Genomic DNA, 144,179 nt, shown 5'->3' with positions numbered 1-144,179 from the left:
CCCCACACTTTGTTCCAGTACTTTTCCTATCAATCCTACCCTGGGCCAATCCCAGGTTGTTCCACCCCTTTGGAAATCCCTTTTACTCGATGCCCCATTGGCCCATGTGTCCCTTTCTCCTCCCTCTTCCCTCAATTGTTGTATCTCTGTCAGACCCTGCCCTCCACTCCTCCCCTAAGGATCCCTCATTGGTCAATTGTTTGTACCACCCCTGATTTGCTCCTCTATTTAATCCTGGCCACAGCAGGTCTTGGCACTTTTTGCCCCTGATACTGTCAACCCTTACAAGCCCTTTGGAACCACAGAAGCTGAGAGCCTTCCTTGCCTCCTTTACCTGACCCCAGACACTGAGCATCCTGTGGAGCAATTAGCTCAAAAGGTTCTGCCTCCAGGAAATCTTGCTCTGGGGCAGTTCCCCGCACCTGGAGCAGTGCTAGTGTGCCTCCAGTGAGCTAGCTGGGGCTCGGTGGGCTGTGTTGCTTGGACAGTAATTTTTGTCTTACAAAAAGGCTCTTTTTACGTTTTCTTTGTCCACAACATTTATATGATTCGATTTTCTGCAACAGCACCTTAATTCAGGCAATTCAAACATTTAACTTCTAGACAGAGTTGAATTATTTGTAGATGAAATAACATAAATTGCATTAGTTTTCTAGAAGACAGTGTAGATCCCAAATGATGTTTTCGTTCTAACAGGAAAGTCAGTGCTCACTAAATAGGTGAGTAACCAGTAACAAATCAGCAAAATCTTACTAGAATTACTGCTACTAGTTTTGAATTGTTTTCTCTAGTAAAAAAAGTGCACCCCCATCATGATGTTAGATGCCTGAAATGCTCTGCCATTAGGAAAGACACAAGGACAATTTGCGATACAGTCTGTGTTTTGTTGTCACGTGTCAAAACAAGCACTTGTGGTTTAAAGTAATTCTTCAATAGCATATTGGACATTCAGGTACTTCCAGATTAGGAAAAGGCAGAAATACAGACTGGAAAAAAAAATAAAATGGAGGGGAAAAAAAAAAACAGAGAGGGATATTGGTATATGTAGAGGAAGGGCAAAAAGGCCAGGAAAATGCAAAGCGAGCTGAGGATTTTGTGTCAGGTCTACATGGCTCATATTTGGTAACTGAGAGTTTATTCTCCATTACCCCTCTGTAGTCTAGATTTTTTTTTTTTGCCACACTTGTTCTTTGTTTCCTTAACTATGCAATGTCATTAATTGGTATCAACCCAAATTGGTTGTATCAGCTCGTTCATCTGTAAGGGCCACCGGCTTTCAATCCAATTCCTTTTCATTTACTGCTCTGGTGTAGTTATCTTTCAAGAATACACATTAATTTGTGCTCAGCTAATGTTTGGTTTTTGAAATATGTTTGACTCTGTGTGCCGTGTCAATATTTGATGAATTTAATCAGGAAATGCAAAGGCAGATTTATTGCCTGAATCATTAGACTTGGGGATATTTTATTCATTAGACATTTGTACACAGACCACCTTTTAAAGAATACTTGGTCACCACGCAGAGGTGATAAAACATTGCTGGTAAGACCATTTTATTGATTTCAACACTTTAGCTAAGCCTGGTGCTTCAACATCAGCCAAATTCCTTGATACAAAGTCATCAGGCCCATGAAATTTATAATTAGCTATCACTATCCTCTCTAACCTCCTTATCTCCCAAATAAATTTTTCACAGATAAGGCTTTATATTTTTAAAACAAGATGCTATAAGAAAGGATTTTTTTTTTTTTTAATTTGGTTTCCATTAGGGTAAAGTTCGGCCAGGCAATGATAATGCTCAAACTACTTAAAATCTTGGAAGTAGTTTTGTTTAAATTCTTAGAGCCTCTCATATAGCTCAGCCTGCTTTAAATGTTCAGAGTGATTTCAACCTGCTATAGTCTCATGCCTGAAACAGGCACATGTGTGCATTACTCAAGGCATTTGTTCAAGGTCATTTGAAAAAATGCATTTATTCTTTGTTTCCACATCATTTGGCACAACTCCCTTGTCAAACAATAACCCCAGAGTAAAGTGATTAGAAGAACATGATTGGAAACATGGTGAATACTGCTTAAAATTTTTGTATCCATTAGCGTCTCACTTTAAAGAGCTCTATCTTGTAGGTGAAGTAAAACAAATGTGAGGTCAGTAGAAGAACTGTATCACATAAATCTCTGCATCTGGTGGAAAAGACGGTAGAGGGGCTGGAACTAAATGATCTCTAACATCCACTCCAATCCAAACCATTCTGTAATTCTGTGATTCTATGACCTGAAAATTCTTCATGTGTACAAAAAAAAAAAAAAAAAAAAAAAGAAGAAAAAGCAAAAAAGGTATAAGGTCATAACTTTCAACTTTGAAACTTCTGTTTTCAAAAAATATAGTTTTTGAGCTCAAAATATCCTGCCATATCTTGTGGAGAAACCACTAGGGAAACTTAGCCACAACTTCGCCAGAACTGTAGGATGACCTTGATTCTGTGATATAGTGAAATTGCAGCCAGAATTTGAATTCTCAGGATGCCTTTCAAACTGTTTTGTTCCTTTAATAAAACCTTGGCCTTCAAGTTAAAATCCAGTACAGGGAATTTGAATCAGAATAGAATTGGTTGAAAGATGACAGAAACAACAGGAATTCTGAAACAGTAGGGTTTAATGAGAGGGTTGGCTAGGAGACTCCAAATCCGGCAGATTATTGGTGTGTAACAGAGGTCAATATGCTTTAATGCAATTTTATCATTTGTTCTGATTATTTAAAAAAATGTAGCAGTTATCTTACCTATCTAAACTTAGCAGCTCATATGAGCTCTATGAATTTGTGACTTGCACCTTCATATCAAAACAACATCAGACTTGAAGCCAAAGAGTATATGTAACTATATAAGACATAAATATTTCAGATGTAAATATTTCAGTGAACAACAATTTCAGGGCATCCCGTGCCATGGGCCAAGAGCATTTGTGAGGGGAGGTCAAATCAAATGCAGCTGCAGTTCTCCTTGCAAGATAATCCCCCTGCTTCCAGCTTTCAGTCTGGGATGGGACTGACCTTCTTGTTTGGAAGAACATGTGCTAGTTGTCTGCTGCTATGCAGATGATGGCTGGATGAAGGAGAAGGAAACAAGTAGGGAAAAGAACAGAGGATGGAAAAATAGAAATACACAGTTTTTCTGTTCCTTGCTTTTCTCCTACATGCAAAGAGCAGCAGGGGAGCAATAACTAAACGTCTTTATTTTCTTGAAGAAGTAGCACCAAAACCTGTGCAGCTGCTCCTGAGCTAAGGGGTGGTCCAGTCTCTGAACAAATCTTGATAAATCAAAGAATTCCTTCTTCAAAATTAACACGCACAACACTTCTAGTTTGGTTTTAATTTCTTCTCTGGAGCCTTGGGATCCTGACTTCTTTTGCGGGTGTTTTCCTTGGTGATCCCTTTTATTCTTCCTACAGAGTGTCTGCCACCATGAGGAATCTGAATGCATCCCTCCAGCTTAGCAGAACTCGCCTCAAGACCTCTCTGCATTGGTGATCCCTGGAGCATGACAGCATTGACAGCTGAGGTGGTGCTTGGGCCTTGGGACTATTTAAATGTACTAATGCAGACACAACTGCAGAGTCAGCAGCTTCTCCCATGGTCTGTGTGCAAGGCGTGGTGCTCCCACACGGTGTCAGTCCCTGTGGTTCCTGGTGGCCCTCGTGTTCTCAGCCACTCGAACCTCTCCTGCCAGCAGCAGGAGCCCTCCTGGACTCCTGTGAGCTTGCCAACTCCCACAGGCAGAAAGCTGTTTGATAAACTGCAAACCGGCAGCGGAGATTGCAGTCACAGTTTATCTGTGCTGCCTCAGATGTGTCACTCGCTGGGCTTCAGCAAGGGAACAACTCACATGGCTTAGTGAAAGTCAACCACACTTTCCCTGGTGGTGCCTAAGGGCTCAATGGGCTCTGGGCAAACTGGGCTAGTGGGAAGTGTCGCTGCCCTTGGCAGAGGAGTTGGAACTGGATGGTCCTAAGGTCCTTTCCAACCCAAACCATTCCATGTTTCTATGAAACCTGTGTATTTCATACCATTAAAGACAGGACAAGCTTTTAACTTACCTCTCTCACTTCCACTCCTCGAAGCTCTTGAAAAATATTTTAAACATTATTTAAGTGTAAAGTAACTTCAGTCCCACAGAGAGGCAATTCCTTTCCTCTTGTGATATCTCAGTCCTAAACTGCAGCACCTCCAAAGGTGCTGCCATGCTGGGGAAGGGTCTCCTGCTGGGATGGGACATGTCCATGGCAACAGGGCATGGCTCTGGTCTGCCCCTCCAGAGCCCTCAGCAGAGACACTCAAACATGCCAGAGACCCAGCCAGCCTTTGGAGAGTTTGCTTTTAATTTTTCTTCTGTTAGTGTGACAGGAGCAAAGAAAAATTACAGCATTTTTAGTCCAGCTGACAAATTGCATGTTAGCTCAATTTAGCCTAAGCACAATTTCCCAGTCAAAGTCAAACCAAAACAGCCAGACAAGCTTATGTTTTCTAGAATGCATTAATCCTGTTTGTCTTTTTCACCTCTATATATTGCTATTGTTATACCATGTCCTCAACCAAAGAAAAGAATTTGAGTTTTGGTTTTGTTTTCTGGTTGCACTGGGTTTTTTATCTCTTCAAAAGTGTCTACATTGCAAAGTTGCAAATATTTAATTAGCAAATGGAAATTCTACTGACTGACCAAATGCAACTAAGCTATCCAGCTCATTTAAAAACTGGGTGTGAATTTAAATAAGGCTCAGCTTTGTGGAAGTCACCTCCCTCTGATGGACTTTTTTGGTTTGGATCAAAAACAGACTAATTTCTTGCTAATTTCTGAGTAAATTCTTTCACTCATCTCTGCTATTAATACAGATACCCAGTCACTGTCATTGACAAATGGTGGGAATGTTTGTTTTTTTTCTAAAGCTAAAGAATGCAAAACAATGTCACAGAGAATGAAGGAGGAAGATAGGTAGGACCTTAGACATGTTTTGCTCAAAATCTGGTTTTGATTCACCAGGGAGCAAGATGCAGAATAACCATCTGTATGAGTGGGGAGATGTCTCGAGCTAATCATTATATGATACCACATGGAGAAGTGTCTTTGAACTCCCAGATTGTTCCAGTTTTTTAGAAGCTTGAGGCAGGAAAACAGATCCATGGGATCCCACACCTGGAGCTCTCTGCTGGAGGTGAAAATTGTATCCATAATTTCAAAGAATTAATCTCAAAGAAAACTTCACGTTTTCTCTACAAAGAAATATGCAGCAAAGGCTATTTTTGTTATAATAATCTTATGTAGGCAATTCCTATTATTGTAGACATCCAGATGAGGTGAAAAACTGCCCTAGATTTAGATTTCTTTTATTTCATTGATGTATTATTTTTATGTATTTTTAACGTAGTAACTTTTTTTTCCTTGTGAAACGCTTTAAGGATTTAGAACTCCCCTTTTTCCACATGTAGGAAATTCTGTCTCATAGATTTTGAGTTCTTCTACCCTATTTTCTGAAGTTATGGACCTGAAACCTGTTTGATGGGAGAAATTAAGACAGGGTGAGCTTGCATCCTGAGTTTTCCACTTCTGGAGGAAGTCCTTATTTAGTTTTCAGGTAGAAGGTAGAGGAAGTGGAATTTAAAAATACATATAAAGAATCACCACTTGATTTTTGTGAAAATCTTAACCATAGAGCTATGAGCAGACTCATTCATTTTGATGTTTTATTGACCAACCAACAGCAGTGTCAAACTCTCGATGCTCACTGAGCTTAATCAAACCTGTTGTCTGAGGGCAGGAACTGGATCCATTCTGCTCTTAGAAACATAACCTAGTGAAACCTGCCTGGAAAACGGGGTTATTTCTTCTAAGTTCAAGTGTCTCCCTTGAAGGGAGGTTGTTTTGGATGCAAATTTTCGTAGAATTGCAGATAGTTTGGGTTGGAAAGGATCTTAAAGACATCTTGTTCCAAACCACCTGCCACAGGCAGGGACACCTTCTGCTAGACCAGGTTGCTTCAAACCTCATCCAGCCTGGCTTTGAACTCTTCCAGGGAAGGAATTTTGAACTTCAGTACCTGACTCCATCTAGATGTGATGAAATTATACTTGCATCTTCCTAAACTCTTTGGTTGACTCTAAATTTTATTTTAAAAAACCCTAAGGTATTGGAAAGTCCCTGGGTGTCCATCTGTGCCTCACCTTTTCCTCCTGTCAGCCCAATTCTTCACAGGCAACACTTGCAGACAATGGAAGCACCAACTAAATCACAAGGGCTGCTAGGTTTTCTCAGATCTCAGAGAAGATAAATGATACTGGGTAGTTCTTGTAGCACATAACGCTTTTCATCCGCAAAGCATGCAGCTAATATTCATTCAAAACCAGTGAGATTTATGCAATAAAATTCTGCTTATAGACACTTACCAAACTACAATAGAGAAGTGTTAGACAAAAGCCAATGAGGCATTGGCTCAACCATTACACACATTGTAGGTGTTTCCTAAACACATAACTGCTGGGTTGTTGAGGAAATTGGAGTTCCAACAGTCGAGAGATCATATATTTTAGGGCATAGTTAATTTTGCACCTGCCCTTGGAGTTATTAATTTTAGATATGTGGTACCTTTTCAGTGTCTGTGCACCTAATTTAAAACCAGACACTTTCAGCATATCTGCAATGTCTCTGACATCCTTTAGACATAAATTTTAGGATGAAATGAACCCATCCAAAAAGGCCAGACTTCTCTTCCCTGAGGGACGGAGATGGGCTAGTCAAAGGTAGGTGTTGGAGTCAACCAGTTTTGTCAGATAAACGCTCTTTGAGGTACAACTGCTAAAGTTTACTACTGTGCTGTAAGTAATCATGAACACTTTGTCCACAATAAATACATATATTTCCTTTTTTTTTTTCTTTTAGGTTGTTTTTTTAATCTTTAAATGTTTAGTTGGGTTTGTTGGTTTTTTTTTCACTATAGTTAAGAGATATGGAAGACTTTGCCTATATGAGTAAATAAATTGGGACTGGGACACGGGATCAAGTCCTGCCTATGAGTGCCCATTCTGCTCAGTGCACTGTCCATGCCAAGCATGGCCCATGGCAAACAAAACTCTCCCAGACATTGTACAGGCCTGGAGCAGGGAACAGCATCAGCCAGGGACTATCCCCAGTAAGCAGTTTGGGGGTGTGGGGGTGTGGAGATGTGAAGATAAGAGGTGATTCACCCTGTTTGACCTCAGCGCTGGAAAAAGATCCTTGGCTAATCTTACTGGATAGTATAAATGTGGGTATTTCACCCCAAAGTGTTGGAAAGTATTGCTGAATACTTCAGAAGACAAAAGCCAAAATGTCTTTGATGTAATATGGGAACTTGACATTTGCTGAAGTTAAGGTATGGGAGTAGTGACACAAGATGATGATGCCTTACAAGGCCATGGTTTTCTTTCTTGCTTGGACAAAGCCCTTTCTTTTCCACGCTCTTGCATAATGCAGTGGAAGACATGGAACTGGATTTGGGAGAATCATCTGTCAAATATTCCCGACATGGAAATATTGATTTTACTTTTGAGGCATGATAAAATGAGAAGGTTGAAGGTGGGCTGGATGATTTAATGCAATGTCAATCACAATTCCTTCACCTGGCACCCAGTGTCACAGAAAAGACAAAATGCATGTTCACCTTTATTAGTAAATACAGATGGAAGAATCTGTATTAATAAATGTAAGTTGCTATGGGCTCTTTACTGATTTAGTACCTTCCATGTTTCTGAGCTCACCTCACAAATTCATGAGAAACAAGAAAGCTGTAAGATTTAGATTTTAAAGTTTCTCTTCACACATCGTTTTTGACAGCTCTCATGAGCTGATTTCCTCCTACTTCCCTGTGATTTTGATTTGAACCTGACTGAGCACTTAGAAATGAGATGAGTTTGGATGAGTCTTGAAATAGCTTTGCATATTTCTCTATGTCATTCCATAATTGCATGATTCCACTAATTTCAGTGAGTGCTCACACAGCTTTGCAAACTTAGGCACAAATTAATTAGGACCAGAGCTCAGCTCATGAAGTGCTCCAAATGACTTACAAAGTCAATGAACATCATGATGCACTTTCACAGAGCAAGATGAAAACTCAGGAGGTTTCATGGATACCTAGACCAGTACCACACAGTGTAACTTGATTTAATCCAGCACCCAAAGATGTCTGTTTAAAGACAGCTCAGTTAACAGCAGCCTGCTCTGTGTTGTTGCTGAAAGAGGAACAGCAGAATCCTGTAGAATCAGCAAGATTCAAAGAGCATGAGAAACAAGCAAAGGGACTTTGCTTGAGTTGTTAATGAATTATGGAAATTACAACATTACAGAAACAGCAGAGATAAAATGGATCATTCTCACAACCAAAGAGGAGAAAAAGCTGAAGACTGTGCATTTATCAGAAGAGTTAATTCTGCTGCTGAGAACATTTTGGCAATGAAAAAATTAAATGCCATGAATTATGGAAATTGTTTAATGTATGTGACTGCTCTGAATAGAAGAAGGTACAAAGGCATGTCAAAAGATGGGGAAAATTAGCAGCTGAATTTGGCCGCTAGTGAGGAAAGAAGGTGTTGAGGGTTAGTTCTCTCCCTTTTTCCCTCTGTGGAATTTTCCCCACTGTCATGCTAAGATACCTGTTGACTGGGCCCTGGTGACAAGGGGGAGGGGACGGGAGGGAAGAGGAAAAGCCCCGCGAGATTCAAAGAGCCAGAAGAGGAAGCGGAAGGCTGGGCCTCGGCCCATTTCCCCCGCGGAGTTGGGACGAGAAGGACGATCGCCACCTGTGTCCCATCCCTGCCATCCCAGCGTCGGGAAACCACCATGGGACCCTGCCCGGCTGTCTTCTCGCTGTGAACTACCACCATCCAGCACTCTACTGATCACCGGGACCCACACCGTGAGCGGAGAGCTCTCTCTCCATCTCTCTCTCCCCCTGGGACAGCTCTGCCATCACCCCCAGCCCTCCTGCGGCTCTGCGGGACCCGCCCGCCCCCAGCACCGGGAACTGCAGCTCAGGGAAAAGGTGCCTGCAGCCAAAAAACACTGGGACTGAGTTACTGTTCTGTTTGTGGGTAATTTCATAGCTGTTGTTGTTCTTGTTTGTCGTGTTAGATATACTAGTAAAGAACTGTTATTCCTACCCCCATATCTTTGCCTGAGAGCTCTCTTAATTCCGAAATTATAATAATCGGAAGAATCACATTTTCTTTCAGTCCAAGGGGAAGCTTCTGCTTTCCTTGGCAAACACCTGTCCTTCAAACCAGGACAGAAGGCCATGTGCAAGTCATCATGACAGCATAAACCAGTGAACAATCAGGGAGGGCTGACAGGTGGTTCGATGCAGTAAGAGAAGACTGGATGTGTATGTGGTGAAAAAGCCTCTCAGAAGAATGAACAGAGAAAACTATGCTCTGAAGAGGCTGGGAGGTGTGGAAGAAGTCTATCAGAAAGCTGCAAGTCTGCAAAAAATGGGGCTAGAATGGAGCTCAATGTGGATGGCTGAAATTAAAAGATTAGAAAGATTTGGGGTTTTGTTCATAGAATGGTTTTGATGCACAAACACTACCTTGTTCAATATTTTCCATAAAAAATAAGTTTTAGCATAAATTCTAATACCACCAGATGTTTGCTTCCAAGTTAAGTCTTCTGTGTGAGAAATAATTTTATGCTTCCTCACAAAAATACTAACATGACTGATTTAAATCACTCTCTACCTTTAAGATAGAGCTTTTGTGTTTTGGTTTTTTTTGTTTCATCCTCATGAGCTACCACAATGTTCCTTCTTTCACAGGCTATATCCCCAAGGAATTGTAAGGCAGCCATTGTAGCTGAGCTTGGGAAGAGAAACATGAGGCTACTGACCCCTTATTCCCATGGGACACCATAAAAGTAAAATCACTGAGTTCCAGGGCATTCATGTTTTCAACTTTATAGACTCATCTCTAAAAGAAACCTTTTATGGGAAAAATAGCTTTGATCAGCAATCCAGTCTCTGTGGAAAAAAAAAAGAAAAAAAAAAGGTCAGTGTAAATTCCACAGATATTTCTGGAAAAGAGACCTGGCAAGGTATGAAATACCAGGACCCAGGTGGTTTGAAGTGGGAGGATGCTGGAGTCTACTACCAGTGGCCAGGTGATGTGGTTGATCAATGAGATGGAAGATGGTGGAACCAGTGGCAGAGGGTAAGCAGGGCTGGGGAGGAAAAGAGTGAAGAGCAGGAGGAGGAGGAGAAGGGAAAAAACTCAGCATTTCATGTAGTGGACTGGGATCATAAGAGAGGGTACAAGGCAAAGAACTGTGAACAAACCATTGCAACTTGAACACAGTACAAAGTGCAAAAGATTTTTGCTTCCCTCTGTTCACTTTCAGAAGTGATGATGATCCCATATCTCTAAGGCACCTAATCAGAGTTAAAAGGAAAACACTGGGAGGAAAAAAAAAAAAGAAGGGAAGAAAAACCCCATAAATTCCATTCATGGATAAACAGAGCTGTATACTCCTGTATCCACAGATCTATTAGTGTAAGTATTTTAATTTGATTTAATATTTTGGTCATAACTTCTCAGTGTGGCATGAAAGTAATTCAAATAAAGGGGTCTGCAGAGGCATCAAATTCCATTCTCCCAGCTGTGTTGTGAGGCTTAAAGATGGTTACATCCACAGACCAAGCACAGAAGTTTGCTAGACTTTTATTCCTTTTATGTATTAAAAGAAATGAGCCTTTTCCTTACGCTCACAGAAAAAGGTCTTTGTGTCTGTCAGTGGGATTCCTTTGAACCTAAACCCTTGTTTTATAGAGCCATTTTTATTCATAATTGTAGCTATGGGGCCTGATCCTATTTTCACACTTGAAAATGCAGTCGATTTCAATCCAGCCAGTTGTTGTCAGACTTCTGTAAATGAGATTAGAATTGAGCCTATGTCAAACAGAGTAGAGCCAGAAAAAGATTTATTTCTCTCATTGAACTCCTTGGGTGAGGATTTGTCCAATTAAAATATATTATCTATTGTACTTTGGACAGCATGACCAAACTAAACTAACACTCAAAATTGGATGTTTGGAAGGGACAGGTTTCTGTTTTTCTTCTTCAACCATCAGATCATTTGAGATCTTTTGTTGATCTGGGAACTTCTTAAAGAGCCAAAGACACAATTTTGCAGCGATCAGGAAGACCTGCCCTAACACCTTTGGCAAAAGGCCTGGACTGTGCTCCGAAGAAATGAGTGGGTGTTGTTCTGCAGGGTGTTCTGAATTTGAAGCTTCACCCTTTTATAGTCATTGACACATTGGCTGGAAAATTTGTTTCAATCCCACTCCTTCAGGAGTTCTGTGTTTGCGCAGTGACCAGGGGCTGGTTTTTACTTCAGGTTTGGGCAACTGATCTGCCAAAGCTTGGCCGAATCCCCACTGAACAGTAATCAAAAAATTGGATTTCTCTGGCACTAATGAGCCAAGAGATTGAAACAACCAGCCTCACCCATGGGAGTGCATCTCCCCATCTTACCCAAAGCCTAAAACTTACCACAACAACTCTTGCAAACTTCCAGTGCCGCCCCAAAACGTTACTGAGTGAAACAATCTCGGGCATGGTTTTCAATAATTATGTCTGTGTCTGCCAGCAGTTTCCATGGAGGATTCCCTGGAGCCATGCTCCCATTGCCAGGCTGGTTTCTGAATTTTCTTGTTTGATCTTGAAGATTTCCATTCCATTTCTGAGGTAGGTGGCTGCTGTGCATCCCACCACATGGGATTTATGGGATTTTATTTATGGGAAAGTAATGCCTGGACAACCACACTAAGTGTCTGAAGTATTAAGTGCCAATAGGTTCCTAAATGCCCAGAGAAATCCAGGAGACATGATTAGTTTCGAGATATTCTAGACATCCAAATATATTTGAGAGTGTGAGAGAGACGTTTTTTCATTCTTCATTTAGTCTATGTTGACCTTTATTACTTTCCCTTGGCTTTTCCTTTGTTCCTTCCATTTCTTGAGGTTTCTGTGATGCTACAAATATTTGATCCTGTCTCTCAAGAGACACAAAAATGCTGATCCTATGGTGCTCCTCCATCTTTGCAGGTCCCTTCTGCTTCCACCGAAGTCTTAAAATAAAACTCCTTTTCATTACACTTTGGCATTCATTTTTGGATACGATATTAGGATAGTGGCAGTATTTACCAAAACTATAAAAAGAACATGAAAAGATGGTGTGATGGAGAAAGAAAATAAACAGGAACACAATAGTCCTTAAACTAGACCCTTTTAGACTTAGGTATTGCATTCTAAAGGTGCCAGCAGTGCAGATAAAAAGGAATCACATCAAGAAATGTGAACCACAGCCCAGTTCAAAGGATTGCTCTGTAATTAGTTTTCTTTCCCTCTTGGCAGACTCATTGAATAACTGTTGAAAGAACCACTGATGTCATTGGAAGCATGGGTCCAGGGCCCCTGCCACCACAGCACCATGGTCATCCTGAGACCCTACTGCAGGGTCCTCGGGTCACACCAGTGCACTGATACGCACTCTGAAAGGCAGATTTTGGTGTGAAATCTGTCATTCTTTTGTGGATCTAAGAATAGTTTAAGAGGTCACTGAACCTCAAGCTCTCCGCTACCTATTCTAGCTGAGAAATGGTAAGTGATCATTAAAGCAGTCCTAAATCCATGCCAGTGCAAAGTGAAACAGCTTTCATAAAGAAAACCTCTGTCTTTTCAGTCCATGTCTCACTCTAGTCAATTAAGAACCACTTTTCAGCACGGGGTAGGAAACAGCTCTTGAGGCTGAAGGGGGTGAGTGATGACGGTCACCTCATTTACTGCTCACACAGAGCCATCTGAGAGAGGTACCTCAGGAACTGACAATTACTGCTGTCAGCTGCCCCTTACAGGGTGGTTTGAGTTAGCTTTTGAACAGGAAAATATCAATTATTTATATTTACTGCAGCTTCAATAAGATTAGTGCAGCTTTTTAGGCTGTGCACAGTGACTTCCAGATATGAGCTGGAAATGAAGGAAGTCAGGAAATGCTGTTGTTTAGGAATATAAATGGGCATTGACTGTCTTCAAATTGGATATATTACAGTATTGGTAGGCATTCATTATTAGTCTTACAGCATTTTTTAATCAGTATTTGCAGGCATAATTAGTTTTAGACAGTTTACATTCACAATTCCATATTTACCTGAGCAGGCAGTTAATGCACTGAGAAGAAATCTTAGCTAGTGTACCTGTGTTCAAAGATGAATTCTGGGAGCTTTCAGGATACCTGAAATAGAAGCCTCAGCCTAATGACAAGCTCAGTACCAGGGAATGGCAACTCAGCATAGAAACCTTCTGTTATTGGTGTATCACCTAGTACACAAACTTCTGACTCTCTGTACAGGTTTCAGGTGAGTTTTGTATTAAATTATTTTAATTCATATAAAGTAAGTAACTGCAGACATTGGTTTGCTAAACAGTATAAACAAGTACTTCTCAATCAAGCTGACTTTTTGATCAGTGTGGGAAAGGATCCAACCCTTTACTTATTTTTAATATTCTAACTTCCCACATTTTCTCATCCTCTTTATTTCCTAATAAGTAGCAGCTCTTCCTTGGCATTTTATCAAGCAGTTTTCATACTGTTTTATTAGAAGTTATGCAGCTGAAATATTGAAGTGTACTGAATTGAAATGTTTAAATGGTAGGCTTGTTACATTGCAGATGCATCACAAAATTTACATGTAGCATGTAGTTAAGAGCGTTTAAAAAACCAGAGAGCTGCAGCACAAAACTAGTCAGCTCTTCTCTGTGTGTCACTGAGAAACAGGGTTTCAAAATTATTTTTTGTAGAGGTCTGCCTTGAGGCTGGTTGATGGGAGGCCATGTGGCCCTCCCCAGGCTGAATGTGTATCCTGCTTTCATTGCTCGGGAGAGGAACATTGTAGATCTCTATTAATCATGATAAGGATTGCAATAAATCATAACAAGGATTCTGTCCCAGCCAAGGAATGAAGCAAACTCTGAATCTGGGGCTGAATGCAGAGACAAGTTAATTCATCAGTGAATTGTCAGCGAAGAATGTGCCTTAATTACTGGTAGACTAACATGTTAGTGCCCTGAAACATGTCCAGGTACAAATACAAAGAGCAAACAAGGTGTCAGCATAGAGTGATGTGCTGATCTCCCATCCTGAGGTGATGCTGGATGCAAACAGCAGTTCTAAATTTGCAGGCACCTCAGAGATAGCAAACTCTCCTTGATGTGCTTGCCCTGGATGTGACATGGAAGGCAACAGAAAAACACTTCTCTGCCATACTGGAAGCTTTGGGATCTCAGGATGCTAAAGAAGTGGCATTTTTAAATTTATCTTTGTGCATGAAGGGGAGAAATGTGGTTTCTTGCACTCAGACGTGGTAATCTGTACAGTCTTGTGGTCAGGCCTCTTGTGGGGTATTAAGACAAATATAGCTGACAGCTGATGATTTTAATGTGTGGCAGAGCTGTCCAGATTCCCTGTAGAATAACAGAGAACAGATTATATGCTTCTAAGCTGAAATGCATTTTATCCTAAGACAGATGTTGCATGATTAATTTCTTTTAAAGTCCAGAGGAGGCCCCAAAGATGATCAGGAGCTGGAGCATCTCTCCTACAGACAGGCTGAGCTTTGGCTTATTGGGCCACAAGAGAAGGCTCTGGGGACACCTCGTTGCAGCCTTTCAGTTCTTAAAGAGAGCATGTGTAAAAGAGAAATTTTCTACACAGGTGGATAGTGACAGGACAAGGGACAACGGCATTAAACTGAAAGTGGAAAGATTTAGATTAGATATTAGAAATAAATTATTTAGTCGGAGTGTGTTGAGGACCTGGCACAGGTTGTCCAGAGAAGCTGTGGCTGCTCCATCCCTGGAAGTGTCCAAGGCCAGGTTGGATGGGGCTCTGAGTGACCTGGTCCAATGGAAGGTGTCCCTGCCCATGGCAGGGAGTTGGAACGAGATGATCTATAAGAACTCTTCTAACTCAAACCATTCCATGAGTCTCTGACAGTTTTTCTTCCAAGAAAGAGAGTCTCCTTAACCTGTGATGCTGAATAAAGTTTTGCAACTTATCCCAAGATGAAAAAGCCATGAATTTGAGCATGTTAACCTGGCCTGCCACAGACACCAGCTGGTACTAGTTTCTGATCACATTTAAGAATATTTATGAAAAAGTAAGAAGTAGTCAGTCAAATACATTATGTGCTTTCTTGCCAAGATCTTCACCTCTTAAGTACGATCCTCAGCAGTGTATTGTCAATGTCATTTATTTATTTGTCTGATTCCTATGCCACAAACTTCTCTATCACTTCAGATTTTCATCTTCAGACATATCAAGCAATCTGTCTTTTTCTATCAATTTCTGCTGTTGTTATTTCCCTCTTTTGAATATTAAAGCCTGGTGGCTCATGCAAAGCAATTTTTGCTCTTTTTCTAACTTGGCAGCTTTTATTTGTAGTTCACAATGTTTTCCTTTCGAACTTGTTTCCTCCCAGACTTTTTTCCTTCTTACTGCACTTCTTATTTTTGGTGTCTGTGAGCTTTTCCTTTCTAAGGTGACCTACAAAGGATTTTTTTTTTAATTGGACTTCTACTTTGTCTCTTTCTGGAGTACAGATATATTCTTTCTCTTTGTTTGTTTATTCATAGCAATTATTTTTTCTTGGCTATTTCAGGAATGTCATTGCTGGCCTTTTCTAGTTTTTCTGGATGCTACTTTGAATCTTCCCAAGGACATTTATTAATAGCTTTTACATTGCAGCTGACTGGATATGGGTGTTGAAAGTTTAATCTGTTATCTCCATAAAATACAATTACTTGTACCCACCAACCTTGAAACAAGCCCATATTTATATAAAAATCCCAAAGTATTTCTCAGTGAAAGCAAAATTTACTAGCTACCTCATGCCTTCCTGAAATGTTCTTCAAAACTGCTTGCTTCATTAGATATATATCACCTTCCCTCAGTCTCATCTTGGGTTTCATACCTATGTGCATATGTCTAATATAATAAAGTAAAATCTTACAACCTCCCACTCCCTGTCCCAGGAAGAAACATGTTGTACCTAATTTTCTTCCAAACTTCCTGAGGGAGATTTCACTGACACTGTGTAGTACTAAATACTCTAGTTTTTAGTTTCTTATCCCAGTATAAAAACTGGTTCAGAAACTGAAACTGGTGAAACTGGTTCAGATGAATCAAAACTTAAATGCCTGTTTCTCTTCCCTGAGTGCAAAAGCCAGCAACTCTTGTACACGTTGGAAACGTTGTATTGCAATTGTAATAGAAATTGCATCCCAAACACAAATATATTTGTTCGGCTCCATGTCTTGTTTCCATCCCCAGTTTTCCCTTCCCCAGTGAGTCCCTCTCATCCTTCCTGAGCAAGGCTGTGTGGTTTTCAGCAGACCACACCCCGTGCAAAGTACACCACGGATATTTGTCCTCTGTGCTCTCAGGAGCAGCCGTCGACTTTTGTGTGACCTTGAAAACTGCACGCACAGTTTATGCCAGGGACCACATGCAGTCTGCCACACTGGAACTCTGTAAAACTCGTGGCCAAGCAGTGACTTCTGCCAGCCCTAGGGGGATGCAGCTGAGCTGGAAGGTGCCAGTGCCACCCCAACAAAGCACTGCCTAAGAGAAAAGCTCCTCGTCTCCCTGTCGTTTACATTTCCACAGCTGATTTTAACACTTTTTTTGTCATTATTAGGGCCTTTTTGTTCATCAGCTCTTCTTGCTCTCCAGGTTTGTTTTTTTTTTTGACTAGTGGATTCTCTTTCTCTCTTTTTGCAGTTTGTTTTTTTTTTTTTTTATGCTGTGTAGGCCAAGAACATTTACTCCTCTCTTAATAGCAAGATGTTTTTCCTCTGATCTTCTTTTTAGGCATTAGTAATTTCTGTTCCTTGGTGATGCACAGCCAGATATAGATACAAGTCTTTTAGATGTAAGTCCTTTACAGGGCCTTTCTGCAGGACCATTGATAAGAAATCCCTCTAAATGGATACTAATATTTAACAGTATCATCAGGACATCAGGAAATTCATAGAACTATTTCACCCCATGAAATATTTCTCCTCAATTTTTGCTATTATGGCTTTCATCATAAAACCATTTGGGTTGAAAAAGACCCATAAAATCACTGAGTCCAGGCACTGAGTCTGATTGTTGCCATTTGCTGGAATAAACAGCAATCCTGTGTTAAAATAAAGGGATCTGTGGTTTGAACACCAGTGAAGAGAAGTAGGTGTTGAATTGTGTCCTCTCCTGCTGTGGCCAACAACCTCAATGACAGAGATAAATGCATGTTGGCAGCGTTACTGGATCCATATTTTAAGCAAGATTTGAAGCCTCGCTTCTACAAAATGCTGACCTGGCTATCTAGAAAGATGAACCATTAAGTGCAGGATCCATCCTCCCTCCCTTATCTGCTGTGCTGAGTGCTCTGCAAGGTAGTATTTCACATGTCAGCGGAGAGAGCCATCTGATGAAGTTAGGAAAGACTTCTGAGTGGAAAAAAAATACCCTGAAAGAATCTCAGCCCTATGTCAGTGTTTTAGGTGTTCTATTGCATCTCATATACCACCAGGCACTTAGGTACTGAGAAATGAGCTGATCCCCTAATGCTGTAAACTGCTGGATGTATTTGTCTTCAGCCCAAGCTGATTAACTCCTTCATATTTGGTCAGCTGAATCTCCCCCCCCCCACCCCCTCCCCAAACCCCATGCCTCTGTCCTTGCAAGGAAAAGCCATGGGCTGGCCTGAAGATGTGGAAGCAGGACAGGAAATGAAGACTTCTGTGCTGGCCCCTTGGAGGACATAGACACAGTTCCTGAGACCAAAATATTGCTGTTTATTATTTCTTGATTACTTGGTCCTAATTGAAAGGAACATGTCATTTGTTTCTATATAGCTCAGCTAATTATATTTGTCAACAACACTCTGGTTATTTTAACCCTGTCCATTCGAAAAGCAGGTTGATTAGAAAATCACTTACTTTGTACAATAATTCATTTCTGTTTTGCCTTACAGATTCATCCATCTATCAGGAGCAATTTCCAGATTTGTCCTACATTTCCAGAAAATCCTCTCTGACTTGAAGTAAGTGATTGACTGCTAAGTGATGGCCACTTGTAGAGGTCAGCATCTTCAATCAGATTTCTGAGTGATCAACTATTCTGAAATAAGGCACGTCTTATCTGATGGAGATATTCCTACTTCATGTGCATGAAATGCAATATCAGGATAGTCCCTGCAGCCCATGTTTCCTATGTTTTTATCCCTATACCCACTATATTCATGGAGGAGATGGCCACATTTCATATGTGCTAGCTGTTCAATTGCTGATACTAAATTATTTGGAAACAGCAAACTTATTTCACTGTTTCACATTTAGGAACGCCCAGAAGGAAAAGTCTGGGGATTAATCTAAAGAAGTATCTTGATTAAAGTTTTGTGTTGAATTAGAGTGGATTTGAGCTGTAGGGCTGATACAGCCATGATTTTCCAGCATTTCCCAATGCCAGTATCCTTTTGTGCTGCCTGCTGGGTGATTCTTCAGAATTATGTATTACCTTCAGCTCTATTTAATTTGTTCCCATACGAGGGGTGTCTGACAACGACAAAAAAGTGTGCTCTTAAAAGCGTAGCCATTATAGTATCCTCTTTTATTGTCTGGTGGTTACACCGTGTTCTATTACATTACATGAAAAATAGAGTGTCTCTTCTCAGATTAGATAGAGAGGAAAGATGGGCACTGTATTTTGTCAGAATTTACAGCAAGTGATAGGGGTAAATGAATAAAATATTCTAAGTTAGTGTTTACCTTGTTTCTTCCTTTGCTGACTATTGAGATCTCTTAATATTCTTTCCTTTTATATAACAACCTTAGCCATAAGCACATTTTTCTTTTTTTTCCTGATCTTCATAATTTTTTAGTGAATGCTGGAACTTACAACACTGATTCCAGGTCTTGCAGCAGATGACAATTTTCTGAGCGGGCTGGCAGGAGGATTCTTCTTATGCTCCCTGAAATGGGGCATTTCAATAAAAGGGGTACAACTGGTGGCTGATGTTGACCCTTAAAATCCTATAAAATGAACGCTAAGAATTATTTCCTCTTTTGCTCTGTTCATGTGTGTGGAAGTGAAGAAGTTCTGTTATGTATAAGTCTAAATCGAAAACCAGAATTGCAGATCTTTCTCCCCAGAAGTGTAGCCTGCAGTGTGTATATTTGTCTCCTGTTTCCCAGCAGGGTGTGGGGATCTTTCACAGGAAAGCTGCCACAGGGAAACCAACCTGTGAGTGAATAATTCCCTTCTATTACTTAATATCTATTACTAGCTCTACAGAAAACTATCCCAGTGGAAGAATATCACAATCTACATCTCTAAAGGAGGCTGGTAGTTTTGAGGGGCCTTATTTTCAAAGTAATTAAGTTTCCAAAAACAAAGAAAAATCCCCTTAAAGCCATTCTTGACAATCCATAGTTAAGTCATATGTCTTCCTTTTCTCATGATAGGTTGATTGGGGTTTTTTTTGCAAGCCTGAAAATCTAAGACAACTTTGGAAATTTGTGACATTTAGGAGAGAAGGGATTCCACTCATGCAAAGCAAAGAAAAATGAAACACTCCTCTATAAATGAGCCACAATCCATCTCCCATGCCCAATTAAGATGTCGATACATCTCTTGCCTGACTTATGTCTTCTTTCTAACTTGACATTGCTAAAACAACATTTCTAATCTCCACCCCTTCCCTGAACTTGCATTCTTCTCTACATTTCAGTCATTCTGAAAAGTAACCCTATCATACTCATCAGTCAAGCTTATCATTTAGGCATTATATTTACATGGATGGATTTCTCTCCACTGCATCAAGCCGTTTCCAAATCTCTCTGACAATTCCTGACAAAAAGCTGTAATTATTATAATCCATGTAAGGAGTTAAATTATATCCAGGCTCTTACCACCTGATGTCTCAAGCCTCAATGAATATGTTTTTCCCATTTCCTTTTCTCATCTCTTTTGCAATGTCTATAAAAACTAGATAACATTCAGATTAGGTGGGTTCTGCAAACTACTCCCTGTAACATCATCAGTTTCTTTACAACTGCCTTTTTTACTCGTCTATTAGAAATTATCTGCTTAAAGAGTTTTGACTAAATCACTTTTTCTTTTATATATGTACAGTAGCTGTACAAACATCAGTAAAATTAAAAAAAAATGGCTATTACCTTTAAATGCAATTATTCAAACCATTTCTAGAAGTGAATGGCTTTAAAAAAGTACATTGAAACAGCTAGCTCAGTTCTAGCCAAATAACTGAGTAATCTTGTGAGAGCCATACCCATCTTTATTGAAAATAATGTCCTGAAATAAAGGTAAATCTGAAGGCATTTGGAGCTATCCTTCTGTATAAGACTCCAAGGCACACATTTAAATGGAATCGGTGTTTACCTCTCATCTTTACTGAATTGATAATTTACTTTATTCTAGCTTGGTTACTCTACAAAATGAACCTAATGCCTTCTAATAATTGTTGGCACAGAATACTGTGCTACTTCGTCATGTTTACATGAATTTTACATAAATGAATAAGTAAAGTAATGGTGTCTGTCAGTGCAATATTTATCATTACTTACTGAATTGTAAGTGCATAGTTTAAAGGCCATAGCTTGCTAGCAATGAGAATCTGCACGGGTTGCTCCAGCAAATGTAATTTTTTCTGTGATTTTAGCTTCAGCTGCAACCTAGTGGCCAGCTGTATTAGCTGTGATTCAGCTGTCAGCACAACAGAGCTGTGTCCCTGTAAAACAGCAGCAGACTCATTGCCTCTCTGGGCTGTGTTGCTGTAATCCTGTGCCAGCCCCATTCCGACAGGTACAACTCACTGGAGACTTCTGGGGACATCCTGGAGGGAGGTGCAGGGAGGCACAGGTGTCCCACGGGATCCCTTCACCTCTGCCAGAGCCAGGTGGGTGTTTCAGATGTTCTGGTGCATTTCTAAAGGACTGAAGTCTGATGTGTGGGTTGTGATGAGTCCCTGGATCTTATATACACCTTTCTGTAGATACCTGCAGTAGCTGTGAATCAAGACTGAAATGCCATTTGAGGTGTCTGTGTAACCAGACACTGACCAGCAAAAAACAGAGGGGAGAGGGATATTCCCTGAAAGTCAGTCAGCTCAGCTGAGACACAGAGAATTAAATGATCTCTGAACATTCCTTGAAGATTATTTCATCCAATTGGCCAGGCTAAAGAAATGTCATAACAGTTAGACTTAAAAAGTCTGTAGAAGCAATTTCTGTCCCAAAATCAAAAAGAAGGAGATAACAAGGAAACAGAGCTTAGGATTTTTACTTTATATAAATTTGTCTGCTGACACAGATAATGGATTGAAGGGGGTGGTTCATCATCACTGAAAGCACATGACCCTGTCACACGAGCTGCAGAAATAGCTCCTAAGGGTTGGTACAGATCAGTCTGAATCGTCTGAGGTTGTGTTTTAGAAACATCCTTGCATGTGCCAAACCCCAACTGTATTTATTGTTAGCATGTATTTGCAGATAGTCCCTCAGAACTGGGACTGAGGTTGAAAAGAAATCAGAATTACCACTCAACCCAGTCCTGACAGGCTGAAAAGGTGAAAAATCAACCTTAAGGAGTTTATTTCTGAATCTACATGTGCAGAATTCGAGGCTGAGCAAAATACCAGGATGAGCCCAGCAAGAGGTGACAGGAATTGGCAGCTGAACCAAACCCAAATTCCAGGAAGGCAGTTAAACTCACTCCTGGGGAGAATGCTCTTACTAAGGATAGCTTTTTGTTTCTTTATTTTCAGGTGGCCTGTTTACTGCTTTGTAGCCAGTGTTAAGAGAGGTGGCACACCTCCCAGACCCCAGAGTGCTTTCAGGACATGGTGCAGAGGAATATGGATGGATTCACAGGAATAAGATTTCCTTTCACATATTTGCAAAGTGCACAGGCTAACACGGTGTAGGATTCCAGCCTTATGAGGGGAAGAAAGTCCCTTTTTTTGTTACCTTTCACATTCCCAACATCCTGTGCAACACCCCTACATCTGCATTCAGCTTTATTTCTCAGGTTTACATTGGCTTAATTAGTAGCATTTACTGAAGTGAAAATCATGGGGGTGGGAGGAACTTGCATAATAATTTTTCAGTACTTTTTGCTAATTTAAATCTGAGTTGTCAAACACTGGAACGACTGTCATGGGTTGCCAGCCATGGAGTGGATATTGTATTGGAGCTTGGCTCAAGTTCTACCCTACTCCAAGCTATTTCTAATATTAACTCAGGTAGTTAGGAGAACAGAAGCAATGTTTTAAACCAGTCTTGTCTGAGCAGTTTGCTGTGACTGATGACTGAGAGCAATTCCTTACGGTTGCCTGAACTGGAGCCACCCTGGATGCTGAGCTGTTCTCAGCCAGCCATTGAGAGGGTGTTTGCATCCATTCAGAGCTTACACCATCCTAAAATTCCGACCTGGTGAGGTTTCAGCAGATGATTCCCTCATATCAATATATTCCACAGTGTCACTTCTTACCTATGGACAAAATCATCATAAATTTTTTGAGCTCTAGCTTCAGTTCACACATGGAATGTGCCTGGGTTAGGGTCTAGGTTGGCCACAGTTCTCAAGGAAAAGAGGAGATGCTAAAAGGGACCCATCAACAGACTCTCTTTTCATTTCCTTTGCATTCAAAGTGATCTGTTCCAAGTTATTTTAGCTGAGAGATCATATTCAACATGCAGAGCTGGGATTTCATTACACAGTTTATCACACCCCTGAGTTTAAATCAGGAGTAACACTCCCTAGTGCTTACCATGGCCACTGTGCTGCATATAAAACCTACCAAAGCTCCTCCTCCATGAAGTGAAGGGGATCTACACAAACATCAGCAATCAAGGTGGCAGGCCCTCCTGTGCCTCAGTGCCCAGATTATATATATAATTAGAGCTGTAATATAATTATATAAATATAACACTACATATCAATTAAATGCATTATAATATATAATTATAGATGTATAATATAGCTGTATTACATGTATGATTTTATCTGTGCAAGAAAGTACAAGCTATGAGCATATAAATAAAAGTCATACCTATTGCTCTTTCATGCATAGGTAAGTACTAAGTCAGGTCTTGCAGTGTGTCTAATGAAATGCAAATACTGCCTTCACCAGCTTTTTTATCAATTTACCTACGCACTTCCTGTGTGCTCTGGTCCTGGAGGTACAGCCATGTGGGTGTGGGTGTAATCTTCACAAGGTGTATGGCCTGCACTGCAGTGTGCAGCAGTTCCCTGCCCCAGGGATTGCATTCTGGTTATGATTTGGTTATGATTTTCTCTCTGGGTAACACAGGAAACATCCTAATTGAGATTGTCTGACTACTGCTTCCACAACAAGCAGGATGCAATATCTATATTTTTCCCAGTGATCCCTCAGGCAGCTGCATTCCCTTAAACACCTGGATGTTCCACATTATGCAGAGTGTTCTCTGTGAAGGACTGGGATAAATTATGAGATTCAACTGCTGGGGGAGTAACCTAATCAACATACAAGGTCACATTCAAAAGCTTGAATGTTGCTTCCCAATTAGAGCTATGTATCAGATGGAATGCAAGAGATTAAATATTGATGATTTTCTGCACTGGGCTAGTGATTTTTTTCAGGGAAGCACTTGCAGTTTCTCAGCCTATACCCATGTGCCTGATGCATAGTTCCACTAGGTAATTTTTCTTCCCTTAAGTTAGAAGAATAATTCTCAAATAAAATTTGAAAAAATACCCCAAAGTGAAGACAAACTCAGAGGTGGTTTTTTTTGGTTTTTTTTTTTTTTCATTGTTCTTTCACACTCTGGATAGAAGTGGCAAAGCTAATTAGCCACGTTCCATTTTCAATGACCCCAGTTTCCTGATCCAAATTCTACTCTACTGATATTGTCAGGGATTGCATAGATACTGCAGAACAGATTTAAATTCACACATGTTCAAGGTAGTAGGTACTTCCAGGTGATGGGCAGGAGATGTTTCTGGATAAGATCCAGAGGGAGCTTTGGTGCACTGAAACAGCTGAATCTGACCACTGTGAGAGATGTTCAGGACAAGGGAGTTGAATCACTGGCACTGAATAGGTTTTCTTCCTTCTTCTGCTTATAAAAAGTGATGTGGCGAATATACTTCAGTGACCAGAAGAGATTTTCAGCTGTGTCTTTCACAACGACAATTTTGGGGCTGTAGCTGTCACCACACTGAGCAGCCAGAAGCCCTCTGTGCACCATTTCCCTATTTACTCAATCACACAGAGGTTTGGGTTGGAAGGGACACTTAAATGTCCTCTAGTCATAGTCAGGGACATCTTCAGCTACATCAGGCTGCTCAGCGCCCCCTTCAACCTGACCTTTATTGTTCCTTACCCCTTTTACCAATGATTCATTGCCTTCTCAGCATCACACATTTGTGATGTAGAAGAACTGGGTGTAACTTTTCAGTGATTCATGGACTCATTGCAGAGGTTCCAGAGCAGTTTGGAAGTTAGCATGCTGTTTGGAGAACAGCTCCTGACTACAAATATTGACATTTACTTGAAAGTGTTTCTTTTCAAACTGAAATATTCACTCCCTCCCTTGATTTAAAAAAAAAAAGAAATGGTCCCACATCACCCGGTCTTATCACAGAATTACAGAATAGTTTGGATTGGAAGGGACCTTAAAGGTCATCCAGCTAACCCCCCTGCAATGAGCAGGGTCATCTTCAACTGGACCAGTTTGGACAGCTCAGACCCCCTTGAATGTTTCCAGGATGTGACATCCACCACCCCTCTGGGCACCTCTAACTATGTTTTGCCACTTTCATTGTCTAAAAATTCTATTTTATGCCAAATCTAAATCAAGTATCTTTCCGTTTGAAACCACTACCCCTTGTTCTATTTCAACAGACCCTGATAAAATCTTTCTTCTAGGCCCCCTGAAAGGCAAAAAGGTCATGATTAAAGTTTCTCTGGAACTTTCTCTTCTCCAGGCTGAGCATCTCCTTATGAAATAATCTGAAAATAATGAAAGGGGGGAAAAGCCCAAACAAACACTTTCATGTCAAAGCCATGAAGTCCATCACATCCTGAAAATACTTTGTTTGCAAGCTCCCTTTGCTTAGACTCTTAACCTTTCCTGATCACTGAATGTTTTTGCTGTAATAACTGCTTCATTGTATAATTAATTTCACTGGAGAATTCATTTGTACAGTTATTGCTTTGCATTTTTCAATAATTAATTCCCTGTAAGAAGGTTCATATTTTTTGTATATTCCCTGTAATACTTCTGACTTGTCTTGAAGGTTACTGAACCAATCTTTTCCCCAGATGTTCTCTCTGTCCTTTTCTTGTCTCCCTTACTCTGTCCCTCAGTCCTGCAGCACGCACCAGTCCTCACACAGCAATGACAATCTTTGTTCTTAACTTTGAGGGCAAATGAAACCAGTTTCAGGATACACATACACATACACATACACTAAAATAAAATAAAATAAAATAAAATAAAATAAAATAAAATAAAATAAAATAAAATAAAAATAATGCATGGATGAGGCACTTACAAGGCTTTTTGGAGAACAATTCACACTAATGCCTGGCTAGCTCTGATCTTGGCAGTGGTAGGATAGTCCCAGGGCCAGCAGAGTGGGCCAGTAAGGATTTGTGAAGTCTGATGTTGAGGACTTGGAGAACATTAGAGGACTTTATGAGCTTCCATAGACCTGGAGTGAGCAAAAAGACCCAAGAAGATATTTCAAGGTGTCTATTGGGGGAAACATGAGATGAGGCTATTTACTGGTGTTTGAAGGGCTTTGATAAAAGGAGGATGTTTCTCTCTTCTCACAGGGAAAAATAAATAGAGCAAGTTGGGCAAGCTCACGTGTCTTGGGAGTTTCAGGAAATATTCTGTGTGTTTCTGTATCATATGCACTCAAGTATTACTCATTTTTGCTTTGTTTCAAATGCTGACCTTCACAAAGTTTGTGTTTCTTCCCAGGATGGTTGTTCCTCAAACACAACCATGATCTCAATACCTGTTTCATAATTCACAGAAAGTGATTGTTTATTAGCTGTTGTCCCCTCATTTGAGTTTTTTGGATCAAGCAAATCAGTGTTAGGACTACAGTGCTTTAGGGATTTTTATCTGTATGATTCATGATACTCATCACTGTTAATAAGTGAATGGCTTCTTGGTACAATTTTGTCTTTGCAAAACTGATCCTGACTCCAGACTTTTTAATCTTGGACTGGAGTTATGCCACTGTTACACAGAATGGACTTGTTATACCCCTTAGGTGGATACAGTCCAGTGAGATGAACCCTCCACACTGTCTCTTAGAAGAATTTCTTAAAATATTTTTTATGCTTCTGGGTTTGTAAATTTAACATATTATCTGTCTCCTTTGCTCAGTCCAGAGGACACAATCCAAACTTTCCTGATGACTTTGTTTGCCTTTGGATTAAGTTCTGACTGCAAAGTTTGGGTTTCAGGCACGTTTCTGAAGCACAAAACACAGTTCAAATCATCAACCCCAAAGGGATCTGTGCTTCGGGGGAAAGCAGGCAGGGGACAATTAAACGATGATGTCTGGATTTGTCAGGCTTATCAGGACTTTTTGTATCAGAGCAGAACTCACATCTTAATATGTCAGGGCTCATCTACCTTAAATAGTCCATGATATTCCAAATGTTAGGTTCTAAGTTGCATTTGGAATATTATCAGTAACCATTGTTAGAAGAGTGATACACTCTTTAGGGATTAATCCAAATATCACCCGAGTTGTTAGGAGCTTTACTTTAAATACATTGGATTGGAGAGACACCTGATTAATCCACTATTAATCTGCTGATTTCATGGCCTTTTGCAGACTGGTATGAGTTCACTTAACCCACAATCTCCAATGGCTGGAAACTATTAATAATGGCAGCGTGACACTGACTTTGAATTATGAAATCCTTTTTCCCTGTGCAGCATCAGAGCTGGCTTTTCACTGACTGTGACTCTGCAACTTCTCCTCAGCTTGGAGTGTGGACACTGGAGGAGCTCAGGTGTGCACACAGACCCTGAGATTGGCTCAGCTGTCACAGCCTGGTGCTAAAAACATCAAGGCTGTGACTTTAATCCCCATATGGGCTATTTACTTAAGAGTTGGACATGATGGTCCTTGTGTGTCCCTTCCAGCTCAGAATATTCCATGAATTTGTGAATAGATCAGACCTTTGGCCCTATTAGAAGCACAGAACCTTTGCTGTTGGAGTTCCTTATGCAGGCACAGCACATCAGGATTAGCACATTAGATGGACTCAAGATGCTCAGAAACTGTGCCCTTGCTTATCCCTCATTAAAACAAGATTTAATATGAACTTTATTTGAATGCATTAGCATACATATATTACCATTATTCCTTAGTATTTCATCATGAAAACATATTAAGATGGCTATATATGGGAACACACTCTCTGCTGGGTGAAATTTGCCTGCATAATGCACTCACACAGGATTCAAGCTTTCCCTCATGCCTGCCAGAAGAAGGTGTTGTTAATAACTTTAAAATAAAATTTTATAAACTGTGAAGATAGAAGTGTACGTGGTTCATTGGAAAAGGAAATTAAATTTACAGGTCAGAGAAGTTAAATTTCAGGAAAAAAAAGAAAAAATAAGAGAAAAATAATTTAGGTTTAAAATTTCACTAAGAAATGACAATTCCAAATTGAGAAATTACATGTTATGTGATAAATTTCCTAAAATTTTCATTCTGGTTTAGAATGGAAACATTTTGGAAAATAATTTCCAGTTGTGCGAATCTCAGTGTTTCCCTCAGGACTGAACCTCACGTCTGCTATTGAGGTGCAGACTCCACAAATATTACATACAAATTCTGGCAAAGACTATGTCATCCATTGGAGAAAAGAGAAAATATTCTCTTAATGGCTTAAGGTTTTCCCCCACACTCAGTGAATGCCTGCAGCAGATCTCCAGTTTCCCAGCATTTCTTGCTTCTTCCTCCAACAACTGTGTCCACAATCCACGTGCCCTGTGTCCCTGACAAGGGTTTCTCCCGTGAGCCTACTCTGTGAATCAATAATGGTATTAATTCTGATCATTAAAATCAAACCTTGGAATGCAGTTTTCTGGTAGCGTCCTAATCATGAAGAATAAATATGTGCAGCTATGCTTTTCCTGTCATTTCAGAGAGATTTTTCAATGAGATTGAAACTCTAAATTAATGCACTTGATGAACTTGTATGAGCTTTAATCTGAGAGGAGTGCAGAGGGTTTATACTCGGCCATCCATGACATCAGTTGCTGTTGCAGAATTTACAGGCTCCACAGGTTCTATAAAGCTGATAATCTTTGGATGAAGTTTTCTTCTGTAGAGGAAACTTGTGTTTTCCTCAGGAATTTTGAAGCTCTGCTATTTTCAGTAAAGAATTCTTTCCTTCATAGAAATGGATTCCTGGGACAGTCTGCATGAAGACTAATTCCATATGATCATATGTTATTTTCAATAAAGCCACATATTTCAAAGGAAACCTATCTTTCTTTTGATTTCTGAAAAGCTTTCAGGTCCAATTGTTCATTCTTCCTACCCCCCAATTGCAGTTAATTTAGGAAGAGTAGCTGTGGCCTGCAAGAATATCAATGCATGTTTCTGCTTAGTTATGAAAATAACCCAAACAAGCACCCCTCTTCTCCCCTGAAAAACCCTACAGCTATTTACTTCTTACTTTAGCTCCCTTTCATTTTAGTTGTAGCTTAATAAGCTAAGTTTTCAGAAGATGTAAAAAAAAAATATTTTACACTCTTTGAACCATTCTCCAAGACTCATTTCAAGCAGCCATATTCCCTTTCTTCAGTTTCCTTTCTGTCTTAGATCTTTCTGCTCTTCATTTGCCATCACAAGACAAACTTACAGGATTTGTTACAGTTATACTCAGCACCAAGTTATGAGAACATATCATGTTTACATTTGTGACTAAAATACCCACAAAATTATACATCTGATGTTTTTTGACATGTACTGATCTGTGAAACTTGGTGTTAATGCAATCATGCCAAAATACTAAAAAGAAAACAGCAACTGGTGACCAAATATATCTTGTATTGTGTATTAGGCTTTTATTTTTTTTTTAGATGCACATACTCTTTAATGTTACTAGAAAGTTAGGGTGGAAGAAAAGGGAATGTGTTTCAATGTTGAATTCCAGCCAAACTTTATTTGGCAGGTCTGAGTGAAAAAAGCAACGGCGAAGTTTTCAGAAACCTCATTTAAAGAGAGATCTTTACCAGAAAAAAAAATTGCCTTAACATATTAAAAAACACTAAAAATGTTAGGAGTGAAATCCTGACTTCACTGGAATCCCTGGTAAAACTCCAACTTGTTTCAGTGAGACAAAGGTATTTGTTGTAAACTCTGATCTTGGAAGATTTTGGCTCATGGAAGTAATTGCAGATGATTTAATTTGGACAAGGAACAATCAATTAAATGATGAGGGATGTCACAATGTTCAGCAGCCCACTGAAGAAAAAAGTCTTATCCTGAAAGATAAGATATATATATCCAGTCAGGCAGGGTTCACTGTAAAGAACAATATTAGAATCACCCAACATTTGTTCTTCTAACTCGGGCATCTTCTCTGAGCTTTTCAAGGCTGAGATTCAGCTCCAGCTTCAGACTGCCACGCTGGCACACCCATCCAGGTGGATTCCTGAAAGTGTTTCAATTGCTGTTAGGATCAGAGGGAAGCTGGTCAAGCAACCTGCAAAGCAATTTGCTACACTCAGTGCCATGATGCTGTTCCCAGTCACTCAGGGAGCAAAGCTGCTTCTCTGGAGGGAAATTTGTCCCATTGATTTTCAGACTGTGGTCCCCTAGAGGCCATTTGACTCCTCATCGACCACAGAGGGAGCCCAGAAAATGAAAAATAGTTGAGCTTATACCTCTGAATTATCTTTCAAATATAAGAGTCTTGTAACAGGAGGACTTTTCCAAATGTTTTTGGCAGGCTGGTGTGTCAATCAAATTGATCTCTAATCATTACAGACATCTACTTGACTCCAGTAGCTTCTTGGCAGACAGAGGATGGTGATGGGATAATAGCCCAGGGAAAAATTTCTGGCTAGAAAAAAGAAAAGGTCAGAAAACTACTGGCAATGAAACTTTGGTATCAATAAGGTGCTTGAAATTTCTGTGGAGGAAATACACGTGAATGTTTATACCAGCCTTGAGCAGCACCATCACCATGTGACATTATACCTTCTGCATAAAAATTGTGTCTTAGAGCATTTACCCCTCTTGTCATGAGACTTTTTTTTTTTACATCTTACTCCTACTTAGGTATGAATACTTAGTGTGCTTCAGAAGGGAGTGTGGCTGAAAATAGAATCAATGACATCTTAAAAATAGGAAAGCTAATAAAAATAGGGCATTACAGTTTAAAGAAAATAATATTTTTATAAGTAAAGGCTATTTTGAGAAAGGCAGTTCCAGGAGTCTTGCATTCACAAACTAGAAAATGTCAAGGATGTAGTGTAGAAAAGGTCTGAATTTAGAAGTGGAGATAAGGAAAAATGTAAATTAGATAATGCTTACCTTGCCATTGGAAAACAGGGCAGATGTTTATGTCTCTTATGTCTCTTGGTGGCTCTTCATAAGTGTTGTCTGATATCCATCAGGAGCTGTGCACACTTGCCAGAGTCAGGCAGGACCACAATGACCTCAGTGCCAAACTTTCTCTTTCTGGAGGTACAGTTAAGCAATTTGGAAGTTGTCAAATACCCTGAGGTACTGGAAAGTAGAAATTATGGAGGCAGCATGGCAAAATCAGCATCTCTGCAAGCAGGAAGCAGCGTGAAACTCTGAAGATAAGAGACTGTAAAGCTGCCAAATTAATATCCACAGCCTCCTTACCAGGGCAAAGCATCTTAGACTAGAAATTCAGTCCCTCAGTGAGAAGTGAAGTCTTCTTGTTAAGACTGAAAATACTGCCTCTGCATCTAATGAACATCAAAATCCTAATGATAGAGCTTCTGTTCTCTGGGTGAAGGCTCACAGGAAGCCCCCATGAGGGGTAGCCGAAGCAGGAAACAGACTTAAGGCAAAACATAAATGAAAGTGGTCAAACTGGAGAAGGAGAGCTTTGCAAAGGTTGATGTCAGATGATGAAGGAGGAAGGAATTTCTGCATAGGCACTACTGTGCATTTTATAAATGAAATTGGACTAGATGGTGAAATGCTGCTACACGCTCTCAGCACTGGAAAATTCATCAGCTTTCTATCCTGGGAAGAGAGTCTGTGAATTTTATTAATTGTCTACAAAAGGCTATGGTCTCTGCTTTTCATGGATTCCTGTTTATTACAACATGAGAAATCATCAGTTAGGCTAACAAGAGAGTGGGTCCTCCAGGGTCTCTGAATAGAGAAATTATCAATTCTTCTAAAACAATGCACCCTTGAGATACTGGAAACTGTCTCTGTAGTTTCTTCCAGGAAGCATATAATTCTTGAGGCATTATCAAACCAGAGACAGTGACTTTTCACTAGATCCACAATTTAATAAGTGCTTGCTAAAGAGTTCCAATATTTTTTTGGTATTGGAAACACCACAAAACATTATGGCAAGAATGAGCATAATTTTCCTGTTGCATTGGGTCGGTTTTATCAGGAACCATATCTGGCCAATCTCGGAACCTTGTATCTTCATGCAGAAGTAAATTGATGCAAATTAACAATGTGATTTGTTTACATTCTCTTTTAAAATTTAATTACTGGGCATGTGGTTAGGGTGATAATTCCCCATAAGATACCTGGTACTACCAGGTTGCTCTCTTATTTGTTCCCAGACACAGCAGATGAATTATTAGCATCCATGGAGAGGCTGTAATTCTGCAGTGACATCTTGCTCCATGCCCTTCATGCATGTAGGAAGCTATGCTTCAGAGCAAAGAAGGAAATAGGTCCCCTGTCTATCCAGCTTCCAGGACTTTTCCCACTTCTTTACCCACTCTGGTCCATCCATGAACCTTGATGCAGCCCCATCACCTGCGTGTTCTAAGACCTGCTTGGAGCCTTCAGTGGTGTGGGGCTGGGAATACCCACAGAACTGTAAATTCAGTACCAAAATTTGCCTAAGGGATAATGTCAGTGCAATAGAGTGCTGTGACAGGATAATGGTCTCCTGGCACAATAAAACTGCCAAAAAGAAGCCAAGCAGTTTATGGATAATAAATGCCAAACGGAGGTAGATGTTTATTTTCAGAACATCACAAGCCTATTATCCTGTCAGACCGTCCTGTTTCGATTTCTTTATTTCCATTATGGTAAATGAATAAAGAAAAGTAAGGAATAAGATGTCCTGCAAGCCAATCACAAGCTCGTTCAGCCTGAAGGCTCCAGTGAGGAATTAATTTACTTCAACATACGTGTTTTTGAACAGCTGCCTTGCTCTGGTTCACTGACACATGAGCTTCAGTCAGACAGGAATCCCTCCACCTCTTCCAGAGGGTGTTTGTGTTCCAGTCTTGTAGGACCTTTCAGTCCTGTTAATCTTCATTCCAGGGAAGGGGACCGAGCACATGGAGGGGAAACAAGGAGAAAATGTTTGTCCCTGCATCACGCTGCTGGTGTCTGAATCAGCTTGGCAGAGATGAGCATGACATGTTCTTTAGAGGGGGTAGATGAGGGCTATGGACAGAGTCAAATTGGACAGGTTTATGTGGGTGTGATCAACCTGAGTTTCTATAAGTGGGTAAAGTGTATCTAGATTTATGTATGCAATAAGCCATATTGCAAATAGATGTAGGTTGAGTAAATCAAACGTTATCTTTTATCATAGAATCACAGAAATTACAGAATGGTTTGAACTGGAAGAGACCTTAAAGTTCTAAATCCCCTGCTGTGGGCAGGAAGACCTTCCACTAGACCAGGTTGCTCCAAGCACCATCCAATCTGGCCTTGAACACTTCCAGGGGTGAGGCATCCACAACTCTGGGCAGCCTGTGCCAGTTGCCAGAGCTTCACCATGCTTATAGGAAAGAATTTTTTTTGACATATGTTCCCTCAGTTGAGCATTTTTCACTCTTTACTCCTTTTTTCTTGTTGTTTTTATTGGTGGTGATGGTATTTATTATTTTTAATTATATATATATTCCTATTTTATAATGGTGTTTAACTGTTAAATAATCACTACATTACTATTAGTTTTTATTAGTATTAAACAATAAGTGTGGTACTGGTAAAAATAATCTGTGCCCCAAAAGATGGCACAGCCTGTTGCTGAAGAAAAAATGGAAGTAGAACAGGAGTTGTTTGTGCTTTTATTTGCATATAAAAGGAGGTTGTGTTTTTATTTTCATTTGCTGCATATAACAAAACTCAGAGCTGCTGTAGTGGGCAGGATGTCATGAACAGGCCACGGCAGCGTGGGTCTGGAGAGTGGATAAAAAGGGGAGCAAGCAGAAGTATCTGAAATGGGGTGAAAAGGGTGTTTCCAACAGAAAATAACACTGAAGTAAAACTATCATGTGAGAAGAATGCTGTGGTGACATTTGATCTCACAAGCATTATTTATTTTGTGTGCAGCTTTCCATTCACCATCTAAGTAAAGTCAAAAGGCCTCCAGAAAAAAAAAAAAAAAAGCAGCATGACTAAGGGAACTCTTGGCAGTTTTCCTGTGCAGAGAATGCCAAGGGCACAATATTAACCTTCAGACTTCACTCTGGTCCCTTTCTCTTCCTTCACTGCTTTTCTTGAGATTGCTCCACCTTCTCTTGGGAGAATGGCACTGCATTAAGATTTTTTTACACTCCTTCTTTCTTTATGGCTGAAAGAAAAACATCCAAGACAAAAGGCCTCCACAGAGGAGTGATCTGGACGTGAACCCTAATATTCCATGGATAGCAGTCTGGACTTTAGCACATGTATTTCCTAGGAATAACAGAACAGCCAAGGACCAGCATTTGAAAAGAGCATTTCCAGGGGGAAGATGGATTTGGGCAGCAAGGGAAAGACCCCAGTGCCATGATAAGGCTGTTCCAGGATAATCTCATGGTAGATGCATGCAGTTTTTTGTGCTTGCTGTGACTCTTAATTGCATCTGCTCACAGACCTTTGTTACTTAATATCAATACAGAAGGGGAACAGATTGACTGAAGCATTCCACAATTTCTGCCCATAGGGATCCTTCCATGCCCTTTCTGACTGGGTTTTTCTTCCCAGTTGCAGGGAGTGATGTCTTTGGTAAATGACCTGGGTGAATGATGGCACCTGGCAGCACAAGTGGCACTCACACTCCCTAAGAGTGCTGTCATCTCACCTGATTCAACCACCTGTACACAGACAGGTAGTGACAGGACAACAGGGAGCAGTTTTAAACTAAGAGGGCAGATTTAGATTAAGATTTTACAAAAAACCTTTTACTGTAGAGGGCGTTGAGGCCCTGGCACAGGTTACCCAGAGAAGCTGTGGCTGCACCATCCCTGGAAGTGCTCAAGGCCAGGTTGGATGGGGCTTGGAGCAACCTGGGCTAGTGGAAGGTGTCTCTGCCCATGGCAGGGGGTGGAATGAGAGGAGCTCAAAGGTCTTTTCTAGCCCAAAACCTTCTGTGATCTGAAGATCAGGGGTCTGGTCTAAACAAACCACCAAGGAGCCATCAGTAATACCTGGAGGCAGGCAGTCATGTCCAAAGGCTGTTTCATCCTCATCTCAAAATACTTAAAAGTCTAAGATGAACCCCCTGGTGAAGATGTCTTTTTGATGATTATTAAGGGACCTACCTAAACTGATAAGACTAGGCACATATTTTTAATAGCCAAAGTTATATAAGCTATAGCCCATCCCATAAATTAATTTCATTGCTTCCTATTGCATATTATTTCAATATTGCAATGCACAAAATACACTCTGCAAACCAAAATCAGAGGAAAAATGAATAGGTGATAAAATGATGAAAGTTAATTATATCAGATGAAATGATGGGATTTTCAATTATGTTTTTATTTCAATATTAAATGTCTTTAATATTTAATTTTAAATTCTGACACCTCTGTTAATCTACTTAGAATGAGCTGGGACTGAGATACTACTTCCATTTATATAAATAATTCAAACTAATTTCAAGAAGTTTAGAGTACTTACCAAAGTTATAAAAATGTGAAATCATTTGAACTGCGAAAAGTACTGAGCAAGTAGCAGGAAGTTGGAATTTAGGAATCAAAAATGTGGGAAAATTCTGTATTTCTGCCTGGAAGGATGGCATTTGCTATGGTGATGTTGTGATAAAATCTTACGGAGTTCTGAAACTCTCTGTTCAATTTATTTGTACATATTATAGTTTAGCTTCATCACAGATGCAAATCATGCCATTAAAAGCTCTCCAACTCTGCTTATGCATCTAGGACATTTAAGATAATTTTATTTAACTAATAAAAATTATTTTTAAAACCCTTGGTTTCTGTACTTTAATTAAATTCCTGGATCCATGTGAAAGTCATTTGGCGCCTACTATGCAGGGGGAGGGGAAGTTAATTACACCTTTAGAAAATAAGAAATTTGTCATTCACACTATTTCAGCAAAACAGACACAAAAAAAACCAGAGCACCCAAATAACCGTATGCTGTGTTATTCTGTATATTTTGTTATGCAAATGCATACAGAAAAAAAATATCCAATATTTGCAAAAGTGTGTCCCAGATTCTGCCGACCAGTGAAGGTGAACATAAGAACAGAGATATATATATATATATATATATATATATATATATATATATGTGTGTGTGTGTGTGTGTGTGTGTGTGTGTGTGTGTGTTAAAAATACAAATGTATTTTCTCCTTTCTCTTTGTGCTTTAGGAAAAACCCCACCATCCATTTCACTTTTTTCATCTGTGAGGAGGGTAAGGTTGGAGAAGTATGATCTGTTCCAAAGCTGATAAGTTTTGCATCCACAGTTCAGGACATGGAATATCAGGAAAGTCATAGCAGACTCCTAAAACCTTCTCATGATGGAGTTTGGCACCCAGTGCCAGCATTTGCTTGTTGTCTGTGGTAGAAGGTCTTGGTGCAATATTCAAAGACCTGCTTGCTGAAGTTTATTTCATGTTATCTCAGTCACCAAGGTCATGCAAAACTAATTCTTTTATATCTGCTTTCCATATATTTGAAAAAGACCATTGTGTCCCCTTTGTTCTTTGCCTTTGTACAGACATTCTTCAAGGATTATCCTCAGAGGGACCAGTGCTGTCCTAAGAGGATGGAAAATAGGTAAAGCATGAAGAACTGAGAAGTTTGTAGAGGGGAGATGGTTTTGAATTAGGGGGAAAATCTCATGAACATTTGGGAAGGGGAAGGAGTGTGATATTGGTGGTGAGACACTGGCATACGTTGCCCAGAGAAACTGGGGATGCCTCATCAAAGCCAGGCTGAACAGGGCTTGAAACAACCTGGGATAGTGGAAGGTGTCCCTGCCTGTGGCAGGAAGGTCAAAGGATGATCTCTAAGGTTGCTTTCAATCTAAGCCATTCTATGGTTCTGTGGTGATTCTGTGATTCTCAGAGTATCACATCGTATTCAATAAGTTGGTCCTAATATGTAAAGTGCTTCATGATCTTGGCATGGCATTCCTCAAAGACAAATTAATTAATCTCCTTTTGGCAAGACAGAGCTATTCACAAAAAAAGACAGGGCAATCAGGTTGACTTATAGCAGAGCTCTGTGCAATTAGTTTACTGAAATTCTACTCCATAATCCCTCCCCATGGGAGAGTGTGTCACTGAAATCAGCTCAGCACAGATGAAAGAGGTTCTTCATGGTTTTCATAACAAATTCAGCCGGGCAACTTAACTGGGTGGGAGACAGAAACAGAAATATTTGAACAGAGGTAAATTTGCTTTTGAAATGTTTTGTTTATCTTTTATTGCAATTTAATTAAGAGCCATTGATAGCAAATGATGAGGTTTCTGCTGCAGCAAGTTGCTCAGGCAATCATTTTCATACTGATAACAGAATCTAGAAGTCAAACCCAATAATTAAACTCATCAAAGAACCTTGGAGGAAAATTATTGACTGAGGCATCAATCCATGGTTTCTTAAGTATGACATCTCATGCCACGCAGTGGAACCTACTTGTAGTGAAGTCCATTTCATAGATTTTGAGGCTGTTTCTGGGATAAATGGCATGAGATGAGTGGGAACTTGTTCCTGAAACTTGCTGTCAAGCAGATATGAATTTGCAAGGGAGATAGCAAGAGGACTGCAATGACAGAGTTCTCTACAGCCTGGGGAAAATGCAGAGGCTGTGATGCCCCTTTTTGGGATAGGAGTAGAAGATGACAATCACATTATATCAACCCTGACTTATCTTGTCTGCTTATGGTTTCTCATGTGTAATCAACAGAAATGGTCCTTCAACAAATGAAGCAGAGGTGACCTTTTTTGTCCAAAAAGTAGAAATCAAAGTTTAGAATGCACTATAACACAGCATTGAGACATGATCTTTCAAACAGCAGTTTATCCTTTAGTAGAGTTAGCACTCAGAATTAAAATTTCAACTCTGTACTGCACTTGCCCAAATAAAGTCTACTTCTGGTTCATCTCTTTATAACTTTCAGAAACACTGATGTTAAACCACATCAGTCCTTAAGGTGTAAGCAGCAGGATTAAGTGACATGACTTAAAGTCACATTCCATGAGATGTTGGGCTATTTTGGAAAATACCCTCTTTTCTTTGAAACATGCTCAGATTGTGATGAAGTGAAAACTCATTCTCTCTATTTGATCATCATAATTCAAACTCCTTGTGATACTAGACCAAAGAAAGAGTCTTGATAAATCTGCCACAGTACATCCATTTGGAAAATGAACCCATGCACAATAATTACTTTCAGGCAGTTATTTTCTAACCAGTTTTCCACTCATTTCACTTTAGAATTAACATGACCCTCTTTCTCCAGTTTATTTGTGATAAAATAACTTTAAACAATATTAGTAGACATCCTATAGTGCAGTATTTATCAACTGCTTTTAGCTATCCTGAAGCCTGCTGTAGAAACAACAGACTTTTATTTTTTACAAAATCACATTTCTTCTAATTTCCTTCTGTGAGCTTTCAGACAGTTATTGTTTCATTACCTCTGGTTGACTGGTCAGTAGCCTTTGGCTTACTATTCCTCCTCTTTCTTTTTAAAAACCTCCACTTTATTTGCTTTATCTTATCCTGTGGGACCTTACCTGATGTCTAGGAGTTCACAGACATCAAACAAAAATTCCAATGTATTTTCTATTTGTTATCTGAGAATGCAATTTAAATTCATCAAAGTGTTCTCAGAACCTCTTCTAGTTTTGTTCTGCTTTAATTTGTATTCATGTGTTGCTGGCATCACTTTTTTAGCCATCTGATTTGATCACACCTCAACCTCTTGGTGAAAATAGAAGCAAAAATGTTATCAAATATTTATAGTACCTTGATGAAGAGTCAAGAGGACCCAGTTTAAGAAAATGTTAATTCATGTGATGTACCACAGTGTCCATTCCCTCATGGAATGATCTGAACCATCACACCCCTGAGGTCTTTGGTGGGGGTTAGGATCCATCAAAGGCAGAAGAAATTGCTTTAAGGAGACAGTTTTAGAGAACCACTGAAGGCAAATGGAGAAGGAGGAGGGAAAGCAGAGGGAGGTGCCTTTGTGTAATGAGGGAGGCTGTAGTGACAGTGTCAAACTTTCAGTGAATAGGTGAGGTTTGTGTCAGGTCAGAATTGCCTGGTGATCTCCCTGTTTTGTACTAATTCTGATATTTCAAAATTATCAGGTTCATTTGGGACTGGCACTATTTTATTCTGTAGTCAGTACCTCTCTCCTTTCCTCTGTATTCCTCCCATTCCTCCCATCAAAGTTGTCTAAAATGATACCCCTGGCAGAGTTACTGAATACAGTCACAAAAAAAAGAAGCTCTGTAAAACACAGGAAAATTTACATACAGGCTGAAGTACCTTGCATGTCCAGGAGTTTCTGGAAGAACATTTTCCAAAAAAACAGAATTCAGGGGATGTTCCAAAGGGTGGGAAGCCTTGTCAATAATATGTGTCAATAATAAACAACAAATTATATATACTGGTGAAGCCACAGCAGCATCAATAACTGAGCTGATTGGGGGTGGGAGGGGTGGAGGGGGGAGGGGGGGAAAGGCAAAATTAATGAAGACTAAATAAGTAAGAGGGAATGTAATTAATTAATACTAGTCCCCAAAATTTTACATTAAAACTCTCATAAAACAAATGCAATTTAATTTTTGATGATTTTCCAAGGGTGGCTAATTAAGGTAATAACAAAGCTATAATCTATTTAGAGTTCAGTCTGATGTTTGACTTTTTGCTGCACAACATTTTGATTCAAAAATTGGCTCCACATCATATTAATAAGGCAAATGACGGGAGATTAAGAAGAGGGTAATGCACACAATCTGCAAGAGGGTTTGTCAAAATAGGAAACTATGATGGAGAGAAGATGCTCTTATTATGGTTCTGCAGATTGTTCCTATGTCTGGAGTTATCCCATGTTTCTGGAAGTCTAGTGGCAATTGCCACTGATAGGACTCAATTATCTTAGTGCTTTTTGCCAATCTTAATGGTTCTCTGATTGTTCTTACATATAATTTCCTTAGAAGGGATCCAGTTTTTCTGGGCTGTCTCTAACCAACAGCTGTATTTTGGCTCCTATCAGAGCATCCTACAGTAAGCACCCAAGTTCCCAGGCAAGTAGTGATGACAGGTGACTTGAAACCCTTGTAAAGATCCACTTTATCTAATTTAGGTGATTGAATTCAGGCAGGCAAAGGATCTATTTGGAGGCCTCCAGAGCACTCTGTCTATCTCCACTGACCATGTCAGGAATTTCAGATCTTCTTTTGGGAAGAACTTGACACTGAGTCAGATAAACTGGATCATGTCCCTTTGGATCACTTGGCCTATATTAATCTACAGTCTCAACTGATAGGGAAATCTGTATTGTTCACTCAGCCTTTCTTGATTTAAATTCATTAAATTAGTCCAGTGTGACAAAAAAACTGATACCACACATGGGAATCACTTTTACTCTCTGTAGTGCATGTGTCAAGAGTTAAGAGCATCCAGAGTTTTCATTAAGGACAAAATATGACCTGAATTAAATTCTTGCTTTGCCAGGAATTTAGGGCATGAAAATTGAATTTCCAGCTGGTGTAAGTGGAGACAAAATCACCAAGTCCTGGTTTTATGAAGAAATAACAGTCTTTCCTTTTTCGAATGCTCTGGTTTTTTTTTTCTTTGCCTATGTCTTAGTTCCAGTCATTCATAATCCACTTTTCTATTTTTCTATTTTATAGCCGTCCCACAGGAGTAATGTGAAATATAACCAATCAGTATTTGTAAAGCACTTTGAGGCTATCAGGTGGAAGGAAGTGTATAAATGCAAATTGTTACGAGGGCTCTTACATTGCTGCCAAGGGACCTGCAAACAGAATCAGGTCCCCATATATTCAGATTTACACAGATTTAGTCACATCTTGTGGAAGCAGCCAAAAGATACACGCTGAGGAAGCATAAGAGGATAGAAGTTTAATAAAATATAGGAAAAGGTCATTCAGGGATTGTTTATGAGTTCAAGACTGAATCACTGTTCTGTCACAGATTCTCGCTCCATTTTGCTCCTAGCACTGTCCTCAATACCTGCTTTTGGAATATTATTACACTGTGTTGTCTACACTGGTTTGTGTTGCTCACAATGCAGTGACCTGGTCTTTCTGGGCTCCTCTTTCGGTTACTGCAATCTAATGCAGCTTTTATGAAGCAACCCTCGTGGCTGTGGTTAGACATTCACTTAGTGACAAGTAGATCTCATATAATGAGACAAATTATGACCAAGCCTTTCTGTATTGAGATGAGACCATACACAGTTTGGGGCAGACCCAAACAACTGTCCCAGATGTTGGCATCTACATTTGATTAGGCATGTCCCATCCTATAATTACCTCTGTCAGTAGATTAAACACTGCCAGGGAATCTTCCCAAGCACTGGAATGCAATCATCTATATTCTTCAGTTTTAGAATGGTGCTGGAATTATTCTGGCCTGAAGCAACCAGCACTTTCCCAATGAATTCCTGAGAATGGCTCAGAATCCAGCACCAGCCAGGGACTGTTCTGAATGGTTGGTTTGGGTGCAGCTATCCTGCTCCAGAGACAGGGATTTTCATGGCTATAGACACTGACAGGCTGTGCCAGCGGGACCAGGAGCTAGAAACTGGACCCTGGCACTGTTTGGTTTACCAGGAGAGTCATACCCACAGCTCAACACTCATCACAGCTGTGACTGGGAACTTCAGTGGTTCACAAAAATGTGTCCTGATGTCCCAAGTTGACAGAACATTTGCAGCCCCGATGGATCAGAGTCTTTTCAGTACCGCTCCATGGGAAAACAGTGTGGCAAAGGCAGGAACAAGACCATATTCCCTGCAGGCAGCTTTCAAATGCTTCACGCTCCTGCAACTACAGTCACACTGGGTTTGGTTCAGTTTTTTGATTGTTATTGTTTTTGTTTGTTGTTTATGTTCCTGGGATTTTATTGTTTGTTCTTGTTACTTTGGGATTGTTTATTTGTTTGTTCTTTGTTAGTTTTGGTTTGGTTTTGTATTTTTTGTTTAGGTATGGGTTTGTTGATCTGGGTTTTTTTTCAAATATTGCATTACTCCATAAAAGACAGAAAGAAAGAAAGAAAGAAGCTGTGCTGATTCATTTTGTATGGGCTCATGACCATGTAGGTTTGCTATTCATGAAACAAGTTCTCTGTCTCCCTGTTATAAATATCTTAAAACAATGCAGATTTTAGGAGTAATAAAATACTCTGTCTTCAGCTTCCTTTCCTAGGTAATAAATTAATTAGTTTTCATATTCCTTTTTACCTCTTATTGAAACCACCATGCCCTCATGATGTTTAACAGCCAACAATATCACTAGGAGAATTACTGCACGTCTCTTGATTTCATGTCAGTCTAAAGGAGTAAAGTCCTGGATGTGGCTGCTCTTTGCTCCTCCTTATCAGTTTCTGTAGCAGCTTCTCTCACCATGCTCCTCTCTGCCCTCACAGGATTCACAGCAAAGGTCATCTCAGGCCACCCTAAAACAGCAGACTAAGGGGACAGAATTAGCAGAGGCAGCTGCAATAATGGAGAAGCAAGAAGCCTCTTAGGAGGATGTTTTATGAAGGTGGTCTCTTCTACAAGATCTATAGTATTGCCTTTCCTGAACCCATCGTTGTAAACAGAAAATAACACTGCTCTGTAGCATCACCCTCTGATCTGGGCTAAAGGACAACACTGCCCTCCATCCTCCATAAGGAGGTGACATAGCACAAGGCGAGTGTCCAAGATGTTGTCAGACCAAGAATTAATACCTTGTGCTTTCTTGCTGGGATTCCTGTGCTTAGGAGAGGATTTCCACCTTCCTCTGGAACCACAACATTAAAAATACATTGCAGTACTTTCCCCAGCCAGTTTCAAAACTCACAGCACACATTTGGTGTCTGTGCAAAGCCCTCACAGACGACATGGGGAGCAGGTATAATTGGCAGTGACAGAGTTCTCCATCTAGGGATGGGCTGTAGCAGGCACCTTTGTTTTCAAAGTACTTTTCCAAATAAGCAGAGACATGAGAATCAACTCATATGGTGAGAGAAGAAATGAATATTCATTGTTTGCTTTTTATGGTAGTGGGAAGCACAGCAGCAAGAGCTGAAAAGATGGGGTTTAATTGTTGCAGAGGTGATAAGGAACACGTGGGAGCATATTTGTTTGATTTTTTCACTCATATAAGGTAGCTTCCTCAGTAATTTCCATTTTCTCCAGATGAATCAATATTTTCTCTCTAACAAAAGAAAACAAAACCACAACTTAACCTCCCCACCCACACAGAACATATTACTTAACTGCCTGCTGCTCCCAGCTATCTTCGCAAGATGTGTTCTTGCAGCATTTTAGTTTTTCAGTCCTCTCAAGAAATATAATAACATTATGCATTTTATGATACTCTTAGTTGTTACAGATCTTGCAGTTCTTTTCTGGCAGCTTTTTTCAGGTTACAGTGTGAATTAGCTCTAAAGCTTACAAAATGGCAAATGAATTTGCAACCAAACAGAAGCCTAAACAGGAGCAAAACCTGTCTATGTCATTCTAATAAAGCTTCTAAATTTTTTGATCAAAAACCCTCAAGTTTAATAAGATTTTCAGAATTAATCAGGAGGAAAAATTATTTAAAACATGGTCCCAAAAGCTGGATTGACAAGTTTGTCATTTCAAGTTTTGAAGGAGAGACAAAACAATCCTCTCAATGTAGAATAAAACACTGTGTTTACACCCAATATTTTTCAAAATCTGCTTTTCATATGTGAAAGAATTGGCCAAGTTTATCCAACAAATATTAACCCTTTGAAAGCCCTAGCTTTTCAGTCTTTACTTATATGAGCAGCATTTTAGCAACTTCCCCAACAGCTCTGCAGCTACTTAAGGAAATAAAACCCAACTAAGGGAATAAAACTTTCACAATAAAGCTGAGTACTTGAAAATATATCAATAAATAATCCAATACATGTTTCTTCCCATACCAAAGATTCAAAGGCTCTTTAGCTTTTACTCTTTTCCTATTACCACTACAGCCTCCTGTGCCTCTTCTGACAGCCTGGCTGTCCAGACTTTTCAACAATATCAGTTGTTTCAATTATTTTCAAGAGACCACCACATAGCACAGAAACAAAACGGCCAATTCAACCACAGTAACCACAGGTTTTACTTTGCATTTTTTTTCCCTGAAGGGTCACCCCAGTTCTTACATCCTTTCTCCACTGCTCTCATCCCCCAGTAGGATAAACAAACCTCCTCTGTCTCCCCTTCCCATCCCTGCTCTCCCTGTGCAGTGCTGGCCCTGCTGTTCAATGAAGTTCAAAATTGAAACGAGGATTCCTAAGGGATTTTTTTCTTATGATTCACATTTCAAAAACTAAACTCAATAGCACATTAGAGTTTTTATTTCTGAGTCTGAGGTAGAAAAATCATAGAAGTGTATGATCATGAGCTGCTAGTTGGTCTGAAGTTTGTTTTACTTGCACTAATGAATACAGCCTCTGTTGCCATTCTGAATTATCCCTCTGAATTATTTCTTTCACCATTTAATGTCTTTTTATACCATTAGTTTTCACTATATCCACCCAGCTATTGAACCATAACAACTTAAAATCACTATGTCAATAGGACCGTTTGTGCTTTTACTTGTTTCTAATCTCCATATAGAAATCTGTCTCCTGGGCACCCAATATACCTTCTTTCAGTACCTAACAAGTGCACCTATGCCAACCCCTCAAGCCTGTTGATATTTTTCATTTAAACTATTGTGTCTCAGTAGCTCTTTGAGCTGAACACAGTCCACCAGTGCAGCCTCATCAGAGAATCAGAGGGACTGTTCCAGTCTTCCTTGCTTTAGGTTATCCTGCAAGTAAATTTGGCTTGCTTTGACTTTCTGCTCTTTTCCAAAGCCTTTTCCAAAACCATGTCTACTTTGCCTTGTGATGTAATCCCATTATTTTCTTTGTGTTGAATTATCTTTCCAAAGTTGTCTCCTTTCTGGGAATAGGCAACTTCAATTATTTTCTTCAGACAGATCTGCACTTTTTCCAAGCTCAACCGTCTCAAATATTTTGGAGTGTTTTTAGTTTCTCTCTGTGGTTTGCTATTTCTCCAAGCTCCAGACTCTGTAAACCATCACTCAGCTCCCCCAGCTAACATCCCTGACATATCTGTTACTCCACTTTAAAGAGGATTCATTGGATGACACCAGGGAGGATATAAATATCAGCATATCCCAGCACAGTTCTCAGAAAAGGTGCTGATGCCCTGCTTGCTTCTGAGACATACTTCAGGTCGACTTTTTAGATCCTCCATGGATTTTGCCATTTGGGATGACCAATATAATGCACTCCTCACTTTATCATCCACGTTACCTGCGGGGTAACACTTGCAGGCACCTTCAGATCAGCAGTATCTGGGCCACTACACAAAACCAGCCTGAATTTGAAAGGCACAATGTGCTTGCAGAACCCATTCAAGTATCTAAAAATTAAGCCAGTTTTACCAGCACTAATGCTGGATTACATGTTGTTGCTGTGTACTCCCAGGGACAGGCAAGACCAGCTGCCAGTGCCTTTTGGCACTATTCTTTATCCTTCTGCTCAGGAAGGAAGCAGCACCAACTCGGTCACACCTTTCACTGCACAGCTTTCTTTGCCCCCTCTTTGTCGGGGCCGTGTTTCAGCCATGCCGTGTTGGAATGCTCCTCTGCAGCATCCTGGCACTTCTTGTCCTGATGTTGTCCTGGTGTGGTCCAAGACCTCCAGAAGCTGCAGAAAAAAATCATCCTTTGCCATATCTTATTCAGGCACTAGAGGGACGTGCCTGTCTCAGGGTGGTCCAGTCAATCTGTGCTGTGTTCCTGAACTGTTCCTGTGGTCACTGGCTGCAATGAATCATCTCAATTACTCTCTGCAACCTAACAGATCAATGGGGAATGGCTTTCTTTATGTTTAGAAAAGTGTAGATTTAGATTAGATATTAGAAAGGAATTCTTTACTGTGAGGGTGATGAGTCACTGGATCAAGTTGCTCAGAGACGTTGTGGATCCCCACACCTGAAATTGTTTCAGGCCAGGTTGGATGGGACTTTGAGGAACCTGGTCTAGAGAAAGGTGTCCCTGCCCAAGGCAAGGAGCTGGAACTGGATGTTCTTTAAGGTTCTTTAGAACCCAAACCATTCTGTTATTTTATGATTTGGCCAAGCTCCTGAGCTCCTCAGCTCTGTGAAGGACCCACTGGGCAAGGCCGCAGCAACCAAAAGAAGTGATTCCAAGTTTTTCCCTGTCAGACCAGCTCCCAACAGTCTCAGGAGCAATAAGTGCCAAGGACCCAAAGGTTCCAGGCCCACAGCACCCAGGTATCTCTGCCACCCACAGCTTACACATGGTCACAATGCTTTGTCGAGGGCTGTTACAAGCCTGCACGTGTAGAAATTAGGAATCAGGCTCTGGCTTCCTACTTAAGGTCTCACTTCTGTGAGTAAGTACAAAGGCTCGATAAAGTCTTTGCATTTAGACTTTATTCTCTGGGAACACTCAACCATTGGCATAAGTACATCATAAAATAGACAAAGAGCTGTAATATGTACCAATGGAGTGTAGCGTTTCCTGGGGTTATTGAGAAAGGCAGTAACTTAAGATGTGCAGATAGATAGCTGACAGGGTCTTTTCTGCAGAACTTCCAAGACCTCTCCTTGTTGCCTGTAAAAACTCCAATCTGCATTTGTGCATCAAGTATATCTAGGCCACTAAATAAAAACGGCCTGAATTTGAAAGCTATGATGTGCTTGCAGCACCCAGTCAAATACCTAAACATTAAGCCAGCTTTAGCAATTAAGTTGTTTCCACATTTCAGAAAGGCTTCAGGCTCCCAATCTGAATCAGTGCCTCTGCAACCTAACACAGGTCCTCCAAAGCCTCCGTTTGGCTCTTTCTCCACCAGTCCAGTACATCCAAAAAGTCATAGAGTCATAGAATGATTAAGTTGGAAAACACCTCAAAGGTCATCAAGTCCAACTGCTAGTAGCAGTAGAAGCATGTGTAGAAGGGGTGTCAGCATGAAAGGGGTTGTTGAATATGCTGTTTCTTCTCCAAAACACTGATAAATACTTCAAGCTGAGTGCAGTATGCTGTTTGTCTAGTACTGAATTGGGCAGAGGCTGCTAACTGACATGTTTGAGCTCACCAGCTTCCACTCACCTTCTGTTTCTGTTGGGGTTTATTATGGAAGAGCCTTTTCCTCTCAGACTTTGCAATGTCCTTGGTCCCATCTCAAAATAAATAACTTCTGCTTAACAAAACTCACTAAAACATAGCAGGAATTTGGTGAAAGGGGAGACACCAAGCAGAGAGCTGCATTTTTCAGGTTTTGCTTTTTAATTACATTTCTGTGATTTAGAATTACAAGTTAAGTACAAAGCTCCTGCAAAGCCAGCCTGCCTATCCTCCTGCCTTTCCTGCAAGGGGCTGTCAGCTCTGCTGGGGCTGGACCTGCTGTCCCGGGCAGTCCTGGCTTCAGCTCCCAGAGGAGCAAAGCTTTGTGTCTGGAGAATTGGTGGGCAGCTCGCCTGCTGCAAATGCATTTCTCTGCTGCTCTCCTTTGGTCCGAAGGAGCTGCAGAATTTCCCTCCTCTTATGTAATGGTCTGCTGGTGTCTTTGCTTGGAAAACCTCTTTTTCTGATGGAGGGTGTTAGGAGCTGTGTCCTACCTCTCTTGGGTCACTGCTGAGAGAGCAGCTGGCCGAGGGAGATGTGCCAAGGTGTGGGGCAGATGAAAGGAGCAGCTCTTTTCCCCTTGCTCCCCTTTGTCCAGCATTCCCCGGGGTCACTCTCCTTCTCACAGGAGCACAGGTCGCTCCTTCTGGGCGACCCCGGGCAGCAAATGGGGGAAAGGGGAAATCTGGGCTGGGAGCTTTGCCTGGAGCACTGTGTACCGTGTGCCGAGTGTCCCCCCCCGCCCGCCGAGAGCCACAGCGCGGATGGGGCAGAGCCGAGAGCGGGGGGATGCGGTGGGACAGCGGGATGAGAGCGGAGCGCCGCGGGGGAATGCGGTGGGACAGCGGGATGAGAGCGGAGCGCCGCGGGGGAATGCGGTGGGACAGCGGGATGAGAGCGGAGCGCGGCCAGGAGATGCAGCAGCCGCGGGACCGGGGGATGGAGAGAGGAGTGCGGCGCGGGGATGCTGCAGCCGTGGGACCGCGGGACGAGAGTGGAGCTCGGCGGCTGCTGCTGCTGCCAACGCTGCTGTGGGAAAGCGGATCGCCAAGTCTCCGGGCCGAGCTCTCCCTCCTCCGGCAACCGGCGGGGATGGGGAGGGGGAGCGAGGGAGGGACACGGAGGGGTCGGGGGACGTTAAAATGCAGCATCATCCTCCGGCCCCGGCGAATTCCGTGTGCGTGCGTGTGTGTGGAGGGGCGGAGGAGGGAAGGCGGCGGCGCTGCCCGCACCTCCCGGGGCAGCGGGGCTGCGCGGAGCGGAGCGGAGCGGAGCGGGCACTGCGGAGCCGGCAGCGCTCCCGGTGCAACGCCCGAGCCTCGCCGGGGAAAGGGGGGCACCGGGCGGGAGGGGAGGGACGGGAAGGGGGGCGGCGATGCTGCCTGGCTTGGGGGGAGGGAGGAGAGCTGGGATAAAAAAAAAAAAAAAAAAGGAGAGAAAGAGGGAAAAAAAAGGCAAGGACCCCCGCCCCCCCTCCTCCTCCCTCCCCTGCCCGGTCCTTTCCATCTCCGGCACACACACACACACACCCGCACGCACACACACACCCCATTGATCAATATTTGGCTGTCTTGCTGCAACTTGCTGCAGTCTTTTAAAGGAGTAGTAGAGAGAGAGGGAGAGAGAAAGGGAAACTGGCAGGAAGGGGTAAGGAGCTACACATGTCACATGTGCTTTCTAAGACGGCCAGGAGCATCTGCAGGCTGGATCTGGTGGAGGATGCTGCGGCAGGTGATACACAGAGGGCTCCAGTCGTTTTTCTACAAGCTGGGCTTATTCGTGAGCAGGCATCCGGTGTTTTTCCTCACTGTGCCCGCAGTCCTGACCATCATCTTCGGCTTCAGCCTGCTCAACCGCTTCCAGCCTGACACTGACCTGGAGAGCCTGGTAGCCCCCAGCCACAGCCTGGCCAAGATCGAGAGGAGCTTAGCCAGCAGCCTTTTCTCCCTCGATCAATCCAAAAGCCAGCTGTATTCGGACTTGCACACCCCGGGGAGGTATGGCAGGGTGATTCTCCTCTCCAAACCCGGAGGCAATATTTTGCATCAGGCTGATGTGATCCTGCAGATCCACCGAGCCGTGCTGGAAATGAAGGTGAACTACAAAGGCTATAATTATACTTTTTCCCATCTGTGTGTGTTGAGAAATCAGGATAAGAAATGCGTGCTGGATGATATTATTTCAGTGCTAGAGGATCTGAGGCAGGCTGCCCTCTCCAATAAGACAACAGCCAGGGTGCAAGTGAGCTATCCCAACACTAAATTAAAGGTATGCTCTTACTGCATGCTTTTGCCAATTAAAGAGGCAGCACTTCATTTCTTGTCCTAAACAGCAAAGAGAAATATAATCATATCTATCTCTCTATGGAAATGTGTGTGATCTGGGCTTTCCTCGTGAAGCAGCTGAATCTGGTGCCTTGCTTTTGTTCTGGGCGAGGAGGGAGGGTGGGGGTCTGGACACTGCCGGAGCAGGAGAAGAAGGGAGCAGAGAAGAGCCTGGGCACCAGGAGACTTTGCAATGCCTTGAAGGTTCAGTACGTGGGGGAAAAGGGACAGGAGGTCGGTGGGGGGCTGAGAGCTGGTTTGCACTATCACCTTTTCCAGCCTTACTGCTGTGGTGGGATAATTTGTCTTTAATGTGGCCAGAAAAATCTTTCCTCAAAGGCACAATGAGGTGCTGTGTCTCTATGCCCCTGCCAGTGCTGTAGGAGCAGCAGGAGGTTTGGGCCAGAAGAAATTTCAAGTGTCCTGCCTTTTTTACCTGCATGCAAAGAAGGTGAAGGGAAGTGGGATTTTTTTTTTTTTCTCAGTGTAAAAATTATTAACTCTGTTGCTGATAGATAGACTGTAGTTTTGGGATAGATACCACCAGTTAGAGGCTTCCAGCAAAGTTGAAACAAGGTAAAAGGAGAGAGAAGTTTCAGTCCTCCCAATTAAAAGAACAAACTATTTGGCACAAAGTATCTCAGGACTATTTCCCTGGCACACGAGCACCCATCTGCTTTCCCTCCCATCTGGAGCAATTCCACTCATCAGGACTAACCTGCTGTGAGTAAATAAGGTACAAAGTTTGCAGGTAGCTCATGAAAGAAGTTTCTGTGGATTACAGTACATCTGCATGCTCCCCTGGGCATTGCACCAGAGGCAGGATTTATTTAACAGAGTGTAACAAACTCCCTAGGGCTATATTTACTCATGGCTCAGGTCACAGGGGAGAGGATATGCTCCTTCTTGTAAACCAGAGATGTCTGGGGTTACCTCTCCCTCTTTATCAAAGAGTTCCTTGGGGGTAAAGGGGCATGCTCTTGTAAGTACCAGCGCTAAGATCCCAAAGTTATAATTTGTTTCTTACCGTACATTTACTAGAAAAAAGATCCCATAAAGTCAATCCCTGTTCCAAAATCTGAAGCACAGACATAGATTGATTTTATTTGATTGTCTTTTTTCTTCAGTAAAAGTGCCAGGTGGAACATCTTAGATTTTGTCCTGTGGCTGTAGATGTTACAGCAATTGCTTTGTACAGAGTTGTGACTGCCTGAGTTGAGTGTGTGGAAATGAAAAGGTGTCCTTGCTACTGCTGGAAAGTCCTGGGTGCAAAGACTGCTCAGAAAAACAAGTTATTTTGGATTAAATATCTCCAAACAAATTTTATCGTCTAGTGTGCTGCAAAGACAATCCCACTATTGCAGAATTAAAGCGTATCCTTTACATCTTGCTTGTTTTTAGAATTAAAATTAAGGTAGTTCAGTGGAAAACACTGATAAACTAGACTAACAGTATTATAAACCAGCTATATGCAGAAATAGTCACCCTACTCTCTCAATCCAGGTTCATTTTCTTCTCTAGACAAACTAACTGATCTTATCAAAACTAGGATGTAGTCACTTGCAATGTGTATTTTCATTAGAAGATTGCCTACAGCTTCTCCTTTTTCTAAAGATAAAAGCAAAGGAAAAGATAGTGTGGTCTGGATTAGTTACTTATTGGATTGCCAGATAATTCACATAGCAAGAAATGTTTTCTGAAAACATAGAAGTCGAACTCTAAGCACTCCCAAACACCATCCCAGCACCTTCAATCCCCCAAGGAGTTGTGTTTCATCTTCTGGGTGAGGGAATGAACATCTTAAAGTAACTCAGTTTAAAGCTAGACAGAGCAGGGAGCTTTCTGCCCTCTTCCCAGTGAAAGAAGGTAAAACTGCCAAAGCCTGTGACTGCACTTCAGGGAAAAGCCATCAATTACAACCCATTTCTGTGGGTAGGGAGAGTTCCTGCTTTTACTGAGAAAGAGAAACACGCTTTGCCACAGTTTTCCTTCTTCTTATATGCTAAGGACTCTATTATGGAGCTGTGGTCAGCCCTGAACCTGGGCTGGTCTTCAGCAATGGTGTGTCTGCAGAGATTTACCTTCTCTGGTCCCTTTGGCTCCAGATGCTGGGATTAAGTTACTGTTTTGTATAAATTAATTCACTAATTTATCTCTGTCATCTCTGTTGTCCCATCTACCAAGGATTAGGAAGCTGTGGGCAACATCTTGTGATCTCCTTCAAACCACGGGCAAAATCTTGGTTTAATCCTGGCTCTCAGGCTGTTTACTGACCTCCCTTTCTTTGCAATTCTGAGCAGAGGCTGTAGAAACTCGGGCCTGTGTTTCTTGTTTTGAGGTGTCTCATTGTGTTTAAACAGAAACATCTTGGATCCTACACCCACTTGGGTAGATGAGTTTCTGGATGTTCAGCAAAGAGAAACAACCCCTGTGGCTGTATCTGTGAAGTTTTGTATTTCTACATACTTGAGTTGTGACATTGAGGAAAAGTTGTGGCTAAACCTCATGGGACTGCCAACAAGAGGTCAAATCTGCCTGGTCGTACTCAGTGCGGGCCAGGGTTCATTGCATTCACTGGTCCATGCCCTTGGGATTTTTCTCAGCTAAACTTTCCTGCACCATTAGGACCCACCAGGATCTTCCAGACTGACTTACTTCCCCAAATTTCTTGGTTAATACTGGTAGGTTTTACTCTGTTTTATTTTTTAATAATGGCCTCAAATTGAACAAAATTCTTCTAAAAACAATATGGGGATTTACAAACCACGAAGGTGCCCCTTATGTGTTTAGTTTACAGCTAACATGGGTCAAGTGTCAAAATGTGCTGTCTGGGAACCATGACAGTGTTGAGCTGTTCCACTCCTACTCCATCTGGAAGCTGCAAAAACATCTTGTAGATTTTTATTTCCCTCAAGCCTTGTGAGAAGCTTTCATTTTGTCTCTCTCCTCATCTTCTGATGGAGGCCAAATCAGTTCAAACCTCTCAGGTGAAGCTGGCTAAAGGCTGACAGGGGTGAGTTTTTGGCAGGTTTCCCACAGGAACTTTGTGGGAACCACTCAAGCAGGTTTCAGCAAACTGCTCCAGTTTTGAAGCAGCTGTTATCGGGCTACAAAATCTGATCAAACTGCTTAGCTTTTCCTGAGGAAATCTGGATGTGAAGGATAAATGTTCAACCATTACTTCCTGTAGTGCTGGAAGAATTTATAGCCCTAAATTCTTCTACATTCACAATCCCTCCATACGTCAGGAACTTGGTCTCTCCACTCACCAGAGAAAGAGCAGAGACACAGCACTCACATTCAGCACACAGACTGCAGGGTGACTTCAAATGCCTGAGATGGGTTTAAAATACACTCTGGCTACTCAGGGGTCATTGTAGGCAAGTGCAGCTGAAGCAGGGTGAAGGAAAATGCCAGCTACCATTGCTTTGGGGACACAGTAGCCTGTTCACTGCAGTCTGCAGCCCAGCCAGGGAGTGACTTGAGTGACTTGCCCAAGGTCACCCAGATAGACTGTGGCAGAGCAGGAAAACAAAGCTGGATATATGAAGTCTTGATGAAGACTTTTGAGATATTTCCTGGAGAAACATTACTCATTTTTTCTTCAGTTCAGGACATAAAAATGATGTTCCTGTGCTTGGGGTCTGGACTGTGCCCTAACTTGCACAGTCTGGGCAAATCTACACTGAGCAATCACCATCAGTCATCAAACTGTTAAATCTCAAATTTTGGCAAATATCAGCATTAGTTTTTGTCAGCTGAGACTTCCAGAGCAGTGACTGGGCATGACTTGGGAGGCAGCATGGGAAAGACTCCCCTCCAGGTTGGTAAATCCACTCCATCGTGCCAGTAATGGTGTGTGGTGCTCTCAGAAGTGAGCGCGTTGTTCCCCTCCTTCAGGGACAGAATGGGGGCTGAGGCACAGCATATTTGTTGGTATAAGCAGAATTATTGATTATGTGAGGATTACTTCTTGTGTACCATGAGGGAAGAGATTGCTTTTTCACCCTGATTCACCTATAACCACAGAAAATTTGCTGCCCTATTCCAGAAAAAAAGACAAAAAAAAACAAAAAAGAAAAAGATATTTTTGAACACAGTCTTTATATGGAATTGGGGAAAAAATAGCATAAAAACATTTTTTTAGGTATTTAATCTTTACTGTTTCTTTGTTTCTTTTCATGTTTATTCACTAGTTTGTCTGACAAAAGATAATAACTGAGAACTTGCCTGTCTGAGATCAAAATAAATATGACAAATGCTGGTTTAAAGTAACCTTTGTCAGCAGATTGGTTCCTGTAATACTGCCTTCAGTTAATTAAGTATCAGTCATTTATGAACACTAGGCGAAATAGCAGCCAATAAACCAGAAATCTCTATTACCACATTTGTGATAAACACATCAGCTGGATATTGAATCTGCTCTTGCTTAAGCTGAGGCATTCTTTGCATTCACTTAACATCTTGAAGCCTCTAATTGCAGTTTTGCTACTGGCCAGATTCTCAATTTTTCTCACATTAACAGCTGTACTTTAAAATGTGTCTTGCTCCATTTGCATTTGTGGAGTCTTTCTGACTGCTATAAGATTATTAATCCCTCCTTAGATGTCCCTGAGGTGGACACCTCTATGGGACAGAGAAGTTATGAAACCAGAACCCACCTGCATCACAGTAGTCATCTATGCACCAGTAATATCCACACACTGATTATCCCTTCAGTAAAATCAGACTGTAAGATTGCCTTAACTCCAATGAGCAGATTCTTCCTTAGTGGCAGTGTGGCTCTGCACCCATTTGTGATACCACCTGTCCCAACACAAGCATGTGGCTCAGCATTTTGTGAACTGCTCTGTGGCTGGAAAGAGCTACCAAGTCAAAGCAAAATAATAAAACATGTGCAGGGAGAAGATCAGAAGAGGGAGGCTGGAGGCTGCAGATAGTTTTCATCTCAGTAGATAAAGACAGAATGGGGCAGGTTGAGCTCAGAATAGCTGCTCAGTAGCATGAAAGCAAGCAGAAAGTGTTTGAAGCCTAGGAGCATCTTCTGGCTCATAGACTGGGAAACTAATTTGGGAGAAAAAAAAGACACTTTTACTCTTCCAACTGTGTTTCCACCCTGCCCTGGCAGCACTGGGTAGGGCTCCTGACCCTCCTCACCTGGATGGGCTGGTGGAGCTGTGCCTGTGCTTGGAGATGTCTCTGCAGATATCAGCTTTTGAGTCTGTAAGCAGGCAGCCTGTCTGCTCAGTTTGGGCAAGAAATTGTTTCCTTGAATTTTTAGGAGAATTCTTCACTCCTTCCTTTGCTTAGTACATTAGGAAAGGTCTCTTCCTTGGCTCTGATAGACCAAGCATTAAGAAAACTCTCTTCTGTAAAAGCAAGGCCAGACTATGAGCCCTGACTGCACTGGGAGCATGAAACTGGGTTAACATGTACCAGGGTAAGCTATTCCAATGTAAACAAACAGCAGAAAGGCAGCAGAGACCTAGCAAAGCAAGAATGAGTGTTTGGGTGTTCTTTTTGAGTTGCCATTCTTCAGTTCAGAACTTAACATTCTTTGTCAACCTCTGAGGGACATTCCACCTTCAGCTGACCAGGGGTGGAGAGAGCAAGTTCCTTGGCTGTGGGGCTCATTCCTTCCCATCCAGCAGCTGAGAGCTCTGGCCATATTAGAAGACTGCAAAGAAAATATTCTCCACTGACCTTTTGGATGACCTTGGTTGTCTGCTTCGTGCCTTTCTCTCCCAGTTATTCCACTTTTTAGTTTTGTCACCACTTGCAGGGGGACATGGCCTTTTGTGCAGTGCCAGGTCTTGATGTGAATAATAATAAAGAAGCAAGTTTGGAAGTTTGTTTAAGAGGAGAGAAGAACAAGATGCAATTACAAACCCCTTCTGCTAATAATAATGGCTCATTCCTGTGGATCTGGGACATATGTCATCTGTTTGCCAAAGGGAGAAAGCCCAGTGGAACTTTGCCATTTTCGTAAAAAGATAGTCCTCTGTGGACATAAAAGAACCCCATTTATTTCCTTTACTATATATTTGGTTACTGCTTGCCAGTATTTCTACACTGACGTGGTATCTTCTTATAACAGTCATCCCTATGTTTTCCCAAAAGGTCTTTATAACCCCTTACTGTACTGGCTGTGGGAGCTCTTGGAGGGATCTGAACTTCTGTCTTCAGATTTACAACAGATGGGTATTCTTGGTATCTGTAACAGGAATTAAAACAAATTCAGTTACCACCTAGCAAGGCAGGAGAGTAAAATTGATTTGCATTAGTAAAGAAGTTGTGACATATTTCCAGAGAAAGATATTGGAGAGGAGAGGAGAGGAGAGGAGAGGAGAGGAGAGGAGAGGAGAGGAGAGGAGAGGAGAGGAGAGGAGAGGAGAGGAGAGGAGAGGAGAGGAGAGGAGAGGAGAGGAGAGGAGAGGAGAGGAGAGGAGAGGAGAGGAGAGGAGAGGAGAGGAGAGGAGAGGAGAGGAGAGGAGAGGAGGTCTTTTTATATATATATATATTCTATGGTAGAAGTGAGAGGAACCTTGTAAGGACAAAATGAGATTGATAAATATGGCCAAAAAGAAGTTCTTAAATTATTTAGCATCCTTTATGCATATGTGAGTATGCATTTACATGCATATCTTAATTGGCAAAAAATTATGTAGGTAGGACTGGGGTAGGTGTTTAGAAAACAGTAATCTAAGATGAAACCCATATTAAACTTCTTCAGACACTGAGATGAGAGATCTCTGTGCAGTTGGTTATTATAGAAGTCACAGCCAAAAAACCTGCTGACTGGTATTCCAAGAGAAGTGAATTGAGTTGGGGAAATCGTGATCTCGCATTTGTGTTGAAAGCTTTTTATTTATGCAGGCCCCACTTCTGCTGACCCTTCATACTGCAAACAGTGAGACGTGGCTGGGACTTGAGCTGTAAAAAAAGTCTTCAACAATGTAGGAAACAGATACTGTGTGTGATAGAAAGAAGAGGGGAAGACAATGAGAGGCAGAAGCAGCAAGCTATGAAGTCTTCTATACCTCTTTTTCTCACTGTATTTCTCCTTTTCTCTGTTTTCCTACCTACCAAGGGGCAAGGTGCTCATATGGGGAGTAGGCAGTAAAGAAAGTTCTTGTGAGGCTGCCAAGCAGCCTACAAAGGGAGAGAGCAGTGAGTGAGCTCCTGAGCCTTGCAGAGATGATCACATGCAGTGGCACATGTCATTGCCCTAGCCCTGGCCTCACTGGGTGTGAATTGGCCTCACTTTTACACTGATCAGGCCACTTGAGAGCAGGAGCTTAAGGTGAAGTGTGGGAGATCTCTGATGACACTAGCAAGGGCAAACTGGTGGCAGTGGGAAGATTTCCATCTAAGAAGATTTAGTGTGGAATCAGCTCAAGGGCAAACTGACATTTTTTTTTTTAATTGGTGGCAGCTCTGGTTTGAAATTTGCTAAAGTTTTTTTCCCTTCTCCTATGCACCACTCATACATAGGTAGGCACTTCCTACACAACAGCATTCCTTCATGCCCAGCAGCAGCTCTGCAAGAAACCAGGCATCTTTCACAGCTGTGAGTTGGCCAGATCAACTTTTCTCCCCAGTTTTGTGTTCTGCCACCAAACACACCCTCCTCCTGTCCACTCTTGCCAGCAAACTGGCATCACATCCAGGGAACTGCTGGGTGATCATGGGTTGGGAGACTGGCATGTCACTAGCTGGCTAATTTGCAGAAAATTTTGGACTGATAATGGTCTATAGCTAAAAAATTAGTTGGCACTACATGTGCTTAATATTTCCTGAGTATGTATGATGGCAGATATTTTGGTGTCTTGCAGAAAAATTCTTCTTTAGTAATTACACAAGCCCTGAAGCCTACTTGTCTGTGCAGAAGGCATCTGAGAAGATAAAGGGCAGTCCTGCCTTCCTGCCCCACACTTTGGAGACAGCACGCACCCCTGATACTCCTAGTGCAATGCAGTGTAAGCAAGGGCATGCAAGGGGGATTAAAGATCTATCTCCAGTCTGTTGCAGGTATTTCCTTATGCTAATGGTGGGAAATATGGGGGGGCTCCATTAAATATTTCCACAGGGAAGCCCAAACACCTGGCATGTATCCTCTCAAAACATGTAAGGATAAACATCACCTGCAGGGCCAGCTCTGGGGCACCTAACCCTTGTATCCAAGTTTGAAACAAGACAGAAAAGCTGCCCTCATGTAATACAGGGTTTTGTTTCTCTTACACTTTGTGTAATTTTTTCCACCAGTGTTACACAAGTGTTGTCAGCCTGATGGGCAGGTGTTATTCTTACCATAGGCATGGTGCATTTTTGCACAACAAAAACAGCTCCCTAAAGGGTGCTACAATTCAGTAGTGGCCATGGAGGGTTTTGCTGCTTCTGTTCAAAATGCTGAATTACCTGGACTATATCATTCATGACCTGGCTGGCTGAAAAATCATCAGCTGCATCTTTTTCTATCTGAAGTTACAGTACTCTTGAAACCAAAAGCATTTTTGAAACAATGTCCACTCTGCACCTAATTTCATTTTGGAGGATAGAAGAATAAGGGCAGTTTCATTTTGACGTGTTCCTAACAAAATGTCCTTTTTTTTTTTTTATTAAAATGGTTCATTCTAGGTAGTCTTTCAAAATTATTCCAAAAATATTTTTCTATCACATTATATTTTATATTAGAAAATAAAGAGGAAAAACCACCAAAGTCACTTTAAGAGGAAATTTTTTCCTATGTTCAAACTTTTGGAAAGGAAAATCTCAGCAAAGTAAACTCACCCACCTGGCTGAGGACACAACCCTGTGCCCCTGCACACGAATTTGTCCACCAGGAGTTTGCTCTGGCTCTCATTAATGTCATTTTATACTGAAGACCAAGGCACTGTATCTATGGGACAAGTGATCCTGGCTTACAGTTTTCCAATCCAGTTTAGTTTGTAAAAAACTGTGTGGCTCATTAAGAAGAAAGATGTTGTTAGCAGTATTTCATTATGCAGTTCCATCTCTTTGACAGAGTCTGTGACTTAAATATAAATCACCTTTTTCCTGACCATTCTCAAGGATGATTTCTTAGTGCAGATTTTAATAAATTAAATGAATACATTAACAAATTCAGTGCCGAGTTGATGCAACATGGAAATATTAATCTGCATTTTTCCCCTAAAATTTACATTTCATTTTGCTCATGTTCTTGACTCTTTGAGAGAGGTTTTATTCACAAATAAGCACAAAACACCTCCCAGAAGAGATTTTACCACGTAGACTTGCATCCAGATGACAAACTCACTTCTCTTCAAGAGTGGCTGGAATATGTGGTAATAAATATTCTAACAGTGGTGTTTCTTTGTTAACTAACTTTAATTTTCCTGTCCATAACTGATTTCCCAAGTGCATGTAGAAAACACTGGTCACCCAGTTGGTGCACAACAGATCTGTCATGGTAAATGGCATAGAAGTTTGGGACACCAGCAGAGAAATGTGAACATTTCTCAAGATTTACAAATGTCTCTACACTCTTTTCTTTCCCCAGGCTTCAAGATTAGCACAAGCATTAGGCTTTAGGTATATATCCTGAAATAAATTTCACAAGCTTGACGAGCCTAAGAGCTCCCCTGCTCTCATAAAGCATTTCTTTTTTGGTTTTGGGAATTCAATTTTAAATTAAACGTTGGTTTTTTTGTTTGTTTGTTTTTTGGTTTTTTTTTTTTAACTCCCAAATGAAAAAGGCTTGCATCCTTACAACTTTTACCATCTTCTTGCCTCAATTATCAGATTTTGGAATAGGGAGGAAGAGGACATCCTTGAAGGGAAATTTGTCTTATATAAATGCCAAATGCTGTAATTGCATATGATCCATGGTCTTTTCATCACAACATTCACCTCAAAAGGCAAGTTAAAACAGATCATTTGTCACTATTTAACAGATCTGAACAAAGCTCCCTTAGGAACTATTCTGATACTTGTGTTCTGGAAAACCCAATTACATTTTAAAGTAGCAAAAATAACAAAGAAAAATAAGGCATAATGGGATGTTTTTTTCATTTCCTTTAGAGCAGCTAAAAAAAAAAAAAAAAAAATATAACCAGGATAGGGAAATAGGGAATAGCCCAGGATAAAGCTCCAAATACTCAGGTTCACACCCAAACCACTTGAATTGGCTTTTCCCACAACCTCTTCAGTGAGGATACAGTGGACACAAAGGACAACATTCCAGATGTTATTTGGTAAAGGAGTGGTGTGGGGTGTGGAATGATAGTTTTGGTGCAGGGCTATGCATTCAAGAATTCATATTCTGCTGTGACTTCTCCTTTACATTGATTTTTCCCATCATGAAGGCTGTGGTGCTGCTGGAGAAATTCAAAGAGCTGTTGGAGGTTTATGAGCCTCTTCCATGTAACATCAAGAGGTCAAACACATAAAATGTTTATAAGGTCAGTCTAACCCATTCCCTGTCCTGTGCAGGATTATGAGGAAACCCTAATAGAGAAATTAATCCACATTGGTTTGGATGGGAAATCAGACATGTGGGTTGGAAACTGGCTGAAAGATTGTAAATGAGGAGTCATGATAAATGATAATGTAACAAGTTTATGGAAGGTATCTTGCAGGGTATCCGGAGAATTTGTGTTAGGCCTGGTCTCATATAACATCTCTATTAATTATCAGGAAACAGAATTGAATTGCACAGGAGTGAAGTTCACAGATAATATGAAGAAAGGAGGACGTGTCAGCAGCAGCTGACTCACAGAATTTACACAGACAGATCCAGAGCAGTTAGAAAGCTGAGCCGAAAATAATAACATTTTCTGACGAGCTCTTTTTTTTGCATTCTGGTGACCAAAGGGCAACGTAGGGTCTTCCCTTGGAACTGATTCCTGTTAGCTGAGTTCTGCCAATCTCAAAGTGAAGGTGCAGCACTGAAATAACATGACCAAGGTCAAAGACAAAGTTGATGTTGAAGTTGGAGTTTTGCAGCCCCAGAGAAAGGGCAGTTACTTTAACCTCTGAGTCTGACATTGCTTTGCAAGTACAGACATTCCAGTACGCTATGTTCTTCTTCCTCCTTCACCTTCTTGCAGATCAAGCTCAGCAGGACACACACAGCTCCCTGTGTAGAGCTTGAACAGTGCATTGGAGGCTGCAGAAGATGTGTTAAATTGTCAGAGAAGCCTTGATGGAATGTTGCTTCTTTTTGTTCCTTTTGTTATCTTTCTGGAATGAAACAAGTTCTCTTCTGGAGTTTTGTGGTGACTGTGGGTTTTTTGATGGGTGATTTGATTTGGATTTGGATTATTTGTAAGCCCTTTTGCCATGTTGTGCATTGTTTAATTGTGCATTGTTTGATTGTTCCCCAGCATTTCAAATTTGAAAATCCTCATACCCCTAATGTCACAAGTTGGCTCCATTTTGTCTCTGTTGAATTTTGTCATTTCTTAATTGTATTCTGGTTGTGCCAGGAAAAAAATTATGGTAGCAGACAGTCCTAAAACTTAGTTGAACAGGATAGTTATAAAATATTCAGCTAGATCATATCCTACTATTTCTTGTTCAACTTCAGCGTGATTGCAGATCAGTTGTCTACAAAATGACTGGTGATGTTTGTGATGAAAAGAATTGTGGTGTCAGGCCATTTCTTCTCCTCTTTTTGTCCACAACATCAGGGCCTTTGCTGCAGTGGATGGGACCTGGTCTGGTCTTCAGAATCAAGCTGTGACCCTTCCAGTGAATGTCTATGGTGGAGAAATTTGTGGATGTTCATGCAGAGTCACGATAGCAACACATCTGTTTCCTCTGAAATGAGACCTTTTCTATTCAGCATCTAATCTGAAGTGAGCCCAATGCAGAACCAGAGAATAGAAGGGTGAACCTCCAGGAGTAATTAATTTCATTTTTGCTAAACATCTCCATTAGGAGAGGAGAAACTCACCATTCAGAGACTTTGTGGACCAGATAAATCATATTCATATTATACATTAACTTTTTAGATTATTAAAATTAGGTGAGATGACTGCCATTATACTTTCATTTCAAATCAACAAAAAAAAAATCCCATGAAATTTCTGTTAGCATGAGGATATGCTAAATCTAGAGATCTTTACAGAAAAGGCTCATGTCAGGTGAAGCTTTTCCAAAAATCCTAGGGAATAATCTGTGTTTGCCCTGGCATGAGAAAAAACCTCCCAGAAAAATTTCACAGGGAAAATCTAGGCTCCTTCTGAAGTCCATTGCAACTTCTTCTCACTCTGAATCTCTGACAGGGCTTTGAAAAACTCTTTTTGGAAATTATTATTAGACCATTGCAAAAGAACTAAAATACATTAATCTGAATAAGGAATTAGGTCCCACTGAAGGAACTGGAATTAAATGCCATCCTCGTCCAAAATAGATTGCCAGATATTGGCAGTTTATTGCAGCAGCGAGACAGAGATTTTGCAGAGTGCTCAGAAGACAAATGCTGAAATTCCATCATCTGGAAGTGCTTTACCATCTGATTACACTTTGGCTTCCTCGATCAGAATTTTTCCCTAAATATTTGCTTGAAATCCAAAAGTGGCTAGTTAACACAATGTCCCACCATCTGCAGCATTTTTTGTTTTAGAATGAAAAGTCCAATCCTTGTTCTGCTAGAACCAAAACCTTTCCAAACATACTATACTAATATAAAATTGAAAAATCACTTTTTGAAGGTGATTTTGAAAAACCTTTTTTGTTTTTTAACACCTCTTGCCTTACAGTAATTGTAAAATGCATATTTGGGGAGAAAAGCTTTGACGTATTGCAAGGAAACATCTGAAATAAGCTGAAAATATGGTTGTTAGTATTAATATTATTTACAGAGAATTTTTGCATTTCTCCAGCAGTGCCTATACACAGTATTAAATATTCATCTTACTTTGTCTCTTCTTGAGCTCATTCCTAACAACAGCAGTACATTAACATATACATCTAGGAACACATATAACCTACCTTTAAGCATTTTATGAAGGTACATAAACTAGGCTTTGGGACATTGTAGGCTTTAGGAGGACTAAAATCCATAAGAATTAAATTCAGTCCATTTAAGATAAAAATTGCCCTCCAGAGGTGCCCTGTTTTCTTCTTTTCCTGTAGCAGATAGTGAAGTAGTCCTGACATTTTCACAGTAGTCCTGGCATTTCCAACCTAACACCTTGGTTAGACAGCTTGACTCGGGACCTCACAGCCTCAATTGTGGCTTCTCATATTTTGAGCTTTGTTCTGACTGAAGAGACACATCCAAATCAGAAACTCTCATTGAAGATAATAGAGATTTTGTACCCAGAGTAAGGACAAATACTCAGCTGTGAAATACAGCCACATTTAGGATGGAGCTGTTCAGGTGTGGCACAGCTGATACTACCACCAGACTGGGGGGTCTGAGCAGAGTGAATTAAAGAAACTGTCTGCCAGATGGCAGCAAGGAGGGGATGAGGGGATTAAATCTTTGTTTTTCCTTTCTTTTTTTCTTTATCTTTTCTTTTCCTCCTCCTGTTCAGTTTGCATTAACCTGGATTATTTCTCCAATCCATTTTGCCACATGAGCATCTGGACAGAGAGGACAGGGACCTCTCCTTTGGCAGTTTTACCAGTTCACAATGAGAAATACAGTGACTAAAGAAAGTGCAGCACCAGAATGGGAAGGTTTGTGGAGCATAGGCAGCTTCTCCAGCTATGTGTTTTCACAACACCTTGCACAGCAGGGTCCTGGACTCTGCCAGAACCTCATTGCTAACCAGTGATTATGGGCTGAACTGAGACCTCAGCATCTGCTGGACTTTGTGTCCTCTCAGTCCTCCACAGCACAGAGACTGCATTGAGATAATTTTCCAGGCGTGCAAACCTTGTTCAGTGGCACCCCTTGCAACCTCTATGTGAAGGGTTTGGGATGATGTAAAATTTCCTGGTTGTCTAATGCTGTTGTGTAACACCTGTATATCATTGCAATGTGCCCTGTGCTGAGACAGTGCAAGACACTCTTTCCCACAGAGTGTAACTGAGAAAATACAGAAATCCAACCCTCACAGTGTCAGTGAGCTTCCGGTGTAAGGGCTCTGCAGTGACGAGAGGCAATGGGAAACCCGAAGTGGAGAATCACAGAATCATTTTGGTTGGAAAGGACATCAAGTCCAACAATTAACCCAACACTTCCAAGTCCACCACCAAACCATGTCCCCAGACACCACACCTACATGTGTTTTCAACAGTTCTACGTGATGCCTTGGGCTTTACATTTTTAACAGGGATAAGAATTAAAGAAGCCCTTTTAGAAGACTGCACATGACAGCGCCTTCATCTCTATGGGCTACTAAGAACACAAGATTTCACCATGATGGGAAACGCATTACAAGGTGACCTTGAGACAGAATTTACAAGTATAAAAGCTACCTACTAATGTTCAAACGTGGGTGTCAAAAATCTCTATGAATGTTCTGAATTCAAAAGTATCCTGGGTGGGAGTCAGCAGAACCCCATCTTTAGTTAGATTTTAATGCATAAACACAGGCCTACTTAAATGCCTCATTCCCACTTCCCCTTCCCAGATCCTCTTCCAACACCATGAATTAAAAAGAGAAAAGAATAAAAAAGGAAAACATCTGAAACTAGACATTTTTTTGGCTCTCTCCAGCTAACAAATGGCCAAACTCATTAAAAACCAGTGTGTGCTGGAGAAAAGGGAGGGATGCTTCACGGTAGAGAAATTGCTTCACAATGCCAAATTTGAGAATAATAAAAAAAGAGGGAAAACTGATTAATTATCTCTTAGAAAAGAGGAATTTTCAACTAGAAGTGTTAAGTGTCCTCAACTGTATCTGCTTTGTGCAGTGCCTTGTTATATCTTACTGAGCATTGTGAGAGTAGAAGTCCCTGCTAGGATTTGGAAAAGAGCACAGCAGCAGCTTGTATTCAAAGGCTGGGCTTAGCTAATTCAGTTACCCGTAAGTTAACCTCAAAACCATTCTAACCTCAGAACCTTGCCACATCACACTTGACTCTGTCTGATTCTCAGTTACTTCTTTTCTTCCTGCCTTTGATAGAACACTTTTGCAGTATTTCAGTACTTTGGCTGTTGGTCCCTGGAGAAAACAGGATGAGTAGAGACAGATAAAATTAAAGAGATGTTTGCCAACATAAAACATAATTTAAAAAGAAAAAAGTACCCTTTTCTGTGTCATTATTGAAACTTCAGACTGTAAGAGCTTAAATGATTCCTGTGGATCTGCTTTACTGCTCACTTTTTATTCTCTGCTGTTTGTTTTTAAACATTTCCTTTAAATGAAGTAATAAAACCAGGCAAATCCTATCCCTTCCAATTTCTGGCAGGTTTCCTTCCTTTTTCTTCTGTGTATTGGACTTAAAATGGTGTAGGGAAAGCAATTAGAAGAGGCACAAGTGGGATGCTCACAAAGCAAGAGGGCCCACAAATGTCAGTGAAAACTTGTGTCTTACTTATAGAATCTCCTCTTAGGGACAGACACTAGATCCCATTCTCATCCACGCAAAACCTCTTTACCTTGGGTTTATGGAGCATGGGATGGAGTTTTTCAAGCAGTTTTATGTCTTTTGCTTTTGCTGATAGGGAAAGAAGACAAGAAAGAAACCTTTCCATATTTTTGGTGTAATCTGCTGATTTTTTAATTTAGTAATTCAGATCTTGTTTAACTTGTATCTCCATGGACCTCAAGAAATCTTAAGATTAAATATTCTCAAGAGATAGAATTTTGGTTGAATTTTGTCCTGTTTTCTCCATTTGGAGAAATACATGACCCTCTTGAAATAACAAAACTTGAATTTCACTGGGGTACAAAGATAGTTTTAATTTATAAATTTGCTTATTTTTTGTTGTTATATGATTCAGATCACTGCACTTAAGAGAAGGATTTATCTATTTAAAAAATTTAACAGTTCCACTCTTCCTCCTCCTACCGAATAGCTAATTTAATTTCTTTTTTTGTTGAACAGCTGAAAAATCAACAATACTCTGAGACTCTCAAAGGCATCTTCCATCTGTCTCATGGAAGACACTGTCTTGGTGCATCATAGTTTAGAAATGGACAGAAACTGAAAATTTGGCTAGATGGACCACTGATCTGCACTGAAAAAATACTTATTTTTTTAATGCTCATTGCAATTTTCTTCCTTCCTTTTGAACACTTTTAATATTGTGCTTAAGCTGTGGAGGAAATCAGAATTAATAGAGAGTGTTAATTGATTCAAAGTACTCATGATATAGATTCACAGGGACTGCCAAACATGAGAGATGGTAAATGCATCAAACACATTCCTGCATATGTCAGTGAGAGTGTTTAACTGTATATATCCAAATATTGGTGTTTCATGCAATTCCCTCGAGGCATTGCTGTCAGTGATTCATTCCTGTGTTTCTCCTTGACACAAACAAAATCTTTTGGGATGAAGTGTAGCTATGGGCGAGACCACAGAGACCAGCACCTTTTTCTTTTTTTAATTGTACCTGGGCAGTTTTCATGGCTTAGCAGCTGGCAGAGGCTTAAATGTTTTCCCAGTTTGCATAGGTGGAGAGTCACAGCTCTACCATGAAATGCAGGAGCTTGGATTTCCCCCTACCTAGCATCTCCTTGCAAAATTTCTGATCTGCTCTGGTTACTTTTACCATCATCTTTCATCCTGGAGGATTTAGGGTCCAGACACAGCCATACCTTTTACTCCATGATTCCTCCACTGACAGGGGCAGCCTGTGAAAAGCAGAGGCTGGTCCCAAGGTGCTGCCTCAAGGGCTCGTGATCCTGGGCAGGGCAGAGCACAAACTCCAAGGAATATGAATGGTGAGGAGGGAGCAGGGGCTCTGCGCCTGCTGAAAACAAGAGGACAGTCATACTTTAATACCTGACCTAAGTAGATTTACACACCCAGGATAGCCTATGACTTCAGAGGTCCTGCTGACACAGATCTCCTGTGGAACGTGAATTTGTGTCACCTACAACAAACTGTGCTGGGCCACCCACCTTCCTCTTGAGCGAGCCATCCCATCATCCCCAGTCTGCTGGGCATTCCAAAGGAAGCTGTGCCCTTCGCCCCTGCACCTATCTCGTGGGGCTGGGGTGCAGACACCAGCTCACCTGCATGAAAAGTCCTTGTCAAAGCTGTTTCACTGCTGTGCCTGTGTCCTGCTCCTGATGGAGGGCAGAGAAGAAAAATGCAGAGAGACCAGCTGTACCCAAAAATTATCCCCCAGTGCTTGTAGTTCTTTTTGTGCTCTCTGTGACCCACCCTCCCCCCCCCCCCCCACACACACCCCATCTTCCAGCACCCTCCCCACCTAAGGAGATGAGTGATCACAGCCTACGTGGGTATTGCTCATCAGCTTCAAGGACACATCTGTGACCTTGGGTGCACTGGTGCTGTTCAGGACAGCTGGGGACAAATTGCTGGGCAGTTAATGTATTCCTCTTTTCCAAAAGGAACTAGGATGGGATCTGAGATGGACTGAATGGGAATCTGATCTTATAAGTCAAGGGATCAGTTGAGCAACAAAGAGCTTGAAGATAGGACAAAGATTGAAGGAGACTTGCAAAGGATGCAAAGATGAAATATTTAGGAGGGAAGCGGAGTGAAGCTGGTGTAGGAGGGAGAGGGTTTATCCTGTATTTTCTTCCCAGAGGGATGTGCAGGTGAAGCAGAATGTGAAGTTAGACCCTTTTATCCTTCCCTTCTTTCTTTCCCTTACCTTGACAGAGATGCCCATTGAGGGTGGTGGTACACAGGGACAGCTTCTCCAAAGAGATAGTGGATGCCCCATCCCTGGAAATATTCAAGTCCAGGTTGGATGTGGCTGAGCAACCTGACCTAGCTGAAGATCTTCCTGCTCATTGCAGGGGGTTGGACCAGGTGACCTTCAAATGTCCCTTCCAACCCCAACCACACTGTGATTCTCAGAAAACCTGGCAGGATGACACTGAAGGAACAAAGTGAGGAGCACCACTCAGAAACAGCCTATGCACTGCCAGAAGCTCCTCCAAAGAGAAGAGCTCTCCAACAGCAGTCACACTTTGCTATTGCACCCTTATGAATTCTTCCATAATTTGATTTACTTCTAGGGACATTTCTCTTATTTATAAGAGAATTTATAAGTCTCTTGAAACAGTTTTCATCTGTTCTTGTTTCTTTTATCAAAAACTAGAAACCCAAAGCTGTTAAAGGGTAGGGGCACAGGCCCAGGGTCATCAGAAAAAGGTGCCCAATGGTTCTGGTTCCCTTTCGGGTGCTCTGTATACTTTTCCCTTTCACTAAAATCACCCTAGAAGTCCATGATTTCCCTGAGAAGGGGCTAAAGGGCGGTAGGTTTGTTAACCAGCAGGACATATTGTGAAGGGGCCGGCAATAACAAAGCAGGTCAGGCAGTTTTTAGCATGATAAAATCTGGGGTTAAGTCTTTAAGTAATCTCATGCTTCTGCTTTAAGTGAAGAGAGATAGGCAACTGCAGAGAGCAAATCTGCTTTTGACCTGTACCTCAGGACAGATCAGATCATCCTTTGGATGTGCCCTGCTCTTCACTGTGACTATAAAATAAGTTTGCTTGGCCAGCTGGTGAGCTTAGCCTCATCACTGCTGGGTAGCCAGAAATAACTGAATTCTTTATTGCAGCAAAGAGTTAGATAATTATTTCCTGGATAAATTCTCATGGCCACTTTCATACAATTCATTTTTGCTATGTGAACAGACCCCTTGGTCATCTCTCTGTCCCTGTTCCCAGCCAGCCGAGGTGCAGCTCTACCTCAAATGTGCTGCCCTTAGTGTTCACCTGCTCTGGATGCTCCCTCCATCCTTCATCCATACAGAACAGCTGCACAGCAAACAGTGCAGGAGGAACTACACAGCTGCAAGGACAGGAAAGCTGCTACATAAAAATGTGTAGGGAAATGCTGACAGGAATCAGCATTACATGCTTTGCTCTGGAAAGGAATGTTGTGAGAATTTTTGATAATGGGTGGCTGTCTAACAGGGATCGACTGGTACAAGATCTCCATGCATAACTGTACTGGGACAAACACAGAAAAATCAATTTGATTGAGGAGAAAAAACCTTCCTCCAAAATTTTACAGTGAGGCTGAAGGGGACATGAACAGCCCAATATGATAAAACTTAAATGAAAAGGGATTTAATTTTTTTATTATTTTTTACCTTGAAAACTTGCAGTTGGCTGAAAAGCAACTTCCTTCATCCTAACTTCTGTGGTTTTTAGCATAATACTTTCTGTGACCTACAGTAGAGTAGGAATGTCCTTATCAGACGGAGAAACAACTGCATTGATTTCATTAGGATGTTTATCACACAAAGTATTTCAGCAGACTTTCCTGGTTGCCCTCTGTTGAACAGTTTAAGCTTTTGAGATAAAATAGCATGCAAGCAGGATGGCATGCTTTATCCTAACATTTCTATAATGTAGCTTGATAATAAACTATCACTCCAGCTGATGAGAGGTAGCAGTTAAAGAAAAATAAAGAGATAAATTTGCTGGCTAAGGTCCTATAGGTATACTTGAATGAGAGTGATCAAGCAGTAGGGAACAAGAGCTCTTTTCCTCATTTCCAGGGATCTGAAAAGAGTTTTAAAACCCTCGCCAACACAACCTCTGCTGAGTGGGGTGCTAAGAAGGAGTACAGAAGCCATGACCTCAAAAATACCTCAAACCCTCCCTTTTTCCTGTGAGAGGAAAGCCAGTGGAGGCTGATGCCATTCGGAGCAGAGACAAATGACAGAATAATTTATGTTGGAAAAAAAAAGACCTCCAAGAGTCCAACCATTGACTTAGCACTGCAAGGCCCATCACTAAACCCCATCCCTCAGTGCCAATCCCCACAGCTGGCCCTCCCTACCACTTGCTGCACGGACTACAGTCCTACTTTATTTCTAACTTTGAGTGATTTTGGACAAAGAAATACCCCAGCAGATGGTGAGGCCCTGCCCAGGGCTGGTGCTGCAGTGTCCACGGAAGCCCCAGGTGGGAGCTGGGCCTGCAGCAGCCGCATTGAAAATATTAAGGAAACAACAAAAAAAATGCTACAGGTAATTTTAGTAGTGAGGGGGTATTTCTAGTGTCCCTCTGGGCTGCATGCTGAGGGGATCTGTGCCTACTACTATTATCACTAACAAAAGATATTTAGCTCAGTAGGAGCAGCTAGTTTCCTTTAACCTGAGAGGCCCTCAGCTCTGGAACAAGTCTAACTTCCCCTGCCACTTACATATCTTAGGAAATTAAGGGTCCAAGCATCCTTTACAGATAAGTTTTCAGCCTGAAACATGGCAGTGGTTTATTCTGTACCCATCCATTCACAACTGGTGAATCTTAGTGCTGAACCAACAAGGAGTTTGGATTTTCGACCACAAGCAAGGTCAGGCCCGCATAAACACAGGTGGCAAAGTCCATCATGCTGGGGGAAAAGGAAGGTGAAGCTATTCATGCTTATCATCTTAGTTCTCATTCTCCTCCCTTTCAGAGTCTAAATATACCAAATGGCTTTGGGGCAACTAGAAAAAGAGAAGGGAGACCACAAAACACAATTTAATTATGTCCATTGAAGCAAAGAATTTTGCTTGCCCCCTGTTTTGGATGAAATATCACATGCCCCAGCAGGTGATCTATATTTTATTGCATCTTTAAAGATGCTTAGATCTGGAGAGAATTACCTGCCAATAGAATCTGGAAGAATAGACGCTGTTAAAATTTCATCAGACATTTTAAAAAATCAGAAAAGAAAAGAAAAGAAAAAGATACATAGATACAGCCTGGGAATCTGAAACAAGATTCCAACCATGCAAGTGACCTTGCTAAAGGCAATTAACATCTTCTGTATTCTGGAGATACATAGGTATAAAATCATGTACAACAAATACCTATTATTATTATTACTTATTTGGGGCAGGGGTTCTTTTTCTGTATATAGTATCAGAAAGTAATAGCAGATGTAGGTAAAAAATGCAAGGGGTATGTAGTCTGAAACATCAAACTATGTCATGAAATTAAAAATAGCAGTGTGTAGACATATACCAGGTAAGACACACTAATTTTCAGCAGAAAGCACTTTTTTCATGAAGAGCCATGTGGAATCTTATTAAAAAACCTGCTTGGCTCTTCAGGCATCACTAATACAATTTATTGTAGCCACATTTTGCTTCCCAGACCTTAGGCTTAGTTCAGTAGTTTAGCCCTTCATGTCTTGTTCTTTCACTAAGTTGATCCTGGAGGACAACAGAGCACTTGGAGCAGTGAATAACTCCCCTGAAGTTGCCATGAGACTCCAAGAATAAGTAGGTCCCTGTCTTGGACTCTGGGAGGTGCTGAAAGTCGTGTTGGCAGCACTCGGTATCCATTTACCTACACGTTAGTTGTCATCCATAAAATGGGATAAACAAAACACTGTTTGCCCCCACATTTCTTCTGTTTTCCTCATTAAGATTGTAACCACTACAGAGAAGCTGTGGCTGCCCAAACTTTGGACATATTCAAGGACAGGTTGGACAGGGTCTGTAGCAATCTGGACTAGTGGAAGGTGTCCCTGCACATGGCAGGAGGCTTGGAATGGGATGATCTTTAAGGTCCCCTCCAATCCAAGCTGTTCTATGATTATATTATTCTCCAAGATCTGTATAGGATAGAAACCCCATCCTCCCAAGTGCTTTGGTGCCATGTTCATGTTTGCATGCTATAACTGCAGCAAAGGCAAAACCCTTGCTTTTGTAGGAAACAGTTTGACTCCAAAAAGAAGGGAACAGACAAAATGTCCTCACAGCAATCCGGTGCCTGTGATTTCCTCGATTCCATCTGAAAGCCTACTCTCTATTTTGTTGACATATGAGCTGGGTGCCCTATTGTACATCAGTGTAAAAAATAGCCCTTATCTGCTGTTTCATGGGAGATATGGCAGAACATGATTTATTTGTGCCTGCTCTGCTGCCTCCTTTGAAATGTTGCCGTCGCTCGCCGCACCCTTCGCAGGGGAAGGCAGATGGTCATCACAAAGTTTCCTGTAACCTTGCCGTGCCTGCTGCATAGTGAATCAATGAAACCTGAATTACAGTCCTCTGCCTGGGCTGGGAGCTGTGCTGCTACAGAATCCTGCAGCGCCTGCAAGCCTCTGAATGTCAGCACTGCCCAGACACTGAGGAAATGTGAATTTTCTCTCCAAAATTTCAAAGCGATGCCAAGTGGGGATTTTTAGCTGCAAAGTTGCATCCAGTCTGAGCCAGGACTGCATTGCTCAAGCCTTAATTACCGGCTTGGAAATGCACTTTTTGGGAGTGTTTGAGTGTTAGGTGTGACCTCTCCTTAGAAAGAGTAGAAATAAAAAATCCAAACAGGATTTTTGAGCATGAATGCTGGGAACGAGGATTTTTTGGAGTCTGAACAGCAGTAGCTGCCCCTCTGCTATAGCTGTCTCTGCTTATGTGACATTTGCAATGAGACTCCAGGTGATTTGGGAAGCTGACAGTAGACTGCAGTTCACCTTTTGTGTCAGCTCGTGCCAGGATACCCTTGCCAGAAGCTGCTATTTTGGTGGGAAACAACAACTGGGAATAGGGGGAAAATGAACTTCAGAAAAGCACTTTGTCATGTTCCCTGGGCTGTGGCAGGCAAATGCTGGGAACAGTGTGAGCTCCTGCCATGAAAGTAGGCATAGGCAGAAATTTCTCAGTGGGAGGATTGCCTCCTTTACATATCTGATTGAAGGCAAGGTGAGTACATAAAACATTTTCAATACTATCTCCTGATTTCTGATATTTATTTGCTTTATGAAACAACATGGTGGAAGACATCTAAGTTTTATAAAGCCTCAATTCACTGTTTTTACCTTAGATAGGAATCATTGCTATGAGCAGGTCTGGCAATTTCAGATAATGACCTGCATGCAGCACAGGTGATTCTAGAAATGGGTAAAGCTGAATGCAATACATGTTAAAGTGATTCCCCCAGATGGTTCTGGCCTTTTGCAGATGACTGCTTCCATGTGTGTGTGTGGAGGGCAGAGCCTCTCCCAAATTCAAGCTGTCAGCTCGTTCAGTAGTGTGCCTAGGGAAAGAATGTTATCTCGTATGAACTCACTGCTGTAAGGTAGTTTGGACATCAACTGCCTTGATAATTTTATGTTTTTATTAAATACAAGAGGAATAAATCTGAAAACTTATAATCCAATTTATGTTGGGGAGAAAGCAAAATAGTATTTGGTGCTCAAAAGACAATCCTTGGATTTAGACATTTTGATCAAAGAGATTTGCACTGGGACAATTTTATCACTGAGTCTTATTCCTCAGTTTGCAACTGGATTTGATATTCTAAACCTGCACAGGCTTCCCCTGTCTTGGAAGGGGCACATATCATTATCCTACAACCAGTGACTACAGAGCAAAGACCTTTCTTACAGGACCTTTCTTATTAAATCCTTCTAACAATATAAAACAAATCAAAATAAATATTTAAACGGGGCCAGTTTATTTTACAGAAACAAAAGGCAAAGCCTGGTCTTGTTAACAGACAGAGGCTGAGTGGACTTGATATGTCCTTTACTGATTGTCATGGAGTTTTACATGTCCTAGCATTTACCAAAATAAGTGAGAACCAGAGTAAGATTTATACTCTTGAAATATATAAAAAAGAAAGTCCTGGTTAAATTTAAGTGTAAGGTAGATTCTTTTCTCTGTGCCGCTGATATAAATATGTGAAATCTCAAATTAACACTTCAAAAAGTCTGATTTTAATTATATTTTTCTGGAGACGGAGTAGCTATTAAACTTTATGGATCTGTCTGTATCCTGAGGAGTCAGGCTTCATTTTCTGTACATTTCCAACATCTAAAAATGATTTCCAAAGTGTCAAGAAATCACAAATCTTTCAGAAATTAATCTTCATCTCAAACGTTTTGTAGTAATTAGAGATTTGTCATTGTCAATCAGTTAAATGTGGAAGGTCATCCCCTCCCATGGGGTGAGGAGCTTGCATGCAACATTTTGGCCCCAGATATCTGGGAATCCCTGAGACTGCAATGAGTACCTGAGCAGTCCCTGAAGTGCAGCACAGAAATGCAAATGAGTCTATAATGAGCAAGACAGAGTTGTGGCAGGGAGCAGGGACAGATGCCAAAGCCCATCGAGGTGAATGGCAAGGCTCCTGTTGAGTGTAGTGGTGTCTGAGAAGAGCTCTTGGCATGTCTGTGAGAGGAGACAGAGTCTATCACTGCAGCACATCATAAGCACGATAACCACACACTCATTTTTCTGCTTTCTCTCCCAGGATGGAAGGAGCAGTTTCATTGGCCACCAGCTCGGAGGGGTCATGGAAGTGCCAAACAGCAAGGACCAGAGAGTCAAATCAGCCAGAGCCATCCAAATCACTTACTACCTCCAAACGTATGGCTCTGTCACCCAGGACCTCATTGGGGAGAAGTGGGAGAGCGAATTCTGTAAACTGATGCACAAGATGCAGCTGGATCACCAGGATCTGCAGCTCTACTCACTAGCGTCCTTTAGCCTATGGAAGGACTTCCACCAGACCAGTCTTTTGGCCAGGGGCAAGATTTTGGTGAGCCTGATGCTGATTCTCCTGACTGCTACCCTCTCGAGCTCCATGAAGGACTGCCTGCGTAGCAAACCTTTCCTGGGACTCCTGGGAGTACTCACTATCTGTATTTCCAGTGTCACTGCGGCAGGGATATTTTTCATTACTGATGGAAAATATAATTCTACTCTGTTGGGAATCCCTTTCTTCGCTATGGGTAATTATTTATCTTCATAATAATAGGATTAACAGAGTTTAATGACAGAATTGTAAATTACATCCTGGGTTATAAAGTGCAGATTTTACTTTGAGTAAAAGTCTAAGTAATTTTCATCTTTCTGAATTGATCTGTGCCTTTCCCAAAAAGAAAAAAAAAAAAAAAAGAGAGAGAGAAAAAGTGAAAGAAATTAAAAGAAAAAAGAAAAAAGAAAGAAAAATGGAAACAAAGCAAAGCAGTAGCAAGAATAAAAAGCAAATTACATTCCTGGAATCTCAGCCAACATGAGAGAGGGGCAGTTTTATTGATCTCTGTTACAAAATTAAGGAGAAATTGTTATTGAAAACTAGTCAGCTCAGCAGACAAAATGGATATATGTTGACCCAGCTTTGATGGGAGGCCAGTCTAAAGAGTAAGTTAAACGGGAGGGTACCAAGGAAGGTCAAATTTTAATGTCCTCCCCAAGAAGGGCTTTTCTTCGAGCTCTGCCTGAAGGGCAGAGTGGGACAGGTTGGTGTAAGAATAAGATTGATGGACTTTATCTCAGAGAGGAGATTACAGTTGTGGTGTTTGCCAGGCTGTGAGCGCAGGGGCCTGACAGGATCAGTGGTGTGTAATCCCTTGGTTTGAGAAATCCCAGATCAGATGTACAGATTTCCTTTGCATTGTACCCAGACAGGGGAAGGTGTGGAAGAACAACAAATGTAAAACCCAGCTCTTTAGGCAGAAGAGTTGCTTTCAATCCTTCTGTTACTGTTTGGTTCCAAGCACTTGCAATGCATCCATGTGGTTGATGAGTTTGCTGGGAAGTTGCATTGGAAAGGCAGAGGGAAAACTGCCCAGCTCAGTTATGGAGGCTGTGTTGTTTTGTTCCCTCACATTAAAGTTTGTCAGAATTTTGCCATACCATGACTATAAACCCCAGTGATGACTGACAAAATCTCAGTGGTGGCAGCCCAGAACTTAACATTTTCATGCTAGATTTCTGATGGCAGAGAATCTTACCTGTGGCCAGGGCTCTGCATTTTTACAGCTAATTTCTTAAGTGCCACTCATGCTTCTAGTCCTCAAGACCAAGTACTGTGTTGTGGCAAGAGTCCACTAAATATGCAAAGTCACAAGCCAGAGTCAAGGTTTGAAGAATGGTCTTATACTTTCCTTAAATCCGCAACCTCCCAAAAGACCATATTTTCTCTTCCCCTAAGAAAACTCTTGTGGGTATATTCATCCTCAGTCCTAACCTCCTATTTAATCTAGCTCCTAATAATGCATCAGTGTCACTAATCAAAAGGGCTGAGCTGTGGCCTCATCAGTCCTGCTCTCAGAAACTCTGGAGCAGCTACTTGAGATAGGAAGGAGTGGAATGCAGGGATTGGTAAAGATTCCAAAATGGAAAGAGAGGAGTGAGGCAAAAGACCTCAAGGTATTGCATGTTTGGTTCAGCTTCATTAATAGTGACAAACAAGGGTGTTCCAAAGCCTCTAATTCAGTCATCTGCATTGGGAAATTGTAGCAATGGCCCCTGGCATGGACTACCCTGTGCCTGTTCTTCAAATGCTGTGCATGGCTCTGTGGTGTCAGAGGAGCTGATGGAAAGAAAGTGCTGAGATGGGGAAAGGGAAGGAAGCCAGCAGAGAACATGCCAGGTTGTGACAGGTGGATCCTGGAAACAAAGAATGGAGAAAGGGATGAAGTGAAGAGGGGGCCATCCTTATTATGAGATTTTGGCAACTTTTTCCTTGTATGTCAGGAGGTGCATGTCAAAGGAGGAGACAAAAGGCACTGCCTTGCTTGTGCAGCAAGGTGAAGTAAAGGTGAAAAAGCCCTGAAGTGATGAAAAGCACCTTCAATAAATTGTGCATTCCTCTGTTGATGTCACTTTTTAGAGGGTTGGAGAGATGGGTAGCATATTCTCTTTGCTTGACAGGTTCCAGATTTGTCACTCCCAAGGAGCTCCTAAATTTAAACCTTCTCTGCAGCCCCAGGGTGAGACAGGTCAGAGTTTCTGAAAGCAGAGTGCCTCAGTTTCCCACCTTGGTAGACCACGACTTTGTTTGCTGTCTTAGAAAAAGTAACATTTATAACTTTCTGTTGTGTTTTGCTCTGTCATTCTTGTCACAGCCACTGCCAAGAGCAAAACCAAAGGAAAAAAAAAAACCTCTCTTGAAGTGAGATGTTTGCAAGGATTGTTTCTATAATATTATATTGAATGCAATTCAGGTTGAAAAAGTAAGTGTTTATGTAACTTCTTCAGAAATTTCATTCAGGAGTCTCAGACTGAATTGAAAATATCATTAGAGAACAACTTGCAATGCTTGGGAACTGCTGCTTATATTTATTAGGCAACACTTTTACAGTTTAGTGGAGGAAAAAGACAGGCAGAATGTCTTACCAAAGTCTAACTGGGTTACATTCTGCAAAGTACCATGTGCCTTTAGTCCCTTAAGGGACACTGCCACCCAATGAGACCTTGCTCTGTCCAGAATACACCCAGGGCCTCACTCACCTGGGCCCTTACAGGGCAGGGTTGTCTGCTTGACCTGGCTGTCATGGACTGATCTGACAGCCCAGAGTAGAAAGAGTGAAGACCCCAAGACTGTTGATTCTGTGGGTCAATAAATAACCCTGGCCCATATTGTACCAGTGTCCCTTGCTGCTGGCACAGCAGAAAGCAAACAGCACATCAAATAATAATTGAGTGAATATAGAAGGAAAAGTGTGCAAGGTGGGGTTTCCCTGAACTGCAAATGCCAGATTTGCAAGCCAAACTTTCAATGTCAAGTTACTTAGATTGAAAAAAATGAAACCAGGCAATAACAGTGACAAAGACCCTGCAAGTACAATGCAGACTACACAGGCAGTATTTATTCTGGCAGTTCCAGGTTTGGAGCACTTCAACCTGACATTTGCAAGCCATCCATTTAAAGTACATTTGTTTGGTCAAAAATATGCAGTTTCTTCTCGCATTCACTTTTCCAAGGATTAATTTTAATGGAAATTTTGTGATTTTCTGTGCTTGTCCTTTTTCCTGCAAGGGTGGCAGGATGCTGCCATCTGAATAACAGGAATAACCCTGGATGTTTGGATCCACAATTCCTCTTGCAGCGCAGAGCTCCTGTAGGTTTCAGTAGGTGACAGAAGCCTATAGAAAAGTGGAATGTTTAATATTTTTCTAAATTTAGACTGAATGACCTCCACCATAATTATTTGCTGTAGTCCTGCTGTGAGGGAATGGTCTGCTGGGATAAAGCACATCTCTGCTGTACTGGGGGAAGAGTGTTAGCTCAGACTGCCTTTTCTTTATCCTTGAAGGTGAAAAATTTCAGTCTTAAGTTAGACATGAGGACACTGGTGGGAAATCTTCCTTGCTCTGACTCCCTCTTTCCAACCATAATTTCCTCAGACAGCTGCTTTGGAAGAAGTTTTCTCAGTAGTGTCTACTACAGCATTTTCACAGTCATTCAGGAGAAACTCTTCAGAAAGTTCCCCTGAAAATAATTCTCTGGCTGCCAGGATCTCCTGCAAACAGGAGCAATAGAGGCTGATTTTTAGCTGTTCATACCCCAGATAAATAGATAAATGTTGTGAGTTAATGCAAAGGTGCTTCTTTAGCTTCAGAGCTTCCTTGTTTATTAACTAAATTGGGCCTAAATGTTTTATTTGTCTTTTTTTTTTTTTTGTCAGAATTTAATAACCTGCATGTGAAATCAGAATATGAGACTGTTCTACCTTTCATTTCTCTTCTGGGACAAATAAAACTTGCAGTTTCTTCAACAAATTTAACATCAGCAGAGCTGTCATGACTGGCTGTGTTTCAGACAGAGGATAGAGGGTCATATAATTAAGTTTCAGATTTATTCTAGCCCTGGTTAGATGTTCACATCTGCCTTTTGTGTTAAGATTCATATGCAATTTCAAAGGGGTGTTATGTATGTGACATAATTATGGTTTCCCATGCCTAATCATCACTAATTAATATAACCAGAAGGTTAACTACATAATTGAGGTATTATTGTTCTCATGATCTGCTTTTTAATGCATAGGAACCAGACTGATATCATCAGGGAGATAATGATTTAACTCAACTGAGGTCCCGACTGTGTATTTTTAAATGCAGGTGTACCAATTACATCATTTTACACTGCAATTATTTTTGTCCAGTCCATGAAGTACTTCATTATATAGATCAGTGGAAATCTTATGATAAAATACCACCTACAATACAATTATAGTGTAATTATGACTCTTGTGCTATAAAGGGTATGTGTTTCTTAGAAGGCTGGAATCACAGTGGATGTGAGAAGTATTTCCTGTCATTTGTAAGGCCAGACCATGAAGCCCATAAGATACTTGTAGGAACAGCTGTTTGTGACCAACTCTTTAGAGAACATTAATCTCACTGAGTTCCCTACCACACATTGCAGTATTGTTGCCACTCCTGCCAGTAACCACACTGCTGGTAGAGAGGTAGTAAAGACATACAAAATCTTTAAGAACCAATAGCTGCCTGTATCCAGCAGTAGCCCCATGCCTGATGTAAGAGCTCAAGATGGATGGCAGAGATTTTACTTTCAGTGCAGATTTTTCTGTAAAGATTTCCCATTACTCCTTCCCTGGTGTTGTTCAAATGGAAGGAGGAATCAAGGCAGTAGCAGACAAGACTCCAGGCAGTTATTAGCATTTCAGATAGAAGCCATCTAACCTCTTTCAGATGGCAGTTGTTAAAATAATGACTGGTGATCACCTTTCAGTAAATTTGAGATGTCACAGTATTATATTAGCAGCAGAGTCATGGAAAATTACAGAAAAAAATCCTAGTTCAGATGAGAAATTATTTTTTTCAAACCTCAGAAGACAGATATGAGAGCCAAAGTACAGGCTGTCACTAGTTTACCTGAAATATCACAATATTCTAACCTTTGCTTTAAGCAATGGACTTTCTAATTACAAATGTGGCAGAAACATTTCAAGAGTGACTCAGACAATGGGTTTGTCCTTTTGATGCAGCAGTAAAGCAAATCCCATATGAATCTCATGTTGCACCATCACCTCCTATCTGGATGAGGAGCAAGAGAACAACCCTTTAGAGAAAAGAGACCTCCTGACATAAGCCCCCATCCCTCCATGCCTTAGAAATGCAGTGAATCTGTTGTTTAGATGTAACAGCTGTTCATGTCCCCAGTCATTCAGTAGATCTTTAAGGGCTTGGAAATACCTTGTCCTAAATTATAAAATTTCTGTTATTGACTTTTACAGAGGAAAATGGGAAAAAGACAAAAATCAAAACCAAACAAAACAAAATTAAAAACAAGTCAACAGGGAAGAAAATGGAAGATTTAAAAATGCTTGAGATTACTTATTTGGATGGGTATCTAATGCGAATAATTCATATAAATGGGTTGAGAAATTCTCCATATTTGTATATTTGTAAAGTTGATTTCCCCATATCAGAGTGTGTTTCCTGACAAGCCTATTCCTGTTGCTGTAGATGAGATTTTTTCATTTCTATAGGAAAGAAATTTCACCCAAGAACAATCTTTCCTAAAATTTGAGGAGAAGACTAAAGCCCTTCAGGGATAATCTGCTGTATTTGTACCATGCCGCTTGGTCCTTTAGCTATGTCCTAAAGTGGTGATGGTTAGGGAGATGCAACTGGACTGGGACTGTCCTCTCCTCGAACACAGCTGAGGGGAGATTATCCCTGAGCAAGTCCTTTGGGCCTTCTCACACCCAGCAGAAAGGGATGAACAAAACATCCCAGCCAGCCTCAGCCCAAGCAGCAGGGTTTGCAGCACCCAACCAAGGTGTCCCAAATGTCCCCCTCTTAAATGAGTGACACAATCTCAATTTCCTTTGCAGGCAATAGAGGGAAATAGGAAAGTCCAGAACTATTTGGAAAATTGCTTTGTAGATGTTTGGGATGAGCCGTGTTAATCTCTGGAAGATTTTATCCATCTCTGAAAAAAGGTGACTTCTTAGACTTTAACACCTGAGGTTTTGTGGTTTTTGGGTGGTAAAATAGGCTCATTCCTAGACTGAGTTATTTAAGATTCTTTGTTGGATGCACTTTTTCTGTGTGGTGATCTCATTTAGGATTTCGTTTGGACATGAGAAAATATTTCTTCATAGAAAGGGTGATTAAACATTGGAACAGGCTGCACAAGGAGGTGGTAGAATCACCAGCCTGGAGGCGTTTAAGGAACAGCTGGATGAGGCACTCAGGTCTACTTGACATGGTGGTGTTGAGTCACAAGCTGGACTCAATAATCTCAGAGGTCTTTTCCAACCTAACTGGGTGTGTGATTCTGTGATTCTGTTATATACAAGTTCTAAGATATAGACACATGGATGCACATACAGCAGATATGCACAGACTGCCTTGAATCCCTTGGAAATTGAATTCTAGCCCTTCTTTTCCTGTAGAGACTCTTCAGAAGGTCTCTTATCAACCCAAATGCCATCCTGCAGGGATGGTGGGGCTGCAGGGCTGTAGGTCAGTGGCTCTGAGGTTCAGCACAGGTTGAAGCATTCACCTGTGGACCACTGCCCAGCACAGACCATCGCTGCCAGATCTGTAGTGACAGAGCAAATACAAAATATGTTCTCTGTGTTTGTTGCTTGAGAAAAAGCAGGTAAAGTCTGGCTTCTTCTGTCTCTAGTTGGAACTTGATTAACTCATTTGTCCCTTGAAATGTCTCCAAATAGCGTTGTCTGATATTGTTGTTGGTATTATGAAAACATCTTCCTCAGCTCTCCACCTGCAGCTAACAGACTGGTAGCTGTCATTTGAACTGCTTCTAATTTGCAGCAAACATTCTTAAAATCCTCTAGAAAAATGAATTGATAAGAGAAGAGACCATGATTTAAGCTAAAAAGTCAAAGGCTGAAAAGAACTATTTGCTTTTGCACTTCAAATGTGTGGTTGCTACTCAATCAATATACCAATTCAGTTCTGATAGAAAAGGATATTTCTTCTTCAGATACTTCACACATTTGTCTGAACATCTCTTGCTTTCATTTTTCTACCTTTTCATGGCAATGCTTATTCCTGCAACTGGATTATTTAAGGTTCTTTATTAGATGCACCTTTTCTGTGTGTTGATCTCATAAAAGCAGGAGTTTCATTCCTTGTGCTTAGTATGTATTGATGCACATCATATTTACCTTTAGCTCATTTGGGCTGGAAAGGAGCTGCCTCATGGCAAAAATTGTTTAGCTCCATGTATATCATCCTTAATAGGGCGCTGGCAAATCCAGCCTTGAACAGCACCAATAGCAATTCCACAACCTGCCTCAACAGCTTCTTCCAGGGCTTAAAAGGCATACATTTATAAAGGTATTTCTTAACATTTCCACTGCTGCAATTTGCACCTATAAACTCCATGGTCTGTCTGGCTCAACTGTGGAGTGTAATTTTTCACAGTATTTATGTATATGCAAATACTTCTATGATTTTTTATATCTAGGGCTGTACTTATTTCAGTTTGGATATAATTTTCTGCCAGATCTTTTTGTCACAGATATTTTACTATTAGTTCACACTTTCCTGTGTGGTCCATACACACAGAAAGAATGATGGTGGCTTCTGGTCTCTGCAGGAGCATGGTAGATCTGCAGGAAAGAGCAGATGCGGGGTAGGCTGAGGATGTGTCCTGTGTTCTTTGGTGTGTTGTGGAAAAATTCAGCCTTTCCATGCTTTTTATTTTGATCTGGGAAGGAAGGGTGGACTCTGTTATTCAAGGAAGCACAGAGTGAATGTTCTATGCTTCATCAAGCAGGCTGTCTGTTTGCCTTATATACTGTGATCCTCTGCAGGGAAATCCAAAATTGTGCTCTGGGTTTTGGGCAAAAACTAAAGCCAGCAAATATGTCTGTTTTTTCTCTTGGAATACCTTTTGTGCAAATCATCCCTGGAATTCACTGTTGTGAGATATGGTTCTGGCTCAAAATTCAGTGTGATGAAGAAAAAGTTGGATTTTTACACAGCTAGCTGAAACATCTTCATTATTTTGAATAATATTGCAACATTGAACCATAGCCATAAGGAAGATGCATAAAAATTAATGACCATGCTAGAAACCTGGTTCAAAATTGGCACAAAGGAATTTAACTTGTGAAGAAATTTTCCCATAGCTGCCTTCTTTTAGTCTGATAATTTTGCCTTGAAGAGTTCGGAAAAGGATACAGAACTCAATAGACCATTTGCCAAATGTTCTAAATCAATATTTATCTGCTCTATTCATCTGCAATGTTAAAAACTTTGCATAGAATCAAAGGCTTAAGGAGTGTATTGCAAATACCAAACGAACTAAATTTACTTTACTCAGTATTGTATCATGTACGTGTCCTTTGTGCAGCCACTACCAAGTTGAGCTTTTAATAATTCAGTTTTTTCTTTCCATTCCTGATCCTTCTTCACTCCATTTCCTTCCCATGAAGTGACTTCTCTCTGGTGGGATAACTGCCTGCAGTCACATCCAGCATGCAGGACCCACACTGGCTCAGGACTCACTGCTCCATGAGCAGCAACTAATGACAGCAGCAGCCCATGTTATTCATGCCACCATCATGTGCCTCTGTTCCTGGCCTTCAGGGAAAAGTATTCCCAAGTATGACAGCCAACTTTCCATGTGTTAGTCCTTCTGGATGTGTACAAACAGGTCATGTTTCATCCACTCATCTGATGGTGAGATGAGCTATTTTGGATGCCCAAAGTGGCAGGGAGAGCTGCAGCAGCTGAAGATGCAGGCACAGGGCTGAACGTGGTGAAAACCTCAGGCATTTGCAGCTGTGGATCACTAAAAATGCTCTTTAGTTTTTGTTCTGCAAGAGTGAGCACACTGTCCCCACTATCTTGGCTGGTTTTCAGTGAGGATAATTGCATTTGTCTCTTCCTCCGATTGCCCCTGTTGTGCAGGTCAGATGCAGTGCTGGTGAGCACTGCCTGGCTCAAAGCTCTGTGCAGGTGCTGCTCTGGGAAGCAGATACTGGTTTTTACCCAGTGGCTGAATTTCACTAGTGAATGCAAAGGCCAAGTTAAGTGGCTCAGCAGTCTCTAAAATCATTCTGAGTTCCTTGAGAATGTGTGGCTGTGCCTTGGCATGTTGTCCTTAATTTTCCTGCAGTCATCCCTGGCATTTCAGCACTAGGAAATTTTTGCTCATATTCTATATTCCTAAAGTCCAAGGAAGAAAATTCCTTTGCAGCTCGATATGACACTTAGAACTCCCCTACCCACATATCCCAATCTACATTCAAATGCATATTTGCCCTGGAAATGCTAAATACCATAGCTTTTCCTGGTGTTATGAACTCCGTTGCTGTTGATATCCCACTTTTAAAGAAAATTATTGTGCTAACATTGCCATGAGACCATTCAGTACTACAGCATTTTGCAAACTTTGAAGAAACTCAGAAACCACAGGTACAATCTTCTAGAGGGAACACTTGCATTGTTTTATAAAGGGGGACCTAATGGCAGATTAGTGAGCCTGGCAATGCCCAAAAGGGTGAAAAAATCTGTATTTCTTTAAGTTTCTAGCTGATATGTTTGCTGTTACTCTTGAGAAATTATTATCCTGCAGGGAAGACATAGAATTGCAAGAAGCTGAAGGTGGGGAGGTGCTCTGCATACTGAGTGCAGAGCAATGAAACCTTCTGGCCTTCTACCATAACTGGAAAATCTTTAACAAAAAAAGCTCGCTGCTAATTCAATTTAAACCTTCTAAAGCTGAACTAGGAGACTTAGGAACAAAAAGCGTGTTTGTGCTTAGAGTAGATATCACTGGAAAAGGAAACTGTGCTAAGAGCAAAACCCAAACCCATCTAAAGCACAATCTTCTTACAGGAGCAGCTGAAAAAGGAAGGCTCCAAAGGAGAGATGCTGGATGCTCTACTGAAAGCATTACCAGAAAGTGCCATGTTGGAACTGTACAAAAGCTGAGTATTTTAGGAATCAACCCACCAGTGCAAATATCCCTCCCATCCCACTCCCAGTCAATTTCAAGACACCATTTTTTCTCAGTGGGAACTGCTGGGCTTACCTCATCTTCTATTGCAAAAGTAGAATCATAGAATCACAGAATGGTTTGGATTGGAAGGAACCTTAAGCGTTATCCAGTTCAAATTCCTCTGCCATGGCCAGGGACACCTTCCACAAAATCAGGTTGCTTCAAGCCCTGTCCAACCCAGCCCTAACACTTCCAGGAATGGGGCTTCCACAGCTTCTCTGGGCACCCTGTGCCAGGGCCTCACCACCCTCACAGGGAACACTTTCTTGCTACCATCTAATCTAACCCCACCATCTTTCAATTTAATGTCATTTCCCCTTGTCCTGTCACTACTTGCCCTTGTCAAAGTCCCTCTCTGAGCAGCTCAGTGCCTTTTGTATTCCTTTATGTAGACTTTCAATGTCTCTCCCATCAGAGCTGAGAAACAGTAAGAACTTTATCATGCAGTTAGCCTGCTTTTAAATTAATAACCTTGGTAGGATATTGAAGCAGGGAAGGCTTTACTAGTCATAGATGGAGATGTTCTAACACTTTCTTAGGTTATTTGGAGTCAGACAATGCAGTTAATGAAGCAAGTTTCAAAAGATCTCCCTTACGTGGATTTTTGACCTCTAATATACTGATTCTTTCCCTGAAGGGAAAGTAATAGAACCCCTTTATGGACTATTAAAAAAAAAAAGGTGTAGAAATTTATGATGATTTTAAAATTGGTCAGGAGGCGTTAAAGTAATTGGTGGTCAAGGACAAACAAACAAGAACAAATGCTTAAACTGGGCAAAACAAGGTAAAAATGTCGATCAATTTATTTTTCTTAAAGTCAAAAACTGTATATGTGGTTCAATTTTATAGCATTGAAATTGATAACCACTTGGGAGTTCTCTTCACGAGCTGAAAAAGACACTTGTCAGCTCTTATATTTCTAGAACACTGTCAGTGCTCCAGGAGACCTTTTCTTGTCTTTTGTGACCTCTTTTACCTGACCCTGTCACATTTACATTCCACTTCGCTAGGAACTGCCACTGTTTTACCAAACACACAGCAAATAATGCATTCCTTAGGAAACCTTATATTTTAGCTATTGAGAAACTCTCCATGGACTTTACTCCAAGTTTATTTGGAAAGATGAACATACTTTTAATTTCTTCAATCAGTGACACAAATATCACTTTCAGTGTCTTTTCCTGGACCACATTGCAAGGTTTTTAATTCTCAGATGGGACTGTTTTACCTGACATGAGTAAGGAAAAGTGAAAGCATCTTTCAAATTGTTGAAAAATAGAGACTGATTTTAACCTGCAGATCAGGTTCCTTTGCTTTTCCCTTGACAGTGCGTGGAAGTGTGAACAGATCCCCTGTTAGTTGAAATAGGCAAATGGAGTACACTGCTCTTATTGGAGATCCCTCAGCCCTCAGGTGCTCCTCAAAAGAGGTGCCTCCAGCTTTTCTACGAGCTTTTTCCACCATCTCCTCTGAATTAATTCAAATGCCTTAAAGTTTTCAATTCAAATATCAACAAGTTACAGAAAAATTAGACTGTAATTTCTTACACATTTCACTGAAAAGAAATTATCAAGAATTATTTCAGTAGTTCATGAGTAGGAAATCTTTTCTTTCCTGAGAAAAAAAAAAAAGTGATAACTTTTTAGTTTTCATAATTTTCAAATTATTTATTTTCTAATCTAAAATCTCATTTTACTTTTCCTCTGGGGAAAAAAAAAAAGAAACTGACAAAAAAGAGCAAGAAAAAAAATCAGGGTGTGAGGAAATAAATAAAGGGAAACATCCAGTAATTACTTTAACTTTTTAAATTGTAAACACAAAAGAAAAAAGAAATACATTTTGTAAGATAAAGGATTAAAGAACAAAAGTTCCAACAACTTTATTTTCAAAAAATTTAATATAAAATGTGATGGCAACAGATGTTTTAACACAACAGATGTTTTTAAATCAAATATCTATCTCAAAAAAAAAGGTATATTTTATGCCATAAAATGATTTTTAAATGTGCATGATATTATGTCAAATATGTCCTATTAGATAAACCTGATTTTTAAAAGTTAATCTCCATGCTTACTGGAGAAAAGAAACCATGCTAGTATAGTTTATTTAAATAATTGCAATTTGATTCACTCTTGCACAACATTTTGATACATACACATATTTGTACTACATTAAATCATTGTATCTTATATTAAATAAAATAATGAAATATTAAATCACAAATGCACACTCTTCCTGCTGGAGAGACATAAATAACTGGGAAAAAATTCTTCTGCAGTTCTCAACACCTTTCCCCCTGTTCTGGAATGAAAAAGAAATCAATAGTAGTTAACTTCTTGGATAATGCAACGTTTGGCAGATAAAAAAATAACAAAAATGCAGCCGAAGCACATTGTTAAGTAGTTCATTTTGTCAACATGTGCCCCATCACAGTTAAGTGCTGGATTATGCATCTGCAAACAAAGAATGCATTCACATTTGCAAGATGAGCAACTGCATCCCCAGAACAAAAAACAAGGAGATCACAGTAGATAATGCAATGAATATGAATTCCCAGTGTGCTGCTGCTGCTAACATGGGAGGAAGAAATGGGAGAAGTCTGTTAGGGAAAGAATGGGAAGGTGACATCAGTTAGCAGAACAAGTTTAAGAAGGTGTTGGTTAGCATATTGGGTGGACTCACCCAACAAAATTCAGATGTCCATCATGTATGCAGCATCTCTGTGGCACTGCTGTGCCATTCCTGGAGTGCATTTCAAAACAGACCGGAAAACTGGAGTCTGCTGGGATGAATGGGGTGTTCGTGTAGCACTCAACAGCTGTGCAGAGCAGGTGGAGATGGCAGAAGAAGACTCCCATGTCTGGAATCTGCAGGAAAACCACTTGGTACAAGAATAAAGATACAATTGTTTTACACAGAGGGTAATAAATCACTGGGCCAGTTCTTCAGGACTTGATGGACCCTATGATTAAAAACATTAAGACTAAGACTTCATTTTGTATTGTACAGGTTAGACCCCAGAACTGTGATTTTGATGCAGAAACAAATGGTTGCAGTGATTTGGCATATCCTGGAAATAGTTTTCCCTAGTCTCAAAACCCATGAAGTTTTGGTTACAGAAAAAAACATAAATTTTGTCTTCTGTCTGTGTAACAAATCAGATTTGCTTATGCTCAACCTAAATTTTCAGCTTCTTAACTTTATCACACCACTTCCATTTTATGCCTGCCTTTAGGGAACTTTGAATAATTGTCTTTACTCACCAGACTTCTAAAAATTTTCTTCCAGGATAATCTTATGCTCGTATCTCTGTTGCAGAGCCATTATTTTGCAAGACTGATAATAAATACCACTCTGCTATTTAATGGTATTTCATAAGACTGTCACATTACAACCAAAATCCAAATTAGCTTCCAAAACCTTTCTTCTTAGAAAACTTTGATAAGTGCACAAGGTCATCTGATCACTTGATATACAAAAACATTTTGGTGTTTTACTTCATTTATACTCAAAACTTTATAGCTTTTAGGGTCTTCAGAGCAGCTGTGACTCACACAACAAACTCTTCCAGTCCTACATGGTTTTTGCTCATATGAATTCAACACGTGCAGAAAATACTGGAAAGCTGTTATTTCTCATATGACTCATTGGTCACACTTTACCTGAACTCATACAACAGTAGGACTCCATGAGAGGTTGCACCACAAGGATTTTCTCTAATGACAGCATCCTGCATCTCTTCTATTGGTTTCTGTTTTCATATCTCTTCCTGCTACACATTAGTCTTTAAAACTTCGCTCTTCCAGTGTTGCTACTTTGTGGCTGACCCCGCAGAGAATTGGTGAATGTTTATGTGTCTAATAAGCCATGTGTTGCTTTTCAACACAGGGATTAATTTCAGCAGCTTCCCTTAACTGGTACCTTGTTAAAGGTGTTGCTCTATAATACTGATATTTGCTTTCTCCTAGAAAGAAAACTGGTTTTTGTGGTTAGTAATTGCTGCGCTCTACCTTTTAGGGTAGAGTTTACAGGAGAACAGGATTAGTTCTTCATATCTTCAGTTCTTTGACACCCTTTTTATGTCTTTCCAGTACAAACTGGCAGTGATTCAGTGAAGCTGGCCACAACATTCCCTTCACACTGGTGTGGTACATGAGTATTTTGGATTTATGAAACACAGTGAAGGAATAAGTCTCAGCAAGAGTTCAAATTCAAACTCTTCTTCACTGGAATTTTTGCACTTTCTTCTTTAACACACTTGCTGGTTCTGTGATCACCACAACCTGGATTTCACAACGGATTAGAGCACATGTGCAGCCTCAGATTCTAACACAGGGCAGGAATAGGCTGCTGAAAGTTTTCTTTCATCACAGCTCTCCCTATATGGCTTTCTTTCAGTAACTTACATTCCTCAAATCAATGCTGAGTACTGGATTTGCAGTATAACAGATTAAGTCAATATCCAAACCATTTAGGAAGCTAGTACTTTCTGGAAATCAGAAACTGCTTCTTAGTGCAGTCCAACTTTAGAACCACTAGCAGCAGGAAGCAATTTTAAAGGGAAATGGAAATAAAACAGTTATATTGCTTTTTTTTCTTTTTATCTCTGTTATGCCTGTTATGGCAATCTTACAATCTTACTTGCTGCTGATCACCTCCTAGAGGTATGGTCACATTATTTTCCTCCTTCCACTGATTCCTTTAGTCATAGCTTTTTTCCACACTTTGGTTTTTCCTTCTGTACTCCAGGCTTCCCCTGGTCAACGTAGTTCATAGAATATTTTTCCTTTATCCTCACTTCCCACAATCTTATATGGCCTCGGCTCTTCAGAATGAAACCCTGGCCTTTCTTTTTGCTCTGTTTTCAGTTACAACATTAGATTCCTATTTGCATCAAGTATATGGCATGTGACCATGAGCCCCCTCGAGTTGCTCTGCAAATCTCTTCTTTCGTTCCTAAGGAATTCAGAATAACAGTGTAAGAATACTTCTTACAGGCAGTATCCTGGTAAATCCCTCTGTGCCAGATGCCTGCTGCCTGCGCCAGTAATCCCCACACGAGGTGACATTGTCAAACCATAATCCACAGTTTCCTTTTTGCCTCTTCCTATTTGCTAACACTGTTCTTTTAATAGTCAAACACAATAATCTTCCAAGTGACAACGAAGGCCTCGGATTATTTATGCAGAGCAGCAGAGAATCCTAGCAGTCAGTGAGGCTAGAAGGGGAATTTGCTTCCAGCCCTATCCCAGAAATCCTGGGATATGTGCTGCTTGCTCACCCAGGGGCTGATTTGTGGTGTCTGCCCACACCAGCTCCCAGGATCTGGGAAAACTCAGTTTTGTATGAGAAGTGGGAGTAGGACCATTGTGAGGAGCACTGAAGGACCTGACTGGCTAGAAGGTACTTGGCTCTCAGAATCCTGGTTCCATTTCCTACATATTTCCAAATTTCCTCATTGCTCTTCAGATGATGCAATTGGTCAAATGAGCCTGCACTTTGGTTTTTGGGTCTTGAGGGTTGGAAAGCCTGCCATGGGCTGCAGTAGTTGTGTTCCAGATAGCTCAAGTGGAGTCTGTTCCTGCTCCTTCAGGCAAAGTCCAGCTCATAGGTTTTACCTGTCCCAGACCCCAGTCTCATCTGATCACAGAGAAAAAAGAGTCTAGAGGAAGGTACTCCATTGGCTGGACTGAGCTCTGAAGAGCTTACGATGCCTGTGTCAGGAAGGACTTGCTAGTTTGGTCCTTGAAAGAGTGAGAAATGGGACCATCATGAAATAGGACCTCTCCTTGTACAAGATACTTCAAAATTCTTGAGTAAAATGTATCTGCATTTTTTTGTGTTAGAAAGAGAAATATATTGCTTGCTTTGTAGTCAGGCAAAATATGTATGTGGTGTACCAGAGAAGGGGCTCCTCTACTTCACCCTTCAGCAATCTTCCACCTTCCCAAAGCTCTTCTCAATAAATCTTGTGGAAATAGCAGAATTCATGCCCTTTTCACTCTGGCTTCTCATTGTTACGGTTAAATTCACAAGATAGTCCTCAGATTCCTCAAAGTCAATGGAATTGCCTCAGAAATAAATTTGTCCCAGGTATATTGCAGCAGATGTGCTGTTAGCTTCCGCTTTTATAATTGCTGTCCTCATAGCAATGCCCTGTCCTTTTCAGGCTCTTAGGACCCTACAACACAAAATCATTCCAGAGACTGAGAGAAAGGAAAACAGAAAGATTTCGTCAATGCCACAGAGGAGACCAGGCTTTAGAAATTTAACATGTCCCTTGTGGCTCCTTTGCATGGTCTGGTTTGGGACCATGACACCCAAGTGTTGCAGAACCCAGGTAGGAGTAACCATGGAAGAGGCCAGATGTCTGCTTGGGAAGGTGCCCAGAGCCTGCCACCACTGCATGAAATCAGAGAAGAAGCACTAAAACTGCTTTCTAGTTTGGCTTGATTGCAGTTGAAATATTTTCTCTCACTACAAAGCATTTGTTTGTAATAGATGCAGTTGAATTGGGCTGTAAGGAGGCCATGGGTTACTTGACTGAGGAGGGTGTTGCTGCAGAGTTGGAGGTGCATTGCAGTGCTGAGGTAGAGCTGTTTCCTTCATGTCTGGCTGTAAGCCACCACCAAAACTGTCAGGAGGACTGAGACAGCTGTTCTAATGCTATATATGTCTATACTGTGCACTCTGGGACCTCCATTCAAGGGCAGATTAGCATTTAAAGAGGATAATGAAGGGTAGCAGCTGGTTCATCTGCTGGTCTACACCCAGACAAGCTCACCCAAAGAGCTACAAGCAAGAAAGAATACCCATATCCACTTTGGAGAGCCATAATAATATTGGGAAGGTCAGAGTCTTGCTGGAAATACTCACTAGACATCAGCTGATAAAGGGGAGTTGAGGAAAATTACTTTGCTCAATGAAAAGATAAATGAGCAAGAGATCAGCCCTAGTGCCAGAGGAACTGCTACAGGGACCAGCTTCACCAGAAAAGTATCAACAGCAATGGAAAATAGTTTAATAATCCCGAGCTGATATCAGCATCCTTCTGTTCAAATCTCTAACTGAAGTCACAGAATAATTAACCTTGGCTGGGTTATAAGATCAGCAATGTCCTGAAGAGATTTGCACTGAAAAAATATTTACTGTCACATATGTGAGTGGGAAAATCAAATCAAATTCATACTAGAAAGTTGACATATGGCATTTCACAGAAAAACGATCATTTATAGGAATGGAATATGCTAAAGGTGAGATATAAAGGCTGAGCCTTTGTGAAAGAGCTCTCTTTTTCATCTCAGGGATAGGTGCAAAGTGTGTCCAGAGTCACCAGAAGGATGAGGTCCCCAAGGGAGTACCATACTATGGAACTATGTCTATCCAGGTACCGCGGATTTGTTGTGTTTTACCTTAAAATACACAGCTCCACTGCCATGTGCCTTCACACCAGGCAAGGCACTGCTCCCCCAGGAAACACCAGCAGGCAGTTTTGCACAGTTGTTCCTGCCTCATGTAGTGAGTTTATGAAGAGACTCTCATTTTTTGGCTTAGTGGCTGCCAGCACATCTGGGACAGGCAAACAGCAGCAGTCATTGCAAGACTATTGATAAGGCTTTATCCTGTTTCATCCTCCATCTTTGTAATGTATTTAAGTAAGAAAAACCTCCAAAGTTACCACTTAAATATGGATTAAATCCAGATTTGTTCCTTTAAGCATGTTTTTTTAGTAGATAAGAGGTTGAAACTTCTGGGCTTTTGATCTGAGAACTGAGCCTCAGACACAGAGCAAAAAAATATAAGGTCCTTTATGCTCCTCTGCCAGTAACACCTCCTTGTATGAAAATGTTGCATCTGCCTAATAGGAAGAAAGTGTGGTGAGAAATACTTGAGTTGAAAGTGTGTCCTTGAGTGGGTGAAGATACTCAAGATGAAGCTCACAACAGGAAAAAAAAAAAAAAGAAAAAAAAGAAAACCAAACCACCCTAAAAGAGACAACTTGAAATTTTATCTATTCTGATGAAGTTTTAATGTCTTAAATTTCTTCTTTGTGTTAGCTAAAATATTTTAAATGTCCTTCTATGGAAATAAATTCCTACTCTGACAGAAGAAAAGGAAAAGGTGATATATTCTCAAGAGCAACTACTGTGATGACACTGTAGTTATGATGAGACAATAACATTGTGTTTAACTTTGTGACAACTTTCATACCCATTTTTCATATAACTGGCAGTTCACTCACATGATGAAATTAACACATTTTTTTATTATTTATTTTTTACTTAATAAACCCAGTTGGTGACATAGAAGAAGTAACAAAAGCATTTTAGTGTAAAACACACATATAAGGAAACAGCTTAAAAATTACAATATAATTGAAATGCTATTGCCCTCTAAAAGCATTTTTATATAATGAAGTTTATAACCATGAATGTGTATTTGGAAACTTTCGAAGTGATCATATATGAAGTGGTCACATATACTGGCAGATCTGATGGGAAACCAAAGCCAAAAGTCTTAAATATTAGTGAGTCTTCCTTCAGATGGTGTTTCATCTCCCTGGAAGGGCCTGTGCTCAAAAGCTGCAGTTCACTCATTTTTATTTATTCTAAATAAAATATTCAAAAATACAGATTAGTATATGGTATCTTGCTGCTTTGCTCATCTGAGGGTTTATTATAATTTCAGCTTTTGCTTTCTGTCCTTCTAACATACCCTTAACTCCAGTACAAAAAGGAACAAGCTGAAAGTAGGAATCTTTGACTTATGATTTAAAATGTGAGCTGATAATTAATGAATTACAATAGAAACATTGCTGTCTATTTTAAGCCAAATGAAATAAAGATGCTAGGGGCGTCCTTTAATAACAATAAACATGGAACTCTAATTTCTTTTTATGCTCTGTGACCACATACAAAAGATCTAATATAAATAATTGCATTAGTTGTCCTATTTTTGGAAAAATGCATAGCTGGTATTTAGGAAGAGTCTAATTGCTCTGATTTATCTATTAATGAAGCAAAACCCAGTTAATTACCTAATTTGCATGATATTTTGTATCCACATATATGCTGAGATGAGCATTGTGGAGAGGTTTTCATCAATCCATTTTTAATAAGCTAATGAAGTTGGCTGGGCTGGCACTGCAGATCAAATCATTGTACATTTTTCTCTTGCTGGATTGAGAATTTGTGATCAAGGTACAGATCAAACAAGCCTGTGAGCTGAGGTAGGAAAGTCCTTTCCTCCTCCACTGGCAAGATCCTGTTCCTGCACTGGATCTGTGAATTGGGAACCTGTTTGATGTCCCACACTCTTGCTCCGCAGCCTTGACTAAGGATATTATAGCTTGTAATTTCCTATGTCCCACCTTCTTCCCTGCCTGCTCCTCTACCCCATTGCTCTGAGGCAGGACAGGACCCTGGAAACTGCTAGCCAGAGTCACTGAAATCAAGGTGTAAAGTGGCAGTCTGCTGCTGCTTTTGCACCCTTTTCACCTCCCACCTTCATGCTCTGGGGTGTTTCTTCCCACTCTTTGTCTGTCCCTACTCTTTTTCAGCTTATCTGTGCCCCCATGATCGTGTGCTTGCTGGTGCTGCATCCCCAAGCGTCTGTCAAGAGCCGCTGCCTCAAGGAAAAAGAGACTTACACAATTTTCCCTGAGGCCTCCCCAAGGCCTCTGCAGCAGAGGGTCTGATTTGCCATGTGCAGCAGATTTGTACAAGAATGCATCTTCTCTGACGTTAACTATTTAGAACCAAAGCATTTGGTTCTAAACCATCTGGTTGTTCAGGCTGAGCCTGCCACAGCCAGGCAGAGCAGTGTCCCCAGAGAGTGCTTCTTCCCACACCCATGTGAGAGCTGGAAATAGTTTTGAGTCCCCATTGATGTTCTTATCCCTCTGTTTTAGACAAGAGAGGTAGCTAAGTACAAGAAGTTTTGTGTATAAACTAAACTCTGCATGGCTAAAATTGAGAGAGATTCATTTCATCCTCAGGGTTTCTGAAATACTCTCACATGCTCTATGAGATAAATTGCTAGTTCTGTAGACTCAGCTACAGCATAAAAGTTAAAACCGGCTAAAAAATATTGCCCTAATTACACTGGATCATCTATCGAAATATGGTAATTTGAGTGCTGAGTCACCAAGACTGCTGAGGAAAAAGTTGTTTTTACTATTTTTTAAAAATGGTGAAGTCCATGTTTTCTTGTTTTAAAGCCATCATTGGGAATAAGATAAACAAAACCTCATTAACTTTTGATCTAATCAATGCAATTTTGCTTGATTTCAATCCACTAAAAATACTCTCAATCCACTTAAAATACTCTTGGAGTTTTATTCAGATTTTTTTTACCTTTGTGTCTGAGTTTTGACAACTAACATGAGGATTGAAGCTCAAAGAATAATTTTAGCTTCTTATTATCCAGGGCAGAAAGATTTTAGACCCAGTGGAGAGTGGTAAATGCCTTCATAAATGTTCATCTTAGCCATTCAAAATTTAATTTTATAGACCAATTAATTGTCTTAACTCTTTTTATAATTGCTAGTGATAAGCAGTTGCCCTAGAAAGTGATAAATCTCATGTATTTTATCTACCTAGTGTTATGGTGAGGTGTCTGTCTCTATCAGCTGACCATAGTTAGACTCTGACAACTGATCCAGACCAGATGCACAACTTTCAGATCTCTAAAATCAGTGAAATTAATCCCACCTAGACTGATGCAGTATATAAATTTCCACGTGCTCCTAAATTTAAAACTGCATTATGTTTAGAGCAAGCAAAGGATATATTTTCAATCCAATATTTTAAAGCACTCTATTCAAAACTGAGGGGGGGACGGGGGTAGGGAAAGGTGATTTGATTGAAATATTGTAGAGGAGGAGTAATGAAATCACAGATTGGCAAGACATTGACATTTTTAGCTTGTTGACATTAAACATGAATGTCATTTAAAGATAACACCTGCCTGAAAAAGCTTGCAAATGGTGTTGTTTAATACCAGTGTAAGCAAGCAGAAAACCTATTAACTTCAATTAGTATTTACATCAGGACACCCATAGTTCAATGAAATGCCTCCTTTAATGAAAGTCTCTAACACTCGTGTTAAATATGACAAAAGTCTCCTGAAGAAGAACGGGCTCAGGACACATTTAATGGTTGTGCTGAATTAAGGTGTTTTGGACAACACCAGAGGACAGGAGAGAATTGAAATAACCATTTTCAATAAGAGCTCTTATAACAGACCAAGGACATGCCTGAACTGCTCCCATGCAGACTTGGTTTTGCTGTCAGTGGGGAGAAGGACACAGCTACAAAGTCATTTGTAGGTCAGTCATTGCTCTTGTGGTCTCAAGAGGATAGAGAGCATCTGCTGCTCCTTTGCTGCAAAGGAGAGGGCTGTACTCAGCTTGGACATCTCACCCAGGGGTACCTGAGGACAGAGATGAGTGTGCTAACATCCCCATGATAAACATCTAGCCTTACTTTCCTGTTTGGATAGAGAGATCCTCCCTCACTATTTGTACCTGAGCATCTTCTCTGGGTTTTACCTCCAGCAGTGTGTGGCCTGAATAACCTGGTTTGTACCAGGTCATTGTTCTTCTCCAACTTCTCTGAGAATAATGTGAGATCTGTGTACCTTTTATGCTCATGATACAGTCCTCTCATTCCATGCCATGTAAACATTTTAAGATATAAAGATACTTGCAAATACAGGTTTTTAATAGTTCTTTACTGCATTGAAAAATGTCCTGGCACCCTTAGTCTCCTTGTACTTTGCAAGGGAGAGCAAATGCCTGCTGATAGCAAAGAAAGAAAACAAGATGATAAAAGTCTCTACTCAATTCTAAGAGTAATTGCAAACTTTCTCTATTTTCTAAATGCCTTCCTGAGCTTAGTCCAATTATTGTCTGTGGGCACTTTTGATATTTTGATCCAAATTTCCTAGTTGCCAGACAGACAATGAAGCAGGGCTAAATCATGATGAAAAGGAAAACGTAATCTAAAGATATCACTGTTAGTTTAACTACTATTATAATAACATAGAATGAATAACAGCACAGAGACACAAAATTCTGCAGCAATACTTTCATACTGTCCTTCTTATTTTAAATTCTGATGCTCTTGAGGAGCAACACAAAAAATTACATTTCTATTGTGCTGGAATTTCCAGCTCAAAGTAGCACACAAATGCATGGGGGAGTCAGCATCAATCACTCTTGATTTGACAAAGTTCACTGTTCATTCATTTCTGCTGTTTTACCCCAGCATTTTCCCCTGAGAATTATTTTCAGCACTGGGTGATGCTCTGATGGAGCCCATTGCCTCACAAAGCGCTGGCTCATGGGTCTAATAATCACATGTATCAGCACTGTGTCCATATATGCACCAGGATACCAAGTATGGTGGGCTCAGTTTTCTAGCCACTGGAAAATTACATTGAGGAAAACAGGTCATAGATAAACTGTCTGTTCTAGAATTTTATAAGGAATCACCTGGTGATTTAAGAAACTTTCAGGAAACAGATATATAATATCAGAAATTAACCCCTTAAACCTCCTCTCCTCTCCTCTCCTCTCCTCTCCTCTCCTCTCCTCTCCTCTCCTCTCCTCTCCTCTCCTCTCCTCTCCTCTCCTCTCCTCTCCTCTCCTCTCCTCTCCTCTCCTCTCCTCTCCTCTCCTCTCCTCTCCTCTCCTCTCCTCTCCTCTCCTCTCCTCTCCTCTCCTCTCCTCTCCTCTCCTCTCCTCTCCTCTCCTCTCCTCTCCTCTCCTCTCCTCTCCTCTCCTCTCCTCTCCTCTCCTCTTTTTCCCCTGATATCTTTCTCTGTTGTCTTAGAAATCACTGTAAAAATCACCTCTAGGAATAATAGTCCAGGAATTTCAGAGCTTAAGCTCTGCTCGAGAGCAAAATAATGGGATTCATCTTTAATTGCTATAAACAACACCCTTAGTGGAACTAGATGTCAAAATTTCAAATTCCCTAATCAGAGTGGCATTTAGTTACTTTATCCAATGAGCTGGGAGAATGATCTTAAAATAGAGCTAACTATCTAAATACATGTTTGTATTTCTGAGGATAGAATTGAAGAATTTTGTTAAATTTGTGAGAGCGTTGAAATTTTTTTCTGCAGCTGAATCTGAGCTCTGCCAATGTAGGAACCTGTTCTCCGGGCTGATTAAACCCAGCTAATTTCACAGCATTGGCAGAATGGGGCTGAAGGTCACCTGATGTAGTAATGGTGCTTGCTCCACTCCCAAGAGGTAGAAGAGTATTATTTCAAGTTTGCTGGAGGCTGGGTGTTTTATGAAGATTTTTAATGCTACCTTGCCTTGTTGTCTGCTGAGAGGTCCTTCTACCATGAGGAAAAGCAGCTGACGCTGGCAGTTTTCAATCAAAACTCTTTGTAGGGCTGAATACCAAGAACACTGCTGTGTTTTTCTGGTGTGATCTCCCTACAAGGACTGACATTAGAAATTCTTGAATTTCTGGAGCCAAGTGAATAAAGCAGGAAAAGAATGAAAGACAGAATATTCTCATCCTCCTTGTGCTATTTCTTAACCTTAACTCCACTGAATTTGGTGTGAACCCTTGATTCACAGCCCTTTTCAAAAGCACGGGCATTTTTTTTTTTTTTTCCAAGATGGTACCCAAAAATAAGTAAAAACATCTGAAAATGTAGACTGCAACCAACCTTATTATTCCCCAAGGACACTGCATTGGGTCCAAGAGAAGGAAAACAATAAACAGGCAGATAGTAGCTGGGCAGGAATGTGGCCATGAGGAATAAACACACGATGAGGGATGGGAGCAAGGAAGTCCTGGCAGCAGGTAGATTTCCTGTGAGCTTATCAGAAATGACACTTTAAAGGAAACTTGGCTCTTGCAAAGAGGAAAAAACAAAAAAACAACAAAGCAAAACAAAATAGAGAAGGAACTTGCATAAAGAGGAGAAGGAGTAAGCCAGAGGGAAAGGAAGAGTGAGTTTATTTAAAACAGGCTATGATGCTTGAACAGATAGAGCTGGAGGTGATGACAACGAGGAGAACACATTCCAGATTCTCACCACCTCGGAGCCTGTAGTACTGACAATCAATAGACACATACTGAAAACCAAAATCCCACCCTTGTCATCACTGCTTGGATGCTTCCCCACTTCCAGCCCCTGTTGGTACAACCATTCACCCCTGCAGACCTTGGGCTGCAGAGCATGGCCGAGCCTGCAGGACATCCCCTGTCATTGCTAGGAAATGCATTTCTTTTTTCTGTTCTGAGTTCATTTCTCATTCATTCCTACTTGCACAGCATTACACCCCATTCCTCTAATGATTAAACAGCCCTTACTCAAACAAAGAGGTAACTCTGAAGTACTCCATCCCTGCACAGGAAAAAAAAAAAAAAAAGACAAAGTTAATGCGACCAAATAATGTTTGTTCCCTGATGCACATACTCTTCTGATATTTGGTATTGCCTCATTTTTTATTTTCCTCAGACCATGATACAGAAACTTCTTCCCTCACTGGGTTTTGAAGGCAGAAATTCATCAGAGCAGCCCCCTTTTTTCAGTCAGACCCCTTTTTTCAGCTCATGGCTGGTTTCCATGAGATGGAAATGTATCACATCTATTCACCACCTTTCTCTGGTTACCCTGAGGCTCCACCTGCTCTCTCCTCCCTTCAAACACTCATCTGAGATTCCTGCTTGCCCAGGGCTCTCTACAGCCAAAGGCAAAGAGGGATTCCCAGCAGGAGTTCCTGATCTCAATAACCACTCTCCTCAATGATTACAAGGAAGACCAATGCAAAAAATACTAATGTAGGTGCCTTTTAATTGCCTAAAATTGGGTGGGATGAAGCTGGGAAGCAGCATGTAAACTGAATGTCACACTCCATGCACAGGTTATATAGGTATTGCTCCCTCCCCATCTCTGGGCTGGTGCTGACTAAACTGGATGAGCCTTTCTTTGAAACCATGAAATACAACAATCACCTATCTGATTCTCTTTCAGCATTAACCAACACTTGTTACTCCATCATTAGTCACACAAGTATCTGGATTTTGTCTTCCTTTTTGCTCTTGGATTGCTATTTTCATAACAATTTCCACTGTGATTTCTTCTGTCCATGAAAATAAGTATGTTGAGTATTGCTGGTGGCATTTTTGAGAGAAAGTCAGCTCAAGCTAGGAGAATACAGGCAGAAAAGAGATTATCTTCTTCACACTGAGACAGAGCCCTTACCACTCCTGGCAAACTGAAGATGATCTCTTAATTTTTGTTCTCTCTATTATTTTTTTCCTCTACTTTTTTATCAATTAATTGTGTAAAACTCTGAGCAATGAAGCTGGAACCTGGGAGACTAAAATATGAGAGAAAGGTGTCATCTGAGCTTTACTGTAGAGTTCTGTGATAATTGCATTCAGCATCATTCACCACAACCAGGGAACCTTCCATAATTTATCACTTTAATCTATTTCTTTGTTGACAGTTTCTGCCAAAAGAAAAAAAAAAATCTGTGGATTATCTATCTGACTGTCTTAAATAGGAATACTTCTAGTTAACTCTGCAGGGTTCAGTTCTCTAACACCCTGTGGGGGATCTGGTGCTATTTATCTCTCATGGAAGACAATGGACTAAAAGAAACCTCAAGGCATCTGTGGTCTTGCAAAGCAGTACAAGTTTTTGACTGCCATATGGTCAAATAACAATATTAGCAAAGGTACAATCCTTTATGTAGTTGGTAATATTTATATCTTATTTCTTTTTTCTTCTTTTTTTTCTGTTTAATTTATGCAAAACTTTGAGGGGCCAAGCAAAAATGTTACTTTTTGAGCTGAAAATTGCGATGGGAGTAATCACATAGCCTTAGCTGGCCTCACAAGGGAAATTATGTTCTCTCTATTTAGTGCTAGTGAGAACATGCCTTATTTGATTGTATTGTGCTAATTGAGGAAACCTAATTTAAGAAAGCTGGTCTGTAAAATCCTGCTATTTTCTTTTAATTTCAAGGTGTTGGTGTTTCTCCTAAGAATGAAGCAGACACATAAATTTATGCCGTTGTAATTTTATAACGGATGTCTCTGGCAGATGGCACATTTTAACGAGGTTGAAAAATCCCTATGGGCTCAAAAGAAGAACTGAGAACATAACAAACATTTCATAAGGAAGCTAAATTTAATCTATTTTAAAACAAAGGAGGACTTTTTCCAGTAGCCAGCCTATATACTGAATGCTTTTTTTCTCAGGGGTTTTTAAAACAAAGCAAATCCTAACCATTTAAAATGTGCTTGAAAATCTTTTTGCTCTCCTCTATGTTGTTTTTCATCGTTTTTATCTCAGGTTTCCACCATAGACACACTCAAAGAATTCTGCACAGAATTACTAAAAATGACAATGTATTTATATTGCCTAAGGGATGTGACAGAAGAAAATCACCCTTTCCCTAACTCCCATCAGGACAGACTCATCCTTGGTGCAACTTCTTACATGACTAGAGACCCACTTTGAATAAAATGAAGCTGAACCAATGGATGTCTTTTGCACAGGAGCGAATCCAAAGTAATTTAAGAAATTGTGCAGATGTACTTGGGTTTAAGACAGTATACTTGAAATGAGAATGCAGAATAGAGTTTAAGCACAGACATAACTCCATCTCTGTTCATGCTTAGCTTTAAAGATGCATTGAAGCCCAATTAATTAAATACATGCTTAAATATTTCACTACAGGATTATTCCTTGAATCACACCCTAGAATCAGAAGCAATGTTCATGGTTTATGATGTGCAGTATATTTAAGTAATGTCACACTTCACAGACATTCAGAATGAGAAGCTTAAACTAGTTAGTGATGTTTTAGAACAAACTTTGTGTTTATTATGCAGACTTGGCTTGTGCCTCTGTGATTAGGACCATTTTAACTTTTCTACTAAAAATCTAATTCAAATTCCTTATTTTCTCTCAGACAGCTTCAGTTACTTCACCACTGTGTTTTGAACTCTTAAGTCAATAGGTCTGGACAGCACCATGAAAGACGGTGAGGAAAATTAGGACCCATAAAAAAAATTGGGATAGATATTTTATGACTGGACAAGGAGTAATAGTTGTGAACTGTAAGAGCTGATTTAGATTAGATATAATGAAGTTTTTTACAGTGAGGGTAGTAAAACACTGGAACTGGTTGCACAGAGAGGTGGTGGATGTTCCATTCCTGCAAACATTCAAGGTGAGGTTGGATGGGGCTCTGAGCATCTTGATGGAGTTGAAGATGTCCCTGCTCATGGCAGGGGAGGGGATTAGACAACCCTTAAAGGTGCCATTCTACCCAAATGATGCTGCAAGGCAAACAATGTACATGGAATTCCAATGCTGTGTTGGAATACCTTTTCAAATCCAAAGCGTTATCTATTGACATTAGCCTCTTTTGTTCCACATCCAAGCATTTACAAAGCTCTCTCTTAAAACACATACTATGTCAATTTATTTTTTCTCAGACTCTGAACCTGAAGATATGTGATACTTTCAAATTTCAGATCTTGCCTACACATCAGTCTCCACAAAAACTCCTTTAAGAGATTAAGCTCTTTAAGAGGATCATCCATTAGAGGGAAGACAATGTGGAAAAAATAATCTATACCCTGTGTACTGTCTAGAATGATTAAGGCTTTGGATATTATATTGTAGTAACTAAGCCATAATAATTATAAAATCCCTTCCTAATATTTCTCAATAAAAAGATGTCCTTACATCAGCAATTTGGAGGGTCACCTTTTTTCTCCAGTGCCCAAAGAGAGAGCAGATGTGATCATTTGGAACTAGATTCCTCTTTCCTTGACTGAAGGTACGGAAGATGAGTCCCAACCACCCCGATGTTATCTGTGCTATGGACTGATCCATTAATGCAGTGCAGGTATCTTCATTTCCAGGCACTTCAGATACCCTGAGACCACAAGCTGAAAAAGTGTGACATGAAGTCAGGCTTCATTATAGCATTTATGCAAGGCAGTTTGGGAGATTTGCATTTATGTTCCCTCACTTTTTTCTTTGAAAAGCCTCACTGATCAAAAAATAGTTTGTTCAAAGCATTCTCAGCTAAAGAATTTCTACATGACAGCACATGCTTTCCCCCTGAGGGTAATGCTTGCTTGACAAAAACTGAAGAAAACAATCGACTGCTTTTCAGCAAACACTTGGTTTTAGTCAAACAAACAAGCAAACAAACAAACAAAAACCCCATTTTGATTGCTAGACATCTGAAATTTTAACCAATCTGAGATTTGTTAGGAGTTCCAGATATCTGAAACTGGAAACCATAAGAGTTAAGGTTTCCCTTGAAAAACTTAAACAAAATGTGAATGTTCTGATGGAAAAGAACTTTTTTTCTCACTGACTCTGATAGTCTGAGCTGTTATTTTTAAGTACAGCTTCTTGAAATACTTTGCAGTTTTATTCTGAATGAGATTTGCTGTGGGTGTGCAGCTGATTTTATGGAAACACATCTACTGTGTTCACCTACAAGTGTTTAGAGAAAAGTTGTGTAAGAAAAGAAAGTAGGATGATATTTCTTCATGCTTCAGGCTCTTCTACACCCTCACATTTCTGAGCTGTTGCCACTACCACAACACTGAAGCTGAATACTCATGGCTATTTTTACAAATTAAATTTTTGTTTAGCTTAAGGTCAGAGAAGAGAATTTCTTCCTTCCCCCACATTTAAATCTCTTCAGAAAACATACATTATAGTCTTTGAGCTATTAAGAACCTATGCTAATGTATCTCTAATCCTGACAGATATCTTTGGACAATATTTTTAGTAAAATATTTACTGCCAAATGACTTTTCAAAGGTAATGGTCCGTTGTTTAAAATGGTATTTCATGGTAATTTGAGTTCTTTCCGAATTTAGGACTCTTCACTATGCAAGAATATAACCTCATCAGAAAGAAAAATGAATTGCTGTGAGTAGTATCCTGCTTTAGTTTCCATTTTCCACCTTCTTGCCTAATGCAGCTTGATCTGTTTTGCAGGAGAAACACTCAGTGAAACAAAAAGACAATTAAATCTGAGTGTTTCCCACACCCATTTTTATTAAAGCTTGCAATATGTTTTACTGGCATTATATCTGAAAGAGAAAATCTTTGGGGTTTCTTTGTCTCCTCTTCTAAAAACAAATGTTGGCAATCTGATCCAATAGAGTGGGGAAAGGGAAAAGCACAAGAGAGGCCACAAAGGTTTGTTTGCCTCATGTGACACCAGGCATACAGGATTTGTACCTTGGTATTGGCAGGATGCCCTTTATCACCTCTAATTCTCTCACAGATAACAACCCCTCTAGTAAATGTATGACCTTTTGTGACTTGAACTCATCTTAAGCACACAACCACTCTAAGAGGCTGTAAATTTGTCTCCAAGATAAAATTCAGGCTTAGATTGAAGTAAAGACTTGCTGAAAATATGAAAAATTGTTTTCCTTCATATCTCCACCTCATCTTTGGAAAGGTTGAAAGGAGGAAAAAAAACATTCTTTGATCTCTTCTTTTCTACAGCTACAAATCAAGCAAAGTCTGAGTTTTCTGAATTAAACTTTTCCATTTATATTTACTTTTTTTGTTCTTCCTGATATGTACAAGACTCTGCCAGTGTTTGCTGACCTGACAGAAATGCTTTGCTGAATACTGATTGAAAACTTGACTTCCATACATTTTAGTTGAGACGGATGTTTCTTTTATTATAAGACATACACTACTTTAGAAGAAAATTTACCTTGGGGCACTGTCATCTTAAAGCAAGAACTTTCTCTTGGAATGACAGCTTGTTCTTTCTAAGAATGTGTTGTAGTGAGAAAATAAATTAGGTGATGTGATGTGCAACATGCAGGAGGAAAGAGGTGAAGAATCTTCTTGCCTTTTGAGGAAAAAGACCAATATATTAATTTCCTCTGAACTGTAATATTGGCAAAAGGCAGGTAGCAGAGGAGAACCTGTGAGTGGATAGGCTAAAGAAAGATCACTTATGGAACCTGGTGCCTTCTCATGCAGCTAAGAGTGACTTCCAAACATGTTCAGGTAGTCCCATAGGGAGCCTTTGGATCATTCCAGTCTTCTGGAACAGAAGATCCACTTCTTGCCTCCACAACTTTTTAATGTGGCATAAAAGAGAACATGACAAGATGAAAAACCCAACCACACTTACTTGTATTTCCTAGTTGACAACTACTCCTGTTCAACTTCTTATCTACTTTATCTGCTTCTGCTCCTCGAACTTTCCCTAATCATTGTCAAATACTCATCTTGCATATTTTCCTCTTCCTAAGTAGTAAATCTACACTTGGAGAACACCTAAGTCCCTCTCCTATGTCAAGTCTGCCATGGTAGCCCTGACAAGGAAGCTCAAACTCCAAGTAGGCTCAGCCTGGTGCCAGGTCTGGAAATGAAAACCTTCCAAGACTCGTAACACCAAGCAGATAAGTGCTGGAATGCACGAGTGTAGGTTGGAAATTTCACCTGACAGGGAGAGAACTTCATATGGGGCTTTTGCTCCAGAGATACCTGATTTTGGAGAGCTGGCGAGGACCTGTGGGGTTGTCTGGCACCCCATGCAAGGGTTACACAGGACATCATTGCCAGGCCATGATATCTGCATAAAATAATTGACAAAGTCCATTTGCAAGCCATGAAAGACAAGCATGCCCGACAAGGGAGGAGAAAAAGGTGAGAAAATTGGATCAATGAACCAGAGGAAAGAAAGTGTGGTATTAAATGACACTTGCATCTACCCCCTCTATTTTAATGGATAACAGACAACTCCATCCATTGCAGGGTACTGCAGCCTCCCTGAAGAAGGGTTCATTTTTCTTTTTTTAAATTGTGCCAAGGGGTAGTGTATCAACAAAGCTGTTTATGGTTTGCCCATCCAGCAAAATGAAAGCAAAACCCATGAATAAACAAACATTTCTAGACGTTCAAGACTGAGAGGAAATGACTCTTGGCCCAGGAAAGGTAATTGGATATAAAATAAGCATAAAATCTCAAACGTATTTGGATATCTTAGCCCACTGATAGGTGAGGGTTAAATTTCCCTGTACCTTAGTAGATCTAGGAAAATCAGAGGTTTTTTTATTCATAAGACACCTCTACCAACCAGTTAGAGGGAGAAAAAAAGCACAGGATTACTGAACTGCATTAATTATTTATTCTGACAGTCTGAACAATCAATTGAATTGAGATAGCTTGGGTGTCTCTGTTGACTAATAGGGGAGAAATATTCCAGAGTTTAAAGGCAAGCAGTGAATTGAGAGTGAGTATTTATTAATACATGGTTGAATTTACTACTCCGAGGAGAAGTTTGTTATAGCTCTTCGGTTCTCATTTACAGGAAAGAATAACTTGGAAAGGCCTTAGAATTGTTAGGCAGGCTCTGAAACATAGAAACATTAAGACAGTAAAAAACTGGTGGGAAGCTCATGAAGGTAAATAGATAAGATGTACATTGATCATAATTCATATACAAACTGCAAACTAGGAAAAATATACAAGAAATATGATAACTGGATAAAGGAATTTTTTTAATGAAGACTAAAAAATAATTACACAGCATTAATCATTCATTATCACAGGAAACCTGAAAGACAGCAGACTTATTCTGAGCTTGTTTTATTTTGTTTTAGTCTCTTGGTTTCAGTATTATGATGTCAACTAACTCTAGCTGAGCAGCAAAAGCTTTGTAAAAAAAAAAAATAGTGGGCAAATTGGAAATTCTTAAATTCACAGAAGATTGAAGAAATAAAGGATGAGCTATACACAGTATAAGAGTCTGAGACGGTTCCCTCAGCAGGTCATTGTAGGTTCTCTTTTTAGTCAGTGGGATGAAATAAGCACTGAGTCATATTTCATCTGTCCTGATTTAGAAGCCTTACTAGACTAATATGAAAGCATTTCTCTTTTATGGATAAAAAGAGTCTAAACAGCTCACAGTCACCTGTATTCAGATGACCTCTCTCCACATATTTTGTGAATGCATGGAATTCCAGCGAAGAAAATGGAGTCAGTTCAATCATAAGTAGAATCTATATGTAGCAAGGAAGCAAAAAAAAAAAATTAACAATAATTTGTAGCTTGGATTCCCATTCTCTTAGTTTTATTTATCTTCCATCTCTGGAAGCAATGGCTGTATCCATAGCAGTTAGCAAGACTGTGCCACCGTTTATTCTTTATCCTGGAGGCCAGCTGGCATTATCTGACAACATCCATATGTTTCAATTCTCCTAGCTTTCAAAAGAGAGTGGCCATATCCAAATTTCCTATTGGGAACAGTTCCTGGCCAATAATACATCCTCAAATGTGCCTGGAAACAACTTATTAGAATGTTACTTGGCCCAGATGAAACCTCTCTGCCAATCAGAAATATGGCAAATAGTTTTGGGGTATCCTTTCCAGGGCATTTTTTAATGTAATGATGCAGAGGTACCCACTTAAAATGGCTGCATAGCACAGCTTTCAAAACCTGGGCTCCAAAAACCTGAAGCACATTTCAGTAGAGACAGTGGCAAAAAAAAAAAAAAACCTCCACGAGAGTTGGATTCAGTTCTGAGTTTTCTTGTCTCCATTTTCAATAAAATATAAGAGGAGAGTTGGGAGCTGCAAGGGAAGGTGATAATATAGTGAGAATGACTGACAGCTGGTGCTGATAAAGGGGAATACATGCTGGATAACCCAAGTATATATGAATATAGGAGATACAATCAATGGGAAATGGGCACTAAAGTGATCACTGTCAAAAAAATCTGAAATCAAAGCAGGCCAGGAGAACAGAAAATGACTGTATGATTTATTTCTGATCTCTTTATGTAAGACATGAATCAATCACAACAACACAGGGCTACATTTATAATGTATTTTTTAAGTCAAGAAGAGGATAAATCTGGAGCTCTACAGTATTGCTCATTGGTAGATGAATAGTGAGGGGTCCAGTCTAGCAATGGGTGTGTCCTGACAACTCAGAGCCAGTCTGGCTGGGAATGGGTGGAATAAGGATGTCACCAACCATAATATGAGATAAATATATTAGAAAAATATACTTTCAATGAGAATGCCAAAGAGATTAAAATCCAGGTTGGGCAACAATGGACAAGACCTGCATTGTTACCACCTGTCTTTCCCTAACTTCGCCATGATTTTTAGTCATAAAACAGGATTGTTGCAAAATGCAATCTTTCTTTATAGAGGAATAACATTAAAATAGAAATTATATTTGAAAATTATAAAACAAAAAAATAAAAATTAGTTTTACTCTGGAACTGTAGATGTGTGTATGTCTTGTGTGACAGAAGTTGATTCAGATGCTTTAACAACTTGATTCAAGATAAGAATTTCTTGGTTCCCATTGTATCAACAGGGGTCAAAGCTGGGATTCAGCTGCTTATTGCAGGTATCTTGTGCAGTTTAAGAAGCCCTGGGATATATTCTGTCTGACCTCCAGCTGCCAGAAGAAATGGACATGAAAAAACATGATCAAAGTATCTAAAATATTAGTGAAAATCTGCATTTTCACTGCTGGATTTCATCACTAGTAAAAATACCGCAGCCAAACACACCTTTTCAGCTGATCAAACATATTCCACTTTTCCACAAATGCATTCCACTTTCAGGACTCAAAACAATTTTCCAAGACTATAAATTTTCTAACAGTATGAATCTAAGAATCATGTTTGTCCTGGACACCTGTGACTGGGCATCCGAATGGAGTCCCTGCCAATTTTTTGTAACCATATGTTGCCATGTAAGTAAATGTCTCCAACCCAGCAGAGCCTGATGAAAATTAATTTCCAAAGGTTTGAAAGATTACCCCAAATAATTTTGTAAACTTTAGCAATTATTCTCTTAGAACTTGTAGAGGTAGGCCCCAGAGGATTGGGACTAAGGAAATATAATACTTATCTTTAAATCGCAGCATAAGCAGAAGGATCCAGAAACTTATAGGCTGGCCAACCTAACTGTGAAAGCCACAAAGACAGAGAGGAAGGTTGTCCAACAGTCAGTTTGCAAACACTGGCAGGATAATAAAGTGGTAAGAAAGAGTTAACATGAATTTGTCAAGAATTAATTTGTCCTATAAATTTGATATCCTTCCCTGATGAAGGAGCACAAAGTTGACTGTAAAGACATACGAGGTGATTTATTTTAGTGATTCTTATATTTTCATTTTCCCATAAATAATGGATGCCAGATCGCTAGTCCATCTTCTTGTGCTTTTTCTGTCTTGCATGTGTCAAATACCTCTGTTTAATGTGTGGCACATTTCCCAGGAAAAAGTCATATTTTTAATTGACACCCTGCAGTAATTGCCATACCTTGGGAAGAACAAAATGAGAGGCATATCAAACTTGTGATGGAAGTATTGCCACCATGAGAAATTGCTCATGTCTGTGAGTCATTCCCCCATCTTGAATCACAGTTCTACACCTGTGTCTATCATGGGTAATATTTCCCGAGTAATAAAAAACTGCTGCAGTCAATCATTGATATTATCAGTCTGATTTTCCCAACAGCTACACTGCTATTCAGAAGGCTGTGAACATTGAACTACACTGATGTCAAAGAGGTACAGAAGTGTTGTAATGCCGGCACAGAAGAAAACACTAGATTTCTTGATTAACAGGAAAAACCCCACAACATTCAAAAGTCTCATTTAGAGCAAAATGAGCGCTCAGCAAAATGACTCATGAAGAACCAAAATTGCGAGGATTTAATATGAAAGTTATTGACTAGAATTTGTGAAAACCCAAAGCCACTCTTAGTGCTTTTCTGTTAAAAGCATTATAAAATAAATGTCTCCAATGCTCAATGATTTACCCACCTCAGAATTATCACGGTGGACTTTGCAGTATGGGCTTCTAATCATATTTTATTACATGAAACCTGCAGAAAATTATCGGTTCATTTGCAGTACACTTTTAAGCAGATAAAAAGATGCTTAAATACTAAATTAGCTTGGTTGCACTCATCTTTCTCTGCATATAGCCTGTTAGTTCTTCTTTGGTGGTTTTAATTTAAAGAAATTCTCAAGGAAATTGTTAAGGTGACATTCATGAATTTGAGTGTAATACATTTTCAAAAGTTTCTAAAGGGAAAACTGTCAAATGTCAATATGTCTACACATGCCTACATAGTGGAATTGTCAAAATTGTCTTCGAGGTAGAAGGAGAAATTACTTAGATGTCTATCAGTCAGTTTAGATGTCTACATGCATTTTTAATTACCTCTTTAATGTTAAGAGTAACTAAAATTTCATCTCACATAGAGTTATCAGCCTGAAAATTAAACTTCTAGACTCCCTCAGCAGTCGGTGACGTGAAGTGGGTGTCCCCAGAGAACAATCCATCCCACCTATTTTAAGATTCAATTAATAATTTCTTTGTCTATAAAGGAAGCTCAGGTGCCTATCCTTGTCTCGGTGCCGTTGAAGACTAAACAACAAATATCTGCACATACCATGTTCAGCCTTGCAGAGAAATCAGCTAGGGGTAGGAACTGAGGGTTTATGGAGCTGGTTCCTTCCTGTTTTACTTAATTATGGTCTGAAAAATGAACGTGAACAAGCCGATCATGTCAGATGTTGGAGTAGGAGTGTGTGTACTAAAGTACCTAGAATTCATTTGGAAGGGTTGACAGACACTTCTCTTACAGAGAAGAGTTCTCTTACAGAGAAGTGTCTAGGTTCTTCTCACAGTTCTCTAAGTATTTCTTTGAAGTTATTTTCATTTTTTGAACTCTACCAACTTAGATTTAACCACCTAGGGATTTTCTATAGAAATTCTTCATGCAGTTGTAAAAGTTGGGCTCAAGTTGGAGCGTCTCAGGTTTGAAAAACTTGCATCCAACTCTCCATCCTTTTCTTGCCAGAAAAAAAAAAAAAGAAAAAAAAGAGAATAGCTTTGACATAAAATGCTCAGTTTGGCCTGAATCCCTTTTTTAGAGTCTTGGGGGGAAAAAAAACAGCAAAGGAAAATGCAAAAAGGCGTTACATTAACAAATTACGGAAAGTCTCTCCTTCTTGCCTGTAGATCAATGGAAGGAGCCCCCGCACTTGCTTAGATCCAGTTCCAGGGTTAATTCACTATCTACCTGAGAGAATTAGTGCCCACTTGATTCACAGTCCAGCACAGTCTCTTCATCATCATGCAGCAGAAATATTCTGGGGGAGGCAGTGCCTATCCAGGCACTGTTATTCTATCCTGGCAATATTCCTTAAACCAGTGATTGATTTGAGATGTCATTGGATTTAGTCCCAGATGAGTGACAAAATCCTCAAATGAGACATTCTCTGCTCTCTTGCTTTCTCTCATCTCACTTGATTTAGGCATTTAATGGCACTTTTAAAGCCAACTCCTAAGAACAGGAAAAGAAAGAATTACGTGTTTCTACAAATAAAAAAAAAAGAAAAGAAAAACAAAGAGAAACAAAGAAGAATTACCTGGCACATTTGGACTCGTTAAATTTATTGCAAAGCAAAACCAAACTTTATGGTGCAAGACAGCAACTTGTACCAGCAACAGCTTGGCAAGCATGTCCAGGGCAGTGACTGTCCCCTGTGCCCCTGGTGAGGGCACTCCTCAAATCCTGTGTCCAGTTTTGGGCTCCTCACGACAAGAAAGACATTGAGGGGCTGGAGCGTGTCCAGAGAAGGAAGCAGAGGTGGGGAAGGGTATAGAGCACAAGGGAGCAGCTGAGGGAGCTGGGAAAGGGGCTCAGCCTGGAGAAAAGGAGGCTCAGGGGGGACCTTGTGGCTCTGCACAACTCCCTGACAGGAGGGGACAGCCGGGGGGGGTTAGCAATAAGGCAAAAGAAAACAGCTTTCAAGTTTCAATAAGGCAAAAGAAAACACCTTCAACAAAGGAAGTTTAGATTGGATATTAAGAAAAATTTCTTCACTGAAAGGATGGTCAGGCATTGGAACAGGTTGTCAAGGGAAATGATGGGGTCACAATCCCCAGCAGTGTACAAAAGTGTGTGGATGCAGTGTTAGAGACATGGTTTAGTGGTAGATATTACAGTGCCAGTTTGAGAAGTCTTTCCCAACCTTAATAATTCTGTTATTCTAGAGTGAGCTGTAATGACAACAATTCAGTCCTGAAAGAACAAAGATAAAAGAAAATCCCGTCAAGATTCCTCATTGTTCTGTATCTACTCTCCAATAAGACTAAGACACTATTTTCAATAGTGAATACTTACCAACGAGGCTAAAGAAATTCTTTCACTTTAATATAAAACGAGAGGTAGGTAGGAAGGAGACATGAAGTGCAGTGATAGAAATTGATGCATATAATCACAATAGAAAGATTTGCAGTTATATAATTTTGATTATCTGCTTCTTCAAGTCAATATTCAAGTCAAATTGTGTATGTGCAGGTTGGAGTATTTCCAAAGTTCTTTTTCAATGGATAGGGTTTGTGGTGTGAAAGTTTGAACAAGTACCCTGGTTAGGAATCCTGAGAGAATAGGCTAAACAGGACCCTTGACTTAAGTATGTTCTATACTCTCATTTTTCAGTTTAGATTCTTCATTCTTATGGTCTAAGAGCTTAAAATTGCCACTTGCTTTGAATGAAAACTTGTGATTTCCATTAGAAATTTGCCTTCTGTTTAATGAAAGCTGTGGGCTTACTGACCAACATTAATTATTTTGCTCTTGGAGACAAATAGGGGTCACAGAAGAAGTGAGAACATTCACAGCAAAGCTGGGTTGGGCTTTCTGACAAGCTGCAAGTATCAGGGGAAGTCACCAAGTGCCAGGGGATACCTTCAACTAGGGGTTGGACCCCGGAGAAAAAAAAAAATTACACCTGAACAAACAGTTCTGCAAAAAGAAATTGAGAAAGGCCTGTCAACCACCTATGCTAAAAGAAGAAGGGGGAAAAAATGTCAGTATAGGAGAATAAAAATTTTGGGTCTTGTTCTATTTAGTTCATACCTGAGAGCTCAGAAAAGAAAGAGGAGATACATGAAAGAAAACAAAGAGGAGATATATGAACCCATCCTGCCTTCATCTGGGCTGTTGGACACACCACCTCACAGCCAGCTGTTCCAGAAGTAATAAAATCTGCCATCATCATCGTTCTGTTAGTGACAAAGGCAAAGAAGAATTTTGTTTGTGAGAAAATTAATTGACAGCAGGCTTCTTGGCAGTTTGCAACCATAACATTTGTGTGATCTGCTGATGGCACTGTTCTATTCCCTGCTAATCAGATATTGCTCTCTTTACTGTGCAAGGCCATCTCCTGTAGCTGTTGTTGGCATGCAGAAGGCAGACCTCGTAACAGTAATAATTCCACAACATCTTTCCATCTATATGGGCACATATTGTCTCAGAATACTCCATGGAGACAACCCCAACACACCACAGCCAAAATGTGACCATCTGCTTGATCACTTCATGATGTGGAAAGTCAGCTTTGCCAGCCACCTCGTTGGATCCAGTACAAATCCCTACCTCACCAAAGGAGCCAGTTCCTCAGAGATAATTGTGGTCTTTATTTACACCTGGATTGATCCCACCTGGCATAACTGAGCTGTCCACAACTGAAGCTCTGTCTCCTTGAGCTTCCTCTGGGTCAAGGGAAAGAGACACCTGTAGATTTCCAGACAGACAAGCTAGGTTGTCTGAGATTTGAAATGCAAGGGTGATCATACCTGCCCTGCACATGCCAAGCTGTGGGATGGTATGCCAGGGCTAGAGGAATCCGGGACTATCCAGGACCTTCAGTCTGTTGCTCTGAGAAAAGTTGAGTAGACAGGAGAGCACTTACAGAAAATCTGAAATTTTGCAGAAACAAGCCAGAATCCTCTGAGGTAACAGAAGCCAAAAAGGGAATTATCAGGGAATTATCTCCAAGGAATTAAGAGGTGCTCCTTTAGGAAGGCCAGCAGAAGTATCTCTACATGAATGCCTCTACACCCAGCAAAAGTAGCACAATGGAGAAATTGGAAGCCACCGTGCTGTCAGAAATCTGTGACCCAGAAGCCATTCCTGAAACTTGGTGGGGTGAATTCCATGACCAGAACATGGCTATCAATGTCTAAAGTCTGTTCAGAAAAGACAGGAGAGGAAGCAGAGATGGAAGAGATGTGGCTCAGATGAAGAACCAACATAAGCCCCTGAAGTTTAGGAAAGCAAACTTCCAGCTCTTCAAGGAGGTAGTTCATAGAACCCCACAGGACACTCCTAAGGGAGCAGAACAGAGCTAGAGGATCTTTAAGGGCGTCTCCCACAGAGCACAAGACTTGGCAATCCCCAGGAGCAAGAAAACAGGAAAGGAAGGCACAAGACCTTCATGGTTGAGCAGGGTTAAACTAAAAGGCAAGAAGAAAATGTACAAGCAGTAGAAGCAGGGACAGGTATCCTGCAAAGATTATAGGACACATCAGTTGGGTAAGGATGGGGTGAGGAAGACCAAGAGGCACCTGGAGGTGAACTTGGATAGTGGCACAAAGACTGACAGTAAGGGCTTCTACAGACATGTTGCCCAGGAAAAGAAGTTCAAAGAAAAAAAAGAAATAATGATAAAAAATGATAAAAAATGCTGGAAAATTCTTTAACACCAGGCCAGGAGAAGGCTGAGGTACTCAGCAATATTTCTGCCTGAGAAAACAGCACAGGACTGCAGTGATCTGGTGCTAGAGCAGCAGAACTCCATGTCCATGGCTATGTGAAGCTTTCATCTTCCCATTTAAAATGAAAATATACTTATCATTAGCATTTCATATGAAATAGCAATGTTAAATCTAAAATGAGGTCAAAACATGCAGATCGTGTAGCAATTTTTAGTGGGAATATTTTATGAAACATTTTCTGTTTTCATTACTGCTTTTCTTGAAAAAAATATATTTCAAAATCATAGAAACATAGAATGATTTGGACTGGAAGGGACCTTAAAGATCACATAGTTCCAACTCCTGCTGTGGACAGGGACACCTTCCACTTTCCACACCGGGGATATTTTACAGACCACAGATAAAACAGTTATAGGAAAAGAAATATCAATATTCCTTGCTGAAACATTTTTATATTTTGCCAGAGTGTTCTGGTTTGTATTTAGCAATCTTTTAAGCTTGTATTGTGCAGTTGGAGCCTTATGAATGAAAATACCATTATAACAACCATTTATCAGCTTGAGAGATATAGACTGAAACGGTACAAATTTCTGGCTCAGTCTTATAATGATAACTCATGACAATATCTAAAATCATTTTTAGTTCTTTAAAACTGAAGGGAAAGAGCAATTTGCTATGTCATCACTGGAATGAATGGGCAACATTCTCAGAAGCAATCAACTAAAATAAAATGATATATAGGTTCCTGTAGGAGGCAAGCAATCTTAAAATCTCTTTCTAAAACAAAGCATAACTTTGCATTCTGTCCCACACTTAAACTACAGTGATTTACAAATATAGTTCATTTTATATTTATCGTTATTTGCCTTTCTTAGTAAATTTAGGGTACCAAGAGCACATAGTGAAGTGCTTCCCACAAAGCTTTGCTGACACAAAAGTAATAAAACGAAGCATTCCATAAGATCAGTGATTCACTGGGTACAGTCAGCACCTTGCTGCTGGCGGAGATTATAATTTTCTTTCTTCTGAGCTTCGCAAGCAAAACCTTCTTTTGGTAACAGACTTATGAGGCTGCTTCTTTCCAGATTTTTTACATCTCTCAGTTACATGTATCAATGGGATCTGTGGTTTGGGTTTGGGTTATTTCTGCCTTACCTCCATTACAATGACTGACCATAGAACATTTTAAAGTGCATCAAAAGCTCTAAAAACTAAGGGTTTGAAGTGGTTTCATCCAGCAGTTTCCTCATTCCCCCTTTTCCTTTCACAGTGTTGGGCTTCCTATAAGGGGTAATCAGATTTTTAGAGAGGAAGGATACCTGGAGCAGTGTATCCAAGGGAAAGAGAGGCAGAAATCAACTCCTCCCAGTTACCATTTTGAGTTAATGGTAATTTGAATTAATTAATGCATGCAGTAAAGGCAAGTGGGAGTGATGGGCTCAAAGTAGCAGAGGATTTGGTCCTAAAGCAGTAGGGACAGACTGTTGTGTCAGTCTCCCTATAAAAGAAAGCAACTCCTGGCCCACCCACCTTCTGAAAGTGCTTTCAGCCAATGAAGACATTGCCATAAAATTGTGATAAACTGAATTAGTGCTGTGCTTTCTGTCATGTTCACAAAGGGATTAAATTTATAGACCCTGCCATGTTTATAGATATAAACATAGTACCTCAACAGAACTCAGAAAATCAACATCAATGTGATTTTTTGCACTTGCAGTGGCAGAACAGCATTACCCTTTGGCCACAGCCTTTGCTAGAGGACAGAACAGAGCCAGGGCTGAAATTTTCTCTACAATATTAATTTTTTTGCATGCTCCCTGGCATGCTTTTACTCTGTCCATGGCACTTTCCCAAATAATACCCAGGTGCAAATTAAGGTTTGTGGCTGCTCTGTTCTAAAGACTAAAGGAGTAACATACCACAGTTTACATGCTTAGATTGCACCAGCTGGCCTCTGTGACAGAAAATTAACCCTACAAATAATTAATTCATAAGAATGGATGCAGATAAGGAATCTCCAATGACCTCCATAGGGATGTATGTGCAACAAAAGATTCATCAGAGAAAGCACAACTTCTCCAGATGCCTTGATGTGCTAGGAGAACACATGTTCAAATTTTTTCCCATCTGAAAATATGGATATTCAAAATCATAATGGGAAAAGGGAGGGCAGCCAGCTGACTCACTGCTCCTAGTATTCCAAGCAAAACCAACTCTCCCCAAAACAGAAAGTTGTCTTATATATTGTTCCAAGACTACAGTTTAGCCTTAAATTTTCAGGCTGAGTTTAGCCAGAATAATAATTAAGTGGAAAGCTTAATGATCCTCCCCATGGGATGGACACATAAAGGTCAGGTTTCAGGTACATTAATGAGCTGCTAAATGCTGCTAACTGGAAGAGGCTTTTTTTAAGTCCTGCACAAGCCAACCCACTTATGTTTTTAATGGCAACACTGGGCATGTCAGATGGCTGCGGGAGTTTTGCCATGAAACCAAAGCTCCTTTTGTGCTTTATTTACAGCCATTTCAGCAGTTTATGAGAAGCAGCTTGAAGGTGAGGCCATGCCCTACAAAACTGAGAAAGAGCTTTTTGGTCTCATTCCATCTCGTTATGGAGTCCTCTGGTCAGTGATTTGGGGAGTGAATGAGAGCTATGTAGGGTAGGAGCCCTTTGCTGGTGACAGCCCTGACTCTTGGAAAGGCTGAAAAACAATGTGGGAAGGAGTCAAGGGCTCACAGGAAAGGCAGCAGTCGTGTGCTATCTTGAAAATTGGGAAAACAACATATTTTAATAAGTGTCTATGAGTCTGCATGGTTTACTTCTGCTGTGCCTTGCTCCCACACCCAAAGTATGAATTTCCAAAGACATATACATTGATTGATTGATTAATATCAGCTTTTAAGCATTTAAACAGCAATGAAAATCCTCTGCTACATGAGAACAGCAAGGCTAGCCAATGCCATGGGCTTGCTGGTGCATTCTTCTGATAGTTCAAAACTAGACAATTTAAAACCTGATAGATTAAAACTAGATTTCTTTTTCCTCAATTTCCCTGCCATAAAATTGGTGTAAAATCCACAACAATTTCACAGAGGTCATGATATTCCTTCATATATAGTGCATGAGGGAATTGATGCATGCACTGCTATATCATCCCACAGCAAAATAATCTATTTCTAATCACTGCTGTGCACAGGTGCCAAGGTTAAATGGGACCTGAGACCAGGCAGGGAAAGAGGCAAGTATTTGTATCAATTCAAAGCTAGTTTTCTAAATGGCATTGCTACAATGCTAAAATAAATTGAAAATTTAAATGCCAGATATAAGGGCCTGAAGAACTGCACAACTTTAATTCATGCTTCTTATGCATTTGGATTTTAATGCAGTCAGCCCCAAGAATAAAAAGGAGCATAAAAGTATTCAGACTGACTCAGGCCAAAGAGTTTATCTAGCTCAGCATCTTATTTCTCATAGCAACCAATGGCAAGTGCTTTATAAACGGGGATTTCAACAGGTCAAGCATAGAGTCATACTCTACCAAAACACTCCCCCAGGCTCCTGCTGCTTCTTGGCTCATTGACTTGTGCACCCAAATATGTGATCTCTGACTTTAATGACTTTTTCTGTGCAATTTTCCTCCATAAATGTGTGCGAGTTCTTGTAACTTGCTGAATGGTCCATATTAGTGTTGCAGGGTTTTGAACCAATTTGATACAAATGTAGCTGAAAGCTGTGGAGCAGCCTGCAGACCACTGATATGTTTTTCAGTTTTCATTTCTCAACTGCATAAAGAAATTTAAGGAGAATGATTTTGTTCCAGCCATTAGATAAGTAATTTATTCTCTCTTTGGTTCATTTTGCTTTTAACCCCTTGTCTAATTAGAGGAAACCCTTAGGTCCAAGGAAGGGTTTTTGGCTGTGCAGAGGCATACTGAGCATGTTTATAACCATTTGGTAACTTGTCTGATTGAATTCTTGCATCTACAGCATTTCCTGACACTCCTGCCTGATAAATAATACATACGTAACTTACACATCCTGTATTGGCAGCCTGGCTAAATTTATATGGACACACTGGGAATATGGGAGGGGGGTTCTGTTCTGCAGGAATGTTGCTGTGTGAGCAGCTCAATCTGTGTTTCACAGAGCAGGGCAGCAGCCACGTTGCTGCATTGGTTTCTTGGCAGATGGATGTGAGGATGTGAGGATGTGAGGATGCTTCCCAGCCTGAGTAGTCCCACTGGTGGGACAGCCTGAACCAGAGCCCTGGTGCTGCAGCGATCCCAACGCTGTCCCAGGCTTGGCAAGGGCAGTGGAGCAGCCTTCCCCACCGTTCCTGTGCGGTGCAGGAATGGAGCTTTTGGGGAAGGGAAAGGGAGATTTAATACCTATTTCAAGTTGCTGAGTCAGTCCCTGTATTTCCTTCACTCCCAGGAAACAGAAGCAAAAGGCCAATGTCACCTCCCTCTCTGCCTTCCCATCCCTTTTCTGAAGTAAACAAATGTCAGCAAATCCTGCACTAACAACTGTTAAAAATACCACCCTGTCAGCAGACAGGTTCATTCCCTTTACTCTGAAGCTCTCTCCTCATTGCAGCAAAGGTGTGTTGCTACATCAAGATAAACAGTCTAGGTGGAAATCTCAGTGTCCAGGAGAGGAACAGAGGCGTTGTGTTCTGCACCACAGTGTCACCAGCTGGAGTAATTTCTAAATAAGAATTATTAGTGTAGGAACTTGACAGGATTTGACCTGGTAACTATCAAGGTAGAGGCTAGCCCTGTTTTACTCAGCTGGAACTTGTCCCTGGGGTAGCAATTGAAAATGAGCTACTTCAGCCAAGATGCAGCACTCACTCTCTTTAGTGTGTTTCAAACCACGCTAACTCCAGTAGCAGCTCTACAGTCAGTGAAAAGATGGTGCCCCATTAGATTTTGGGGATGCATGAAAAATATTTTTAATCGGAGTGACTATATACCATTCAAAGAGAGATGAATCCCAACAAAGCTTTTCCCAGGTGGTTTTCCATCTGTTCCGGGAAGGGGACGTTGGTTGTTACAAGAATAATTTCACTGGGGAAAGCGAAGAATGAACTTTCTCTGCTCATTCCTTGTTTGGAATCTTGCAGTTCAGAGATTGTGCAGACAAATTGATCTTGTCACTGACAGGTAAAAGTTTTCTCCTTTCACAATTGGGTCCCACCAATGGTAACATTATACACTTACCTCATGGATAAAACTCCAGAAATTTGTCCCACTCCCTTCTAACAGAAAGTCTTTCATTTGTTCAAACCTACAAAAGCACTGGTCATTTTTTTGACATGTATTCTTTCACATCTATTTACTTCTCAAACTATTTAACCATTTTTCTTTGAAGAATCTATTATGGCTCCATCTTTGCAAGAAAGCAGAGAATTACCAAATGTATTGTTTCTATAATGATTCAAGTGCACATTATTTTTGCTGAATGCCAGAATCTACACTTGATTGAAACATTTTCTTTTCTTGAGTCTCACTAGTACCTTATTCTTTTGGATGTTACTGGATTATCGCATCCAGGTGATAAAGTGTTCCAATCAGCATCACAAATCCATCCTATGTTTTTAACATTAATGACTTTATAATAAATTCAGGTAAGAGCTAATCTAAATTCATTATCTTGTCTCCTATATGTCCCTTAAACTCTCATCAATAAATAGCAGTTTCCATATGTGCAGTTCTTGCTTACAAGAATTCATGAAAAGGCTTAAATGAGAAACAGCAAAAAGCATTTTAATTCATTGCTAAGCGCAGCAGAAAACTAAGCAGGATTCCAACTTTATGCACAATTTGCAAGCCATATACATTAGCTCAAACGTAAATCTCCCTTAATGAGGTGTGCAGCCCGATTATTAATCACATTCATTGAAACTTTCCTCATGTTCAGCTCTATTTCAATGCAGGGAGGTGCTATTAAATATTTCTGCTCCTTCCAAAAAGAAGAAGAGTTACTAGGCATGAAAAATTGTAAAACTTTACCTTAAAATGAACTGTAGCAAGTGAACCTTGAATACAAAGTTGTGTCATTACAGTTCAGTTAGAAACATGTTTGTGTCTGGACTAGCAGATCTTTGGCTTATCTCCAGGGCTCGTCCTGGGTTTCTTTCCAGGGATGCTTATGGGGAAGCTCTGGAAAAGTCTTTTCAATAAGAAAGAGCCCAAACTGGATAAGATTCAAAATCAGAGATGCCAGATTCTTGTTAGCATTAATTATTCTTAATTTAAATCAAGATCAAGGTCCCACTATGGTGGTCTCTGTGTGAGCTGAGATAGCAGTGCTTGCCTTGAGAGCCTGCAAAGTGAGAGACAGAAACTGATGAAAGACCAAGGAAGTGTCAAAGGGTTGTGATGTGTAAGTAAATGATCTCCATGTGATTTAGCTCAGTTCCCATTGTTGCTTGCTTATGTTTGGGCTTCAGTGTGTAGTCTGGAACATTTATTTTGAGTTGGATAGGAAAGGGTAGGATGAGGGGACTGTCAAGGACTGTGGAATGAATTACCTGAAGAGGGAACATATCAGAAAGGAGACTAAAAGAGCATGAACCACCACTTTTAATCTGTGTTTCCAACAGATTGGTTTTAATCTAATTTTTGGGTTGGTGTTTCATAGGAGACTGGAAGGCAAGGGAGGAACTACAGATGTGACTGGTACATCCCTACACCATTTTCTTCTTGTACAGGCATCTACAGCTGTGGCTGTGGTTGAGATGTTGGCAGAATTTCATGGGAGCAGTGTTAGGCTGGAACTGAGCATTTCTGAAATGCAATTATACAGCCAACTCCAGACAGAAACAAATGTTTACTTCTCTCCTCACTCCTCCTCAGCCTCCAATAATCATGGGGTTGCTGTCTGCCAGGCTCCACCGATATGCCCATGAGGACACCAGTGCTTTTATGTTTTGGTCTCATTGGAAATTCTTAGAATTATTTAAAAGGCTTTCAGAAGTGCTCATGCAAGTAGAAATAAATGCAATTACTCAGAACACACATGAAGAAATAGTCTGTATATTTAACAGGAGTGCCCCATGGTGCACTGCTACTTTTTAAATGAGGTTCATATTGTAATGGGAATACACCAAAACTTGGAAGCTGGAAGTATTGACATGTTCAGACCTATGGCTAAGTGGCCATAGTCTGGCAGAAATATCTCAAAGGAAATAAAAATATCTATTATATATAACTGAATTTGTTGATGATATATGTGACGAAGTTAAGTGCATTTTCTGTGTGTATCAAAAATGCTAAAATCTAGCAAAAATGAAATCTCTTGTGCAGCACTGGAAATTTGTCTGAGGTCCCTGTCACTAAAGACAATGGCTCATCTGGCTGAGGTTTCATTGCATTTGTTAAATATTCTTTCTATAAAACCCAGCTTTTTTAATTAGACAATTTATTATTATAGAGATCTGTTACTTACAAGAAGAATTCTACCCTGAATATTTTTCAAGACAGAAAGGTGCAGCAGAGTGTAAAACCCCCCTGTCAGCACTTCTACTTAATCTGGTTAGAGAAGAAATTGTGCATGTAGTGACCTCACAGGAGAATGGACCTAGAAAGGATTTAATTGTTCTGTTTAAATGCTTTTAAATATCATCAAATGTCATGTAACAAATGAAATAAAGAATTATAGGTTTAGTGAAAACAAAATTTCTGCAGAAGCTTCAGCAGAAGATCTTGACTGGACTTCATTTTTTGCTGTAGTTGCTGTAAGCTCTGTGACATTCAGAAGATGTAAATACTGTGACACCCCTAAAAATTCCTATGGCTCAAGGACACACCTTCCTTTGGACAGTGCTGTTCATCAGTGCATCACTGCCCCAGTTAGACCTTCTATCCCCAAAGTCTGAACCATCCCAGGAATTTTACTGACAGGACAAAGTTGACTTCACCTCTAGTACTGAGATTCTGAAGAAAGGATAAACTAGTAACCACAGTGAGAGTTGTTTAGTTCCTCAGCTGCCTCATCAGACCCTCCTAGTTGCCACTAAAGCAGCACAACAGCCAAGGCAAGACAAAGCAAAGAAGAAATGGTCAACAACCGAACTATGTGAACAATTCAATTGCAATCACTTCACAAGCACCTAGAGAGATGTAAAATTAAAACCATTTTTTCCTACCTACATTTTAGATTAGTTTGAAAAAAATGTTTTCTATCTTTTCCTTCTCTTTAATCAAGCTGGGAATTACTTTACTCAGTGTTGTGGTTAGGCTCCACTTCTCATCTGAATGCGTTGTGCTGAGATTTACCTTTATGGAATGGGATCTAGATTAAGGTACACATTTCCTACTGCTACCTAAAGTATGACCAAGCTTCAACTTTTCTTTGCCTTCTACATCAAACTCCCTAAGGATTTACTGACTCTTCATAAAGAAGTGGTTTAATAATTTTTTCTATTGTTTCTCCCCTCCCTGAGATGGAGAGAGTCCTTGGTGACTGTGATTAATTTGCTTAATCTCTGCTTCAGTTTTTAAATGTAAGAGGGGATACCAATATTAATGATACTAATGTTAGTGATTTAGCAGAAGAAAAAATTGCATTCTACACTGCAGTGTGTTGAGATGCAAAGTTGTTCCTTTATAAAAAAGTGATGATGTGGACCTAAACTCTCTAAAATGGGGTGTATTTCAAATCAATAAACCTGGATAAGAGAGTTCAACGAGCCAGCAATCTGGTCTGGTGGAAGGTGTCCCTGTCCATTGCATAGAGCTGGAATTAAATGGTCATTAATGTCCCTTTCAACCCAAGCCATTCTATGATTCCCTGATTCTGTGCTTCAAGATGCTCTTAATGCCTGTAGCCCCTGCTATTGTGGGGCATTTATTAGATAAAACTAGACAAAATTTTCTAGGACATGAATTACCTATTCCTCAGAGAAAAAAATAAAGAAAAAAAGGTATATACCTCCTGCCCACCACTATGAATCACAAGAAAGCTGCTTTCTCATCCTCCAGTTACATGTATGGCTGCTAATGAAAACTGATAAATAATACTTGGATTTCTCAGTGCATAAATGCTGAGTAATCTGTGCTATGGCACTTCTAAGACTTTTTGTTTGTTTGTTTGAAATATAATGTAGACACCAAGGTTATCACCATGTTGACTGCTATCACCTATTGCAGCAAATCATCTTCTTTATGCCTTGCTGCCAAAAAAAAGTGCAGAGTCATCCTGATCTTCCTTCCTAGAAAGTTTACACAAGCTGGCAGCAGCCAGCAAGTCTCCTTCCAGCAGAGCCTCATGGCTTCAGACTGGGGTATCAGTGGCTGTTATGAGGAGTGATAAATGCACATCAAACTCGTATCCAAAGAAGCTGACTGATTGTGACAGAAGCAGCAGCTAAACGCTGGGTGGGCATGCTTTGGCTGAGAAAACACTGAAGACAGATTGCTTTTCATGCTTAAAGCATCTCAAGAGAGAGTTAGGTATGATGGTACAAAAGTAAGAGGCCTCAGGAATGTGAACAGAATCTGCTTCCCTGCACAGACAGAATGTGCCCAGAACTTACATAAACATTTATTAATCTGACCTTTAGACTTGCAGTGAAGAAGATTTTATCAACTCCTTAGATTGTGAGTTCCAGAGTTTAATGAAGCTTAAGTAAAGAAAGAAAGTTTTTGTTTTTTCTGATATCTAATTTAATGGGTTTTGGGGTTTGTTTTCCAAATTAAACTACTGACTTATTCTCCTTCAATGAGAAAGACTTGATTGTTGCTCTTATTATACATTTTTTTATGTTGTTGAGTCTGCACTGGCATTCCAGTCTATGTGGAGAAAAAAATCCAACTCGCTCAGTTTCTCTTTGATTTTCATGTACCAATAACAGGCTATTTTTTGCTGGTTTTAGTCTCCAAAGCATTCAGCCTATTTTCTCCAATTTTTTTAAATGTCATCCAGAGCAGAGGTCCAGAACTAGGATTTTAAAGGTCCTTTCCAAACCAAATCTATGATTCAATAAAAAAATCATACCCCATTTCAAAACAGTGCTCCAGTCCTCCTCTTTGAAGAAAGATACTTTGATTCTTCTTTTCATTCTTCTTGGACCATCCCATCTACATTTATCTCATGAGATGATTTCTAATTGTTCAGAGATTTATTTGTCTTAACTTTTAATCAGTTCATTTCTCCAGGTAGATTGAATTCAACTCAATCAAGTGGTCTTTAATCTCTCATTTCACTCTTTTTGTTTCTATCCCTATTCTATTCCAACTTACTTTAAATATCAGCTCACAATTAATCTTTTGCTTTTAAATTTGAGGCAGAATTCATTGTTTATTTTTGGCTTCTCTGTGGCCTCCCTTTCTTGTTCTCCTTCTCTCACAAATAATAGAATAAAAATTTCTTGTCTCCTTTCCTTTAAAGTATTCATAGGCCATTGCCAGTCCAGCAAATAAAAAATTGCTGTACTTCATTCATGTCATGTTACTACCAGAGAAACTTGGCAGTTTTGACCCAGAGCCAAAATCCCTCTGAACCTTCCTAGGGCTGCTCAGTGAACTTAACACCACTGTCAATGTGGTTGTGGCATTAAGAATGAAGCTGAAGGAACAGAATTTTATAGAGTGACTATGCTGTCTGAATCTTGAGAACTGTCAGAAAACGTTCAGGAAAAATGGAGTTGTAACCTTGCTGGGAAAAGGGAATAGACCTGTTTATCTGGGGAGAACAACAGAGGCTGACTGGAAAACTTGGTATCAGAGTAATGACATGGGAAAACCAGTCAGGCGAAGATTTCCTCTTGTGTCAGCAAGGGAATTGCTGCACTGTATTCCCCAATACCTGTGTTTGTGTGATAGAACTGAAATTATTGTAAAAGGGGAATAAGTGGAAATTCAACTTTTGTATAATAAGAATCAAGAAAATCAGTGCCAGTTTTGGTACTCAAAGACGCTACAAATACCAGTATTTCTTTTCCTTAAGATAACATTTGTTTTATTTGCAAAAAAAAAAAAGCCTTGAATTAAACTACAGTGTTTTAATTTTGCACATTGTCACACACACATTGGTGCACACTCTATTGCAGTTCTTCACATATATGTTTGAAAAAAAGTACTTCTCTATTAGTTATTGCGCAGCTACCCCAAGGTTAAATGCACCCATTCTCATCACTGAGAATGTGATATGTCAACATTTATAAATGAATAACAATAGAAACATAGCAAAGGTAAAAGTGTGAACATAAACTCACAACAAGGCAGATAAAGGAGATTTTGGAATAAGGAGAGAATTTATATGGTCCATATTACTGTTAATTTTTGATAGAGCTGGTAGAGCATCACCCATTCCAGTGCTGGAGTGCATCCAGAGAAGGGAACAGAGCTGGGGAAGGGTCTGGAGCACAAGTCTGATGAGGAGCAGCTGAGGGAGCTGAGGGGGGCCAGCCTGAAGCAGAGGAGACTCAGGAGGGACCTTCTGGCTCTGCACAACTCCCTGACAAGAGGGGACAGCCAGGGGGTTTGTCTCTTCTCTCAGGTAAAATGCAATAGGACCAGAAGAAATGGCCTGGAGTTGCTCCAGGGGAGGTTTAGCTTGGATACTAGGAACATTTTCTTCACTGAAAGGGTTGTCAAACATTGGAACAGACTGGCCGGGGAAGTGGTGGGATCACCATCCCTGAAGACATTTAAAGATGTGCCGATGTGGCACTGAGGGCCATGTGGACTTGGCAGTGCTGGGTTAATAGTTGGACTTGATGATCTTAAAGGTCACTTCCAACCTAAATGGTTAAATTTGCTATTAAATTAAGCCATGCCAGGACACGGGCCCTTGAAGTGGTGACCAACAAGCCTGGTCCACACCCTGCAGGAGAATTAAACACTTGCTATGTTCGTAAAAAAATTGCATTCAAATCCTTGATTCTGCAGATTTATTCACCTGAAGGAGACAATCCTTTCTGCTTGATGGCCCAAAGATGACAGTACACAAGACAGCTGTGCTGTAAGCATTTGAACAACTCACCCTAAACTTACCAGGGAATTCAAGGTCCCTCCTGAGCTGAGATGCTGGCTCATAAGAGCAGCATTTCCTCACAGGCTTTTTGCTAACTACAAGACTTCTGTAGTGCTGTATGTTTATCTTTCACTGGGGACACTGATCTGAAGTAGAGCAGGTAACGTTCACAGAACCTGACAGTTTATACTGTAATTTTCCCTGTCTAGAATGGCTGTCAGGAGTCTGCTTTGGGCAACAGAAGCAGCTGTATGAATCCAAACAATTTAAAGACAAATTCAATAGACCTTTGGATGCACACAGTTGGTTATTTGCAAATCTCCTGTTGTCATATTTCTGGGTTTGATCTGGGAAAATTTGCTTTCTGTCTGCTTTGGTTCATGTAATTCTTCTACTACAGAGTGAAGGCCCACAAACAGAGGCAGAAACCTCTGAAATATACTCGTATTTCTTTTTCTGCTCAGTAGTGTGTCTCCTTACATTGGTCAGAATTTCCTCAGGGCTAGACCCAAAGTGAAGGGAACTTTCCACTTTCTGATCCAAATTCAAATTTGTGGGTTCAATTGTTTTAATTATTATTTGAAAGTCAAGTTTAATGGTTATTTGGTTATTTGAAAGCCAAACCATTTTGGATAGGTTTTTTGAATGCTGGCTTTTCTATTTTTCCCCAGGTTGAAATTCTTTAATGGTAAAAAAAAAGTGCATGTATATATATGTATTGTTTTCAACATATACATTATATGTATACACGATATATAACTTTTACTTGTTAAACTTTTCCAGTTAGATCAACTTCAGCTTTACCATTCTGTCACAAAATTTAATAGCTGTAGACTTCCTAGACCGTGACTGTGACAAGTAAAATGAAAGTAAGACTGTATTAAATATTAGTTTATTAAAATATCGCACCCCTAAAACACTTAGGAATGGAATAAAAAATCAGAAATTGTCACAAAAAACTGATCACATCTGACTTTTCTGAACATCCTCTCACATGAGCTAAGAGAACTCCTTGTCACCAGGAGGAGCCCTGGACAGCAGAAAGAGACACAGTTATAAACCTAGAAAATAAATCCATACATTTTTTAGACAATTAATGTGGACCAATATCTTAGCCAGTATTCTATTCTCCACCATTACCACCAGCATGTCAATATTCATAGAGTGCAAACTTGTGTGCTCTCATTGAGAAGTTCCAATTTCACCCAGTAGCCACAGAATCATGATACAAATTACTCTGGTTATTTGTATTTACAGCATATTTTTTCCTTTATCGTGTACAAAGAACCAAAGTGTCCCAATCTTGGTCACAACCATGCATTTCTCAAACAATCCCTTTAATTTATACTCTTTGGAAGAAAATGTTACTTGTATTTTTAAGTGTTTCAAGTTGAATCCCTTAAACATTGGAAGATGTAGTAGGATGACAAAAGGAATTTTTAGAATTAACCCCAGACTTGAACCAAACTTCATGTTCTCCTGTATTTGCAGTCCATTTGGGAGCTATATCAATGTCCATTAAGATCAATTAGTGTCTTCTTTTTTTTCTTTTTTTTTTTTCTGAACATGGAGAGTCTTAAAATACCAGGGCTGTTAATTTAAGCATCTGGTGGTGGATGTGTTATTAAGCTTTAGATAGACATTTAAGAGTTTTCCATTTGTTTAACAGGTGACAAAAACATAACAAAATTTAGCTGATGAAATTTTTTTACTGATGGAGGATGAAACACCTGGGGGATGATTGGACCCCTTATATACATACACACATATAGACTTTGTTTTCTAATTTCAGGTCACGGAACCAAAGGAGTGTTTGAACTTCTTTCAGGATGGCGGCGGACCAGAGAGAATCTGCCATTCAAGGACCGAGTAGCAGATGCCTACTCAGATGTCATGGTCTCCTATACGATGACAAGCTCCTTGTATTTCATAGCCTTCGGCATGGGGGCAAGCCCTTTCACCAACATCGAAGCTGTAAAAGTCTTCTGCCAGAACATGTGTGTCTCCATCCTGTTGAACTACTTCTACATCTTCTCTTTCTTTGGCTCCTGCCTGGTCTTTGCTGGCCAGCTGGAGCAGAACCGGTACCACAGCATCTTCTGCTGTAAAATCCCCTCGGCAGAATACCTGGACCGGAAACCTGTGTGGTTCCAGACCATGATGAATGATGGCCATCAGCACACTTCACACCACGAGACCAACCCTTACCAGCACCACTTTATCCAGCATTTCCTCCGAGAGCACTATAATGAGTGGATTACCAACATCTACGTTAAGCCATTTGTGGTGATACTGTATCTCATCTATGCCTCTTTCTCCTTTATGGGGTGCTTACAGATTAATGACGGAGCCAACATCATCAACCTTCTTGCCAGTGAGTCCCCAAGCGTCTCCTATGCCCTCATACAGCAAAAGTATTTCAGCAACTACAGCCCTGTGATAGGCTTCTACATCTACGAACCTCTGGAGTACTGGAATGGTACTGTACAAGAAGACCTAAAAACACTCAGCCAGGGGTTCAACACTGTGTCCTGGATTGAACAGTATTACCAATACCTTCGAGTGGGTAACATCAGTGCAACCAACAAAAGTGACTTTATCAGCATCCTCCAGAGCTCCTTTTTAAAAAAGCCAGAATTCCAGCACTTCAAAAATGACATTATTTTCTCCAAAGCTGGAGATGAGAACAACATAATTGCTTCTCGTTTGTACCTTGTGGCCAGGACTAGTGAAAACACACAGAGGGAAGCAGTGGAATTGCTGGAGAAGCTGAGGCCACTTTCTCTTATACAGAGCATCAAGTTCATTGTGTTCAACCCTACTTTTGTTTTCATGGACCACTATGGTTTATCAGTAACTATGCCTGTCCTGATTTCTGGTTTTGGCATCCTGCTGGTGTTAATACTGACCTTTTTCCTGGTTATCCACCCTCTGGGAAATTTCTGGTTAATTCTCAGTGTCACCTCAATAGAGCTGGGTGTCCTTGGCTTGATGACCTTATGGAATGTAGACATGGACTGCATTTCTATTCTGTGCCTTATCTACACTTTGAATTTTGCCATAGATCACTGTGCACCCCTGCTTTATACATTTGTATTAGCTACTGAGCACACCCGAACTCAGTGTATAAAGAACTCCCTCCAAGAGCATGGGACAGCCATTTTGCAGAACGTTTCTTCCTTTCTTATCGGGTTGGTCCCCCTTCTCTTTGTGCCTTCAAACTTGACCTTCACACTGTTCAAATGCTTGCTGCTTGCTGGCAGTTGCACACTTCTGCACTGTTTTGTTATTTTGCCAGTCTTTCTAACCTTTTTCCCACCTTCCAAAAAGCACCACAAGAAAAAGAAACGGGCCAAAAGGAAGGAACGAGAAGAGATCGAATGCATAGAGATTCAGGAGAATCCTGATCATGTTACAGCAGTCTGAAAGGCTTAGAAAAATATAATAGTATATTCTCTTTTTAAAAAAGCGTTGCACAGAGATGCAGGGAAAATAAAGCAAAGATCTCAGCTGCTTGTGCTGGCCAGGTCTGACAAGGCAAAGGAAGATCAAGAAGGGGTATTCATGACACCTCAAGGTGCAAACTTTTTTTTAACAAAAATAATGAAAGTGAAATAATTTCAAATGTTTCCTTTGAATCCTCATTCTCCACCAGGGAAGAGTCTGTTGGTCATTTAAGTGTTCCTGAGTCTCAAACTATAGCTCTAATGGGAATTGCTTGATATGTCATATGTAGGACTAAAGCTAAGGTGTAAAAAGAGTTACCATTAAGTAAACAGTAGGGGGAAAGGCAGATTTGTTTGAAAAAAATTGTCCATTGGAAAAAACTAAACAATATTTCAAAAGAGAAAAGGTTACAAGATCAAGAGAAATTGAAAATGCCATGGTAATTTTTTATTTTCTTGAGCAAGTTAGCTAAGATGAAACCTATGCACTTGGGAAGTAAATGTTTAAAATTATCTAAGCCAAGGTACTTCCCAGATTCAGTATACCTTGTGTATCTGTAATACCACAATTAGAGCATTATTGCAAATATGGCAAAGGAATAGAGGTACTATTTATACAGGAGAAGAAATAATCATAGCCATTTGGAAATCTAACAGTTCCTTTAAATGTGATGTATCACTGTTTTCCCAGGAGGACACAGCTGGTAGTTAATACCATACACATATTTTGGTATTTATGAATTATGAATTTCCCCTTGAATTAACAGATCTCACAAAACTAACCCAGGCCATTGTCACTGCAGCAGTGTTTGCAGTTCCTGCATTGTAACACTTCTGAATCCTGATTTATCGGTGTTGACATTAAATACTGAATATTAATCAAGCAGGTGCTTTAAATGTAATGATGGATAGCATTTCAAAGGCACAGTGTGACCATGTAGCAGCTGAGTCAGCTCTGGAGCACCTGCACAATATTATCACTATGTATTTGGTCCAAGGGATGTAGGGATATGTTTGCTGGTCCCTGCAATACGCTGCAGGAAGAGGGATTTTCCCCTTCTTTTAGCAAAACATTATTCAAAAAACTTGCCACAGTCTAAAAAAAAACCACCTTGTAAAGGTTTGCTTGGGGCTGGATCAACCCCTAGTTGTAAGAAGAAAGACTGGTCCCCTGTGGGAAGGGGAGGGGAGGGTGAAATGTCTTTTTTACTGTTATTATTGTTCCTAAATATTTGAGTGTTGATCATCTGCAGCATAAAGCTTTGTTATGGCAGTTGAAATTTCACAGGAGATTGCAGTAAATCCTCAGTTACTACGTGGCACTAGAAATTGTACTGTAAAGGACTATGAATGACTTTCTCTGCTTTGTAAACTATTCAGCTTAGTAGCCCAAGGGAAGGGATGAAAACAGATCTAGCCATTTCAGTTTGCTCTCAGCCCAGTTCTGCACTGGAGCTTCTTGCCATGTCAATCTCTCCTTTCAGTATTTTAAAAGGGCTTGCTTTCTATTTTCTGGAATATGGTATAGCATCATCTCCATGAGCAATATCTTCCTGAACCTATAGTACCCATGAGGACACTATGTAAAGATATCACTATATGAAGTGTCTACGTCAACTTTGTATTACTTGTGGGTACCTTTAAAAGATAATATGGAAGCTGTTTGCCTTCCAAAATGTGTATACATGTCTACTTGTGGCTGATATCTCAGTCTCATACCTGCAGAGTTTGCTGACAAGGGTGTGTACATATGTTTTACTAAAAAGCTCTCTGCAAGATGTTAATTCTTTGAGGTCTCACCTGTTCCTACTGTTTCACGGTTACGGAGAGCCAGAAAAAAATCACCTGCAGTATATTAAAAAAAAAAAAAAAGCAATTTGAATGCCAGTTCTAATATTCATGAGCTGCTTCTGTTTCCAAGGAATGCAATTTCACCTCTTCTCTATATTTTCTGTACTGAGCCATTATCATCTACCAAAAATGACCTCTGTGTTTTGGGAGTGGTCAAAGCTCTTGATTGTTCAAGGAAACTTTTGAGTGCAACATGTCTTAGAGAGAGAAACTTTCTAGACAGGCAAAGCTTCCAAAGCTTGACTCTAGATCTAAACTTCAGGGGTAGCTAGATCAAGGTTACTGGTTTGACCCAAAATATTTAAGGGCCTGACACAGAACTGAGGTCTAAATAGTTCAGTAAGGTTTAGAAGCAGGGGTTGTTTTAATGTTGGGTATGGCTCAGATGTGTTTCTAGCTGGGAAGGTTTTAGTGACCTTGATTCACATCTTGATGACATTGTGCAATATCCATCCTATTTCGAACAGTCCATTGGGAATGTCAAGCTTCCCAAGCCTCGTTTTAGATTTCCTCCACTGCTAACACAAAACCTGGATTGTTGCAGCACTGTGACCCTTGGTTATCACTTCTGGAGGTGTCACCTGGGAAATTCCTGGTCTTCTCTTGTACTATCCAGATGTATCCCAGGGATGTCTGTTATGCATTGTGTTGAGGGAAATAGCACTTTCTTAAGCCATCAAAGCCAGGGTTCATCTCACCTAACTTCAGATATTAGCAATTTAGACATTTATATAAACTTCTTTTATGGCCATAAAAGAGAGTGACAGGCACCACTGATCCATTTTACAGTTGTATGGTAGCAGTAAATGAATCACATTTTTTAAAATGCAAATTTCAGTCCATCAATCATCAAGGAAGTTCAGCAATTGGTCCAAACACAAGCATCAGCAATGCAAAGTAATCCAGGCTTGGGAAGATTAACCCCACTTAAAATGACAAAATATCAAGAGAAAGAGAAAATATTATAAACATGCCTCCCAAGCTGCAGTTTTAGGGGTAAGTCCCAGGAATAACTCAGCCCAAATTTTATGCTTTGCTTATGAAGTTTTATGCACAACAGATGGTTTAAAAAAGTGGAATTCCCATAGCAGAGAATAGTAAGTCAAGACATCAGAAAATGTCGATATCAAAGGTGGGCTCATGCAAATTAGAATTTGATGAGGTGTCAAACCAACTCCTCTCAGTGTCATGCATGTGCAGTAGCACTTGTATAACAGACACCAAATATCGATCACACACTGAGACTAGAAGTTTTTATTTCTCTGTCAATGCAGGAGTGAAGCAGAAAAGAAACCATATCTTGCATTAATGTAATTTTGTTATTTTTTTAACCAATTTCCATATCCACAAAAAAAAAAAACAGTGCAGCCTTTACTTCTGCAGATACATCAATCTCTGTGGAACAAGGAAAGTTGGAATAATTTTGAGATGGAGAGTCCATATTTTTTAATTTTTTCTATTTTTTTTTACCTTTTTACTTTTTTCCTTTCAATTCTTTTCAGTACATTGTGCCTTTTTCTATAACACCTTTTCAGCTTAACTGGAGCTACATAAGCACCTGTGAAGAAAGCACATAGCTCATGCCAAGCAATTTGACACTCTGATAACATGCTGCATACTGGATCTTCATTGCACAGCTTTTTCCCCAGTTACCATAAATCCCCTGCAACCCTGTGCATATTCCTTTAATGTCTGATTTTATATATGGTCTAGATAATCTTCCAAGAACCCTGTGTGACTCTCCTGCTTGGTTTGGTTTCATTCCCTCAGAGTATATTGCTTTGAATTCATTGTAGAGATAACTCTGTTGAAGTCAACAGATTTATTGCCATGATATATTTGACTTTGCATGTTTTCTATCTGGTAAGAAGTGATACCATGACAAATGAGCCTCTTACCTTGCTGGTGTGCTTGTTGAACAATGTATCTGTCTATACTCTATAGCCATAGTTGCATGCTGCACTTAGGAGCTGCAGGGAAGGTCTTTTTCTTTACATTTTGCTCTGTGGACTATTTTAACCTTGATCTTATAATGTTTTGGGGTTTTGTTTTTTTGGGGGGGTTTGTTTTGGTTTTTTTGTTTTGTTTTGTTTTGGGGAGTGGGTTTGTTTGGTTGGTCGGTTTTGGTTTTGGTTTTGGTTTTGGTTTTGGTTTTGGTTTTGGTTTTGGTTAGTTAGTTTGTTTGGTTTTTAATTAGAGTTAAGTCTTCGCCTCTGTCATCCAGTACTTAATGTAGGTTTAAATTATATTTTTTGAAGAAATTCTTTACTGTGAGAGTAGGAAGGCCCTGGCACAGGTTGCCCAGAGAAGCTGTGGTTGCCCCATCCCAGGTTGTGTCCCAGGCCAGGTTGGACAGGGCTTGGAGCAGTCCAAAGTGTGCTGCTCATTGTAGGTGGTTGGAACTGGATGGTGTTTAAGGTCCCTTCCAACTTAAACCATTCTATATTTCATAAATTTATTGCCAAACAAAGCAATGCACTTTTTAAAGTCAAGGTAGATATGGATGCATGATACCTTGCATGTATCATTTACAGATATTATCTTCAGGGTTATCATTCTCAACTTTTTACTTCAAACAATTCCTACTTAGAATGTAACCTGCCACATATTAATGTGTATTCAAGTTCCTTGAACAACTGTAATTTTGAAATTTTCTCTGATGGGATGCAAAAGAACCAGGGGGGAAGGAAGAATATGCAGTTAAGTGATTGTGTAATCAGTGTACTTTTTTCCCCAAGGGCTTTCACTGCTCTGCTCCTAATTAAGTCACACTGAGTAGTAACTCTAGCATAATTAAGATTTATTTCAACGTAGTTATTCCATATTTCACTATGACAAGAGCTTGGCTTATTGTCTTTATGCAAAGTACCATGCTAAGTCTCTGATTAATTTTTCAGTAATTATAAACTTTAATAAGTTATTTTTCATTGCAACACTAGGTTTTTGAGTACCTCAAGCTCCCATTTGATCTCCTAGGAAACACTGTAATGAAGCAAAGTTAAGCACTCAGTGAGCAAGTGTTGTAGTGTTGGGGAAATGAGATTCTTCACAAACAGGCAGTGCCTCTTGTGAGGCTTTAAACAAACAGTGATACTCAGGATTTCTGAGAAAATTATGGTGAAGTGGAAACCAAGTGAAACATTGTTTGGAGTGTAACTGAATTATTATAGACACATTAAGCTTGGATTCTTCTTTCAGAAGTTCTTACACAGGCAAAAGGCATTTGAACAGGAAAGGAACCTGGGTATGGAAAGCACCATATCCATCACCTAAAATGATTCTTTTCACCTTAAATGTACAATATATGTACAATGTACATGTATGTGCAAGTACAAATATTTAATGTCCCACTTGTTCTCTCTCTGCCTTCTCATGAGCAGCAATACCATGAACCCCTGGTATAAACCCCATGCTGAATGCAGGAATTCATCATTTCCCCAGGAGTAACTTGGAATTTGCGACCACGGCAGCTCACAGGCTGACACAAACTGTTACATCTCTGACCAAGAAGAATTTAAGGGCATTTTTAGAGGTGTTCTTTGAGACATTCCCACTTCTCACTACAGAGCCCCACACAACACCTCTCCTGCCCAACACTGGAGAGGTGTAAATTCTTCTGATATGGCAGTCAGGTAAAAGAAATTTCTGGAAGCTTTTCTTTTTAATCCTAGAGGCTTTTCCCAAATGCAATATTTTTGTTTGTTTGTTTGTTTGTTTTTGTTTGGTTTTTTCCCTTAACCCTTTCTCCATCTCTTTATACCTCCTTCATGGTTTAAAAGCAAGGGATCCAATGTGAAACTTGGGTGCTCATCCTATCCATAGCCATGGAAAACATTATTAACCACAAATTTGAAGTGGCTTATGGATGTTCAGGTCAGACACATGGATCTGGATTTCTTGCCCACACAGGCGGTCAAAACCCTGCTGTAAACTACTAAATATGAAGCGGTTCATCTTTCCTAGCTCTCTTTGTTTCTCCTCTGACATACCAGTGTGTCCACAACATTATTCTCATTTTTTTTCCTGCTTCCTCATTAAAACAGAATTTCTCTTTCCTGCTCCCTGAGGCTATCTTCTTTTTGCAGCTCAACTTATTTTGTACTTTATTCTTCTCTGTATGCTCTCAACCTCTTCAAAATCTCCCTATTTATTTTTGAAAATTCAGAGAGCATAACTCTGTTGAAATAAATAGAAGATGTTTCTATGCTTCAAAGTGCAGCCTGTGGTACAGACGTAACTAATTTATAGCAAAGTCCAAATAGCAAAATACTTTCTTCAGACAGAAAAGTGTCTGTAAGAAAACTTGGGAAAAATTAAGCTTAAATTTCCATTTTTATGATGATTTTATCTCATAAACTTCTACTTTTGATTCCTCTACTTTAGGCATTTATTTTCCAGCACACTTTTATCTTAGAAATGCCTAGTTTTTCCCTGCTTTTCTGTCTCAGCCACAAAAATATATGGTCATTTCTTCATGCCCTCTGAAAGAAATTATTACCCTTGCTTGGAACAACTTTGCATCAAATTTCTGTCCAGAGCACATTTTACAGGCTTAATGGTACAAACCTCTGGAAACAAGTATTCCAGTGGAAATGTTGATACAGCCTTAACTACAGAATAGTGATTGGTACCTCAACATTGTCCTTCTTAATTCCAACCCCTCTGTATCAGCCTGTTGGATAGTCCAGGAAGTATTCCTTACAGGAATTGATAATTATCTCCTTCCCCATGTGGGCAATATCAGCACATCAGAGTCTACGCTGCTTGCATATCAAAATCATGAACAGATCAGCCCATCTTTTGCTGGAGAAGGGAAATATCCGAGAGTAAGGCAGTGTGGCAGCTGTCTGAGGCTGATTCTCAGTTTTCCATCTGTGTGTAGGATATTGCACTGAGTTCCTCTGTAAAGGACAAGAAGCGTTATTTTTCTTTCCATAAGCTGTTTGAGAATAGGACATGAAATATTTTAGATTTAGTCATGGACAGACATTTTTTACATGGGAATTTGAATAGAGATGTCAATCAAATAGAGTAAAAGTCTCCATGAATAGAGAAATATGAGTCCATAACATCTTGCAATTCTGACTTGATACTTCTCTGATCTTATTTTCTTTCATCAATAAGGACTGACCTTTTTACACTTATCACATTGAAGATAATCCCTGACCTACAAAAACATCCTGTCTGCCAGAAGCAGATATTCTCTTGGAGAAAATCCCATTGATTTCATCTCCATGTCAAGGGAGATTTTGCAGGCTTTGGACAGCAGTGGTTAGTATGTACCTCCTCAGGCATAAGCCCTCATTCCCAACATGCAGACCCAAACACTAAATATGTAGGATTAGTGGGATGTGTGATTCTGCCTCTACAGAAAAAGAAGGGGACCTTGAAAAATTCAGTTCTGAATTCACCATGAGGTGGAAAAGCAAAGAGTGGCCAAGGAGTCAGCCTTGCTATTATTGTACCTGTGTGAGAATTTCAGAGAGGGCTCATCCAGCTATGAAACCTTAAACAGGGACAGTAGCATGCCCTGAACAAGAATGTGTTCTCTACTCACTACCTCAGAGAACCACACTGCTCCTGAACAGCATCATGGAGCCTGTCCTAAGTATGATAAAGTTGAAGCACAGAACTCAGGGTGCATCTTCTTAACACCAGGTGATTCCAGGTTTTGTAACAATACAGGTATTGGAATTTAATCTTCAAAGGTTAAATATCTATTAAATATCTAGATAAGTCCCTGGCACAGTTTTTCTGAAGAAAACCAGCTCTCTCCCCAGCAAGTTCTAGCACAGTCTGGGTGCTGGCATGGCCCAGGGACAATTCCCATCAGACAATTTAATTACAGTCACCAATTTTTAGACTATAGGACTGTTTTATAGTATGGACACTGAGAGACCACATCATCCTCCTTCAGGGCTGCAGAGCAATCCTGGCATTGCTTGATTTACTCTCAAAATTATAATTTTAGACAGTAATTCACCCTATGTTTATAGTGGTATTTTACATCTGAAGATCTTCATCTGGCAAAGTACTCAAGTAAATGATTTAGTTTAATCAAATTCTAAAGTCTTATGGACTGGGAACTCTTTAAATTTAAGCATGTATTTAAATACTGAGCTGAATAAGGATGCACTTATCTCTGTGTTTCAAGTTAAATAGGAGCTTTGCAGAAATAGAGGCCCTTTTTCTCATAAAAGAAAAGGCTCTTTTCCCCATAACATACTAAATTCTACAATTACAGTAGCAATTTCACAATATGTAAAAAAACTGTGCCAACCACATGTATTTTTCAGGGTTTCAATTTCCTTGATGTAAGACATCTCAGGGATATTTTAGTGATTTGTTACAGTCATATGACACTCAGGCAAGAACAAAGCCTTGCTGAGCACTTTTTCTGGAATAAAAAAAGTATCTTGTGATGTTAAAGCTCATTTCTAAAAGAAAAAAATGAAACTTTCATTTAATGTAATTCATTATTTTTTTCAAGTGACACACTAGAGAAGTGTTGGATATGCCTCTATTATAAATAAGACAGGAATTTCTCAATGAAGTCAAATTCAGCTTTGCCAATAAGAAAAGATAATAACACCCACCATTAAAAAAATGCAGTCTTTGTGTCTAGTGTAAAATTTGTCATGGCATCATCAGTTGCTTTTTAATTAAATTAAATATGAATGGTGACAGAAATAGAACAGAAGTGGAGAATCCCATGTCCTGAGGCTGCATGTGGTAAGGAACATTTATATGCACTGGGAAGAGAAATCAAGTCCCGAGTTCTGCAAAAACAAATGCAACTGCTAAGCCATAAACATGGTGAATAATCCCATTGGCTTCAGCAGAGCCATCAGGATGCATATAAAGATATGCACATAAGTCTTTGTCAGTCTGAAGACTGGGATAAACTGATATTCTAATCCAAAAAGGAAACAGAATTTCTTAAGCCAGACGCATCCTCAAAACCCTTAGAAAGGCTCGGTGTAACTAATCTCTGTTTCTTCCAAGAACAACGCTTTTTGAAAAACTTTGCCTAAAAACATAAACTCAGTAGATACACAAGATCTATAAGCATATAGGAGTCTAATGAAAACCGTGAAGTAACTCTTCCTCTGGGATACCTCTAGACAATGCCTTGTGGAAGCACATGAGCAGATAGAAAGGAACATGCAAAAATCAGATATTAGAGGTGTCTCCTCCTAGGCTATGGTCAAAGGAGAGAAACATGCACTGCAGTTCCTTGAGCTCAGATGGATGCTTTAGGACCAGGGTCTTTGCACGAGTCTAGCAGCAGCTGCCAGAGCTGGGGAATAGTCTGGGATAACCAGTTCATAAACTTGAAGGCACATTCATGAAATGGGGTCAGGCTAATGCCTCTGAGGCATCTCTGCTCATTGTAACTGCAATGAAAAGGCTGAGAACAGCTTTGGGGTGACGGGCAGTGACCAGTTCGATGGGTGGGGGAGTGACCTCTTGGTTTGGTGGGGTTTAGGGTGGGCCATTAGGACTCCGTGAGAGCAGCTCAGTCACTGGAGCAGCACAAACAAGGCAGCTGTGAGCAGCCAAGAGTTACTGAAACAGGGACTGAAATAAGCAGGTTCTGTAAGGAAAATGCAGGAGGTTTTTTTTTTTTTCCATTACTTATTTCCATTTGCCCCTTCTTTTAATGCAATGCTTGTTTTGGGTTTTTTTGTTTGTTTGTTACTGGGGGTTTTTGTAGCCCATAATGGTCAGATTTTCTACCTCCCTTTAAGTTGCAGAATTTGCTTAATATTTTTTTTTAATTAGATGTTTAATTACTGGGATTTCTCAGGTGTAGGCAACTTTACTATGCTATGGATAAAAAGCATAAGTCAATATTGATTTTCCTCCCTTGTAAAGCTCCCTTGTTGCTGAAAACTGTTAACATTTTTCAAGATTCAACCATGACCATATTTGTACACCAACCTTTTACTGAGTTTGAAATTCTATACCAAATTCTAATGTCTTTTAAAGACTGAAATCTTCAATAAAATACATTACTCATAAATATTAGAATTTCCCCTTCTTCAACAGAAAAATATTCAGTATTAGTCCATATTACAGGACCATTTTGTCAAGTGCCTGTTGCCTTACATTTAGATTTAGAGGAAATGAACAGGATTTTTTTAAGAGCAAATGTGGAGCTAAGACCTTGGGCAGCAGCAGGAACTGGCACCTCCTTTCTCACAGGAGGTACAGGGCATTTCAGGACTTGGGAAGAGTGGGTCAGAGCCAGGGAACTGGCAACCATGAGCTGGCATATGGTCCCCCACTGATTATCTGCAGATAGGCAATTTACAGGTGCCCTGAAGCTGTGTGAAATGCAACCAAATGTTTCAATTTCCCAGACAGAGCTGGCTACATAATGGTCTCCACAGAACATAAGCCAGTTCCATTCCTCACAAACACTGCTGCCAGTGGATCCTTTCTCACCAAGATTCCTCTTGCTTTCTCGTTCTGCCTTCTCCCCACTACTGGTAGCTCCCAGCTCCTCTTCCCACAGTGGTAGAGTTGGAATTTCAAGCCCTTCCATGGCAAAGGAATGGGGCAATCCTTCCCAGGATTTTTTTACAATCTCTGGGAAGACCGAGGGGGTCTGGCCACAGTGCACCCAGGGCTGCCCCAAGGCTCTGAGATCTGCCCCAAGGCTCTGAGATCTGCCCCTGCCTCTGTGCTACCCCTTCTCTTGCTCTTGATAGTGCAGGTTCCAGAAGGAGCATCCCTCAGACCCTGGAATTTACAGCGAGTTTCTAAGGACACATTAAATCGTTCACACATTCACTCACATTCCTCCATCCAGTGCAAATAGGAATATTTGGGCTTTGCAGTTTCTGCATCCTGAAGTGCTGGTCTGTGGCACCCCATCTGGAAGGAATGCACTGGACTTAGATTATGTGCCTGGTTTCCTTTCAGGTGAAAACAGGCAGAAAACACAACACAGCAATTTTCACCTGAATGTGAGGAAGAACTTATTAGCTGCAAGGGTGATCGGGCACTGGAACAGATTGCCAAGAGAGGTTTTGGAGTCTCCTTCTTGGGAGATGCTCCATACATCTGAACATGGTGCTGAATAAAATGGTCTAAGGGGCCCCGACTGAGGGAGGTTCTCCAGTTGTCCTTTCCAGCCTGAACCATTTTTGATTCATTTAACTAGGTAACTAAAAAGTAGAAAATCTCTATTCTTTTTCTAACAGATTCATTTTAAGGGGAAAAAGAATTTTCCTCTATTACATCATAGCTACTAACACAGCTCTTTTCAGGAGAAGGTGCTGACACCTGCCAAGATGAATAAAGCAGAGAGCCAGTGATGCCTCAGAAGTGTTCAAGGCCAGGTTGGATGGGGCTTGAAGCAACCTAGTCTAGTGAAAGGTGTCCCTGCCCATGGAAAGGAGGGTGGAACTAGCCAGATCATTCTATGATTCTATAATTCTATTTCTCCTGGCCTGAGCTAGGTCCTGCCATTTCTGCTTGTGTTGATCTTGTGCTAGTTTCATTTTCATGAGGGAGGATGTGGATTTGACCCAAACTTGCAGGAGTACCCTAGAGAATGAAAATGGTTCTTTTCACTGTATTCCAAGGAATAGTTTAGAAATTCCATAAATTGTTACAAATAAGAATATGTAGCCTAGAACTGTGGCATGAATTTCTCCTCTTTATTGCCAAGGACATAGAAAGTTTTGACCAAGTTTATTTGCATGTTGCAAATAGAACAAGAGATTCATTTCAACCAGCAAGGCCCTAAACCTGCTGAGCACCTAAAACCAGGGTAATCTATGCCTGGGGAACCTCTAAGAGAGAGATCCCAAAGGGCTGAGACTACATGCAAACTTGGAAGTAGCCATAATATGAAGAGGGCTTTGGCAAATATTAAAATTCAATGCTATTAAAACTTGGGGGGGGAGGAAGTTTAATATGAGTTTTGCAAACAAATTTCACTGCCAGAAGTTGTCTAGGGGAGGTAAATTTCTCTTCTCCCCCCAGCCAGGTTTAGTCTGGGAAATTGCAACAATAAAGTAAAATTAGTGACAGCAAATCTGTCTTTCAGAGGCAGGTCAGACCTGCTGGCTGCAGCATCTCTTGTTTGTAGCTGGCCACAAAGAAGCAGCAATCACTGTTCTGGCATATAAAGTAACAGCTGAAAATACTGGGGTTTTGCTATTTTAGCTTATATTGGTACTTATGCTGCCCTCCAGTGATAAAGACAGTTGTTCCAACCTGTATTCTAGACTTCTGTAGCATTTTATTTCTGGTCTGCTCAATTTGCACTGAAAACTGCAGTTCACATTCCAGAATTTTAGCCAGTTCTTGTCTAAAAGTAATAACAATAATAGTATAGTTCCAGTTAATTTTATTTGTTTTTTAAACTAAAAGCAAATGTAGATCAATTTAATGTGAGAAAAAAATAAGTAGCATGGATTTAAGTATGAAAAAAACACAAATACATAACTTTGGACCTACTAAACTATCACATTTAATAAAAGTTTAAATTAAGTAATTTTTTTTATACAGATCGACATTTTAGTTTTAGCTCTTCCAAAGAATAAATCCATGTTCATTGCTGTTACTGTGCAAACAGCTCCCTCGTACTCTCAGTACTGGATTTTGGTGGTGTTTTGATGGGTGGATCTTAGATCTTTTCTGAGTTGCTGGTTCTCCCATACACATCTGAAATACATGAATAGTGTGAAAGTCAGGTGGCACCTTCCTGGCAGCACACAGACAGACAAAAGATTGGCAGCATAAAAGTTTCTGTGAGCTCATGGTGCAGCAAAAGAAATTTACATTTTCCTCAGCTCAAAGGCACAGCTTCTCACAGCAAATTGAATGTTCCAGAGGTATTATTGGTGCTGTAAGAACCCATCACCTGCCAAGAACTGACCTGTATTTTGGCTGACTGTGGTACCTGTAGAAATATGAGAGTGGAAAAGTTTGAACCTATTTTACTCTGCCGTTTCATTCACGGCCCCTTTTGGATTCCTAGCTGCAATTTACATTTCACTTGGGAATTATGCAGTTGTGCTGATTGCTTTTTCTCTGTTTCTCCTTTACTTAGTACTTTTTCTAGCATGTATGTCAGATATTTGGCTGTAGCTCACACAGACATTTCTGAATTTTAGAGTACAGGATACCAACAAAATATTTATGAGAAGCTGAGTAAATGCCTGAGTGAATGGCTTTGTGCAGAAATCCCTGTTGCCCTCATTATCAGTGGTAACTTTTCTATTGCTCTTAAAACTAAATAAACCTTTTGCTCCCACACCCATTGCAGCACCCTGAGTTTGTACAGTGATCAGCAGGTCAGGGCTGGTCAGAACAGAATTCCCGTGATCTGGACCTGAAGGAGTTTGCACGATCTTCCTTTGACAATTGACAGTTTAACCAGCATTCGCAGTTTAAAGGAGATTCCCTTCTTCAATGAGAAGCAGCCACAGAATTTTTTAAGTGTAGGATCAGCCCAGGCTGAGCAGTTTTTCAGCTGCAATGCAATGAGGAGAGACCCACTGTGAGGTGGTGTATCCACAAGATTCCCCTATATAGAAAGAAATGGTTTCTTGCTTTTTATTAGTCTAGGGTAGTAATTTTACCAATCCTTCTGGTCTAAACTTCCCCAAAATAGTATTGAAGAAGAGCTCGAATGGGTGCGTGTAGCATCCAGGCAGAAAGCTTGCTGAACAGATAATACTCACTGAAAGAGTTAATAACCAAAAGGGTTTGCAGAGTGTCCTGAGGGCTTGCTGGATGTGGGTCTGGTTTTTGGCAGCCAGCTCAGGAAATAATTTTATGTAAACAGATGATGTGCCTGAAGGTATCACTGAAGAACAGGCCCAGGGATGGAAAAATACAAGACCTCATACCACACCAGAAGTTTTTCATTCTTTACACAATTGGAGCTGCCCTCTTAATTATCTCAATCTGGGCCAGGTTAATTGGAGCCTTCCCTGACGTGAGTCAGTCTCACACATTTTCTGCATCTTTGCTAATTAAGACAATTTTCACCTTTTATAGTTGCTTTAGTATTCAGAGCAGTTTGCCATAGGCTAATTATAATTATTGAGTGATGGCTTTAAAATTTCGTGTTTGTGATGACATTTTATCACATTAAATTGGAATCCCACAATCCTTCTTGCTCTGTGATAGACAAGGAGGTCATCTCTGTTCTGGAAGTTATCCACTGTGTGATACTGTGCTGACATTGGCCATTTTCATTCAGAACCACTGCAATCTCTTTTACTCTTCAGCGGAAGACATTCAGCATCCATCTGATTCCAAAGGAATACAAAAAAACTGAGTTCAGGATCCAGGACACAATCCTTTTGCTTTCATCCCACAGATGTCCTTGCTTTGTGTGATTTGGGAGAACTGGATATGCAAGAACTGAGGGGCGGGAAGGAAGAATCCAAGGCAACATATTCCTCTCCTCATTACTCCTCTGTGTCCAAATCCGTGGCATTTTGAAAGCATAATCACTGATGCAGAGTGGAAAGTCTTCCCCTGAGATTTTCAAGGCTCCCTTGAGCTGGAGGAGCAAGAAGATCTCAGTCTCATCACACAGTCATTGCTGCTTGCAGTCAGTGATGTATCACAGCCTGCAGCAGCTTTTCCCCACCACTTTGTGAAGGTGAAGGCTCCTGCAGATATTCTCAGGGGCTTTCCAGAGCTGACACTTCCCTGGAGTAACTCTGAGTAACTCCAGGCTTGACAGTAAGGCTCCAAAACGTCCTCTTCTCTGCATGGCCATGGGTTTGCTACTTATCACTCTAGCTGCAGTCCCTTGGCTTTTGGTGCAAGTTTGAAAATGCTGTAAATAGCAAAACCAGGGCATAAAGGAGAAGAAACTTCACTGATAGACATAAGCACAGTTTACTTGGATCCATCCTATAGTGTGCAAGGGAATTCACTTGCTCAATTCCAAATCTGTGCCAAGCTACAGCCTTGCAGAGAGAATTTCTACTCTGAATAGTGCTGTGAGGGTGAGGAGACAAAGCAGCTTGCAAGCACAGATGCAAAGCTTTGTCAGCACAGCCCCGTGCTGGAGCTCATCCCTCCTGTGTTGAAACAACACACACCAGCACAACCCTTGCATTTTCAAAATCAAACCAGTACCTTTGCTCAGATCCTCTATAACTAACCCTGGTATCCATAGCCTGGAACAGCTCTGCAAGCTCAGATATTCCCACTTTCACCCATACCTTCCAAGCACATTT

The 144,179-nt window shown here is 40.3% G+C and overlaps 1 protein-coding gene across 3 annotated transcripts; it reads left to right on the top strand.

Annotated features, from left to right (window-relative positions):
- The first annotated feature begins 48,251 nt into the window (after nt 1-48,251).
- Nucleotides 48,252-129,085, top strand: PTCHD4 (patched domain containing 4). Of its 3 annotated transcripts, XM_062488431.1 has the most exons (4): nt 48,252-48,262; nt 48,690-49,239; nt 73,589-74,069; nt 127,452-129,085. In XM_062488431.1, the coding sequence occupies exons 2-4, from the start codon at nt 48,691-48,693 to the stop codon at nt 129,083-129,085; spliced, it is 2,664 nt and encodes an 887-aa protein (XP_062344415.1). In that variant the 5' UTR covers nt 48,252-48,262; nt 48,690. The 3 variants fall into 3 exon arrangements, with proteins under 3 accessions (XP_062344415.1, XP_062344414.1, XP_062344413.1); XM_062488430.1 differs by lacking the exon at nt 48,252-48,262 and having other exon boundaries at nt 48,640-49,065; XM_062488429.1 differs by lacking the exon at nt 48,252-48,262 and having other exon boundaries at nt 48,640-49,239.
- The last annotated feature ends 15,094 nt before the right edge of the window (nt 129,086-144,179 follow it).

The sequence above is a fragment of the Cinclus cinclus genome, chromosome 3, assembly GCF_963662255.1.
Source record: "Cinclus cinclus chromosome 3, bCinCin1.1, whole genome shotgun sequence".
NCBI classification, from domain to species: domain Eukaryota; kingdom Metazoa; phylum Chordata; class Aves; order Passeriformes; family Cinclidae; genus Cinclus; species Cinclus cinclus.
The sequence above is the reverse complement of the archived record's forward strand: the minus strand, read 5'-3'. Positions and strand labels throughout refer to the sequence as shown.

What these genes read in the sequence shown, in the direction of transcription:
- PTCHD4 (XM_062488429.1), top strand. Translation starts at nt 48,640, where the DNA reads ATGTGCTTTCTAAGACGGCCAGGAGCATCTGCAGGCTGGATCTGGTGG. An exon ending in ATCCCAACACTAAATTAAAG is followed by an intron (nt 49,240 to 73,588) that starts GTATGCTCTTAC and finishes TTTCTCTCCCAG; the next exon opens with GATGGAAGGAGCAGTTTCAT. An exon ending in AATCCCTTTCTTCGCTATGG is followed by an intron (nt 74,070 to 127,451) that starts GTAATTATTTAT and finishes TTCTAATTTCAG; the next exon opens with GTCACGGAACCAAAGGAGTG.